Source organism: Vipera berus (genome assembly GCF_964194415.1).
Source record: "Vipera berus genome assembly, chromosome: 2".
Classification (NCBI taxonomy): domain Eukaryota; kingdom Metazoa; phylum Chordata; class Lepidosauria; order Squamata; family Viperidae; genus Vipera; species Vipera berus.
In genome coordinates, this window is record NC_138203.1 from 277536568 (window position 1) to 277676405 (window position 139838).

Here is a 139838-nt window from a genome sequence, read left to right on the forward strand (position 1 = left end):
GAAGTCCTACCTTAGCACTTGGCCACCAGCAGCTCTGTTGCCCTTTTGCCATCCCCTGGTGGTCTCCCATCCTATTGCTGAGGATGCTTTGTTACAAAGCCAGGTCTCCTTGCATAGAGAGGGAGTGGGCCTCCCTCTGTCCCACACACTTTGCTTTCCTGCACCCACTATGAGCAACCTCGCCAAGGAGAGCGGGCACAACAGCAGCAGCCTTGAGGAGGTAAGCGCAGCTGGGCGCTCCCTCGGGGAAGTGCAGCTAGGCAGGTAGGGCTGTGGGATCCCGGTGCCGTGGGAGCTGAAGAGCCGGGCTGGGTACTTGACCTCCACTGCCCAGGGCTCCAGGTAGTTCATGCCACCATCCAGGGTTCCCCCTGAATTGCCTGAGAGGGACGGTGAGGCTCCTCCAGTCAACCATGCCCCGACACTCGCCCCGGTTCCACCCTCCGCCGGAGACCCTCAGATCTGTCCCAGTCAAGTCCAGAGCTGCACAGGCACCCGATGTAAGTGACATCGAGCTGACCACGCCCACCCCAGCCATGTCCACCCAGCAGGTTGTACCCACCCTGGCCATGCCCACCCAGTAGGCCACGCCTGCCCAGCCACGCCCACCCACCCCGAGGGCAACCACAATTCTGATGCAGCCCTCAATGAAATTGGGTTTGACAGCCCTGTTTTAGAGAGTCATTGAGGCCACTTGGAGGTTTATCTGTGTCCTCAGGTTCACCCGAGTAGCACAAATATGTGTGGAGCCTTCTTGGCTACAGGAAAAGCATGGAATAATTTCTTTCAAGAGGGCCTTGGCCACCTCACCTGCCTTGTTAGTATGGCAAGGAAAAGCCTCAAACCAACCAGAAAAAGCATCCAAAAAGAAAGTAAGTATCGAAAGTCCTGCTTCCTTGGCAACTCAGTAAAATCCACGTCCCAAAAACTTGGCAGGCGCATGGCCGTACCTGAGCTCACCCAACTGGAACTGTGGGTTTTTTGCTGGGTTGCTCTTTTGACAACATATCGCCTGACAACTGTGAGAGCTTTATCAAAGATGCCTGAACTGATATAGTCTTTTATAAGAAACTTAGACATCATCTGAGAAGCCCAATGCATACTTGCATATAATTCTCGTAGGAAGGCCCAACATTCGTGCACAGGGAGAAGGCGTTTTTCCATCTTTCTCCAGCCAATTCCCCTGGTAAACAGCATCCATTTTGTGAGCTCTGAGCCTGTCTTGGGAGGTATACCGTGTTTCCCTGAAAGTAAGGCCTAGCCTGAAAATAAGCCCTAGCTTGATTTTTATGAGTGGGACTAATATAAATCCTACCCCCAAAATAAGCCCTAGTTTGGGGGCGAGGCACACACCTAAAAATCAAGCTGGAGTGGGGGTGTGGAGCTGCCTTAGGCGCCCTGCACCCACTTACCTTGCAGGCAGGCCTCTCCTCACCAGCCTACTTCTGCAGCATCCCCAGGCCTGCATTTCACAATCAGGTCTTTCCGGAAGGCCACTGCAGCCAAGAACCGAGCTATGGATTGAATCCATAGCTCGGTTCTCGGCTGCAGAAGCCTTCCGGAAAGGCCTGTCTGTGAAATGCAGGCCGGAGCTCCATTCTCAGCTGCAGAATGAAGCTGCTCCTTCGAAGGCCAAAGAAATGGGCTGGCTGGGCAGGGCTGTCAGTGCCGGAGGTAAGTGGAAAAGGCACCTTGCAAAAATAAGATCTGGTGCCTCTTTTGCAGGCAAAAAACCCCAAAAAACCCGGCTTTTATTTTTGTGGAAACACGGTATGTAGGAGCTGGCACAGGCAGGTATGAAGGTACGCGTGCACACACATACCAAGGGGACAAGGGACCTGAGGCAGCAGACTTTGCAGCAAAGTCAGCGGGGGCATTTCCCTTGCCACGTTTACTATCGTCCTTTCCATGGGCTCTGTCATGCATAATGGCTACCCTGCTAAGGAGCAGAACAGCATCTAACAACCTCAGTGTTTCCAGTCCATATTTAACAGGGGAACCTTGGGTGGTCAACAACCCTCTCTCCTTCCACAAGGCCTTGTGTACATTTACAACACCAAAGGCAAACTTACTATCTGAAAATATTAATGACCGTGCCTTCTGACAACTCTTAACGTTCTCATCAAAGCAATGAGCTCAGCCTTTTGGGCTGAAGTTCCTGCAGGGAGGACTGTGGCTACCAGGACCTGATCTAGGGTGACCACAGCATACCCAGCCAGGCATTGCCCCCTGGTAAATAAAACTGCTGCCATCTCTATACAGGTCCCTAAGTGGACCCTTGAATAGCCAGTTTCCCAAGTCTGGGAGGCCAGAAAAGACCTCAGCAATGGGTCGGACACAATCACGGTCAATATCCTGTTCCAGTTGGGGAAGAAAGGCGGATGGATTGAACCTGCCACTCTGTTTTAAATCAATGTGGGGGTTGTCAAGGAGGGCTATTTTGTACCTTTGAAGGCAGCTGGTCATGAGCCAGTGGCCCCCCTTTTGATGCAAGTAATTCTGGGATGGAGTGAGGTGTCTCCACTACAATAGGGGCACCAAAGGTCAAATGTTCAGCAGCTTCTAATAGAAGGACAACGGCTGCAGCGGCCCGGAGGCATGTTGTCCATCCATGAGTTACTGGATCAAGTTGTTCGCAGAAATAAGGTAGAGGATGTGCCCAACTTCCAGAAGTCTGGGTCAGAACGCCAGCTGCAAGCCCCTTCCTTTCTGCGACAAGCATTGTAAAATGTTTTGTGATATCTGGAATTTGTAACACCGGGGGGCTGTCATTAAAGCAGCTTTTATTTCCTCAAATGCCTTCTGTCAATGTCTCATCCACTCGAAGGCATCCTTATTCAAGCCTTTCGTTGCCAGGTACAGAGGCTTAGCCGTGAGGGCCAAATTGGGGATCCAAATACAGCAAAAATCTGCCATGCCCCAAAATCCACCTAGCTGCCATTTGGCGGTGGATGGCTTAGGAAGGCACACCACCTCAATGTGTTCAGCTGACAGTCTTCTGGTTCCCTGCAAGAGAATATAATTATTTATTTATTTATTTATTTTAATTCTATTTATATCCCGCCCTTCTCCGAAGACTCAGGGCGGCGTACAAGCTTAGCAGTAGCCTTCATTCTATGTATATGCCTGATAATAATAATAATAATAATAATAATAATAATAATAATAATAATAATAATAATAATAATAATAATAATAATAATAATAATAATTATTATTATTATTATTATTATTATTATTATTATTTAATTTCTATACCGCCCTTCTCCCGAAGGACTCAGGGCGGTGTACAGGGCAATAAATACAATAGAAATACAATGTACAAAAGTTAAAAAAGAATTAAACGTTGTAGCCCAATTACAGTAAAAATAATAAAATTAATATTAAAACACCCCAAACCCATCAGACCAGGCCGGCTTGTTCAAATAAGTAAGTAATATAGCCCAATTATCGAACTTCCTGTTGAACAAGCTGTGCTCTAGAAACTTTGCAGCCCCAGCGACAGAGGGAGTTTAGGAGTGGAATAGAATTCAAAAGCCAATCACCCACAGAAGGGGCAGCCAGAAGCAAGCCGTCCACATATTGCAAGACTACTGCGGTGGTATCCTCCACTGGTTGCCATGTGGCCAAACCTTTAGCCAATACCTTGCCGAAAATAGGGCTATTTTTAAAACCTTGGGGTAACACAGCCCAGCAAAGCTGCCTATGCTGCCACTGTAAGGCAAAAGGCGGTTGGCTCACAGGAGCCAAAGGAACACAGAAAAAGGCATCTTTAAGGTCAACAACTGTACACCAGGTGAGATAGGGGCCTAACTGGCTGATCAAGATGTAGGGGTTAGGGACCATCTGAGGCAATGTTACTGTGATTTGATTAACAGTTTGGAGGTCTTGGCAAAAACGATAGGAGCCATCCGGCTTCTTAACGGTTGAATTAGTGTGTTATAAGGACTGGCAATCTCCCAAATGAGATCACAGGTGATGAAGTTGGCAATGATAGGCTCCAAACCCTGCAAAGCCTCCAGACTTATAGGATACTGAGGGCCAAATTCGCTTCCTCAGTAGTTAATATTTGTTTTCATATACAGTCCTTAATGAGTTCCCCCCTTGTGTCAGAGCTGATCCCACCTCTACCACGAATTTGTCATGGGTTGTTAATTTAAATCATACCCTATTTGATCGACTTGAGCTCAAAAGATCCATCAAAGGTACTGGATTCGAGATAATTCAAATTCTCTGTCTCCCAATACGGTTGTGGAGACATTTTGTTTTGAAAAAAAAATCCAAGGTACAAAAGTGAAACATACAAACTGTGTAAGTTCTTTCTATGTCTAGATCACTGACATGGCTTTGCAGAACTGGCTCAAGGTTATTTTCTGTTTTTGGGCAAAGGGCCAGAGAAGATAGTAGCAGCCTGAATCGGAGACCTTGTCAAGCAACTGAACTTTGGAAAGGAGCTAAGAAACAATTCAAATTTCCCTATCTTTCTTTACCATGACCAGGAGCTTCAGGATACACAGTGCTTACTATGGGTTCCTCAAACTGACTTTGAACCTCTAGGAGCTGGAAACACAGAAAACAGAATCCAGGATGAAATCTTTGTCTGGTTATGCTGTTCTGTGAAGGAAGAGGAGAGGTTTCTATTGCAAAACTCAAGCAGAGAACAACAAAGATTTTGTAGCAAAGGAGAGGCAATAGGCGCCGTATGGCTGCATTCACACAATGTGACAGATGAGGTTACAATGGAGTTGGGTCATTTGCAATTCAACCTATGGGAACCCATCCCCGGGTCATTGTGTAATGTTGCTATTCCCAAACATAAAAACATTTTTACTTATCTTTATTAAATTTATATGCCGCCCATCTCTCTTCACAAAGTGACTGTCGGCACTTCTGATGACATTAGCCACATTCAGCTTTGCCAACTTCTCCAAATTGTTATAAGGCTCTACTGGACTGAAATTTCCATAATACACATTAGCTTATCAATCCAAAGAGAATAGAAGTTTCATAAAACTATATAGAAAATAAGAATTGTAAGGAAGAATGCCAAGTGATCCATTTAAAAGAGGGAAAAGGGAAGTTTTCAGATCAGATACAGCCAAAGAGTGATGAAACAAAGCAATCGCAAAGTGGAATGGAAAAAGGCTTTGGTATGGGAGAAGAACCATATAAATGCCTGGAGTGCGGAAAGAGCTTTACTCGTAGCAGTAGTCTCAATTCCCATAAGAGGATCCACAGTGGAGAGAAGCCATATCAATGCTTGGAATGTGGAAAGACCTTCTGTTATAATTACTCTCTTACAATCCATAATAGGAATCACAAAGGAAAAAGACCTTACAAATGCACGGAGTGTGGAAAGAGCTTTACTTGTGGCAGTAGTCTTAATTTCCACAAGAGGATCCACACGGAAGAGAAGCCATATCAATGTGTGGAGTGTGGAAAGCATTTTAGGAAGAGTAGTAATCTTTCCTCCCACCAGAGGATCCACACAGGAGAAAAGCCGTATCAATGTATGGAGTGTGGAAAGACCTTCTGTTATTCTAAGTCTTTTATAATCCATCAAAGGAATCACACAGGAGAAAGACCTTACAAATGCATGGAGTGTGGAAAGAGCTTTACTTGTACCGATCATCTGAATACCCATAAGATGATCCACACAGGAGAGAAGCCGTATCGTTGTGTGGAGTGTGGAAAGTCCTTTACTTGTAGCAGTAGTCTTAATTCCCACAAGACAGTCCACATAAGAGAGATGCCATATAAATGTGTGGAATGTGGAAAAGGTTTTAGGTGGAATTCTTCTCTTACCTCCCACAGAAGAATCCACACAGGGGAGAAGCCATATCAATGCATGGAGTGTGGGAAGAGCTTCTCTTATCATCACTCTCTTATAATCCATCATAGGAATCACAAAGGAGAAAAACCTTATGAATGCACGGAGTGTGGAAAGACCTTTACTAGTAACAGTGGTCTTAATTCTCACAAGAAAAGCCACACAGGGGAGAAGCCCTATCAATGCATGGAGTGTGGGAAGAGTTTTGCCAGGAGTTCCACTCTTTCTTGGCATAAAAGGATCCACACTCGGGAGAAACCATATCAATAAAGGAAGTGTGAGAAGAGCTTTGAAAGAAAATTTTTTAAAACTGCACAGGTTTCATTTTTTTATATCGAAAGTAGATTTCTTTCAAAAAGCTTTCTACTGATAAAATACAAAATACTTGTTTCCATTCTACAGAAGATATTTTGAATAGAGTAAGGGATGTTGAATAAAGTAAGGAAAAATGGAATAAAAAAATCTCTTCCTTCACTCTTTTGCTAATAAGATGGATGAAATTCTTCTTTTAAACACATGCAATTCTGATTTTTACAACTCAGTTGCCCTCTGCTTCACTGAAATCTGGCTAAATAAGTCAGTTGATGATTGTAGCTTGTGTATCCCAGGATTTCAGATACAGAGGGCGGACAGAATTGCAAAAACCTCCATCCTTCCATCCTTCCGAGGTAGGTAAAATGAGGACCCAGATTGTTGGGGCCAATAAGCTGACTTTGTAATAATGCCGCTTGGGGGGGGGGGCAAAAGCTCTAATAAGCAGGCATATACATAGAATGAAGGCTATTGCTAAGCACATCGATTTGTACTTTAAATTGTAAGCCGCCCTGAGTCTTCGGAGAAGGTCGGGATATAAATGGGATTAAAAAAAAAAGACGGGAATGGCGTCTCTGCTTCTATGTCAACAACCAATGGTGTAAAAAGGTAACCACACTAAAGAAATTCTGTGATGTGGACTTAAGAGACATCAATTATCAATTGTAAACCATTTTATTCCCCACGAGAGTTTTCCTCATTCATTCTGTTTGCAATGTATATGCCTCCAAAACCTGAACAAACAAATGCACTACAAACTCTAGCTGACTTGATTATGTGGGCTGAAGACAGATACCCAAATTCATTCCTCATTGTGTTAGGAGATTTCAACAGTGCTAACGTAAGCCAAGACCTACTAAGATACTTTCAGCATGTCAACTGTCTTACTAGGGGCAAGAAACATATGACAAATGTTTGTGGGAATTGGGTATGTCTAGCTTAGTGAAAAGGACTAGGGTTGGTGACATGATAGCAGTGTTCCAGTATTTGGTGGGCTGTCAGAGAGAAGAAGGGGTCAACCTATTTTCCAAAGCATCAGAGGGCAATAATAGATGGAAACTAGTCAAGAAGAAAGGCAACCTAGAACTAAGGACTTGTGAAAACAACTAACTGGTGAAAAGGCTTCCCTTCAGAAATTGGGGATACTCCATCACTGCAGGCTTTTAAGAAAAGATTGGATATTCCATTGTCTGGAATGGTATATGTTCCCTGCTTGAGCAGGGGGTTGGACTAGAAGACCTCAGAGGTCTCTTCCAACTGTTATTCTTTGAGAGAAGTGTTGCCCACCTCTCCCCCTCCCTTCATCCCTTCCTGGATACAGAGAGAGGAAGGGAAGGAGGGGAGGGAAACAGGAAGAAAGAAAGGGAAGGAAGGAAGGAGATGGGAATGAAGAGGGGAAGGAGGGAGGGAGATTGGAATGAGGGATAGAGGGCCTGGGGGAAGTCCTACCTTAGCACTTGGCCACCAGCAGCCCTGTTGCCCTTTTGCCATCCCCTGGTGGTCTCCCATCCTATTGCTGAGGATGCTTTGTTACAAAGCCAGGTCTCCTTGCATAGAGAGGGAGTGGGCCTCCCTCTGTCCCACACACTTTGCCTTCCTGCACCCACCATGAGCAACCTAGCCAAGGAGAGCACAACAGCAGCAGCCTTGAGGTAAGCGCAGCTGGGCGCTCCCTCGGGGAAGTGCAGCTAGGCAGGTAGGGCTGTGGGATCCCGGTGCCGTGGGAGCTGAAGAGCCGGGCTGGGTACTTGACCTCCACTGCCCAGGGCTCCAGGTAGTTCATGCCACCATCCAGGGTTCCCCCTGAATTGCCTGAGAGGGACGGTGAGGCTCCTCCAGTCAACCATGCCCCGACACTCGCCCCGGTTCCACCCTCCGCCGGAGACCCTCAGATCTGTCCCAGTCAAGTCCAGAGCTGCACAGGCACCCGATGTAAGTGACATCGAGCTGACCACGCCCACCCCAGCCATGTCCACCCAGCAGGTTGTACCCACCCTGGCCATGCCCACCCAGTAGGCCACGCCTGCCCAGCCACGCCCACCCACCCCGAGGGCAACCACAATTCTGATGCAGCCCTCAATGAAATTGGGTTTGACAGCCCTGTTTTAGAGAGTCATTGAGGCCACTTGGAGGTTTATTTGTGTCCTCAGGTTCACCCGAGTAGCACAAATATGTGTGGAGCCTTCTTGGCTACAGGAAAAGCATGGAATAATTTCTTTCAAGAGGGCCTTGGCCACCTCACGTGCCTTGTTAGTATGGCAAGGAAAAGCCTCAAACCAACCAGAAAAAGCATCCAAAAAGAAAGTAAGTATCGAAAGTCCTGCTTCCTTGGCAACTCAGTAAAATCCACGTCCCAAAAACCTGGCAGGCGCATGGCCGTACCTGAGCTCACCCAACTGGAACTGTGGGTTTTTTGCTGGGTTGCTCTTTTGACAACATATCGCCTGACAACTGTGAGAGCTTTATCAAAGATGCCTGGACTGATATAGTCTTTTATAAGAAACTTAGACATCATCTGAGAAGCCCAATGCATACTTGCATATAATTCTCGTAGGAAGGCCCAACATTCGTGCACAGGGAGAAGGCGTTTTTCCATCTTTCTCCAGCCAATTCCCCTGGTAAACAGCATCCATTTTGTGAGCTCTGAGCCTGTCTTGGGAGGTATACCGTGTTTCCCTGAAAGTAAGGCCTAGCCTGAAAATAAGCCCTAGCTTGATTTTTATGAGTGGGACTAATATAAATCCTACCCCCAAAATAAGCCCTAGTTTGGGGGCGAGGCACACACCTAAAAATCAAGCTGGAGTGGGGGTGTGGAGCTGCCTTAGGCGCCCTGCACCCACTTACCTTGCAGGCAGGCCTCTCCTCACCAGCCTACTTCTGCAGCATCCCCAGGCCTGCATTTCACAATCAGGTCTTTCCGGAAGGCCACTGCAGCCAAGAACCGAGCTATGGATTGAATCCATAGCTCGGTTCTCGGCTGCAGAAGCCTTCCGGAAAGGCCTGTCTGTGAAATGCAGGCCGGAGCTCCATTCTCAGCTGCAGAATGAAGCTGCTCCTTCGAAGGCCAAAGAAATGGGCTGGCTGGGCAGGGCTGTCAGTGCCGGAGGTAAGTGGAAAAGGCACCTTGCAAAAATAAGATCTGGTGCCTCTTTTGCAGGCAAAAAACCCCAAAAAACCCGGCTTTTATTTTTGTGGAAACACGGTATGTAGGAGCTGGCACAGGCAGGTATGAAGGTACGCGTGCACACACATACCAAGGGGACAAGGGACCTGAGGCAGCAGACTTTGCAGCAAAGTCAGCGGGGGCATTTCCCTTGCCACGTTTACTATCGTCCTTTCCATGGGCTCTGTCATGCATAATGGCTACCCTGCTAAGGAGCAGAACAGCATCTAACAACCTCAGTGTTTCCAGTCCATATTTAACAGGGGAACCTTGGGTGGTCAACAACCCTCTCTCCTTCCACAAGGCCTTGTGTACATTTACAACACCAAAGGCAAACTTACTATCTGAAAATATTAATGACCGTGCCTTCTGACAACTCTTAACGTTCTCATCAAAGCAATGAGCTCAGCCTTTTGGGCTGAAGTTCCTGCAGGGAGGACTGTGGCTACCAGGACCTGATCTAGGGTGACCACAGCATACCCAGCCAGGCATTGCCCCCTGGTAAATAAAACTGCTGCCATCTCTATACAGGTCCCTAAGTGGACCCTTGAATAGCCAGTTTCCCAAGTCTGGGAGGCCAGAAAAGACCTCAGCAATGGGTCGGACACAATCACGGTCAATATCCTGTTCCAGTTGGGGAAGAAAGGCGGATGGATTGAACCTGCCACTCTGTTTTAAATCAATGTGGGGGTTGTCAAGGAGGGCTATTTTGTACCTTTGAAGGCAGCTGGTCATGAGCCAGTGGCCCCCCTTTTGATGCAAGTAATTCTGGGATGGAGTGAGGTGTCTCCACTACAATAGGGGCACCAAAGGTCAAATGTTCAGCAGCTTCTAATAGAAGGACAACGGCTGCAGCGGCCCGGAGGCATGTTGTCCATCCATGAGTTACTGGATCAAGTTGTTCGCAGAAATAAGGTAGAGGATGTGCCCAACTTCCAGAAGTCTGGGTCAGAACGCCAGCTGCAAGCCCCTTCCTTTCTGCGACAAGCATTGTAAAATGTTTTGTGATATCTGGAATTTGTAACACCGGGGGGCTGTCATTAAAGCAGCTTTTATTTCCTCAAATGCCTTCTGTCAATGTCTCATCCACTCGAAGGCATCCTTATTCAAGCCTTTCGTTGCCAGGTACAGAGGCTTAGCCGTGAGGGCCAAATTGGGGATCCAAATACAGCAAAAATCTGCCATGCCCCAAAATCCACCTAGCTGCCATTTGGCGGTGGATGGCTTAGGAAGGCACACCACCTCAATGTGTTCAGCTGACAGTCTTCTGGTTCCCTGCAAGAGAATATAATTATTTATTTATTTATTTATTTTAATTCTATTTATATCCCGCCCTTCTCCGAAGACTCAGGGCGGCGTACAAGCTTAGCAGTAGCCTTCATTCTATGTATATGCCTGATAATAATAATAATAATAATAATAATAATAATAATAATAATAATAATAATAATAATAATAATAATAATAATAATAATAATAATAATAATAATTATTATTATTATTATTATTTAATTTCTATACCGCCCTTCTCCCGAAGGACTCAGGGCGGTGTACAGGGCAATAAATACAATAGAAATACAATGTACAAAAGTTAAAAAAGAATTAAACGTTGTAGCCCAATTACAGTAAAAATAATAAAATTAATATTAAAACACCCCAAACCCATCAGACCAGGCCGGCTTGTTCAAATAAGTAAGTAATATAGCCCAATTATCGAACTTCCTGTTGAACAAGCTGTGCTCTAGAAACTTTGCAGCCCCAGCGACAGAGGGAGTTTAGGAGTGGAATAGAATTCAAAAGCCAATCACCCACAGAAGGGGCAGCCAGAAGCAAGCCGTCCACATATTGCAAGACTACTGCGGTGGTATCCTCCACTGGTTGCCATGTGGCCAAACCTTTAGCCAATACCTTGCCGAAAATAGGGCTATTTTTAAAACCTTGGGGTAACACAGCCCAGCAAAGCTGCCTATGCTGCCACTGTAAGGCAAAAGGCGGTTGGCTCACAGGAGCCAAAGGAACACAGAAAAAGGCATCTTTAAGGTCAACAACTGTACACCAGGTGAGATAGGGGCCTAACTGGCTGATCAAGATGTAGGGGTTAGGGACCATCTGAGGCAATGTTACTGTGATTTGATTAACAGTTTGGAGGTCTTGGCAAAAACGATAGGAGCCATCCGGCTTCTTAACGGTTGAATTAGTGTGTTATAAGGACTGGCAATCTCCCAAATGAGATCACAGGTGATGAAGTTGGCAATGATAGGCTCCAAACCCTGCAAAGCCTCCAGACTTATAGGATACTGAGGGCCAAATTCGCTTCCTCAGTAGTTAATATTTGTTTTCATATACAGTCCTTAATGAGTTCCCCCCTTGTGTCAGAGCTGATCCCACCTCTACCACGAATTTGTCATGGGTTGTTAATTTAAATCATACCCTATTTGATCGACTTGAGCTCAAAAGATCCATCAAAGGTACTGGATTCGAGATAATTCAAATTCTCTGTCTCCCAATACGGTTGTGGAGACATTTTGTTTTGAAAAAAAAATCCAAGGTACAAAAGTGAAACATACAAACTGTGTAAGTTCTTTCTATGTCTAGATCACTGACATGGCTTTGCAGAACTGGCTCAAGGTTATTTTCTGTTTTTGGGCAAAGGGCCAGAGAAGATAGTAGCAGCCTGAATCGGAGACCTTGTCAAGCAACTGAACTTTGGAAAGGAGCTAAGAAACAATTCAAATTTCCCTATCTTTCTTTACCATGACCAGGAGCTTCAGGATACACAGTGCTTACTATGGGTTCCTCAAACTGACTTTGAACCTCTAGGAGCTGGAAACACAGAAAACAGAATCCAGGATGAAATCTTTGTCTGGTTATGCTGTTCTGTGAAGGAAGAGGAGAGGTTTCTATTGCAAAACTCAAGCAGAGAACAACAAAGATTTTGTAGCAAAGGAGAGGCAATAGGCGCCGTATGGCTGCATTCACACAATGTGACAGATGAGGTTACAATGGAGTTGGGTCATTTGCAATTCAACCTATGGGAACCCATCCCCGGGTCATTGTGTAATGTTGCTATTCCCAAACATAAAAACATTTTTACTTATCTTTATTAAATTTATATGCCGCCCATCTCTCTTCACAAAGTGACTGTCGGCACTTCTGATGACATTAGCCACATTCAGCTTTGCCAACTTCTCCAAATTGTTATAAGGCTCTACTGGACTGAAATTTCCATAATACACATTAGCTTATCAATCCAAAGAGAATAGAAGTTTCATAAAACTATATAGAAAATAAGAATTGTAAGGAAGAATGCCAAGTGATCCATTTAAAAGAGGGAAAAGGGAAGTTTTCAGATCAGATACAGCCAAAGAGTGATGAAACAAAGCAATCGCAAAGTGGAATGGAAAAAGGCTTTGGTATGGGAGAAGAACCATATAAATGCCTGGAGTGCGGAAAGAGCTTTACTCGTAGCAGTAGTCTCAATTCCCATAAGAGGATCCACAGTGGAGAGAAGCCATATCAATGCTTGGAATGTGGAAAGACCTTCTGTTATAATTACTCTCTTACAATCCATAATAGGAATCACAAAGGAAAAAGACCTTACAAATGCACGGAGTGTGGAAAGAGCTTTACTTGTGGCAGTAGTCTTAATTTCCACAAGAGGATCCACACGGAAGAGAAGCCATATCAATGTGTGGAGTGTGGAAAGCATTTTAGGAAGAGTAGTAATCTTTCCTCCCACCAGAGGATCCACACAGGAGAAAAGCCGTATCAATGTATGGAGTGTGGAAAGACCTTCTGTTATTCTAAGTCTTTTATAATCCATCAAAGGAATCACACAGGAGAAAGACCTTACAAATGCATGGAGTGTGGAAAGAGCTTTACTTGTACCGATCATCTGAATACCCATAAGATGATCCACACAGGAGAGAAGCCGTATCGTTGTGTGGAGTGTGGAAAGTCCTTTACTTGTAGCAGTAGTCTTAATTCCCACAAGACAGTCCACATAAGAGAGATGCCATATAAATGTGTGGAATGTGGAAAAGGTTTTAGGTGGAATTCTTCTCTTACCTCCCACAGAAGAATCCACACAGGGGAGAAGCCATATCAATGCATGGAGTGTGGGAAGAGCTTCTCTTATCATCACTCTCTTATAATCCATCATAGGAATCACAAAGGAGAAAAACCTTATGAATGCACGGAGTGTGGAAAGACCTTTACTAGTAACAGTGGTCTTAATTCTCACAAGAAAAGCCACACAGGGGAGAAGCCCTATCAATGCATGGAGTGTGGGAAGAGTTTTGCCAGGAGTTCCACTCTTTCTTGGCATAAAAGGATCCACACTCGGGAGAAACCATATCAATAAAGGAAGTGTGAGAAGAGCTTTGAAAGAAAATTTTTTAAAACTGCACAGGTTTCATTTTTTTATATCGAAAGTAGATTTCTTTCAAAAAGCTTTCTGCTGATAAAATACAAAATACTCGTTTCCATGCTACAGAAGATATTTTGAATAGAGTAAGGGATGTTGAATAAAGTAAGGAAAAATGGAATAAAAAAATCTCTTCCTTCACTCTTGCTAATAAGATGGATGAAATTCTTCTTTTAAACACATGCAATTCTGATTTTTACAACTCAGTTGCCCTCTGCTTCACTGAAATCTGGCTAAATAAGTCAGTTGATGATTGTAGCTTGTGTATCCCAGGATTTCAGATACAGAGGGCGGACAGAATTCCAAAACCTCCATCCTTCCATCCTTCCGAGGTAGGTAAAATGAGGACCCAGATTGTTGGGGCCAATAAGCTGACTTTGTAATAATGCCGCTTGGGGGGTGGGGGGCGAAAGCCCTAATAAACAGGCATATACATAGAATGAAGGCTATTGCTAAGCACATCGATTTGTACTTTAAATTGTAAGCCGCCCTGAGTCTTCGGAGAAGGTCGGGATATAAATGGGATTAAAAAAAAAAGACGGGAATGGCGTCTCTGCTTCTATGTCAACAACCAATGGTGTAAAAAGGTAACCACACTAAAGAAATTCTGTGATGTGGACTTAAGAGACATCAATTATCAATTGTAAACCATTTTATTCCCCACGAGAGTTTTCCTCATTCAGTCTGTTTGCAATGTATATTCCTCCAAAACTTGAACAAACAAATGCACTACAAACTCTAGCTGACTTGATTATGTGGGCTGAAGACAGATACCCAAATTCGTTCCTCATTGTGTTAGGAGATTTCAACAGTGCTAACGTAAGCCAAGACCTACTATGATACTTTCAGCATGTCAACTGTCTTACTAGGGGCAAGAAACATATGACAAATGTTTGTGGGAATTGGGTATGTCTAGCTTAGTGAAAAGGACTAGGGTTGGTGACATGATAGCAGTGTTCCAGTATTTGATGGGCTGTCAGAGAGAAGAAGGGGTCAACCTATTTTCCAAAGCATCAGAGGGCAATAATAGATGGAAACTAGTCAAGAAGAAAGGCAACCTAGAACTAAGGACTTGTGAAAACAACTAACTGGTGAAAAGGCTTCCCTTCAGAAATTGGGGATACTCCATCACTCCAGGCTTTTAAGAAGAGATTGGATATTCCATTGTCTGGAATGGTATATGTTCCCTGCTTGAGCAGGGGGTTGGACTAGAAGACCTCAGAGGTCTCTTCCAACTGTTATTCTTTGAGAGAAGTGTTGCCCACCTCTCCCCCTCCCTTCATCCCTTCCTGGATACAGAGAGAGGAAGGGAAGGAGGGGAGGGAAACAGGAAGAAAGAAAGGGAAGGAAGGAAGGAGATGGGAATGAAGAGGGGAAGGAGGGAGGGAGATTGGAATGAGAGGGATAGAGGGCCTGGGGGAAGTCCTACCTTAGCACTTGGCCACCAGCAGCTCTGTTGCCCTTTTGCCATCCCCTGGTGGTCTCCCATCCTATTGCTGAGGATGCTTTGTTACAAAGCCAGGTCTCCTTGCATAGAGAGGGAGTGGGCCTCCCTCTGTCCCACACACTTTGCTTTCCTGCACCCACTATGAGCAACCTCGCCAAGGAGAGCGGGCACAACAGCAGCAGCCTTGAGGAGGTAAGCGCAGCTGGGCGCTCCCTCGGGGAAGTGCAGCTAGGCAGGTAGGGCTGTGGGATCCCGGTGCCGTGGGAGCTGAAGAGCCGGGCTGGGTACTTGACCTCCACTGCCCAGGGCTCCAGGTAGTTCATGCCACCATCCAGGGTTCCCCCTGAATTGCCTGAGAGGGACGGTGAGGCTCCTCCAGTCAACCATGCCCCGACACTCGCCCCGGTTCCACCCTCCGCCGGAGACCCTCAGATCTGTCCCAGTCAAGTCCAGAGCTGCACAGGCACCCGATGTAAGTGACATCGAGCTGACCACGCCCACCCCAGCCATGTCCACCCAGCAGGTTGTACCCACCCTGGCCATGCCCACCCAGTAGGCCACGCCTGCCCAGCCACGCCCACCCACCCCGAGGGCAACCACAATTCTGATGCAGCCCTCAATGAAATTGGGTTTGACAGCCCTGTTTTAGAGAGTCATTGAGGCCACTTGGAGGTTTATCTGTGTCCTCAGGTTCACCCGAGTAGCACAAATATGTGTGGAGCCTTCTTGGCTACAGGAAAAGCATGGAATAATTTCTTTCAAGAGGGCCTTGGCCACCTCACCTGCCTTGTTAGTATGGCAAGGAAAAGCCTCAAACCAACCAGAAAAAGCATCCAAAAAGAAAGTAAGTATCGAAAGTCCTGCTTCCTTGGCAACTCAGTAAAATCCACGTCCCAAAAACTTGGCAGGCGCATGGCCGTACCTGAGCTCACCCAACTGGAACTGTGGGTTTTTTGCTGGGTTGCTCTTTTGACAACATATCGCCTGACAACTGTGAGAGCTTTATCAAAGATGCCTGAACTGATATAGTCTTTTATAAGAAACTTAGACATCATCTGAGAAGCCCAATGCATACTTGCATATAATTCTCGTAGGAAGGCCCAACATTCGTGCACAGGGAGAAGGCGTTTTTCCATCTTTCTCCAGCCAATTCCCCTGGTAAACAGCATCCATTTTGTGAGCTCTGAGCCTGTCTTGGGAGGTATACCGTGTTTCCCTGAAAGTAAGGCCTAGCCTGAAAATAAGCCCTAGCTTGATTTTTATGAGTGGGACTAATATAAATCCTACCCCCAAAATAAGCCCTAGTTTGGGGGCGAGGCACACACCTAAAAATCAAGCTGGAGTGGGGGTGTGGAGCTGCCTTAGGCGCCCTGCACCCACTTACCTTGCAGGCAGGCCTCTCCTCACCAGCCTACTTCTGCAGCATCCCCAGGCCTGCATTTCACAATCAGGTCTTTCCGGAAGGCCACTGCAGCCAAGAACCGAGCTATGGATTGAATCCATAGCTCGGTTCTCGGCTGCAGAAGCCTTCCGGAAAGGCCTGTCTGTGAAATGCAGGCCGGAGCTCCATTCTCAGCTGCAGAATGAAGCTGCTCCTTCGAAGGCCAAAGAAATGGGCTGGCTGGGCAGGGCTGTCAGTGCCGGAGGTAAGTGGAAAAGGCACCTTGCAAAAATAAGATCTGGTGCCTCTTTTGCAGGCAAAAAACCCCAAAAAACCCGGCTTTTATTTTTGTGGAAACACGGTATGTAGGAGCTGGCACAGGCAGGTATGAAGGTACGCGTGCACACACATACCAAGGGGACAAGGGACCTGAGGCAGCAGACTTTGCAGCAAAGTCAGCGGGGGCATTTCCCTTGCCACGTTTACTATCGTCCTTTCCATGGGCTCTGTCATGCATAATGGCTACCCTGCTAAGGAGCAGAACAGCATCTAACAACCTCAGTGTTTCCAGTCCATATTTAACAGGGGAACCTTGGGTGGTCAACAACCCTCTCTCCTTCCACAAGGCCTTGTGTACATTTACAACACCAAAGGCAAACTTACTATCTGAAAATATTAATGACCGTGCCTTCTGACAACTCTTAACGTTCTCATCAAAGCAATGAGCTCAGCCTTTTGGGCTGAAGTTCCTGCAGGGAGGACTGTGGCTACCAGGACCTGATCTAGGGTGACCACAGCATACCCAGCCAGGCATTGCCCCCTGGTAAATAAAACTGCTGCCATCTCTATACAGGTCCCTAAGTGGACCCTTGAATAGCCAGTTTCCCAAGTCTGGGAGGCCAGAAAAGACCTCAGCAATGGGTCGGACACAATCACGGTCAATATCCTGTTCCAGTTGGGGAAGAAAGGCGGATGGATTGAACCTGCCACTCTGTTTTAAATCAATGTGGGGGTTGTCAAGGAGGGCTATTTTGTACCTTTGAAGGCAGCTGGTCATGAGCCAGTGGCCCCCCTTTTGATGCAAGTAATTCTGGGATGGAGTGAGGTGTCTCCACTACAATAGGGGCACCAAAGGTCAAATGTTCAGCAGCTTCTAATAGAAGGACAACGGCTGCAGCGGCCCGGAGGCATGTTGTCCATCCATGAGTTACTGGATCAAGTTGTTCGCAGAAATAAGGTAGAGGATGTGCCCAACTTCCAGAAGTCTGGGTCAGAACGCCAGCTGCAAGCCCCTTCCTTTCTGCGACAAGCATTGTAAAATGTTTTGTGATATCTGGAATTTGTAACACCGGGGGGCTGTCATTAAAGCAGCTTTTATTTCCTCAAATGCCTTCTGTCAATGTCTCATCCACTCGAAGGCATCCTTATTCAAGCCTTTCGTTGCCAGGTACAGAGGCTTAGCCGTGAGGGCCAAATTGGGGATCCAAATACAGCAAAAATCTGCCATGCCCCAAAATCCACCTAGCTGCCATTTGGCGGTGGATGGCTTAGGAAGGCACACCACCTCAATGTGTTCAGCTGACAGTCTTCTGGTTCCCTGCAAGAGAATATAATTATTTATTTATTTATTTATTTTAATTCTATTTATATCCCGCCCTTCTCCGAAGACTCAGGGCGGCGTACAAGCTTAGCAGTAGCCTTCATTCTATGTATATGCCTGATAATAATAATAATAATAATAATAATAATAATAATAATAATAATAATAATAATAATAATAATAATTATTATTATTATTATTATTATTATTTAATTTCTATACCGCCCTTCTCCCGAAGGACTCAGGGCGGTGTACAGGGCAATAAATACAATAGAAATACAATGTACAAAAGTTAAAAAAGAATTAAACGTTGTAGCCCAATTACAGTAAAAATAATAAAATTAATATTAAAACACCCCAAACCCATCAGACCAGGCCGGCTTGTTCAAATAAGTAAGTAATATAGCCCAATTATCGAACTTCCTGTTGAACAAGCTGTGCTCTAGAAACTTTGCAGCCCCAGCGACAGAGGGAGTTTAGGAGTGGAATAGAATTCAAAAGCCAATCACCCACAGAAGGGGCAGCCAGAAGCAAGCCGTCCACATATTGCAAGACTACTGCGGTGGTATCCTCCACTGGTTGCCATGTGGCCAAACCTTTAGCCAATACCTTGCCGAAAATAGGGCTATTTTTAAAACCTTGGGGTAACACAGCCCAGCAAAGCTGCCTATGCTGCCACTGTAAGGCAAAAGGCGGTTGGCTCACAGGAGCCAAAGGAACACAGAAAAAGGCATCTTTAAGGTCAACAACTGTACACCAGGTGAGATAGGGACCTAACTGGCTGATCAAGATGTAGGGGTTAGGGACCATCTGAGGCAATGTTACTGTGATTTGATTAACAGTTTGGAGGTCTTGGCAAAAACGATAGGAGCCATCCGGCTTCTTAACGGTTGAATTAGTGTGTTATAAGGACTGGCAATCTCCCAAATGAGATCACAGGTGATGAAGTTGGCAATGATAGGCTCCAAACCCTGCAAAGCCTCCAGACTTATAGGATACTGAGGGCCAAATTCGCTTCCTCAGTAGTTAATATTTGTTTTCATATACAGTCCTTAATGAGTTCCCCCCTTGTGTCAGAGCTGATCCCACCTCTACCACGAATTTGTCATGGGTTGTTAATTTAAATCATACCCTATTTGATCGACTTGAGCTCAAAAGATCCATCAAAGGTACTGGATTCGAGATAATTCAAATTCTCTGTCTCCCAATACGGTTGTGGAGACATTTTGTTTTGAAAAAAAAATCCAAGGTACAAAAGTGAAACATACAAACTGTGTAAGTTCTTTCTATGTCTAGATCACTGACATGGCTTTGCAGAACTGGCTCAAGGTTATTTTCTGTTTTTGGGCAAAGGGCCAGAGAAGATAGTAGCAGCCTGAATCGGAGACCTTGTCAAGCAACTGAACTTTGGAAAGGAGCTAAGAAACAATTCAAATTTCCCTATCTTTCTTTACCATGACCAGGAGCTTCAGGATACACAGTGCTTACTATGGGTTCCTCAAACTGACTTTGAACCTCTAGGAGCTGGAAACACAGAAAACAGAATCCAGGATGAAATCTTTGTCTGGTTATGCTGCTCTGTGAAGGAAGAGGAGAGGTTTCTATTGCAAAAATCAAGCAGAGAACAACAAAGATTTTGTAGCAAAGGAGAGGCAATAGGCGCCGTATGGCTGCATTCACACAATGTGACAGATGAGGTTACAATGGAGTTGGGTCATTTGCAATTCAACCTATGGGAACCCATCCCCGGGTCATTGTGTAATGTTGCTATTCCCAAACATAAAAACATTTTTACTTATCTTTATTAAATTTATATGCCGCCCATCTCTCTTCACAAAGTGACTGTCGGCACTTCTGATGACATTAGCCACATTCAGCTTTGCCAACTTCTCCAAATTGTTATAAGGCTCTACTGGACTGAAATTTCCATAATGGGCAATACACATTAGCTTATCAATCCAAAGAGAATAGAAGTTTCATAAAACTATATAGAAAATAAGAATTGTAAGGAAGAATGCCAAGTGATCCATTTAAAAGAAGGAAAAGGGAAGTTTTCAGATCAGATACAGCCAAAGAGTGATGAAACAAAGCAATCGCAAAGTGGAATGGAAAAAGGCTTTGGTATGGGAGAAGAACCATATAAATGCCTGGAGTGCGGAAAGAGCTTTACTCGTAGCAGTAGTCTCAATTCCCATAAGAGGATCCACAGTGGAGAGAAGCCATATCAATGCTTGGAATGTGGAAAGACCTTCTGTTATAATTACTCTCTTACAATCCATAATAGGAATCACAAAGGAAAAAGACCTTACAAATGCACGGAGTGTGGAAAGAGCTTTACTTGTGGCAGTAGTCTTAATTTCCACAAGAGGATCCACACGGGAGAGAAGCCATATCAATGTGTGGAGTGTGGAAAGCATTTTAGGAAGAGTAGTAATCTTTCCTCCCACCAGAGGATCCACACAGGAGAAAAGCCGTATCAATGTATGGAGTGTGGAAAGACCTTCTGTTATTCTAAGTCTTTTATAATCCATCAAAGGAATCACACAGGAGAAAGACCTTACAAATGCATGGAGTGTGGAAAGAGCTTTACTTGTACCGATCATCTGAATACCCATAAGATGATCCACACAGGAGAGAAGCCGTATCGTTGTGTGGAGTGTGGAAAGTCCTTTACTTGTAGCAGTAGTCTTAATTCCCACAAGACAGTCCACATAAGAGAGATGCCATATAAATGTGTGGAATGTGGAAAAGGTTTTAGGTGGAATTCTTCTCTTACCTCCCACAGAAGAATCCACACAGGGGAGAAGCCATATCAATGCATGGAGTGTGGGAAGAGCTTCTCTTATCATCACTCTCTTATAATCCATCATAGGAATCACAAAGGAGAAAAACCTTATGAATGCACGGAGTGTGGAAAGACCTTTACTAGTAACAGTGGTCTTAATTCTCACAAGAAAAGCCACACAGGGGAGAAGCCCTATCAATGCATGGAGTGTGGGAAGAGTTTTGCCAGGAGTTCCACTCTTTCTTGGCATAAAAGGATCCACACTCGGGAGAAACCATATCAATAAAGGAAGTGTGAGAAGAGCTTTGAAAGAAAATTTTTTAAAACTGCACAGGTTTCATTTTTTTATATCGAAAGTAGATTTCTTTCAAAAAGCTTTCTGCTGATAAAATACAAAATACTCGTTTCCATGCTACAGAAGATATTTTGAATAGAGTAAGGGATGTTGAATAAAGTAAGGAAAAATGGAATAAAAAAATCTCTTCCTTCACTCTTGCTAATAAGATGGATGAAATTCTTCTTTTAAACACATGCAATTCTGATTTTTACAACTCAGTTGCCCTCTGCTTCACTGAAATCTGGCTAAATAAGTCAGTTGATGATTGTAGCTTGTGTATCCCAGGATTTCAGATACAGAGGGCGGACAGAATTCCAAAACCTCCATCCTTCCATCCTTCCGAGGTAGGTAAAATGAGGACCCAGATTGTTGGGGCCAATAAGCTGACTTTGTAATAATGCCGCTTGGGGGGTGGGGGGCGAAAGCCCTAATAAACAGGCATATACATAGAATGAAGGCTATTGCTAAGCACATCGATTTGTACTTTAAATTGTAAGCCGCCCTGAGTCTTCGGAGAAGGTCGGGATATAAATGGGATTAAAAAAAAAAGACGGGAATGGCGTCTCTGCTTCTATGTCAACAACCAATGGTGTAAAAAGGTAACCACACTAAAGAAATTCTGTGATGTGGACTTAAGAGACATCAATTATCAATTGTAAACCATTTTATTCCCCACGAGAGTTTTCCTCATTCAGTCTGTTTGCAATGTATATTCCTCCAAAACTTGAACAAACAAATGCATTACAAACTCTAGCTGACTTGATTATGTGGGCTGAAGACAGATACCCAAATTCGTTCCTCATTGTGTTAGGAGATTTCAACAGTGCTAACGTAAGCCAAGACCTACTAAGATACTTTCAGCATGTCAACTGTCTTACTAGGGGCAAGAAACATATGACAAATGTTTGTGGGAATTGGGTATGTCTAGCTTAGTGAAAAGGACTAGGGTTGGTGACATGATAGCAGTGTTCCAGTATTTGATGGGCTGTCAGAGAGAAGAAGGGGTCAACCTATTTTCCAAAGCATCAGAGGGCAATAATAGATGGAAACTAGTCAAGAAGAAAGGCAACCTAGAACTAAGGACTTGTGAAAACAACTAACTGGTGAAAAGGCTTCCCTTCAGAAATTGGGGATACTCCATCACTCCAGGCTTTTAAGAAGAGATTGGATATTCCATTGTCTGGAATGGTATATGTTCCCTGCTTGAGCAGGGGGTTGGACTAGAAGACCTCAGAGGTCTCTTCCAACTGTTATTCTTTGAGAGAAGTGTTGCCCACCTCTCCCCCTCCCTTCATCCCTTCCTGGATACAGAGAGAGGAAGGGAAGGAGGGGAGGGAAACAGGAAGAAAGAAAGGGAAGGAAGGAAGGAGATGGGAATGAAGAGGGGAAGGAGGGAGGGAGATTGGAATGAGAGGGATAGAGGGCCTGGGGGAAGTCCTACCTTAGCACTTGGCCACCAGCAGCTCTGTTGCCCTTTTGCCATCCCCTGGTGGTCTCCCATCCTATTGCTGAGGATGCTTTGTTACAAAGCCAGGTCTCCTTGCATAGAGAGGGAGTGGGCCTCCCTCTGTCCCACACACTTTGCTTTCCTGCACCCACTATGAGCAACCTCGCCAAGGAGAGCGGGCACAACAGCAGCAGCCTTGAGGAGGTAAGCGCAGCTGGGCGCTCCCTCGGGGAAGTGCAGCTAGGCAGGTAGGGCTGTGGGATCCCGGTGCCGTGGGAGCTGAAGAGCCGGGCTGGGTACTTGACCTCCACTGCCCAGGGCTCCAGGTAGTTCATGCCACCATCCAGGGTTCCCCCTGAATTGCCTGAGAGGGACGGTGAGGCTCCTCCAGTCAACCATGCCCCGACACTCGCCCCGGTTCCACCCTCCGCCGGAGACCCTCAGATCTGTCCCAGTCAAGTCCAGAGCTGCACAGGCACCCGATGTAAGTGACATCGAGCTGACCACGCCCACCCCAGCCATGTCCACCCAGCAGGTTGTACCCACCCTGGCCATGCCCACCCAGTAGGCCACGCCTGCCCAGCCACGCCCACCCACCCCGAGGGCAACCACAATTCTGATGCAGCCCTCAATGAAATTGGGTTTGACAGCCCTGTTTTAGAGAGTCATTGAGGCCACTTGGAGGTTTATCTGTGTCCTCAGGTTCACCCGAGTAGCACAAATATGTGTGGAGCCTTCTTGGCTACAGGAAAAGCATGGAATAATTTCTTTCAAGAGGGCCTTGGCCACCTCACCTGCCTTGTTAGTATGGCAAGGAAAAGCCTCAAACCAACCAGAAAAAGCATCCAAAAAGAAAGTAAGTATCGAAAGTCCTGCTTCCTTGGCAACTCAGTAAAATCCACGTCCCAAAAACTTGGCAGGCGCATGGCCGTACCTGAGCTCACCCAACTGGAACTGTGGGTTTTTTGCTGGGTTGCTCTTTTGACAACATATCGCCTGACAACTGTGAGAGCTTTATCAAAGATGCCTGGACTGATATAGTCTTTTATAAGAAACTTAGACATCATCTGAGAAGCCCAATGCATACTTGCATATAATTCTCGTAGGAAGGCCCAACATTCGTGCACAGGGAGAAGGCGTTTTTCCATCTTTCTCCAGCCAATTCCCCTGGTAAACAGCATCCATTTTGTGAGCTCTGAGCCTGTCTTGGGAGGTATACCGTGTTTCCCTGAAAGTAAGGCCTAGCCTGAAAATAAGCCCTAGCTTGATTTTTATGAGTGGGACTAATATAAATCCTACCCCCAAAATAAGCCCTAGTTTGGGGGCGAGGCACACACCTAAAAATCAAGCTGGAGTGGGGGTGTGGAGCTGCCTTAGGCGCCCTGCACCCACTTACCTTGCAGGCAGGCCTCTCCTCACCAGCCTACTTCTGCAGCATCCCCAGGCCTGCATTTCACAATCAGGTCTTTCCGGAAGGCCACTGCAGCCAAGAACCGAGCTATGGATTGAATCCATAGCTCGGTTCTCGGCTGCAGAAGCCTTCCGGAAAGGCCTGTCTGTGAAATGCAGGCCGGAGCTCCATTCTCAGCTGCAGAATGAAGCTGCTCCTTCGAAGGCCAAAGAAATGGGCTGGCTGGGCAGGGCTGTCAGTGCCGGAGGTAAGTGGAAAAGGCACCTTGCAAAAATAAGATCTGGTGCCTCTTTTGCAGGCAAAAAACCCCAAAAAACCCGGCTTTTATTTTTGTGGAAACACGGTATGTAGGAGCTGGCACAGGCAGGTATGAAGGTACGCGTGCACACACATACCAAGGGGACAAGGGACCTGAGGCAGCAGACTTTGCAGCAAAGTCAGCGGGGGCATTTCCCTTGCCACGTTTACTATCGTCCTTTCCATGGGCTCTGTCATGCATAATGGCTACCCTGCTAAGGAGCAGAACAGCATCTAACAACCTCAGTGTTTCCAGTCCATATTTAACAGGGGAACCTTGGGTGGTCAACAACCCTCTCTCCTTCCACAAGGCCTTGTGTACATTTACAACACCAAAGGCAAACTTACTATCTGAAAATATTAATGACCGTGCCTTCTGACAACTCTTAACGTTCTCATCAAAGCAATGAGCTCAGCCTTTTGGGCTGAAGTTCCTGCAGGGAGGACTGTGGCTACCAGGACCTGATCTAGGGTGACCACAGCATACCCAGCCAGGCATTGCCCCCTGGTAAATAAAACTGCTGCCATCTCTATACAGGTCCCTAAGTGGACCCTTGAATAGCCAGTTTCCCAAGTCTGGGAGGCCAGAAAAGACCTCAGCAATGGGTCGGACACAATCACGGTCAATATCCTGTTCCAGTTGGGGAAGAAAGGCGGATGGATTGAACCTGCCACTCTGTTTTAAATCAATGTGGGGGTTGTCAAGGAGGGCTATTTTGTACCTTTGAAGGCAGCTGGTCATGAGCCAGTGGCCCCCCTTTTGATGCAAGTAATTCTGGGATGGAGTGAGGTGTCTCCACTACAATAGGGGCACCAAAGGTCAAATGTTCAGCAGCTTCTAATAGAAGGACAACGGCTGCAGCGGCCCGGAGGCATGTTGTCCATCCATGAGTTACTGGATCAAGTTGTTCGCAGAAATAAGGTAGAGGATGTGCCCAACTTCCAGAAGTCTGGGTCAGAACGCCAGCTGCAAGCCCCTTCCTTTCTGCGACAAGCATTGTAAAATGTTTTGTGATATCTGGAATTTGTAACACCGGGGGGCTGTCATTAAAGCAGCTTTTATTTCCTCAAATGCCTTCTGTCAATGTCTCATCCACTCGAAGGCATCCTTATTCAAGCCTTTCGTTGCCAGGTACAGAGGCTTAGCCGTGAGGGCCAAATTGGGGATCCAAATACAGCAAAAATCTGCCATGCCCCAAAATCCACCTAGCTGCCATTTGGCGGTGGATGGCTTAGGAAGGCACACCACCTCAATGTGTTCAGCTGACAGTCTTCTGGTTCCCTGCAAGAGAATATAATTATTTATTTATTTATTTATTTTAATTCTATTTATATCCCGCCCTTCTCCGAAGACTCAGGGCGGCGTACAAGCTTAGCAGTAGCCTTCATTCTATGTATATGCCTGATAATAATAATAATAATAATAATAATAATAATAATAATAATAATAATAATAATAATAATAATAATAATAATAATTATTATTATTATTATTATTATTATTATTATTTAATTTCTATACCGCCCTTCTCCCGAAGGACTCAGGGCGGTGTACAGGGCAATAAATACAATAGAAATACAATGTACAAAAGTTAAAAAAGAATTAAACGTTGTAGCCCAATTACAGTAAAAATAATAAAATTAATATTAAAACACCCCAAACCCATCAGACCAGGCCGGCTTGTTCAAATAAGTAAGTAATATAGCCCAATTATCGAACTTCCTGTTGAACAAGCTGTGCTCTAGAAACTTTGCAGCCCCAGCGACAGAGGGAGTTTAGGAGTGGAATAGAATTCAAAAGCCAATCACCCACAGAAGGGGCAGCCAGAAGCAAGCCGTCCACATATTGCAAGACTACTGCGGTGGTATCCTCCACTGGTTGCCATGTGGCCAAACCTTTAGCCAATACCTTGCCGAAAATAGGGCTATTTTTAAAACCTTGGGGTAACACAGCCCAGCAAAGCTGCCTATGCTGCCACTGTAAGGCAAAAGGCGGTTGGCTCACAGGAGCCAAAGGAACACAGAAAAAGGCATCTTTAAGGTCAACAACTGTACACCAGGTGAGATAGGGACCTAACTGGCTGATCAAGATGTAGGGGTTAGGGACCATCTGAGGCAATGTTACTGTGATTTGATTAACAGTTTGGAGGTCTTGGCAAAAACGATAGGAGCCATCCGGCTTCTTAACGGTTGAATTAGTGTGTTATAAGGACTGGCAATCTCCCAAATGAGATCACAGGTGATGAAGTTGGCAATGATAGGCTCCAAACCCTGCAAAGCCTCCAGACTTATAGGATACTGAGGGCCAAATTCGCTTCCTCAGTAGTTAATATTTGTTTTCATATACAGTCCTTAATGAGTTCCCCCCTTGTGTCAGAGCTGATCCCACCTCTACCACGAATTTGTCATGGGTTGTTAATTTAAATCATACCCTATTTGATCGACTTGAGCTCAAAAGATCCATCAAAGGTACTGGATTCGAGATAATTCAAATTCTCTGTCTCCCAATACGGTTGTGGAGACATTTTGTTTTGAAAAAAAAATCCAAGGTACAAAAGTGAAACATACAAACTGTGTAAGTTCTTTCTATGTCGAGATCACTGACATGGCTTTGCAGAACTGGCTCAAGGTTATTTTCTGTTTTTGGGCAAAGGGCCAGAGAAGATAGTAGCAGCCTGAATCGGAGACCTTGTCAAGCAACTGAACTTTGGAAAGGAGCTAAGAAACAATTCAAATTTCCCTATCTTTCTTTACCATGACCAGGAGCTTCAGGATACATAGCGCTTACTATGGGCTCCTCAAACTGACTTTGAACCTCTAGGAGCTGGAAACACAGAAAACAGAATCCAGGATGAAATCTTTGTCTGGTTATGCTGCTCTGTGAAGGAAGAGGAGAGGTTTCTATTGCAAAAATCAAGCAGAGAACAACAAAGATTTTGTTGCAAAGGAAAGGCAATAGGCGCCGTATGGCTGCATTCATACAATGTGACAGATGAGGTTACAATGGAGTTGGGTCATTTGCAATTCAACCTATGGGAACCCATCCCCGGGTCATTGTGTAATGTTGCTATTCCCAAACATAAAAACATTTTTACTTATCTTTATTAAATTTATATGCCGCCCATCTCTCTTCACAAAGTGACTGTCGGCACTTCTGATGACAATCAGCCACATTCAGCTTTGCCAACTTCTCCAAATTGTTATAAGGCTCTACTGGACTGAAATTTCCATAATGGGCAATAAAGGTAAAAGGTAAAGGTTCCCCCGCACGTGCATGCTAGTCGTTTCCGACTCTAGGGGCTGGTGCTCATCTCCGTTTCAAAGCCAAAGAGCCAGCGCTTGTCCGAGGACGTCTCCGTGGTCATGTGGCTGGCATGACTAGACGCCAAAGGCGCACAGAACGCTGTTACCTTCCCACCGTAGTGGTCCCTATTTTTCTACTTGCATTTTTACGTGCTTTCGAACTGCTAGGTTGGCAGAAGCTGGGACGAGTAACAGGCGCTCACTCTGTTACGCGGCACTTGGGATTTGACCCGCCAAACTGCCGATCTTCTAATCGACAAGCTCAGCGTCCTAACCCACTGAGCCACCGCGTCCCTAATGGGCAATACACATTAGCTTATAAATCCAAAGAGAATAGAAGTTTCATAAAACTATATAGAATTTAGTCATAGTTTCTTTCTCCCTCTCCCCCTCCCTCCCTCCCTCTCCCTCTCTCTCTCTCTCTCTCTCTCTGCCAAGTTACGGATATTCAGGAGAATGGAAGTGACTTTAGTGTGTTGACATTGCAAAAAAGGGGAGATCTTTGGTTTGTTGATAACAAAAATAGAACTCACCAAATAAAACAATCAATACAAATCTTAGTTTTCCTAACCCTTCACTTCCTATTTTGTGACTTGCCAGCCCCTTTATCTTCCCTCACTTCAGGACTGACAACCACATCACACAACCGGGGCTTCAAAGTGAGGCTCCTGTTTCTTTTGAGCCTCCAAAGAGATTTTCTCAATATTCACAAGATCGCAGATCGTTCTTGGACATCAGAAAACGGAAAGTCTAGAAATCACTGCTAGCTCGAGACAGGCAGTGTTAGAGGGACCCTTTCCTTCTACTCCAATGCCCATCATCCGCAGGGAACATGACGATCACACTTGGGTTGAAACTAAACATTAAGAAAACCAAGATCATGGCATCTGGCCCTCTCAATTCCTGGCAAATAGATGGGGAAGAAATGGAGGTAGTGACAGATTTTATTTTCCTGGGCTCCAAGATCACTGCAGATGGGGACTGTAGCCAAGAAATTAAAAGACGCTTGCTCCTGGGGAGGAAAGCCATGGCAAATCTAGACAGCACACTAAAAAGCAGAGACATCACCCTGTCAACAAAAGTGCGTATAGTCAAGGCCATGGTCTTCCCAGTTGCAATGTATGGCAGTGAAAGTTGGACCATAAGAAAGGCTGAGCGCCAAAGAATTGAGGCCTTTGAACTCTGGTGCTGGAGAAGACTCCTGCGAGTCCCTTGGACTGCAAGGCGATCAAACCGGTCAGTCCTAGAGGAGATCAACCCTGACTGCTCTTTAGAAGGCCAGATCCTGAAGCTAAAACTCAAATACTTTGGCCACCTAATGAGAAGGAAGGACTCACTGGAGAAGAGCCTAATGCTGGGAAAGGTTGAGGGCAATAGAAGAAAGGGACGACAGAGAATGAGGTGGCTGGATGGAGTCACTGAAGCAGTAGGCGTGAGCTTAAATGGACTCCAGAAGATGGTAGAGGACAGGAAGGCCTGGAGGAACATTGTCCATAGGGTCGCCATGAGTCGGACACGACTTCGCAACTAACAACAATCTAGCGTTGCGTGCAGGATCCACCAGGGGGCTCCCAGGGTAGCCATTGGAAAGGCAGGGAAGCCCTCACCGCCCCCGTTTCAGGAGTGAACTGAGCATGCGCTCTTTCCCCAGGTCGAGAGAGAGGAGGGGGCATTTTGCAGAAAAGGCTGAAAGTGCGTCGGCCCTTCGTGCAGTTCCCCACCACCACCACGACTCCCCCTCCTCCCCAGCTGCGAGCCTTAGACTGAGCCTTTGCAGGAAGCCAAGAGGGCTGCAGGGAAGCCTTGCACGGAGGAAGATCAAGACCTAACTCCGGAGTTCAGTAAGTTCGGGAACGTTTCTTCCCCGGGCTGGACGTAAAACTTCATCAGGTTCAGAGTCGTGGTAAGGGGGGGGGGGAGCCCGGGATCCCATGTTCCCCTGCGCCCCCACCCACCGTGTATGCACGGGTCAGGCAGGGAAGAAATCAAAGCTCAAAGAAGAGGCTGATGGTGCTTCCGCCCTTCCTACAGGTGCGATTCTGCTCTCTCTCCCCGCTGCGAGCCTTAGGCTATAAAGCAGGGGTAGGCAACCTCGGCTCTTTTATGACTCATGGACTTCAACTCCCAGAATGCCTGAGTCAGCTATGCTGGCTTAAGAATTCTGGGAGTTGAAGTCCATGAGTCATAAAAGAGCCGAGGTTGCCTACCCCTGGGCTAAAGCCTTCCCAGGACTCCAAAAGGCTGCAAGGGAGCTTTGCACGGTTGGAGATCAAAACCTGACTCCGGAGTTCAGTAAGTGGGGGGGACGTTTCTTTCATGGTCTGGACCGCGCATGGAGAAAAGGAAAACTTCATCAGGTTGGGAGGCGTGGAAAGGGGGGAGCCCGGGGGTCCCATGTTCCCCTGCCCCACCTGTGCATGCAAGGGCCAGGGAGGGAAGAAATCAAAGCTCCGCTGCCTTGCCACCAGGAAGAAAACCAGGATCGCCAGAAAGGCCGGAGCCATTCAGGATTAGGCTAAAAGTGGGGAACCTCTTCCCAGGAGATGCCTGGATCAGGTTAAGCCATAGCTGGTTTATTGATTCCGGTATTATTCTGTTTGCATTGAATGAGGGTTTGTTGATTGAGATTTCTCGGGTACCTATAGAGGTTTGGGCCAGGAGGTTAATGGAGTTCTGCTGGCTAAAGTTTTATTGGAAATTAAAATATTGATTGATTTACCTATTAAATCGATTTAGAAAGCCGCTCATCTCAATGGCTGTTTGTGAGTTGAGATGTTTATGATCTGGATTAAGATAAGATAATCTTTATTGTCATTTCTTACTGTAGGCACAACGGCACACATCAAAAATGAAATTTAGTTGCCCGCTCTCAAAGTGAAACATACATGACACACACCTAAACATACTATATACAACAAAATGTATGTAGACCCACACCCCTACATGTACATAACAATAAAATATTAAATACTCGCCATCCTGAATATATATCGGAAGGAGGAAGCCTGAGAGTTCACAAGGTTAATGCTGTATGGAATGAAACTATGGCTGAATCTGGATGTTCTGCTACGGATACCATGAAGCCCCCTCCTCCCAGAAGGCAACAAGGAAAACAGGTCGTGAAGAGGGTGTGTAGTGTCCCAGATAATGTTATGGACCCTGTTCAAACAACGCTTCTGTGCTATGTTCTGGATGGGAAGGAGGGAACTGCCAATGATCTTTTCGGCCATCCTCACCACTCTGCACCGCCTTCCTGTCTGAAGCAGGGATGCTTCCAAACCAGACTGATGCCGTATGACAGGATGCTCTCGATCGTCCCCCTGTAGAAAGTGGTCAGGACAGGGGAAGGAAGATGAGCTTTTCTCATGCGATGCAGAAAATGCAGGCGCTGCTGTGCCCGCTTCACCAGTTTCTCACTGTTGAGCGACCAAGCCAACCTTACTCGTTAGCTGCACACCCAGGAATTTGATGCTGGTAACCATCTCCACAGGTGAATCATTAATGCACAGAGAAGTGTGGCTGTGCCTGCCTTTTCTGAAATCGACAAAGATCTCTTTGGTTTTTCCAGTATTTAAAACTAGGCTGTTTTCCTTACATCAGTTCACCAACTCCTCAAACTCCTTGCGGTAAGCTTCCACATTGTCATCATGAATAAGGCCCACTACTGTTGTATCATCTGCGAACTTCACAATATGGTTGGTGGCAAACCTAGCACAACAGTCATGAGTCAACAGGGTGAACAGCAGCGGACTTAGGACACAGCCCTGAGGAGAACCTGTGCTCAAGAAAATGGTATTAGAGGTATTTGTTCCAGCTCGCACATATTGGGGCCTGTAGGTAAGAAAATCAAGAATCCAGTTGCACAAAGGGGTGTTTAAACCTAAAAGGCCCAGTTTGTCTACTAGATGCTGGGGAATGATTGTGTTAAACACCGAACTGAATTCGACAACAAATGGACATGAGTATTTCTTGCCTCTTAAGTGCTTCAAGCTCAGATGGAGAACGGAAGAAATAGCATCCTCCGTAGAGCGATTTGGTCAGTAGGCAAACTGAAGCGGGTCAAATGCTGGTGGGAGACTAGATACAGTAAAGTCCTTTTATCAGCTTCTCAAAGCATTTCATAATGGTGGATGTCAGTGCAACCGGGCAGTAATCATTGAGGCCTGTAATAGTGAACTTTTTTTTGCATTGGCAAGATGATGGCCGTCTTAAAACACGATGGGACCACTGCCTGCTGCAATGAGAGATTGAAAATATCTGTGAGAACACAAGCCAGCTCATCTGCACACACTCTAAGGACACGTCCAGGGATGTTATCTGGGCCTGCTGCTTTCCGAATGTTAACTTTCTTCAGTGTTTTCCAGACAGAGGTGACATCAAAGCTTAGCACTTGCTCATCAGGATGGGGCACAGCTTTCCTAGTAGGAGTGCTATTTGATCTACCAAAAAGCTTTCCTAGTAGGAGTGCTATTTGATCTACCAAAAAGCTTTCCTAGTAGGAGTGCTATTTGATCTACCAAATCTACCAAAAAAATGCATTCAGTTTGTTTAGGTCACAGGGGTGTCAAACTCAATTTCATTGAGGGCCGCATCAGCATTGCGGTTGCCCTCAGGGGGCTGGGTGGGTGTGGCCTGGGTGGGCGTGGCCTACTGGGTGGGCGTGGCTAGAGTGTGTATGGCTTACTGGGTGGACGTGGCCAGCTCTACATCATTCGCATCAAGGGTGCCTATGGGGGCCTGGGCAGGAGTGGGACAGATCTGAGGGTCTCTGGCAGAAGGAGGGTCTCTGGGCCAGGGCCAAGGCAGCGGGGGCCGTTCCCTCACTGTTTCCAGGATGGCTTCGCGGGCCGCATGAAACCACTTGGGCCGGATCCGGCCCCCGGGCCTTGTGTTTGACATGTCTGGTTTAGGAAGTCTGTGCATCTCGATGGATTCACCTTGTAATCTGTAATGGCCTGGATTCTTTTCCACATTTGCCTGGTGTATGTAGGGTCTTGAAAAAAATTCTGAATTTTCTGGCAATGGGCTTGCTTTGTACTTTTTATGGCACTTTTCAGATTTGCTCTGGCTGTTCTAAGTGCCAGCATGTTGCCAGATTTAAAAGCCACATTTCGTGCTTTCGGCATCTTGCAGACCTCATAAGTCAGACACGGTTTATCATTCACCCTCACAACAATGCTTTTCAGGACACAGAGATCATCTGTGCACTTTTGGATATATGCAGACACCGTGGTGGCGTACTCAACATTTATATGTTGGTTATCAACAGCTGCTTCCTTAAACATGCCCCAATCTGTGCACTCAAAGCAGTCTTGTAACGCTTCTATAGCTCCCTCTGTCCAAACCCTCACCTGCTTTAGTATAGGTTTCACTCTGACTAATAAAGGTTTATATGCTGGAATAAGCTGTACTGAGAGATGGTCAGAGGAGCCCAGGTGAGGGCAGGGGATAGTTTTGAAAGCATTATTTATTTATTTTATTTATTATTTATTAGTTGAATTTATATACCGCCCTATTCCCGAAGGACTCAGGGCAGTTCACAGGGCAATGAAAACAGTACAAAAAAGAATAAAATGGAATTAAATTAGTACAGGCCCACAATTCCTAATAACAATAAAATTAAAATTTTAAAATTAATTTAATATAATTTAATTAAATACTTTAAAATTTGATGTTAGAATAAGCGAGATCCAGTGTATTGTCCCCTTCTGGTTGCAAAGTCCACATATTGATGGAAATGTGGCAGGGTAGCTTTCAAATCCACTTGGTTAAAGTTTCCCACTGCAATAAATGCACCCTCTGAATAGAGGTTGCTTTTCAAGCTGCAAGCGGCCATCAGAATTATTTAAATAAATAAGTAGAAATTAGAAATTTATGCATGTAAACTGTTTAGTCCCTGATAGAGGTTGATCCACCAGCTTACTACAAAATTTTTTCCACATACATATCGGTCAGTCTACCTACTAAGACTTTCCCCCTCTTCCCAGATATTGATGGGTTCATAACAATTTCTTATTTGGGTTTTTCTGCGTGCTCAGTTATCTTTTGTTTTCCATTTCAGATATATGAGCTGGAAAGCTTTTCTGGTTCCCCTGGAGTCCTAAGCATCTTGTGTGGGAAGAGGGGCTGAATGGCCTTTAGGAGATTTGGCCAGACCTCTTGTGGTTAGGAAGACCTGTGGAGATCCATCAGTCCATTTTGGAGCTGGATTAGAGACCAGAGAGAAGATGGAGGGACAACACCCAGCAGATGCAGAATTTGGAAAAGGCCCTCCAGCTGCTCACTCTCGGAACTGTGGGAATTATGGGGCAAGTCCTGGGCAGAAGAGTCAAGAACAGAAAGCCAACAGTTCAGAGGTGCAATACTGTCACTTCAGAAATGTGCAGTTCCAGGAGGGGAGGGGTCCTCGAGATGTTTGCAGTCAGCTTCACCGCCTTTGCTGTCAATGGCTCAAGCCAGAAAGACACACAAAGGCCCAGATGCTGGATCTGGTGGTCCTGGAGCAATTCCTGGCTGTCCTTCCCCCAGAGATGGGGAAATGGGTACGTGAGTGTGGAGCGGAGACCAGTTCCCAGGCGGTGGCCCTGGCCGAAGGCTTCCTGATGAACCAGGAGGAGGATAAGATTCAAGAAGAGTTGCAGGTGTGAAAATGTAGTCTTTAGCAGCTCTAAAGAGAATCACTCTGAATCTGTCAATTCTTTTCTGGCACTGTTTTCTGGGATTATTTAACTCCTAAGGCCATTTGTTCTATTCTTCCAGATGATATATTTGGGGCAATTCTTTCATTCTGTTTCAGGTTTCAGCAACGGACATTGGGGTCTGCTAGTTTGAAGGTGCAGTAGAATAATTCATTTCTATCTCTGTGCTCTTCCTTTGTTCCTCCTATCACATCATGTCCAGAAATCCTTGGAAACTGTGACCGAGTATCCCAAGGGGAGGAAAGATTCATCCAAATTCTCTCGAGAGCTGCTGCTCAGGCAGAGCTTCCAGAAAGGTCAAAGTCGGGACACCAGGCGAGGTAACACGCTCTTTCTCTGTGATCTGAGATTTCAACATTTAGCTGAATTGTTTTGCTACACTTCATTGGAATCTCTCTCTTTAACAAATCTGCTTCCGCCATTTTTCTCTGTCTCACAGAGAGTAGAAAGCTGTCCTTGGAATTTGTAGAGTCATCTCCTCTTTGTGGTGGAGCTGGAGGATTGGCTGAACCACTTCTTCAGGTAAGGAGGAGAAACGTCAGAAAAGGTCCATGAATCTTGGATGGATTTCATTTTGTTCTAGAGTTCAATGTGTAAAATTGCTGCTTCTGAGCAATAAGAATTTGACATCTGATGATTGAACATTCACACTCAGATTAGTCTTCTGAGGAGATTCTTTGTGAGATGCTTTCTCCACCCTTCCCACTTCGCCATCAGATTTCATTGACCCGACTGTTGTCAGCATTGGGGCTGTTCCTTCTGTCTCCCGGGGTCATTCTCACATACCATTATAAAGAAATATACTGTTTTTTGCCTTTTGAAAAGCATCTTTGCGACAATCATGACCTGATTGAGAATCTCCATAGACATATATTATTACAAGCTCTTCCCTTGTAGTTAGTGGAAGAAAACTATCAAATTATTCTGGGATTATCTGTTAATAAGGACATTTCTTCTTCAGGATGTTGTATCTTTTGAGGAAGTGGCCGTGGTTTTTTCCACGGAGGAGTGGTCTCAGCTGGATCGTGCCCAAAAAGCGCTCCACGGAGAAGTCATGCTGGAGAATTCCAGGAATCTGGCTTCTCTGGGTAAGAATCCCTATCGGAAACGTAGAGAAGTTGTGGGGTGGAGGGCTTAGATGATACTTTTGATAAAAACCATCACGTTAATTCATATCCTGCCTTTATTTTTTCTAAATAATAAAGGTGGCGGATCACCCCAATATTCCTTGCTCCTGCTGTTTTCCCCACAACCTTGTGACCTGGGTTGAGCTGAGGGAGACTGGCCCAAAGTCACCTAGCCAGCATTCATGCCTATGGCAGAACTAGTACTCCCAGTCACCCAGTTTCTAGCCTGGTGCCTTAACCGCTTGACCAAACTGGATTTATGGAAGAAGGAAATTTATTGGAAGAAAAATTGGAAAACTGCCTTGCCTTCCCTTTTACATAAAGAAAATGTTTTTGTTTTTTTAAAAAAATGCTTTCTGCTGATAAATATAAATTTTCATTTCCATAGCATAGAAGATATTAGCCAGAATCTGAGGGACAGGCTGCATGAAGGGATGGTGTGGCCACTTTTGAGCAAGGTCCTACCCACTAGGGGTTCAGTATTGACTCCTGAGCCTGGTCATTGGCTCCCCGTTGGGCGTGAGCGGCTATAAGCTGGTGGGTATGTTGCTGACCCAGCACGATACAGTGTCCAGTGCACTTCAGGAGTTTGTGGCACCACGGAATAGTCCCAGGTCAAAGATTAGATCAGGGTTGTGTCTTAAGATTTGTTTTGATGTGATCCAAACCCTTTATATGAGGATCAGTAGAGATCCACTTGGAAATGGGTCATTTCTATCATCTTAGTTTGGAATCTTTTTTTGTTTTAATCCCATTTATATCCCGCCCTTCTCCAAAGACTCAGGGCGGCTTACAATCTAAGAAGCACAAATCAAATGTGCTTAGCAATAGCCTTCATTCTATGTATATGCCTGCTTATTAGGGGTTTCACACACACCCCCAAGCAGCATTATTACAAAGTCAGCTTATTGCCCCCAACAATCTGGGTCCTCATTTTACCTACCTCGGAAGGATGGAAGGCTGAGTCAACCTTGAGCCTGGTGGGACTCGAACCTGCACTAATTGCAGGCAGCTGGTGTTACCTAAGGAGGCATTAGCCCACTGCTCCACCAAGGCTCTTCATATTGATGATTCTTTGGCTAAATTTCAGAAGAAAAGGTTTGATTTTCCCCCCTATTCTTGCTACAGTTTTCTTTTCTCTCTTTTTCCCCAAGGCTTTAATGGGCAAGAGAATAAGAATTGCAAGGAGAAATGCCAAGCGAGCCAATCGAAAGAGGGAAAAGGGAAGTTTGCAGATCAGATGCAACTAAAGAGCGATGAAACGAAGCAATCACAAAGTGAAATTAAAAAAGGCTTTCCTCAGGTCAGACTTCCTAACTGTACAAGCATTGATATGGGAGAAGAACCATATAAATGTACGGCGGGTGGAAAAAGCTTTGATAAATCTGATCATCTCATTTCCCATAAAAAGACACATTTAGAAGAGAAAACATATACCTGCAAGGAGTGTGGAAAGACCTTCTGTAATAATCGCTCTCTTAGAAGTCATGAAAGGACTCACAAAAGAGAAAAACCATATCAATGCATTGAGTGTGGAAAGAGCTTTACTTGTACCACTCATCTTAATACCCATAAGATGAAGCACACACAAGAGAAGCCATATACTTGTGTGGAGTGCGGAAAGGCCTTCGGTTATCCTAAGTCTCTTATAATCCATCAAAGGATTCACAAAGGAGAAAGACCTTACAAATGCACGGAGTGTGGAAAGACCTTTAATTGTATCAGTAATCTTAATTGCCACAAGAAGATCCACACAGGAGAGAAGCCATATCAATGCACTGAATGTGGAAAGACCTTTACTTATAAGACTAGCCTCAATTCCCATAAGAGGATCCACACAGGAGAGAAGCCATATCAATGCATGGAGTGTGGAAAGACCTTTTCTTATAATTACTCTTTAATAATCCATCAGAGGAATCACAAAGGAGAAAGACCTTATAAATGCATGGAGTGTGGAAAGACCTTTACTTGTAGCAGTAGTCTTAATTACCACAACAGGATCCACACACGAGAGAAACCGTATCAGTGTATGGAGTGTGGAAAAGATTTTAGAAACAGTAATAATCTTGCCTCCCATAAGAGGATTCACACAGGAGAGAAACAGTACCAATGTATGGAGTCTGGAAAGACCTTTACTTGTAGCAGTAGTCTTATTTCCCACAAGAGCATTCACACAGGAGAGAAGCCATATCAATGCATGGAGTGTGGAAAGAGCTTTAGTAGAAAAAGAGCTCTCATCCACCATAAACCTATCCATACAAAGGAGAAGCCATATCAATGCATGGAGTGTGGAAAGAGCTTTAGTAGGAAAACAAATCTGATTCACCATAAACCTATCCATACAAAGGAGAAGCCATATCAATGCATGGAATGTAGAAAGACGTTCTGTTATTATAACTCTCTTATCAGACATGAAAGAAATCATACAGGAGAAAGACCTTATAAATGCTTGGATTGTGGAAAGACCTTTATTCGTAACAGTAGTCTTAATTCCCACAAGAGGGTCCACATAGGAGAAAAGCCATATAAATGTGTGGAATGTGGAAAGAGCTTTAGGTGGAATTCTGGTCTTATCGCCCATAAAAGGATCCACACAGGAGAAAGACCATATGAATGCACGGAGTGTGGAAAGACCTTTACTTGTAGCAATACTCTTAATTCCCACAAGAGAAGCCACACAGAAGAAAGACCATATGAATGCACGGAGTGTGGAAAGACCTTTATTTGTAGCAGTAGTCTTAAGTCCCACAAAAGAAGCCACACAGGTGAGAAGCCATATCAATGCATGGAATGTGGGAAGAGCTTTGCCAGGAATTGCACTCTGACCCGTCATAGAAAGATCCACAGTCAGGAGAAACCATGATGTGTGAGAAGGGGTTTGAAGGGAAAATTGGAAAATTACCATCCCTATTACCAATTTGTCACGTGTTCTTTTTAAACCATAGCCAGTTTGATTGACTTGAGCTCAAAAGATCCATCAAATGCATGAATTCTAGACAATTTAAGTTGTGGAGATGTTTGAGACTTCCGGTTTGATGCAGAGAGACAGGCGCAGGGAGATGGGACTCCGTCTTCCGTGTTCGATCTCACCCCGCTGGGAACCCTGGAAAGGGTCAAAAGTCACCCCGAAGAGGCGACGAACAAGGAGGGGACCCTCGTTGATCACGGGAGGACAGCAGCCCTTCCGTTTGATCCGAGGAAGCCCTCCAAACCGGCGGAGGAAAGACTGGCTACATTTGTGTAGCCAGTCAAGCTGCTGACAACCAAAGCAAATAAGCACCAACGAACAACTTTTCAGCAATGTGGATGAAGCTGGGTGAGACCCTATCCTCTCTTTATGACTCTTAAAAACTTTCATTTTTGAAGACTGCAGCTGGGAAAAGGGAAAAAAACCTCTTGGGCTGCTTATCTATGTGGCAGACATGATAAACTACTTTGAAATTGGCCTGCCTGAACTACGAACATAAATATTAATTGATTTTCAGAGCTGTGTTGTGGAACTATTTCCCTACAGAAGGAACACATATTATTGCTTGAGACGGTGGAATACTTTGGATTCTAAATCTTTGATTGATGAACAATTTTCACCTTAAAGACCTCTTACAAAAAATAAAATGGATGTCCCATACTCAGCTTGAAATGGTAAAAAACCATCTCTAACACCTGTCTCCAAATCTTCAGTTTGACATACCACCAAGAAAATAATGAAGCTCAGAAAGAAATTCTCTCCATGTTGAAATCAATACAAGAGACAATTGCCTTAGCTTGTGATGAGACCAGAAATAACATGAGATAAAAGAACAATTTTCTAATCTAAATTTACAAACCCAGAAAATGATTACAAAGAAGGAACTAGCAACCCAGAAAATAGAAGGAAAACTGGAGGAAGCAGATCTAAAGATGGAGGACCTAAAGGAAGGAACTAGGAGACAGACTCAGACATTTCAAGAACTAGAAAATGTAGCGATAATATCAGAAATGGAAAAGACATCTTATTAATCAAGATCTCAGAACACATTTGAGGAAAAGGAAGAAGAACCAATTGAATGGAAGATAGAGCTGTTAGGAGAACTGTGGGGAACTGGAGAAGGAGGGAGGCTGTTTAATGAATATCAATGGGCTGAGCGTTCTTCCAAAAATACTTTAATCAAATGGTTTTTCTTATTCCAAACAATATACACAAAAATAGAGGAAGAATTACTTGATCCAAATGCATTGACTTGGAAAGTTAGTTGGCAAAGGAAGAAAGCTAGAGTAAGACTGAAGAAAATAGAGGCTTTGACCTATTAGATCGGATGTTATTAATTAGATGTTTAAATATGGTGGAGAATAGATAATTGTTAGAAATAGAAATATAACTAGAAAGACAAGATTTGTAATTAGAATATTAGATTTTGGTATGAGAAGGGAAGCAGGAAAATGCTAAGAAGTTTGAATAAGGGAAGCTTTTGGTTACCCAAATATAATTTACTTTGAAATTATAAACAATAGAGACATTTTGAACACCAATGGGAAATTAAAATTTAAAAAGAAAGTAAAAACAGGATACTGATTGAACGTGTGAATATTAAGTGCAAATGCAATTAAGATATGTTTTAGTTAGAAAATATTATCTTAAACTGACATTATTGATATTATTAGAAAAATCATGTAAAGAAGATGTTGATATTCAATTGTATTAATCTATATCTATTAATGACAATAAGAATTGTATTTGCCTAGTGTGGGAAAACACATATCACCAGAAGAAGAGAGGAAACATTAGATGGTGTAATATTGGATCTAGACCAGACATGTCAAACACAAGGTCCGGGACCCGGATCCGGCCTGTGAAGTGGTTTCATGTGGCCCGCGAAGCCATCCTGGAAACAGTGAGGGAACGGCCCCCACTGCCTTGGCCCTGGTCCAGAGACCCTCCTCCTCATGCCAGAGACCTGTCCCACTCCTGCCCAGGTCCCCATAGGCACCCTTGATGCGAACGATGTAGAGCTGGCCATGCCCACCCAGTAAGCCATACGCACTCTAGCCACGCCCACCCAGTAGGCCATGCCCACCCTGGCCATACCCACCCGTCCCCCTGAGGGCAACTGCAATGCTGATGCGGCCCTCAGTGAAATTGAGTTTGACACCCCTGATCTAGACTGAAGAAGTTAATATATACTACTGAATTACTAATGGACCCAGACAATATGTTGTTTATTAAGTATTTGCTTGTAAACGTAGAAAATTAATAAAATATTTATTTAAAAAAAGAGATGTGGAGATGTTTTATTTTGAAAAAATATCCAAGATACAAAAGTGAAACAAACCACGTGCAAGTTCTTTCTATGTTTGTTCTCTTATACTAGATATTTAGTATATTTATACCCAGGGCTTTTTTTCCTCATAGAACGCTCAGAACGGAGTTCCGGCACCTTTTTTGGATGGAACCTTGTAGGGTAGGCAAGGCGTGTGAGTTCCGGCACCTTTTTCTTTTACAAAAAAGCACTGTTTATACCATACAATATTCTCTATAACAGGGCTTTTCAACTGGTGGTATGCGTTGGAGAGACGAGAGGATATAAAAGGAGGTTTTGGCAGGAAAGGGCCAGCGAGGGACTACCCCGCTCCACCCCCTGGGCATATGAAGAGGAGGCTACGAGTGCCCGGCATCCCTGCTGACCAAAGAGAAAAAGGGCAAGAGAAGCAATTTCCTTTCCCCCGGGATGCCTGCTCTCCCACACTCGCCACCTTCTGCGGTCCCAGGTGGCGGAGCAAAGACGGCGGGGAGGGGGGGAGGCCCTTCCTGGCTTCAGGGCTGCCCCGTGGATCTAAGGCTCAGCGAGTTCTGGCTTTGTGGCCCCCACCAGTAGATCAGTCCCACACCTGCTCAGTGACAGCCTCGCAGGCACCAGGCTTCCCTTTCACTGAGACCGCCCAGGCCTATGTGGGATAGCGACGCACCGGCAGTGCTGGCAATCTCTCCCTCTCCCATCATTCCTGAGCGCGGAGGAAGGAAGGAAGGAAGGAGCTGGGAAAGAGACTGCCTTCTTTGCAGGGTCGGTTTGTTTTTTTAAGTTGCCCGAGGCTCCGGACAGAGGTTTTCCATTTTGAGCCCTCCCCCCTCGTCATTGTCTCTGTCCTGAAGGGCCTCTGTGTGGCTCTCAGCTTGCCTCTCCCAGACCCGCACACGTGCTTGTGTCTATGCGCTTGTGTGTGTGTGTGTGTGTGTGTGTGTGTGTGTGTGTGTGTGTGAATCTCCTTGCAGCCCCACGTTGTGACATTGGGGAGGAAAAAGAACAGAAGCTGCGATGGGAGCTTCTTGCAGCCTTCCACTGGGCTGGGGGAGGGAGTTGAGGGGGGCAGGGCCCGATGCGATCGGCAGCACGTTGAGATAGAAAAAAAGTACTCCAAAAAAACAGCTTTCATTAGTTTGCAGCCTGCCATTGCAAAAGGTCTCTGTTGAGGGCAAGGGGCTGCTAGGTGTGAGACACCCCCTCCCCGCCTGCTTGCCTGTGCGCATGCACACACACACACACTTGTGCAGGCTGGGAGAGGTGAGCTGAGCTGAGAGCTGCGCAGAGGCAACAATGTGAGAGAGGCAACTTGGTTGAAAATGCCCCAGTTCAAAGCACAAAGCAATTTTGTGTTCTGTTTTGTCACAGACAGAACTTTGTTGGCAATCCAAGTTAACATTGCTATTCTTGAATTGTGAACTCTTAGGAAAGTATCCCCTCCTTGTGTGTTGCTAACAGCCATTTCCAGTGGGGAAAACAAGGACAAAGCAGAGTGGGGAAAAATATTTTCCTTTGCTATATTTCCAGTCTCAATTAGACCATGGCAGGGTCCCCGCAGGGGAGCTCTTTTAAGGATTATGTATTCATAGAAAAACAACTATCTATCTCTTCCTAAACGCTAAACCTGTTGCACATAAAAAACGGAGGAGCTCTGGTCAACTGTCACAGACATCATTTTGACAGTTTTGCTGTATTGTTGCCTGTGGATGACCCCACTAAATGCAAGCACGGGATAAAGTGAGCCTGGTTTGTTCTCAATCAGTAGAATGAAGCCTTAACATCAACTTTTTACTTTTCCATAATAGTTTAAACTAGCCATTTGTAGAACAACAAATGAATCAGTAAAACCCAAAATCCCGCCCTTTTTTTCAGTCATCAAGTTTTTGACACCTTGCTACGCATAGGTGGTACTCGTCGTTTCCAACTCTAGGGGCCGGTGCACCGCTTGTCCGAGGACGTCTCTGTGGTCATGTGGCCGGCATGACTAGACGCCAAAGGCGCACAGAACGCTGTTACTTTCCCACTGGAGTGGTCCCTATTTTTCTACTTGCATTTTTTATGTGCTTTCGAACTGCTAGGTTGGCAGAAGCTGGGACGAGTAACAGGCGCTCACTCTGTTACGCAGCACTCAGGATTCGATCCGCCAAACTGTCGACATTCTGATCGACAAGCTCAGCATCCTAATCCACTGAGCCACCGCATCCCTTTAGATTAGATTAGATAACCTTTATTGTCATTTTTTTCCCCTGAGGGCACAACAGCACACATTAAAAATAAAATTTAGTTGCTTGCTGTCAAGTGTGACTTACATGACACACCTTTAAAACATACTATATACAACATTTGTATAAACCTACACCCTTACATATAAGTAACATATAAATATTAGTCACTGTCCATCTTGAATACCTAACGGAAGGAGGAAGCTTTAGAGTTCACAAGGTTGTAGAATCTGAGGCTGGAGTTGATGCCCCTTCCAAGAAGAAGCTGGAGAGATGAACACCACTTTGTCCTTCCCTGGTGGTCTAGTGGTCAGGATTCAGCGCTTTCACCGCTGCGGCCCGGGTTCGATTCCCGGCCAGGGAAAGCTTTTTCTTCCCAAACCATCTAACATCCTGCAGGTGGAATTTTCAGGGAGACTCATTTTCATGGCAAGATAGGCTGAACTAGCCAAATAAATGCCCAGCCTTTCCTTCCCTTCCTTTCTCTTTCCTCGCTATCCCACCCCACCCTCTGGTCCTCCTAGCAGGTTTGACAGAGTCTCCATCCAACCAGCCTGCCTTGGACTTTCAAAGAAGGCAGATGATGACTGCAGGAATTGCAAGAGACTTGGAGGGTGCAAAACTGACTATGATGCATTAAGAGGGGGACAGGTGGGTGTGTCAGCCCTTCAAGTAGACTACGGTGGAACCATAGGACACGTCTCTGGAGCACAAGGGGTCAAGGGGTCTGACCATTGAACAACTACAGGTGGCCTTCCCTTTGTGATGTTATTACCCATTCAGTCAAGTTGGATTCTTGGTGACTCTTGCGCCAAGTCTCTCCACATATTCCAATCTTGCACTTCTTTGAGTTTTTCTCAGCTGTGGGTGGTGTCAGCTTTGATGGTATCCAGCCACCGTGTTCTTTCACAGCTTGGTTTCCTTTTGCCACTAACTCTTCCAAACGTAACTGCTTTGTCCAGTGAATACTCCTGCATGACATGTTTCCCAAAAAGTACGCCCTACCCAGAAAGTAAACCCTAGCTTGAGTTTCGGGGATGGGCTTAATATAAGCCCTACCCCAAAAATAAGCCCGGGGGTGGGGTGGGCATGGCCAGAACAAGCGGCAGTGAGCGCATGGGGGCTGCTGGTGTCTTGCAGCAGCCGCAGCCCACCGGCCCCTTGGCGCAGCACAAATAAGTCCAGCACGGAGGCAGGGGGGAGGCAGGCAATCCAGATGCGCTGTACTCTTCTTGGAGAAACGACAGGGACTGGAAACCTCATCTGCTTGAAAATGGGGCTGTTGAAAATGGAGGGATTTGCTCCATTTCCAACCGCCGCATTTTCAAGCAGACGACGGTTCCAGTCCCTGTCAACAGTAATGGCAGAATCCCCACCCCCGGGACGGAGCGGTCTGCCACCAATGCTGTTTCCCCCTCACAGCTCCGAAGCTCCTATAAGCCAGTGGCAAAGGTGGAGCTTGGGATGCAGCAGCGGGGCTAGTAGCCCAGGCGCGGCCCAGCAGCAGCAGCAGCAGCAGCAAAGCAACAGCAGAATCCCCCCCCAGGATGGACTCACTGCCACCGGCTGCATGCTACCGGTATTTACTGGCAGTGCTTTTTTTGTAAAAAAAAAAGGTGCTGGAACTCACACATATCATACAACCCGCCTTGCCTACCCTACAAGGTTCCATCCAAAAAAGGTGCCGGAACTCCGTTCTGAGCGTTCTATGAGAAAAAAAGCCCTGTTTACCGGTAACAGCAAGTATCCAGACCGAGCCACGGAGCTTACTCCACCACCACCTAGATGCCCTCACCTCCCCCAGGAATTCCTTTGCTTACCTGATTTCCAGTCCCGCCGTGTTCTGTCACCAGTGTGTGCAGTGCCACAAACAAAAGAAGTTTGTGGGGGGGAAAAAGTTCAATCAATCATTTCCAACTTCTTGCAAACAAACAAACAAAAAAAAAGATCTTGCAAAGTTGGAAATGATTGATTGAACTTTTTTTTCCCCCCCACAAACTTCTTTTGTTTCCCTGCACGCAGCGGCGGAGGACAAACGGGAGGAGGCTGGAAGCCAGGTAAGCGAAGACATGCAATTCCTGGGAGAAGCAAGGGCATCTGGGCGGTGGTGCGGCCAACTCTCCAGCTCCATGGCGGCAGAGAACTGCGACAGAGCTGCAAAGCAGGTGGCAAGAGGCTGAAGAGGACCTGTCTCTGACCTGCAGCTGCCCAGGCCTGCCAGAGGGAAGGCCGACATCTACCAGCACTTACAGTAAACGGGGCGGCATTCTGGCTCTGGTGGGGAAGGAGCAACCGGCATGGGTGCTGACGGCAGGAGGCCCGCTCACTTCAGCACCCTGCCTCCCCGAGCCTCCGGCACTCCACTTTCCGCTTTGGTTCTAAGCTGCCGCCTCCCTGCTCACCTCTCAGGTGGGCTTGGCCAGGCCAGGAAGGTGGCCTCCCCAGATCCCTGAGGGAAAAGCCCCCCACTCCAGCTGGAGGAGCATCAGCCTGGTTTCCCCCCCTTCCCGCTGCCGCCTTACCCACCTGCGCCTTACCCACCTGCGCCGGTACTTGGTCCACCACCATGCTCTCGCCAGCACATTGCGTCACCACCCCATGCACGGGCCCCGCCCTGTCCCCGCCACTCGTGGCCTGCTGGTACCATCAAAAGTAATCCCTTCCCTGAAAGTAAGGCCTAGTGCTTATTTCAGAGCCCCAAAGAAACTAAGACCGGGTCTTACTTTCGGGGGGAAAACGGTATGTGCTCCAGGCTTCCCTTTGTAAGGTGGCTGAGTGGGAAAACTGATGGTGTGCTAATGCCCTGTGCGCTGCATGCCTGGATTGGACCCCCATCCCCATTGGCAAGAATGGGGAACCCAAGAAATCATTTCTACATTTCTACATTTTGCTTCCTGCTGACAATGCAAGGTGAGATCAATGTCAGCCACCAAAAGTCTGGCTCTTTCTCTCTCACTGAAAACAGAATCCGGGATGAAATCTTCATCTGGCGGTGCAGCCTGTATAATCCTAGAAGGGCAAAAGGTGGAAGGAGACGTGCGCCAGCCGGGACTCAAACCCGGGTCGCAAGATTGGGAACCCTGCATGATGCCCCTACACCACTGGCACAGCTGTTGAGATTCTGTCTCAAGAGAAGCAATAGTTATAGCCGGGTTTTCTCATTTCCCATCTGATGGGAGGGGAGGGGCCGAAGAGCACACTGTGCCTTGTGACTAAAGTATCTTATTGCTGTCTAGCCTCAGCTACGGATGCTCAGGTGGGGGCAGCCGAGGGGGAGGCCTGTGCCAGGTCTCTGTGGCGCAATGGGTTAGCGCGTCTGGCTGTTAACCAGAAGGATGGTGGTTCGAGCCCACCCAGGGACGGCCTGCTTGATGAGTTGAACAACAGATGAAGGGGATGGATTGTTTATCCACTGGGTCCGTCACCTTGGGACTGCAGTTCCCAATCTCTCGATATTTTTTCCCACCAGACTTAAATATTTAGCCATCTGCTTGATTAGCTCTGTTGTCTGGAGGGCACAAATCTCTAAGGTATAATTCATCTTTTAACTCATCTTATTCTGGAAATACCAGTCTGGAATGGCCAGCCAAAGATATGGGCATGCTCGTCAAGGGGTACCCATACCTCTGGTTTCTGTGGTGTAGTGGTTATCACATTTGCCTCACACGCAAAAGGTCCCTGGTTCGAAACCAGGCAGAAACACATCTTTTTCTCAGCGCCACAGCCATTCCAAGCTCCAAGCAAGTGTGAGAAATAGCTCAAGATCAAGAAGCATCTCACTTTCTTTTCTCCCTTCCTCATCCGAAAGGGAACGAGTAAGCAGAGGGTGCTTTGCACCCATTGACCAAAGACTAGTTGTCCTGAGCCAAAAAACTAGCAAAAACAGAGGCTCTGTAGCAGTAGAGAAAAGCTGCAATGTTCCAATTCTAGTCTGTCCTGGTCAACATCTAAACTGGGTATCTTTCTAGGACAGGAGAGATTAAATCCATCTCTTTCTGGAACAGGGCTTGGAAATTTGCTATTTGACAAGCTGGATGGACCATCCTTCTTGGCTCAGTGGCTCATGGGTTCCCTTCCCCATGGGAGACATGAAACTTCCACCGTTGAATTCCAGATTTGTGGTTGGGGATCCATCATCCATTCAGCCAAAAGTTCTACCACACAGCCTTGACCCCAGCCAAGGGTACTTTAGAATCATTACAGGCTGCAGTGAGGTACAGTTGACTGTTTGAGGCAGTGAATGAGGAATGTGTGAATGTTTGAGTGTATCTATTTGCCCATTCATTTACTCTCAGAAACCACCTTTGTTTTTTTGTGACTAGAAGGTCCCTTCTGCATAAAACTGTTTTGATTCAGTCATGTTGTCTTTGCAGAAGGGAAAGAGGGAGCTGTGCTAGGCAGGATTTGAACCTGGGATACAAGATTGGGAGTCTTACTTGATGCCACTGCCCCACTGGGTTGGCTCAGGAATGCTTTGCTTTTGGTGTACAAAGAAACAGGGAAATAACCACTTGGTAGCCAGCCCTGAGTTTGATGACATCTGGGAATCTTTTCTGACACCTGAAATTTGGAGAGGAGCTGAGGAAGACACCGTTTCCTCTGCCTGCCTTGTTTCTCAGATCCCGAACATCAGGATCCAGAGCTCCTATTATGGTCTCCTCTACTTCTCCCTTTGCCTCGCTAAGAGACTGGCATCCCCCAGCCATGCAATGGAGGGATGAAAGGGCTGGATTGTTACAACCTGCCTGCCCTCTTCCCAGCCATGGAAGTTTGCATTTTGTCAGCATCCTGGGAGATGAGCGCTGCAAGAGTTTCCCCCGCAATGTTCCTCTGAAAGTAGTAATGCCTCTGAGGTTGAGCCACCCCCTGCCCTACAGGTTGTCTGGTCATGGAAGAAGCCCCCCACCCCACTGGGCCACTGCTATGCCTGAGTTCCAGGTGTGCAACAGCACAGATCCTCACGTGCAAAAGGTCAACGGGGCAGAAATATTTTTTTATCTCAGTGAATTCCAACAAAACCTCTTTCCGGACTAGTTAGCTGGGAAAGGAGCTTTGAAAACCCACAGCTTTCACCTTCACTGGACAATCATTCGGAGTCCATCTGATCCAGCCGGGAAAAGCAGGTCCCAGAATCCCCCCATTCTGAGACCTAACACATTTGGGGTGATGCTGGGGCGGGGGTCTCCTCATGTCCCCCTTGTCAGCCCTCTTCCACTTTGGAGGGTCTGGGCATCAGCTTTGGACAGATGGCCGGTTACCTCTGGGACGTTGGAGAAAAGGTGTGTAAGCCTCCCATCCTCAAGGACTCCAGTGCAGGGGATGCCGAGAGAGAGAGAGAGAGAGAGAGAGAGAGAGAGAGAGAGAGAGAGAGAGAGAGAGAGAGAGAGAGAGAGAGAGAGAGAGAGAGAGAGAGAGAGAGAGAGAGAGAGAGAGAGAGAGAGAGAGAGAGAGAGAGAGAGAGAGAGAGAGAGAGAGAGAGATGCCAACTGCAGCTGGTCAGTTGGTAGATAAAGTATCCAGTGACTTTGCAAAAGCTGGGAGCTCTGAAAAACTTTCAAGGAAGCCACCCTCCCCATTGACCCGCCCTCTTCTTCCTGAAAGCCTGGGTGAGCAGGAAAGGGCCTCCTTCTCTGCAGGCCACCAGCGGTGGGAGTTTCCAAGCAGAGAGAAAGTCTCCAAGGAGGGGATGATCCTGCTCTACTGAAAACCTGTTTCCTGCAGTCGGAGTTAATAATAATAATAATTTTATTTGTATACCGCCCTTCTCCCGAAGGACTCAGGGCGGTGAACAGGGCAATACATGTTAAAAGACAAGAATACAAAAATTAAAAGAGATTAAACAAGATGGCCAAGAACTATAACAATAAGTTAAATACATAAAAAGCAATAAAAACCCAAACCAATCGCCCATCAGGCCAGGCCGGCTTGTTCGAACAGGTAAGTCTTTAGGTCGCGCCGGAAGGAGCAAAGGTCGGGTGCCATCCGGAGCTAAACCGGAAGATGGTTCCATAAATCCGGAGCGCCCACAGAGAACGCCCTCCCCCTGGGGGCCACCAGTCGACATTCTTTGACCGGTGGCACCCTGAGGAGGCCCTCTCTGTGGGAGCGCACTGGGCGGAGGGAAGTTGATGCTGGCCGCAGGTGTTCCCTGAGGTATTCCGGACCCATGCCATGAAGGGCTTTGTAGGTCATTACCAGCACCTTGAATCTCACACGGAAGACAACTGGGAGCCAATGCAGCTCGCGGAGCAGGGGTGTAACATGGGAGTATCGGGAAACTCCCAACACAACTCTCGCGGCTGCATTCTGTACCAGTTGGAGCCTCCGAGTGGTCCTCAAGGGCAGCCCCATGTAGAGAGCGTTGCAGTAGTCCAAACGAGAGGTCACGAGCGCATGGGTGACCGTACGCAAGGCATCCCGGTCTAGATAGGGCCGCAACTGGCGCACCAGGCGAACCTGGGCGAAGGCCCCCCTAGTCACATTTACTATATGATCTTCTAAAGAAAGCTGTGAATCTAGGAGGACTCCCAAGTTGCGAGCCCTATCTACGGGGGGTAATAACTCACCCCCCATAGAAAGAGATGGAATATTCTGAATATCCCGAGATGCCGGTACGCACAGCCACTCAGTCTTGTCAGGGTTGAGTCGAAGCCTGTTCCTCCCCATCCAGACCCGAACCGCCTCCAGGCAACGGGACATCACATCAAGGGCATCACTGGGGTGGTTTGGGGTCGAAATGAAATGATACCCAACTCCAAAACCACGAATGATCTCAATGATCTCTCAGGAGTTGATGCTCCTTCCAAGGAGAAGCTGGAGAGATGAGAACCAACTCATCCTTCCCTGGTGGTCTAGTGGTCAGGATTTGGCGCTCTCACCGCCACGGCCCAGGGTTTGATTCCCGGCCAGGGAAAGCTTTCACTTCCAACCTATCCATCATTCTGCAGCTGGAATTTTCGGGGAGGCTCATTTTGACAGCAAAATAGGCTGGAATTAGCCAGCAAATTGCCCCGCCTTTCCTTTTTTTTTTCCTTTTTCTTTCCCCCCATCCCATCCCATCCCACCCTCCTAGCAGGCTTAACAGAGTCTCCATCCAACCAGTCTGTCTTGGACCTTCAAAGAAGGCAGATGATGACCGCAAGGATTGCAAACTCTTGGAGAGTGCTGTTGTTGTCCATTGGCTGCCAGCAGAGCTAGTAGCAGAGTCAGACAAGGAAGAGGGGGAGGGGGAGGGGGAGCCTGGGTCAACTTTGGAGCCTCTGGAAAGCTCTGATGAAGAAGCAGAATCAGAGGCTGATCCAGAGCCAGGGCCATCTGTCCGTGCCCAGGTGGAGAGGCAGCTATCTTCGGGGCCTGAGATGAGTAAAGGGGAGGAACAGATGGGGCCCATCCCAGATGTGTGTATGTGAGAGGAGAGGAGAGGAGAGGAGAGGAGGGGAGAGGAGGGGAGAGGAGGGGAGAGGAGGAGAGGAGAGGAGAGGAGAGGAGAGGAGAGGAGGGGAGAGGAGGGGAGAGGAGGGGAGAGGAGGGGAGAGGAGGAGAGGAGAGGAGAGGAGAGGAGAGGAGGGCAGGGGAGAGAAGAGGAGAGGAGAAGGAGAGGAGAGGAGGGCTGGGGAGGGGAGGGGAGAGGAGGGCGGGGGAGAGGAGAGGAGGGCAGGGGAGAGGAGAGGAGGGCAGGGGAGGGGAGAAGAGGGCAGGGGAGAAGAGAGGAGAGGAGAGGAGGAGGAGGAGGAGGAGGGGAAGAGAGGGGAAAAGAGAAGAGGAGAGGAGAGGAGGGCAGGGGAGAGCAGAGGAGAGGAGAGGAGGGCAGGGGAGAGGAGAGGAGAGGAGGGGAGGAGGAGGGGAGGAGAGGGGAAAAGAGAAGAGGAGAGGAGAGGAGGGCAGGGGAGAGAAGAGGAGAGGAGAAGGAGAGGAGAGGAGAGGAGGGTGGGGAGGGGAGGGGAGAGGAGGGCAGAGGAGAGGAGGGCAGGGGAGAGGAGAGGAGAGGAGGGCAGGGGAGAGGAGAGGAGAGGAGAAGGAGAAGGAGAGGAGAGGAGAGGAGGGCTGGGGAGTGGAGGGGAGAGGAGGGCAGAGGAGAGGAGAGGAGAGGAGGGCAGGGGAGAGGAGAGGAGAAGGAGAGGAGAGGAGGGCTGGGGAGGGGAGAGGAGGGCAGGGGAGAGAAGAGGAGAGGAGGGCAGGGGAGAGGAGAGGAGAGGAGGAGGGGAGGAGAGGGGAAAAGAGAAGAGGAGAGCAGAGGAGAGCAGAGGAGGGCAGGGGAGAGGAGAGGAGGGCAGGGGAGAGAAGAGGAGAGGAGGAGAGAGGAAAAGAGGAGAGGGGAGGAGAGGAGAGGAGAGGAGAGAAGAGGAGGGGAGAGGAGGGGAGAGGAGAGGAAGGCAAAAAGCCGGCTCTCAGGAAAAAGAAGACCTAGACGCTAGCCAGGCCTTCCCTAACTGGGAAATAAATAGTAGGGATTCAGGAGTGGCCTGTTGTTGCAGACAACCATTCATTTTCCAGGATACATCAATCAAATCGGATTCCTTTGCCAGAACCAGGTTTGTCAGGACTACTTGCTCTGTCTTTGAAGTGCCAACCGAGTCTCCCTGCTAGGAACTAATAGGTAGTGAATTTCCCTCAGCCGGTGTTAACAGGGGACTGTTTCTGCTTGGCTTACCTCTTGAAAGACTTTCTATCTGGAAGTCTCAAGTGAGCAGAGACTGTTCTTACCCTGTGCCAGAAGGGGAAAAGGCTTTCCTTTGTGACTACTTCTTTTTGGTTTCGTCTACCCAGCGTGAACAAAGATCATTCCTGCCCTGCTTTAATAAAATGTGGTTTTTTTTACTCTTGAGTAAGCGGTTTCTCATTACCAAAAAAGCCAACACAGTGCTAGGCTGTATTAACAGAAGGAGAGAATCAAGATCAAGTGAAGTACTAATACCACTTTACAATGCCTTGGTAAGGCCACACCTGGAATACTGCATCCAGTTTTGGTCGCCACAATGTAAAAAAGATGTCGAGACTCTAGAAAGAGTACAGAGAAGAGCAACAAAGATGATTGGGGGACTGGAGGCTAAAACATATAGAGAACGGTTGCTGGAATTGGGTATGTGTAGTTTAACAAAGAGAAGAGTGAGGGGTGACATGATAGCAGTGTTCCAGTATCTCAGGGGCTGCCACAAAGAAGAGGGAGCCAAGCTATTCTCCAAAGCGCTGGAAAGCAGGACAAGAAGCAATGGATGGAAACTAGTCAAGGAGAGAAGCAACCTAGAACGTAGAAGAAATTTCCTGACACTGAGAACAATTAACCAGTGGAACAACCTGCCTCCAGAAGCGTTGAATGCTCCAACACTGGAAGTTTTTAAGAAGAGACTGGACAGCCATTTGCCTGAAATGGTATAAGGTTTCCTGCCTGAGCAGGGGGTTGGACTAGATGACCTCCAAGGTCCCTTCCAACTACTTCTTCTTCTTCTTCTTCTTCTTCTTCTTCTTCTTCTTCTTCTTCTTCTTCTTCTTCTTCTTCTTCTTCTTCTTCTTCTTCCGAAGGCTGGGTCAGAACAGGTGCAAAGCTGCCTATCGTCCACTTGGGGGAGACAGCCCTCCAAGTAGGCTGAAATGGAGCCATTGACCCACATCTCTGGAGCACAAGGGGCCAAGGGGTCAGGCCATTGAGCAGAAGGATTGGGATGGTTTGAGTTCATCCCTTCCCTTAGCAATATGGCTGAGTGAGGAAACTGATGGGCAGGTAATGCCCTGTACGCTATATAAAATGGATTCGAATCCCATCCCAGTTGGCACTTCTTCCAGCTGATAGTGATTCTGGGGCTCACAAGAGTTAAAAAGCAGAGGAAAGCCCTGGGCCCGAGAGCGAGGAAATCCCGCAGTTATTTCTACATTTTGCTTCCTGCTGACAATGCAAGGTGATGTCAGTGCCAGCCATCAAGAACAGCTTACTATGATGTTAAGGGGACGAGGGGACACAGATTACTATTTGTCTTGGAGTCAATGGTACAATTGGATGTCAAAAAGAGTTATTAATTGAATCTTATTACTTGTTATATGCAATGATTTTTCCTTTCTTTGTGGTTGCTTTCTTATATGTAACGGGACAACCTTATTTCCTCCTCGTATTGTGATGTAAACCACTATTGACTTAATGTTTGCTTGATACACAAATAAACAAAATTGGGGGGGGGGGAAAGAACTTTTTTTTCCTCCCATTGAAAACAGAATCCGGGATCAAAACTTTGTCTGGTGATGCTGCCTGTATAATCCTAGAAGGGCAAAAGGTGGAAGGAGACGTGCGCCAGCCGGGACTCGAACCCGGGTCGCAAGATTGGGAACCCTGCATGATGCCCCTATACCACTGGCACAGCTGTCGGGATTCCGTCTCAAGAGAAGCAATAGTTATAGCCCGGCTTTCTCCTTTCCCATCTGATGGGGGAGGGGCCGAAGAGCACACTGCGCCTTGTGACTAAGGTATCTTATTGCTGTCTAGCCCCAGCTACGGATGCTCAGTTGGGGGAAGCCGAGGGGGAGGCCTGTGCCAGGTCTCTGTGGCGCAATGGGTTAGCGCGTCTGGCTGTTAACCAGAAGGATGGTGGTTCGAGCCCACCCAGGGACGGCCTGTTTAGTGGCATGATTCAAAGATAAAGGCAATGGGTTGAATTGCTGCTCTTCCTCTGGAGGCTTCAATTCCCGATCCTTTTTCTCACTAAATATTCGGCCATCTTCTGCATATATATTTTTTTTAACCTTCCAGAGTGCAGACGGAAGAACAAGGCAGACGTGTTCGCAATCAGTGACTTAAGGCGAAAGTGGGGGTGGGGGTGGGCGGTGGAATCGCCCCGCGTGGGCTGAGCTGCTTCCTTGCAACTGAAGAAGTGCTGGAGTGGCACAAGGCAGCCCGAAGCGGTGAGAGCTCTCCAGGGTCCTGAATCGGCTGCCTGTTGCAAAAATTATTAGGCTACTGGCGTGTTACTTCTAGGAAGGCAAAAGGGAGGAGGAGGAGGAGGAGGAGGAGGAGGAGGAGGAGGAGGAGGAGCTGAAAATCACATCTGACTCACAACTGACAAACTTACCATTAATGCCTTCTCAGTGTCTGGGCAGTTGCTTGAAATCGTTTACCCACCAAGTAAAATAGGCAGCTCGGTTGAGAAGCATTAAACATAGAGGGGTCTTTGGCACTCGAGGCCAAGCGATGTTAAACGCACAACAACATGTGGCTGGTTGTGTGGTTGCCCGTGTGGAAAAAAACCCCAAAGCGCTTGGGCACATTTTTAACGAGCAGGCAGCCATCTTTTTAGAAAACAATAGTCTCCTTTGGTCTCTGCTGGTGTGGGGACCGAAGGCAGAGCCCGCATCTCTGGGGCCGGAGATGCTTCTGTGGCATCAATCTGGCAGTTGACAGTGTGACACTCCCCCTGCGCCCCCATGAGGGACGGCGGGGTGGGGTGGGGTGGGGAGAAGCCAGCCTGTTCTGCATCGGCTGCTACTTCGAAGGGAGCCGAGGGGGAGGCCTCCACCGGTCTCTGTGGCGCAACCGGTTAGCGCGTCTGGCTGTTAACCAGAAGGATGGTGGTTCGAGCCCACCCAGGGACGACTGAGTGGTGAAAGTGCACCATTATTCTCTGCACGCCCTCATCGGCACCTTTTCTTCCTGGTTGCAGGATTGTGGGGTGAAAGGATTAGTCCTGCTCTGTACATCGGAAGGGTGAAAAGCAGAGCTTCTTTGTGCTCTTTCTTCTGGGAAAGTATTATTCCTTGTTCTTATTTCTTTTATCCCTTTACCCTGCCAATTGAATCCATTGTTACCCCTATATTCTTGAGTTGATGTCTGTGCATTCCAGACAAGCTGACCATTAGTTAGGGCACTTCTGAAGCTCTCTAGTGGTCTCACGTGTTCATATATAAATGTAATCATTTTATATGACATGATGGCAGTGTTCCAATATCTCAGGGGCTACCACAAAGAAGAGGGAGTCAAGCTATTCTCCAAAGCACCTGAAAGCAGGAGGAGAAGCAACGGATGGAAACTAGTCAAGGAGAGAAGCAACCTAGAACTAAGGAGAAACTTCCTGACAGTTAGAACAATTAACCAGAGGAACAACCTGCCTCCAGAGGTGGTGAATGCTCCAACACTGGAAGTTTTTAAGAGGAGACTGGGCAGCCATTTGCCTGAAATGGTATAGGGTTTCCTGCCTGAGCAGGGGGTTGGACTAGATGACCTCCAAGGTCCCTTCCAACTTTATTATTATTATTATTATTATTATTATTATTATTATTATTATTATTATTATTATTATTATTATTATTATTATTATTATTTGTTGTGTTGTTGTTGTGTTGTTGTTGTTATTATTATTATTATTATTATTATTATTATTATTATTATTATTATTATTATTATTATTATTATTATATTTTATTCCCCTCATTTTGCTATGATTTGACCTAAGCCTACCTCCTCTTTTCAATGTATGCAACTTATTTAGTAGGGCAAGAAGGCCATGGGACACCTGGAAGAAGCATCGGCGGCTAAGCATAAGGTGGGGTATTATCTCTCAGTGCGCATCAAGCCAAGTGTGAGTTAAGGCAACTCTTTGTCAGCCTCACCTCTTGCTGTTCAGCTTGCCTCCCCACCACCTATTCATTGTCTAATTAGGCAACACCTCAACTGTTTCCTGCAGACTGCAACTCTGCTACTACTGAAACACCACTAGTGTTTTTCTCCCGGCTTCAGCAACTTCCATTTCTTACCAAGAAAATGAATCTGCTTCTGGGTTACACTGTTCCAGCTGCTGAGACCAGAATAAAGGCCAACTTCTCAAGAGCTGTGGTGGCGTAGTGGTTAGACTGCAGTAGTGCAGGCTAATTCTGCAGTTTGGCAGTTCGACCCTGACCTGCTCAAGGATGACTCAGCCTTCCATCCTTCCGAGGTCGGTAAAATGAGGAGCCAGATTGTTGGCGGGCAATATGCCGACTCCGTAAACCGCTTAGAGAGGGCTGTGAAGCACTGTGAAGCAGTACATAAGCCTAAGGGCTATTGCTATATGGATAGTCCTCAACTTACAACAATTCGTTTAATGACAGTTTGAAGTTACAGTGGCACTGAAAAAAGTGACCTACAACCCTTCCTCAGTGTTACAACGGTTGCACCATCCCCAGAGTCACACGATTGGGATTTGGCAACCGGCTTGCATTTACCAAGGTTGTAGCGTCACGTGACTGTGATCTGCCACCTTCCCACAGGCAAAGTCAAGGGACAGCCAGATTTGCTTAACAAACATGTGATTTAGTTAACAACTGTGTGATACGCTGAGCAACCATGGCAAAAAAAGGTGCTAAAATTGGGTATGGTCACTTGATGCCTCAACTTAACGGCATCACTTTCAACAATGAATTTACCGATCCAAATTCTTGTCTTAAGTTGAAGATTATCTGTACACTTAGTCCTTGACTTAGGACCACAACTGAGCCCAAATTTATGTTGCCGAGACATTTGTTAAGCTAATTTTGCTCCATTTTACTATCTTTCTTGCCACAGTTGTTAAAAGTGAATCACTTTAGTTGTTATGTTAGTCACACATTTGTTAAGTGAATCTAGCTCACCTATTGACTTTGTTTGAAGCTGGAAAATAGGGGTCATGTGACTCCAGGACACTGCAACGGTCGTAAATCAGAGACAGGTGCCAAGCATCTGAATTTTGATCACGTGACCTTGGGGATGCTAAAACGGTCAAGTATGAAAAACAGTCACGAGTGACATTTTTCAGTGCTGTTGTCATTAAGCAAACTTTTGTAAGTTGAGGACTACCTGTATATACAAATTCTCCCTTAGAACGGTGTTTTTCAACCTCTGCTACTTTAATGCTGGCTCAGGAATTCTGGGAGTTGAAGTCCACAGAGCTGTTGAGATTGAGAGACACTGCCTTGCAGCATACAGGCGGTGCTTGACTGACTGGGGACCACAATTGAGCCCAAAATTTCTGTCGTTAAGCGAGACACTTGCTAAGTGAGTTTTGCCCCATTTTACGACCTTTCTTGCCACAGTTGCTAAGTGAATCACTGCAGTTGATAAGTTAGCAACCCGGTTGTTAAGTGAACCTGGCTTTCCTGTTGACTTTGCTTGTCAGAAGGTCGCAAAAGGGGAATCACCTGATCCCGGGGATACTGCAACCATCGTAAATATGAGTCAGTTGCCAAGTGTCTGCATTTTGACCACATCATCACGGTGTAAAGGTCGTAACTCAAAAATGGTCTTAACTCGCATCTTTCAGTGCCCTTGTAACTTTGAACGGCCACTAAACGAACTGTCGTAAGTCGAGGACTACCTGTATGGATAGGGAGGAGTTCCAACCTTGGCATGTTTCATTGGCCACCTAGAAGGATGCCTTGTCTGGTGAAGGAACACTTGCCCATCAACTGCTTAATCCAAACTTTATTTAGCTGCAAGTGAACTTCCTCCCATGTTTAATACATTTAATATATTTAATACAAGACAATATTTTTCTCCTCAATCTCCATGCGATTCATACAAGGAGAACCAACACTGATGCTGGCCCCAGGCTCGGAGCACCGATCTCACAGACTTTCTCCCCCACGTGGGTCCTTTTATGTCTGTCGAGGGCTGTTTTACGAGTGTAGCTTTTCCCACAGTCAGCGCACCGATAAGGTTTCTCTCCTGTGTGGATTCTCCGGTGTCTGATAAGGTTGGATTTCCACCTGAAACGTTCACCGCAAACTGGGCACTGACACGCCTTCTCTCCGGATGGAGCTCTGTGGGGCGGCCTTGGAAAAGTCGTCTGCCTGTGGCACTTGGCGCAGTCCAGTTCGCACTGGTGCGGCTTCTCCCCTGGGTGGTTTCTCTTGTGGGTCAGAAGGTCGATCCGGTGAGAGAAGCGTTTCTCGCAGTGGAAGCACCTGTAAATCTTCTCTCCGATGTGAGCTCTCTCGTGGGTAACCAGGTCGAAGCTCTTCTCAAAACACCTCCCACAATAGGAGCATTTGTAGATCCGCTCGCTTTCCATCGGCGCGTTCCGATTCTCGGAACAACCGGCTCTTTGCTGGCGGTTTCTAGAGCGATCAAAACTGGCGTCTCTTCCTTGGTGGGTTTTCATGGAGCCGTCCGTAGGCGCCTCTTCACAAAACAAGGCTAAGTCAGACTTTACTTCCGTTAAGCTGTCCACCTCCTGCTTAATTTCAAGACCCTCCTGAGTGTCGGGGCCTTGGATGAGTTTCCCCAGGGCTCTGTCCAATAATGTCCCATGATGGTTTGTTTCCTTGGGCTTTTCTAGCCAAAAACCATCCTTAGAGTCCAGCGTTGAGTTACCTGATCCTGGAACAAACCGAAACATAAAAGACAGAACATAAAAATAGTTACCCACAGGTAGCCCTTGCAGCCATTTGTTTAGTGACCGTTCAAAGTTAACGACACTGGGGGGAAAAAATGACTTGTAACCGGTCCTTGCGCTTATGACTGTAGCAATATCCCCATGGTCAGGAGTAGGCATCCTTGGCTCTTTTATGACTCGTGGACTTCAACTCCCAGAATTCCTGAGCCAGCCATGCTGAGGGGAAAGGGAGAGGTTTCCAAGCTGAGTCATGCTGGCTCAGGAATTCTGGGAGTTGAAGTCCACAAGTCATAAAAGAGCCAAGGTTGCTTACCCCTACCCATGGTCATGAGATCAAAATCTGAGCACTTGGCAACCGGTAAGCATTTACAATGGTTGCAGTGTCCTGGAAGGGGGGGGATGTCACGTGATCACCATGTGTGACCTTCTCAGCCACCTCCCGACAGGCCTAGCCAATGGGAGAAGCCAGATTTGCTTAATGACATGCGATTCACTGGACAACGGAAGCGACTGGCTTAACAACCGTGACAAAAAGTGTGTGTAAAATTGTTGTGTGACTCACTTAACGAGCCAAAAAAGAGCAAATTGATGCACAAATTATGAAAAAACGTCATTTGTAATGTTTGTTTTTTTGGGGGGGGCATCAGATACAAGTTCTTCCAGATATATGCAATGAGACTTTACAATGGAGGAGAGAAAGACAGATCAAGTTTGTCAAATATTGAAGAAAAATAACATTAACTGCAGCTGGGGATATCCGGGTTTTGTTTTTTTTTTAGATTTTCTTACGGTGGAAGGTTTTACAGAGTTGAAACAAAGGAGGAGGCGATGGAGAAATTAAGGGACCACGGAATCATCAATCAAGAAGATCTACAGGAGAAAGGGAAGCTGGATGAAGGAACAGGAGTTACAAGTTCATTGGAGAGATAGTATACAAGTATTTGTAATGTTACAATATATGTTTCAGTGTAGAATAAACCTATTTTTTTGCCCCCGTTTTAATTAATGGATGATTCAAACACCGTGGAACGAGCTTGACGTAAGTAAGACCATTTTTAAATTAAGCTACAGATAGTCCTCGATTTACAGCCACTTACGACTGTAGGTAGGACCAAGTAAGGGAGAGCAGTCGTGTCGGGCTGTTATAGAACCAGCTCTGCTGCTGGTCCCAGGTTTCTGGTTTTTAAATTGATTGTGGACCGTTTTTATATGTTTGTATTTTGGTCTTTGTTCTGACTGGATTTTTTTAACCCGTCGTTAGCTGCCCAGAGTTGCTATTTGAGATGGGCCAGCCATGCAAATATGAAAAAAAACAAATAAATATGAATAACAACATGCACTCTATTAATGTTTACTAATATGAATGTGGTCTTCCCAGTTGCAATGTATGGCAGTGAAAGTTGGACCATAAGGAAGGCTGAGCGCCAAAGAATTGAGGCCTTTGAACTATGGTGCTGGAGAAGACTCCTGCGAGTCCCTTGGACTGCAAGGCGATCAAACCGGTCAGTCCTAGAGGAGATCTGCTCTTTAGAAGGTCAGATTCTGAAATTGAAACTCAAATACTTTGGCCACCTAATGAGATGGAAGGACTCACTGGAGAAGAGCCTAATGCTGGGAAAGATTGAGGGCAAGAAAAGGAGGGGATGACAGAGAATGAGGTGGCTGGATGGAGTCACTGAAGCAGTAGGCGTGAGCTTAAATGGACTCCAGAAGATGGTAGAGGACAGGAAGGCCTGGAGCAGGGGTAGGCCACCTTGGCTCTTTTATGACTCGTGGACTTCAACTCCCAGAATTCCTGAGCCAGCACAGCTCAGCTTGGAAACCTCTCCCTTTCCCCTCAGCACGGCCAGCTCAGGAATTCTGGGAGTTGAAGTCCATGAGGCATATAAGAGCCAAGCTTGCCTACCCCTGGCCAGGAGGAACGTTGTCCATGGGGTCGCGATGGGTCGGACTCGACTTTGCAGCTAACAACAACAATATGAATGTTGGAAAAAGTAATAATAATAATAAAAAATAGTAATAAAAACATCCTGTGTCAAAATACCTTTAACAACATCAAACAACATCTGCCTCTCCCAGGTCTTTGGGAAGAACTTGGATAGTTGGGATCAACATGCTAAATCCAAGCTAAACCCTCTGGCTGTCTCTGCCACTCACCGGAAGGAAGGTGAGGGCTAGCCCAGAGGTTCAACGATACTGGTCATAAATCAGAAGCGCCACCAGAATTCTGGAACATACCTAAACCTGGCCCTGGATAGGCCTTTCCCAAGAAGACACCTTCTGGGCTGGTCTCCATCCAATGTAGGATCTTCACTCTGCCCGAGAATTCCTGCATCGGCGTGGAGAAATTAATGTCTGCCAGAGGTCTCCTTAGCTGAAAGAGAAAGAAGGCAACACAACCATGATTGGAATGTTGAGGGAAAAATAAATATTAGGGACTACACCAGGGCTAGGCAACTTTGGCTCTTTTATGACGCGTGGACTTCAACTCCCAGAATTCCTGAGCCAGCATGAAATCTACGGGTCATGAAAGAGCCAGGGTTGCCTACCCCTGGCCTACACTGTCCGCATCTATACCCCACGATTCCCCCTCTAGTGCCTTTCACACAATCAGGACAGCTAAACCAAGCAACTAAAAGAAGGCTGGCATAAGGACCTGCCCCAGCTGGTGCTCTGAGGAAAGCATGACTCTTGACTCCATAGGGTTAATCAAAAGAACTTTTACTGAGAGAAAATGGTTGCAGTAAAGCCAGGCAGAATTTAACAGCCTGTTGTGATTCCTCGCCAGCCAGTGGATCCGGCAGCTGAGTCTGAGGAATCAGATGAGGAGGAGAGGCCTGGAGTGACATTAGAGTCAGAAGAAGGCTCTGAGGAACTCCAAGACTTAACAGTTGGACGAGGAGCCTGGCCCCTCTACTCGCGCTCAGGCTGAGACACAGCTGTGCTGGGAGCCTGAGTTGGAGAGTGAAGAAGAACAGTTGGGACAAATCCAGGATGCACGAAAGCGCCGGCAAGAGAAGTGAGTAGGACAGAGGAATGCAATGGGGCGTCTCCAAAGGCAAAGGAGAAGACATGAGGAAGCCACGCCTTGACTGAATTATAAAAGGGAAGGTGTGGGATGTGCTGGTTGCCAGAGGCAACCGTTCGTGTTGAGGATTGAGTTTCTGTGACTGTGTTTCTGTGTTATTTTGTCTTGGACATTGATACTGAGAATAAAAGGGTTTTTTTCTTGCAGTTCCTGCCTGTTTCTTGAAATAAAATCAACAATTAAAATACAACAATTCCTTCCTCTATCGTCTCTGAAATGATGGAAACAACCCAGCCTTTCACAAACTGATGAGCTAGGCAGCACTGTTTGGTATGTGCACACAAGCACAGTAGTATTGACAGCAGGTCTGTGTAAGCAGCTTTGCGTGGAAGGGCTGACCCTTTGACATATTGCAGCACCTGCAGAAATTGGTAGAACTGCTAGGCTGCAGGAGAAGAAATAGGCTGAGAAGGACAGGAGAACAGCCAACAAATTGCATTTCAGTTCAATTTAATGGCAGTTGATATAACCTTTGCCACCCCCATCCTCCCCATTTTCAATCATCTCTCTTTCTTAGCATGCTCAATCTTAACCTTCGGGGGGAGTGGGAGGCGCCTTCTGAAAGATCACAAGGGCGGTCCCTGTATGGGATAGACCAGGGGTAGGCAACCTTAGCTCTTTTATGACTCGCGGACTTCAACTCCCAGAATTCCTGAGCCATCATGGCTCAGCTTGGAAACCTCTCCCTTTCCCCTCAGCATGGCTGGCTCAGGAATTCTGGGAGTTGAAGTCCACGAGTCATAAAAGAGCCAAGGTGGCCTACCCCTGGCCTAGGCCGCTTTATGACTCGTGGACTTCAACTCCCAGAATTCCTGAGCCAGCCATGCTGAGGGGAAAGGGAGAGGTTTCCAAGCTGAGCCGCGCTGGCTCAGGAATTCTGGGAGTTGAAGTCCACGAGTCATAAAAGAGCCAAGGTGGCCTACCCCTGGTACAGACTCACTTTTTCTTCCAGCCTGCCTTGGGTCTCTTCCTCAGGCGCAAGCTCTTCCTTCACATCTGCGGGGTCAGCGAAGCCGGGCGGCCTTTCCCCACTGAAGCTGATCCGGGTCCGCAGCGCGTCTCCTTCCCCGGCTCCAGCTTTCCAAACTTTCTGGAATTCCCTCAAGCTAAATTCCAAGGAGGGCGGAGAAAACCCCATCGTCCTCCAGGAACAGCGGCACTCCTGCTTGAGCCCAGCAGCCGGACTCCGCTCCAGCCTGCGCCAAGACTTTGCCTCGCTTTCAGTGGGGAGCTGGAAAAGGGGATGGCTTCTTCCTTCTCCATCACCTGTTTCCTGCTCAGATCTGTCAGCTGCTCCTGCCGGCTGGTCCTCTGTGTTTATTTCTGCTTGCAGCTCCTGGACTGAGAAGGAAAAGGCTTGCTGATTTTAGGCAACGGCATTGCCTCCCAGTCCCAGGGTCAAGTCCATTGGAAAAAAGAGAGGGAGGAAGAGAGAGAGAGAGAGAGAGAGAGGAGGGGGAGGGACAGGGGAGAGAGAGGCCAGAAGAGGAGGGGAGAGGAAGAGAGAGAAGAGGAAAAGGAGAGAGAGGGAGGGAGGGAGGGAGAAGGAAAGGGGAGAGATGGGAAGAAAGGAGAGAAAGAGGATGGGAAAGAGGGAGAGAAGAGAAAGAAGGTGGAGAGTAGAGAGAGGAGGGAAAGAGGGAGGGGAGAGGACAGAAAGAGGAAGAGAGGAGAGTAGGAAGGAGGGGAAGGGAGAGATGGGAGAAGCAGAGGGAGATGAGAGGTAGAAGGAAATGAGGGGAGAGGGAGAAGGGGAGGGGAGAAAGGAGGAAAAGAGGAGAGAGAAAGAGAGAGAGGGAAGAGAGAAAATGGGTAGCAGAAGAAAGAGAGATTCACAGATTCATAAAACAGGCTCTGTAAAGCTCAATTCATACCCCTCCCCAAAAAAGGACAAACCAGGGTGGCCAGCAACATCTGTGTTAGGCATATGGTGATAGCCTACATAGTTGGGTTGAAAATATATAAACTATGATGTTGTGACTTTAAGATGTTAATTGGCCAATGGGGGTGTAAGTGTTCTCATGGCCATAAGAGGGAGCTAGGAACGTAGCTTCTTTCTCTCTGAATTCTCTGCTCTCTCTACTATTGCTGTTTTGCTGTACTGTTGGTTTACTACTGTGATAAACCTGAACAACTGTGTATTGACCTCTGGACCGGTAAGAAGACTTTGAATTTGGAATACTCCTTGGACTGTTACTATTGTGTATGACCTGGACTGTTTATTTTTGACCGTGCATTTTTGTTTTTACACCACCTCAAAAGTAAAATACTTTCTGTTTTCACAACTCAGTGTACTCTTGTGGTTACTGTGTGACTCTTACTGCTCTCAGTATCCTTCCTTGTCTGTGCAACTCCTTGGTAGCACAAGGAGACCTCTGCACAACAATTCCTAACAATCTGGCAAGGTCTTTGCAACCCCTTCACCAACAACCACACTTTTCCCTGAGGGTGGGGGGGAGAGGGGCAGGAGGAAAGGGGAGACCAGCTGCCACCTTAATTCCACTTAATATCCCCAAAAGAAAACGACATCCAAGGTCTGGGAGGGAAAGTAACTGTGCAGCAAAATTCGGCTGCCGGGAGAGTTGGGCCGGCCTAGGTTCCCAGGCAGAAATTCGAACTGCTTTTGCAAGAAACGGTTGCAGCCCCGGGAAAAGAGAACGATCCGAGTCAGTTGCAGCAGCATCATCCCCTCAAAGCCCAGGGAGCCTTACTTAGAGAGGCCACCATCCCATAATTTTCTGCCATGACCTCCTGGTACAGGGCCCGCTGTCCTGCGTCCAGCAGCGTCCATTCCTCGTCGGTGAAATGCACAGCCACTTCTTCAAAGGCCAGAAGCCCCTGTTAAGCAGACAAACGATGTCAAGGTTGATTCCTATCAACGCTTAGCACAGCCGGTCCTCGACTTACAGCAGTTCACTTAGCGACTGCCCGAAGTTACAATGGCCCTGGAAAAATGGGACTCAGGACCACTTTTCACACTTAGGGTGCCAGGATAATAACTTAACAGCTAAACAGCTAATGTAATGATGTAATGTAATGTGAGATGAATGAGTATAAAAGGGAAGGTTTTTGCTGCTGTGTTCTCTCTTGTCCATTTCCTGCTGTGATTGCTGTGTATTGGAGTTCACTGAATGGCCATGTGTACGTATCTTGTTTCTAGTGCATATTTGTAGACAGTGTAATATAAACCACCATTTAATACAAACCACTGTTTACTATATTTACTCCTGGGTTACCTCAGCGCAACAGGACTGTGCATGCTCTGACATATGGCCATTGTAGCATCGCCATAGTTACGTGATTTATATTGGGACGCTTGACAACTGACTCACATTTATGATGGCTGCAGTGTCCCGGCGTCATGTGATCCCCCTTTGCGACCTTCTGAACAGCAAAATCAATGGGGGAAGCCAGATTCAATTAACAACCGGCTTAATAATTTAACAACTTCCGAACAGTGAGGAGAATTAACCAGTGGAACTGTTTTGCCTTCAGAAGCTGCGGGTGCTTCAACACTGGAGGCTTTTCAGAAGAGACTGGACAGCCACTTGTCTGAAATGGGATAGGGTCTCGGTCTCCTGCTTGAGCAGAGGGTTGGGCTAGAAGACCTCCGAGGTCCTTTCCGGCCCTATTCTCATTGAACTGCAGTGATTCACTTAAGACAGGGTTGTCAAACTCAATTTCACTGAGGGCTGCATCAGCATTGCAGTTGCCCTCAGGGGGCCAGGTGGGTGTGGCCTGGGTGGGCGTGGCCTACTGGGTGGGCGCGGCTAGAGTGCGTATGGCCTACTGGGTGGGTGTAGCCAGCTCTACATCGTTCGCATCAAGGGTGCCTATGGGGGCCTGGGCAGGAGTGGGACAGATCTGAGGGTCTCTGGCAGGAGGAGGGTCTCTGGGCCAGGGCCAAGGCAGCGGGGGCCGTTCCCTCACTGTTTCCAGGATGGCTTTGCGGGCCACATGAAACCACTTCGCGGGCCGGATCTGGCCCCCAGGCCTTGTGTTTGACATGTCTGACTTAACAAATATGGCAAGAAAAGTCGTAAAATGGGGCAAAACTTACTTAACAAATTTCTCACTTAGCAACATAAATTGTGGTCGTACGTTGAGGACTACCTCTATTTCCATTCCATTTGTGCTTAGGTCTCAACCTAAATGCCACCCATTTTGCTTAGGTCTCAACCTAAATGCCACCCATTTTCTCTCTCTCCCCTCTTTCTCTCCTCTTTTTCCTCTTTTCTCTCTCCCCTCATTTCCTTCACCCTCTCTCCCCTTCTCTTCTACTCTCTCCCCTCTTCCTCCTCTTTCTGTCCTCTCTCCCCTCCTTCCCTCTCTCCCCTTTGCTCCACCTTCTTCTCTTCTTCTTTTCACTCCTCTTTCTCTCTTCCCCTTTCCTTCTACGTCCCTCTCTCTGCTGCCTCTCTTTTCCTCTTCTCTCCCCTCCTCCTCCTGCCTCCCTCTCTGTCTGTCTTTTCCACAGACCTGACCATGGGACTGGGGGCAAATGTTGTTGTCTAAAACGCACGGTTAAGATCCCTTCTTCCCCTAATCAGGGGCCTGGCCTGAAAGCCAGTGGCTGACCCAAATGAATGAATGAACCTTTATTGTCAAAGTACAACCATGTATACATTGAGATTAGCTGAGCCTCCCTTCGTGCCCCCACCCCCCAACTCACAGTGACAACAAACCCTCCATCTTGTTACACCACGTGAGCTAATTGCACAACGCACCGGCCTCGCAAGTCAATCATGCATAAAAGTTTATAAAACTATTTCCCCTTCAAAAGCCTAACAGCCCATGGATAAAAGCTGTTCTTCAGCCTGTTGGTGCGGCTGGCTATACTCCTATATCTCCTACCCGATGGTAGGAGAGTAAAGAGATACCGTCCAGGGTGTGTGTCTTCCCTGAGAATCTTCCTCACTCTTCCAAGGCAGCGAGCCCTGGCGAGGTCATCCATTGGTGTCAGGGGACAGCCCACAATATCTTGTGCTGTGCTCACCACCCTCTGTAATGCTTTCCTATCCGCGGCTGTCAGACCAGCATACCAAACCACAATACCATACGAGAGGACGCTCTCTATAGTAGACCGGTAAAAGAGGGTCATTAGCTGTTGTTCTACCCTGTTCTTCCGCAGAATCACACCATTGCTTCATTCAACTAAAGACCAGCTTTCCGACAAGGATGTTAATACCATAAAAAAAAGTAAGGAAATTTCAAAACTAAATCAGCAACCTAGTGGCCAAATTTGAGCACAGGTAGCCCTTGACTCAGGACCATTTATTTAGGCGACCGTTTGAAATGACAAGGTTGAAAAAAATGACTAATGACGGATCCTCACACTTAGAAACGATTGCAGCACTCCTTATCGTCCGGATGCTTGACAATCCGCTCGCATTTACAGGTAGTCCTCAATTTACGGCAGTTCATTTAAAGTGTGTTTGTGGCTCAAAAGAGACCACGTCCCCAGTTCTCTACAAATGTAAAAATGTTGCAGATTAGAATATTAGTTTCCTTACCTCAGCTGCAACACCGTTGAAAGTCACTTGGGTTTCCCAATGTTTTACAAATCCTTCCAGCCAGGACAGCATTATACAGTAGGCCGACCCAGGATCCCTGCTCTTTGTTTTCATTCTCTTTTTCAGCCTGACAAACTTGTCTGGCAGTTGCTTCCACTTTTCTCTGCATCGGTCTGGATCTTCCTCCAAAGTTCTTCCAATTTCCCTCCATGAACGAGCTGTCACCTCATGGTTTTTGTGGTCTTTATCCATGACGTCGTACAAATGTTTGTATCTCCCCACTTCGTGGGCCAGTCTCTCCTCCAGCTGCTCCATTTTGTCGTTTGAGATTCTCAGTCATCCAGGTATGCTTCTCCCAAAGGTGCTTTTTTCAGGAGGCAAGTGGACTTGCTTGCGTTTTGACTCTCTAAAGGAACGCAAACGACCGTCTGTCTGCAAGCAAGGAGCCTTGGTGGAGCAGTGGGCTAATGCCTCCTTAGGTAACACCAGCTGCCTGCAATTAGTGCAGGTTCGAGTCCCACCAGGCTCAATGTTGACCCATCCTTCCGAGGTAGGTAAAATGAGGACCCAGATTGTTGGGGGCAATAAGCTGACTTTGTAATAATGCCACTGGGGGGGCCCAAAAGCCCTAATAAGCAGGCATATACATAGAATGAAGTCTATTGCTAAGCACATTGATTTGTGCTTTAGATTGTAAGCCGCCCTGAGTCTTTGGAGAAGGGCGGGATATAAATGGGATTAATATATATATATATAAATCCTTCCACTCCCCACCATCTAGTCAGAGCTGAAGAAGCTTCCCAGATGAGAAGCGAAACGTCTTCACAAGAAACACAAGAAAATCCAGTTGCCTCCTGAAAAAAAAGCACCTTTGGAATGGGCTTTGGCTTCCTCCCACCTCCCAACGAGATCATCCAATCAGAACTGAAGATGCGCATCCCTACACAACTGTCTGCAACTACCTGGCAACCCCTCAACCCCGTCACAGCGTAGGTATGCGGTAACACCTATGTGCAACTGCAGGCAAATTTATTTATTTATTTATTTATATTTTTATACCGCCCTTCTCCTGAAGGACTCAGGGCGGTGTACAGGGCAATAAATATAAAAAAGCGGAATACAAAAGTTAAAAAATGATTACATATTTAGCCCAGTTTAAAACAGTATTAAAACATATTAAAACCCCAACCCTAACCCATCAGACCAGGTCAAATCTAAATCAAGCTGTTAAAAACAAGGAGAGAAGCAACCAGGAATTCAGGAGAAACTTCTAACAGTGAGAACAATTAACCAGTGGCACAGCTTTGCCTTCAGAAGTCGCAGGTGCTTCATCACTGGAAGATTTTAAGAAAGAGACTGGATAGCAGCCCATTGTCTGGAATGGTATAATAAGGTCTTCTCCTGCTTGAGCAGGAGGTTGGACTAGATGACCTCCATGGACCTTTCCAGCTCTTATTCGGAACCCACTCCAGAGGCTTCTCCCATCAGTGACACATTCCGAGCACGGACCTGGAGGTCTCTCCCAGGGCGATAGATACACAGAGCGGCACACAGCCCGAGCTTCCGGAACCGAGAAAGAAAAACCCGAACCTTCGCCAGGATTCTCCTTCCAGACACAGCCGCCTTTCTCCTATTGCGCCTGCGCGGCAAATTCCAGCCCTTCTGACCCGGAAGTAGTCACCCGGATGCCCCCTTTCTGTCTATTTTCATATCTCTACGTTTGCTGTACAAAACTTCCGGTCGGTCATTCCTTTCCCCCCTGCCCCCCCCCCGCCCTCTCTTGCGCAGGTGTCTGACCAGCGAGATGCGACGAACGGGACAGCGGCTTCCCGGGAAGGCCGGCCGCGCTTCTGCGCAGGCGCGAAGCCGGAGCCCTTAAGTGACTTCCCTCGCACCGCGCACCGTACCCCCCCCGCAGTCGGCAAGTTGGGCTGTCCCGCCGTCGGCTCTCCCCTTGGGGCGTTGGGCCGCACCATGGCTTCGGCGGGGGTGGCGAAGCGGAAGCGGGTGAACCTGAGCGTGAAGCAGAAGCTGGAGCTGATCGAGAAGCTGGAGTCGGGCTGGTCGGTGGCGCGGGCGTGCGAGGAGTACGGCGTGAAGAAGCAGACGGTGTCGGACATCCGCAAAGCCAAGGAGAAGCTGAAGAGGTTCGTGCGGATGTGCGACGTCGACTCGACCGGCGCGGCGGCGGCGGCGGCGGAGAAGATCGGGGCCAGGAAGCACATGAAGATGTCGCAGGAGGCTTCGCTGGAGGAGGCGGTGCTGCGCTGGTACGTGGAGCGGCGGGCCCAGGGAGCCAAAGTCCGCCGGGTGGACCTGAAGGCGGCCGCCAACGCCATCGCCGCCGACATGCAGCTCGCCTTCAAGGCCAGCGACGGCTGGATCTGGCGCTTCTACAAGCGCCACGGCATCGACCACAAGCGGGCCGGCGGGGAAGCCGCAGCCGCCAACGCCGCCGCCTCCAACGCCGAGGAGGAGGAGGAGGAGGAGGAAGAGAGGGCGCCGCTAGGCAGCGGCTTCTACAAGCGCTACTACATGTCGCAGATCAGGTATCAGGATAATAATAATAATAATAATAATAATAATAATAATAATAATAATAATAATAATAATAATAATAATAATAATAATAATAATAATAATAATAATTAATAATAATAATAATAATAATAATAATAATAATAATAATAATAATAATAATAATATAAAGTTGGAAGGGACCTTGGAGGTCATCTAGTCCAACCCCCTGTTCAGGCAGGAAACCCTATACCATTTCAGGCAAATGGCTGTCCAGTCTCTTCTTAAAAACCTCCAGTGTGTTGGAGCATTCACCACTTCTGGAGGCAGGTTGTTCCACTGGTTAATTGTTCTAACTGTCAGGAAGTTTCTCCTTAGTTCTAGGTTGCTTCTGTCCTTGACTAGTTCCCATCCATTGCTTCTTGTCCTGCTTTCAGGGTGTGTGTGTGTGTGTGTGTGTGTGTGTGTGTTAATTTAATTTCTTAGTTAATAATAATAATAAACCTTTATTGTCAAAGTACAACATGTGTACATTGAGATTAGCTGAGCCTCCCCCCCCCCTGCTCTCTCTCCCCCCAACACACAGTGACAACAAACCCTCTATCCTACCACACCATGTGAACCAACTACACCACACACCGGCCTCCCAAGTCAATTCTGCATAAGTTCACAGAGATGATAATAATAATAATAATAATAATAATAATAATAATAATAATAATAATAATAATAATAATAATAATATAAAGTTGGAAGGGACCTTGGAGGTCATCTAGTCCAACCCCCTGCTCAGGCAGGAAACCCTATACCATTTCAGGCAAATGGCTGTCCAGTCTCTTCTGAAAAACCTCCAGTGTTGGAGCATTCACCACTTCTGGAGGCAGGTTGTTCCACTGGTTAGTTGTTCTAACTGTCAGGAAGTTTCTCCTTAGTTCTAGGTTGCTTCTCTCCTTGACTAGTTCCCATCCGTGGCTTCTTGTCCTGCTTTCAGGTGCTTTGGAGAATAGCTTGGCTCCCTCTTCTTTGTGGCCAACCGCTGAGATATTGGAAGACTGCTATCATGTCACCCCCTCACCCTTCTCTTCATTAAACTACACATACCCAATTCCGGGCTTGCAAAAAAAAGGGGGGGGAGGGCCCCCGAAAGGCAAGCGGTCCTCCCAAAGCTTTGCAGCCGACGAAGGAGAAGATTTGCATTCTCAAGGTTGGGGCAGCTTTGCCCCCAGAAATGGTGGGCGCTCCATCGCTGGAGGTTTTTATAAGAAGAGATTGGACAGCCACTTGTCTAAGAGGGTATAGGACTCAGGGGTAGGCAACCTTGGCCGTTTTTGTGACTCGTGGACTTCAACTCCCAGAATTCCTCAGCCAGCATGACTGGCTGAGGGATTCTGGGAGTTGAAGTCCACGAGTCAAAAAAGAGCCATCGTTCCCCAAACCCCTGATCTAATCCAAGCCATTCTCAGTATAGGAACCTACCGCTTTCAGCAGCCTAATGCATGAGCATCTACCCCAGGGATCTTCAAACTTGGCCCTTTTGTGACTTGTGGACTTCAACTCCCAGGCACGCTGGCTGAGGAATTCTGGGAGTTGAAGTCCACGAGTCATAAAAGGGCCAATTGAAGACCCCTGTTCTACCCCATTTAAACACTGGTTCCCCATTGTTTATGAGGCGGTTTTTATGTCTAAGAAATTCTTCCATATACAGAATCATTGTATGTTCATAGAATGATGGAAAGGACCTTGAAGGTCATGTAGTCTAGCCCCCTGCCCAGTACAGAAACACACTATTAGATAATCCCCCATAAAGTTCCCTCAAACCTCTGGGTAAACACATCCAGCAAAGGAGACTTCACTGCTCATTGAATAGCATTCTGTTGTTGGGCTGTTGTCATTTGTCCTCTCAAATTTTTGACGGAAAATATGGGAGATGTCAGCCTGGAAGGAGAAAGGAAACAGAGGCAGGGGGATGAGTGGCTTCTGGGATGGCAGGTGTCACGCTGGTAATGGTAGTCCTCAACTTACCACCGTTCATTTAGTGACCATTCAAAGTTACAACAGCACTGAAAAAAAGCGACTTGCGGCCATTTTTCACAGTTACAACCTTTGTAGCATATTGTTGTGATTCAGTGTCAGCCTGTGGGTTCGGCAGCTGAATCGGACAATTCTGAGGAGGAGGAAGAGGAGGAGGAGGGGATTGGACAGCCTGCAGAGGACAGTTCTGAGGCATCTTAGAGCTCTCAGCCAGGCCCCTCCCGTCTGGTTCCTCCTCAGACCCAGCTGTATGAGCCTGACAGCTTGGACGAAGACGATTCACAGCTGGCTTTGTTCAAGGACGCCCGAAGCAGGAGGCAGACAAGCAGGAGTAAACAAAGGAAGGCAATGAGGCACCTCGGGAGGAGGCAAAGAGAAGCCACACCTTGAAACTGTGTTTAAAAGGGGAATGTGTGGGAGGTGCTGGTTGCTGAAGGCAACCGTTTGAACAGCTTCTGATTTAGTCGTGGTTCGTATTTGTTTTGCTCTGTTTTGGATCTGTTTCGTTTCATTTGTGTAAATAAATTTGGTTGGCTTACTTTCAGCCTATTGACTTTTGAAAAGGGGTTGTCCCTGACATTTGTGCAGGGCCGGTAGTAGGCTGGAACAGAACACATATTCCCACGGCCGTGGGATCAAACCTTTTTTTTCCCCAAACTATATTAGGTTCCTTAAGTTTGGTCTGCTAAATCTGACCTTTGAAAATTCTAGATCCAAGAGCAAAGAGGCGGCAGAGAAAGCAGTGAAAGAGAAAAAAAACGCCGAGCCCCGGTGGAGAGGAGGAGCAGGAAATCTCGCCAATCCGGTTCAGCCCCTGTATATTTCAGAGCCCAAATTAGAAGGGACGGATCTGGGAAAACCCTCCTGCGAAATTCAGCCTCCGTCGGTCTCTGAGGAACCGGGATGGGGAGCGTCGCAGGCAAGCAAAGAAGAGCCGTTCCGCGAGATGGAAGAACGTTGGGAAGCCCAGTGGCAGCAGTTCCTCAAGACCCTGCAACCCGTCCACAAAGGAGGCGGGGGCAGCCCGGGTTTTTCAGAGGCTTCTCCTTGGGAAGACACCAAGGCCTTTCTAGCGTCCTTTGAGCAAGTGGCCCAGGCCTGCCAGTGGCCCTCAGAACAGTGGGTGGCCCATCTTCTGCCAGCACTGAGTGGAGAAGCCGAAGGGGCCTTCCGAAGTCTGGAAGGCAGAGATCGGGAGGACTATGGGAAAGTGAAGGCCGCCATTTTGCGAGGGGAAGCCCTGAAAAGGGAGATGCAGCGCCAACATTTTAGGCAGTTCTGCTGCCAGGAGGTGGGAGATCCCCGGAGGATCCACAGCCAGCTCCAGGAGCTTTGTCTCCAGTGGCTGAAGCCGGAGAGACGCACCAAGGAGCAGATCCTGGAGCTGCTGATCCTGGAGCAGTTCCTGGCCAGCCTCCCATCGGACCTCCAGAGCTGGATCCGGGCAGGAGGACCGGATACGTGTTCCCAGGCGGTGGCCCTGATGGAGGAGTTCCTGACGAGCCAGCAGGATGTCAAATCAGAGTCGTATGAGGTATGGCTTGGGGATTCCAATCCCAGCATTTATTGTTACTGAATGTGGATTAGGTTGCTAGACGGACCCACAATTATTCACTTGAAAATTAGCTGCATTTGTAATATAACAGAGAGGGAGAGTGAAGCGTTTTGGATCAGCTGAATTTCATTCTTTTGTAAAAGCGTCGCGGAGTGCGAAGGGAGTTGGGCGGTTTTAAGAACTTGACGAATAAAATAAGTACGGCTTGTCCTCAACTTAGGACCACAACTGAGCCCAACTTTTCTGTCGCTAACGTGACAGTTGTCAGGTGACTTTGGTTCCATTTTATGACTTTTTTTTTACCCATAGTTATGAATCACTGGGGACGCGGGTGGCTCAGTGGGTTAGGACGCTGAGCTTGTCGATCAGAAGGTCGGCAGTTTGGCGGGTCGAATCCCGAGTGCCGCGTAACAGAGTGAGCGCCTGTTACTCGTCCCAGCTTCTGCCAACCTAGCAGTTCGAAAGCACGTAAAAAATGCAAGTAGAAAAATAGGGACCACTACGGTGGGAAGGTAACAGCGTTCCGTGCGCCTTTGGCGTCTAGTCATGCCAGCCACATGACCACGGAGACGTCCTCGGACAAACGCTGGCTGTTCGGCTTTGAAACGGAGATGAGCACCGGCCCCTAGAGTCGGAAACAACTAGCACGCATGTGCGGGGGAACCTTTACCTTTTATGAATCACTGCAGTTGTTAAGTCAGTAACACGGTTGAAAAGTGAACCCGGCGTCCCCCTTGACTGCCTGTCCGAAGGACCGCAAAAGGGGATCACGTGACTCTTGAGACGCGACAACCGTCGTACGTGCGGACGAGTTGTCAAGCGTCTGGAATTACGATCACACGACCGTGGGGATGCTGCAAGGCTTGTAAGTGTGAGAAACGGTCCCAGGTCACTTTTCCCTGGTGCCGTCATCACTTCGAACAGTCACTAAATGAAAGATCGTTAAGTCCAGGACTACCTAATTATTAAGGTGCCGGGTTTGTAGTGCGAAACGGAAGCAACGAACATTTGGAAGGGACGAATTATTTAACGGTTTTCAGGCCAGGAGGGCCACCTCATTGCGATCTGCGACAATTCGCCGCGGCCAACCCACCATGGGACACCCTTGCTGGGGGACAAGAGTTACAACTAACATTACAACTAACAGAAGCGGTGGCATAGAATAAGGAAAGGATGCCAAAGGAGGGACAAAGCGAAACGCGAATGACAAAAAAATGAAAAAAAAAATTTTTTTTAACTTATTCTAAATAATTGAATTGTTGAATTGTCCCACAGCGAAGTGTCCGGTAGCGGGTTGGCCGTGACGAGTTGTCCCGTGACAAGTTGGCTGTGACGAATTGGCCGTGGTGAGTTGACCATGGCAACTTGGCCGCAGCGAGTTGTCCCACGCCGCCTCATTGATCCCAAGGGCTGCAGGTGGCGGCACAAGCATGGGGAACTTTCCAGGCAGTATCCTAGTTGTGTACGTGTACCCAAGAGAGCAAGCCAGTCCTTGCGGTCCTGGTTGCCAGCGGTAGCTGAACCCCGTAGGTGTTAGGCAAGGCAATTTCCTGCTCGTCGTCCCACAGCCAAAGGCAGCGGGGAAGGCGGCAGGATATTGTAAGCCTCAAGCAAGCAGGAAGGGCTGCCAAGCGGGGACGGGATTGGCGGGGTTTGAGGGGGGGCAGCACAGGAACGTGCTGTGAGGGTATGTGGGTGGGGGAGACCTATCCCAACAACTTTCCACCGTCCCTGTCAGTTTACCCAGTGACCTTCTGAGAAAGCTGGCAGGGAAGATTGCAGTTGGTGATCATAACGGTCACAGGGTCCAGCAACCAGTCCTGGATTCAAACCGGTTGCCAAGAGTCCAGATCCCAATCGTGTGACCTGCAGAGAACTGGAAATCTGGGACTCCGAGGACCAGTTGCAACCAAGTCAAGATTGCCCTTAACTTTACAGGTGGCGTTTAACGCCGGTGAGATTAGCAAAAAATGTTTTAAAAAAATACGTCAAAGAAGTGTTTGTAAAATATAAACAAAAACCAGGTACTGATTATCACATCTGGCGGACACGCCCTAAAGCTAAAAGATTTTGGTCAAAAATACACACATGGCTGGAAAAAATGACTAAAAAAAACCCCGGTAGGAGACATAGGAGTATAGCCAGCCGTACCAACAGGCTGAAAAATAGCTTTTATCCGTGGGCTGTTAGGCTTTTAAATGGGACATAATCTTATGCAGAATTGACTTGGGAGGCCGGTGTGTGGTGTAGTTGGGATGGAGGGTTTGTTGTTACTGTGTGTTGGGGCGAGAGAGCACGCGGGGAGGCTCAGCTAATCTCAATGTACACATGTTGTACTTTGACAATAAAGGTTTATTTATTATTATTATTGTTAGGCAGGGGTGTCAAACTGCCGGCCCGCGGGCCGGATGCACCGCAACAAAACCGCACCCACCCCATTTCCGGCAATGGGGAAAAAAGCTCCGATACGTCGCGCGACGTCATGTGACGTCGCGAGTTTGACATGTCTGCTGTTAGGCATAACAAGAAGAAACTACGAGAAAGATTATACAGTATATACTTATTTATTTATTATTTTTTATTTTAATTCCATTTATATCCCACCCTTCTCCGAAGACTCAGGGCGGCTTATAAGCTTAGCAGTAGCCTTCATTCTATGTATATGCCTGCTTATTAGGGCTTTCGCCCCCCCCCAAGCGGCATTATTACAAAGTCAGCTTAATTGCCCCCAACAATCTGGGTCCTCATTTTACCTACCTCGGAAGGATGGAAGGCTGAGTCAACCTTGAGCCCGGTGGGACTCGAACCTGCACTAATTGCAGGCAGCTGGTGTTACTTAAGGAGGCATTAGCCCACTGCTCCACCAAGGCTCCTTCTTGATTTTACATGTATCAACTGCAGCCAGAATTGCCTTTGCCCAATATTGGGAAAATGAAAACTTAACCAGCAGAAGGAGAACTATTTAAATTCTGCAGAAATGGACAGATTGACATTAAAGATAAAAGAGAAAGAAGACTCCGTGTAGTTTAGAACATGGGACGATTTTTATCAGTGGGTAGAAAAACGAGTTAGAGAGAAAGAACGTGATACGTACTGTGTAATATTGTATATATACTAATAAGATTATTGAGCGATTAACATGTCGATTATAATATAGAAATTAATTATTATTATTTTTTAAATACATGAACCCAGACAACATGCTGTTTGCTAAATATTAAGAATGTTATTTTAAAAAACCCTTAACCCTTTAAAAATTAAGACTTCGCCTTCCCAATGTTAGCTTACACTTTGATAAGATAAGGATAAGATAGTCTTTATTGTCATTTTTTACTGTGGGCACAACGGCACACATCAAAAATGAAATTTAGTGGCCCGCTCTCAAAGTGAAACACATGACACATACCTAAAACATACTACATACAACGTATGTATAGACCCACACCCCTACATATACATAACAATAAAATATTAAACACTGTCCATCTTGAATATATAACGGAAGGAGGGAGCCTGAGAGTTCACAAGGTTAATGCTGTAGGGAATGAAACTATGGCTGAATCTGGATGTTCTGCTACGGATACCATGAAGCCCCCTCCTCCCAGAAGGCAACAAGGAAAACAGGTCATGGAGAGGATGTGTAGCATCCCAGACAATTATGCGGACCCTGTTCAAACAATGCTTCTGTGCTATGTCCTGGATGGGAGGGAGGGAGGGAACCGCCAATGAACTTTTCGGGTGTCCTCGCCACTCTCTGCACCGCCTTCCTGTCTGAAGCAGGGATGCTTCCAAACCAGACTGATGCCGTATGACAGGATGCTCTCGATCGTCCCCCTGTAGAAAGTGGTCAGGACAGGGGAAGGAAGATGAGCTTTTCTCATGCGACGCAGAAAGTGCAGGACTGCAGGCGCTGCTGTGCCCGCTTCACCAGTGTCTCGCTGTTGAGCCACCAAGCTAGCCTACTCGTTCGCTGCACACCCAGGAATTTGATGCTGGTAACCATCTCCACAGTTGAATCATTAACAACAACGTTAGCAGTGGCTAACGAAAGTTTAGTATATAATAAAACTCTCCGTCCCGGAGATCAGTCTTTTAGATTGTCCTAACTTTGAACAGTTGCTGAGTGAACGGTCGCAGGTCAAGGGCTACCTGTCCTGTCCTCCTAAGTCAAATTTTGGGCTCTTGCAGGGCCCAGGACTGATCCAGGAGGCGTCTGGGAGTTTCCCCATCTCTAAGCAGACGCCATTCATCCCCGCAGAGAGGCAGTTCGATTGCAAGATCAAGCAAGAGGAGGAGAAGGAGGACGGGGGCAATTCAGAAGGTAAGACAAATATTTTAGACCGGCACATATACATACACACACACACACACACACACACACATCCCAGATTGCTTGCCAGGATACACGTGCTGAGGAGACAAAAACTTTTATCGGAATAAGTTCTAAACCTCTGTTTATTTTTAGGGATCAACCCAGATTAGTCATGAAAGCCAAAACAATTTGTCTAGCTTCCCTCTTGACTTTGCTTGTCAGTTGAGTCCACAAAAGGGGAACACTGCAACCGTCAGGAATATGAGTCAGTTGCCAAGCGTCTGATTTTTTTTTTAATCCCATTTATATCCCGCCCTTCTCCAAAGACTCAGGGCGGCTTACAATCTAAAGCACAAATCAATGTGCGTAGCAATGGCCTTCATTCTATGTATATGCCTGCTTATTTATTTATTTTATTTTAATTCCATTTATATCCCGCCCTTCTCCGAAGACTCAGGGCGGCTTACAAGCTTAGCAGTAGCCTTCATTCTATGTATATGCCTGCTTGTTAGGGCTTTCACACACACCCCAAGCGGCATTATTACAAAGTCAGCTTAATTGCCCCCAACAATCTGGGTCCTCATTTGACCTACCTCGGAAGGATGGAAGGCTGAGTCAACCTTGAGCCTGGTGGGACTCGAACCTGCACTAATTGCAGGCAGCTGGTGTTACTGAAGGAGGCATTAGCCCACTGCTCCACCAAGGCTTTGATCACGGGGATGCTGCCGCAGTTGTTAAGTGTGAAAAAAATGGTCACGAGTCACTATCCTCGGTGCCGTTGTAACTTCGGACAGTCACTAAACGAACTTGTAAGTCGAGGACCTTGTTTTTCCATAGAAATATCACTTCGGTAACGTCAGCATTTTGTGGGGTTCATGAACGGCACTCATCGGGACCTACCTGTATTCTTGAGCAGTGACCCCCCAAACCTTTGGGCACCAGGGACCGGTTCCTTGGAGAGGGGGCCTGGTTTCCTCTGCTGCCTGCATCTTGCGGATGGGGCTTTGCTTATTTGTTTAGCCCAGTTTCTGGCATGCCGTGGACCAGGATTTGGGGACCCCTGTTGTAGAGAACCACACAGATGACCTTGGAAACGGAATGTAGGAGTTCCCATAACATGATTTTCAGTACAGAGAAGAGCAACAAGGAGGCTTAGGGGACTGGAGGCTAAAACATATCAGGAACGGTTGCTGGAATTGGGTATGTCTACTTCAGTGAGGAGAAGGACGAGGGGTGACATGACAGCAGCGTTCCAGTATCTCAGGGGCTTCCACAAAGAAGAGGGAGTCAAGCTATTCTCCAAAGCAGGGCTTTTCAACCTTTTCAACCCATTGTACCACTTTTAGGATAAGGCACTATCCGAGTACCACCAGTGGCCTAGCAAGGTGTCAAAAACCTGATGACCAAAAAAAATAAAAAAGGAAAAAAGTGATGAAGTACACGTAGTCCTCGACTTACAACAGTTCGCTTAGTGACTGTTCGAAGTTACAATGGCACTGAAGAAAGTGCTCCCCCCAAGCCACAGCCGAGCAAGACACCTGCCCGCCCGCCCGCCCGGCGGCGCTCTTCCTCTTGTCCAAGGTTTTCATTGTTGTGAGCATTTCTGTTGAGGATTGGCAGCGGGGGTGGGGTGGGGTGTTTATTTTTTATTTCCCCCCCCCTATCTGCTGGTGGTTGCAGCAGGTTTTGGTCACTTCACATGACCCTGGGACACTGTGACCGTCATAAATATGAATCAGTTGCCAAGCATCTGAATGTAAATCACAAGACCCTGGAGATGCTGCAACATTCCAGCTGATCGGCGCTTCTTCTGGGCTCAGCAGAAGCGCCAGGATCAGCGCCAAGCTCCAGCTGGAGCCTGGCACTGATCATAGCGCTTCCACTGAGCCCTGACAGCCCCGAAGAAGCACTGATCCTGGCGCTTCCACTCAGCCCTGACAGCCCTGCAGCTCCAGCCATCTTTCATTCAGGCTTGTGCGGTGCTGCCACCAGTTCAGCACATTCCCCTACCCCGCTACCACTTTTCTAGGATAGTCGCGTACCACCTACCAGGTGCCAATGTACCACAGGTGGTACCCGTACCACTGGTTGAAAAGCCCTGCTCCAAAGTATCTGAAGGCAGGACAAGAAGCAACAGATGGAAACTAATCAAGGAGAGAAGCAACCTAGAACTAAGGAGAAATTTCCCTGCCTGAGAAGGGGGGTGGACTAGATGACCTCCGAGGTTCCTTCCAACTCTGCTATTCTATTCTATTTAAGCCTAAGGAGAGAAAAGAATATTAGAAAGAAATGTAAGCTTTACCTTGCCTCTACTTAGCAGTGTTTCTCAACCTTGGCAACTTTAAAAGAACCCTGGTGGTGCAGTGGCTAAGGTGCAGTATTGCAGGCAAAATCTGCCCACAGTCTTGAGTTCGATCCTAACCAGGCTCAAGGTTGACTGAGCCTTCCATCCTTCCGAGGTCGGTAAAATGAGGACCCAGATTGTTGGGGGCAATGTGCAAAATAATGCTTTGACATTGTGTACCTCCCAGAGAATGCCGTATAAGCCTAAAAGTATGTGGATTTCAGCTCCCAGAATAACCCACTTTTTAGAATAAGAAGGAGAGGAAACACTGTGTGACTTGAACTTCTATTATTGTAGTCAGTAAAAAGCATTTCTTGTGGAGTCTGTTTCCCGATCTGGCCTACCTGAAAAGGGCTGACATATCGTAAATCTGACTGACCCACTGCCCGGGGAACAGTGGCTGTTACCTGGCCTAGAAATGCAACGAGCAGTGTAGAAATGAATCGGTAAATAGCATTTCTCAAAGCTCAGAGGCTGAGCATCGGTCCAGCGAGGGGCAGCAGCTTCGCTCCTGAGGCACACAGATTGCTGTTGGTCTGAAAATCAGGCCCATGGCTCTTCGAGTAACTTCTTTCTCCACTCTTGTTCCAGCCGCTGATGAATGGATCGCCGAGATGAAAGAGGGGGATTCCCGGGGAGAGGACACCGAGCGCATGAAACTCCAGGGGACTCCTTGGGACAGTCTCCCCGAGCCCCAGTTGGGCAGAGACCCCTTGGCGAGTCCCGATGCTGTTCTGAAGCAGAAGGGAGAAGATGCCTCAAGTCAGCCCACGGTGGAAATCTTCCCTCTGGCAGGAGAAGAGAGAAACCTCAGCCCGCCGGTGGTCAAGAAACGGTATCGGATCCGGGGGAAGAAGACCTGTTCCGTCTGCAGCAAGACCTTCAGCCGGAGCACGGTGCTGGCCGCGCACCAGAGGACCCACACGGGCGAGAAGCCCTTTGCGTGCCAGAACTGCGGGAAGTGCTTCAGCTTCAAATCGGCCCTGGTCGTGCACCAGAGGACCCACACAGGCGAGAGGCCTTACTCGTGCGATCGGTGCGGGAAGAGCTTCACTGTCAGCTGGGTCCTTACCCGGCACTACCGAGTCCATGCTAAGAAGGAGCAGTTGGGCTGCTTGGAGTGCGGGAAGAGCTTCAGCCAGAAGTCTCAGCTGCTCAACCACCAGAAAACCCATGGCGGGGAGATGCCCTTCCCATGGGCCCAGCCCGGGGAAGCCTTTGGCGGTTGCGCTTTGACCGTTAAGCGGCAGGAAGGTTCCTGCTCTGGGGAGGCGAAACCCTTCGGATGCCCCGATTGCGAAAAGTCCTTCAACACCTCCTCCCAGCTGGACAGGCACCACCGGGTGCACACGGGGGAGAGGCCCTTCGCGTGCTCTGAGTGCGGGAAGAGCTTCAGGCAGTGGCAGATTCTGATGGTGCACAAGAGGATTCACACGGGCGAGAAGCCCTTTAAGTGCGCCCTCTGCGGGAAGTGCTTCTCGAACCAGGCCAGCCACATCCGGCATCGGAAAGTCCACACGGGGGAGAGGCCGCACCTCTGCGCCATCTGCGGAAAACGCTTCCCCCACCACGCGGTTCTCGTGAAGCACCAGAAAATCCACGCCCGGGAAGCCCTAAATAGTCACAAGGTGGCGGAACAGGAGGAGGTGGAGGAACGAGCGAGAGAAATTTCGTAAAGGGAGAACGGAGCGCTCTGGTTTGGGAAGTGGGACCATAGGCATCTTTTTCTAACCCCGTGGCCTCCAGATGTGTGGAACCACTGGCCGCTTTGGGTGGAAGTGTCAGGAATGGTGCTTGATCTCCGAAAATGACTAGGTCGGTGATGGCAAACCTTTTAGAGACCGAGTGCCCAAACTGCAACCCAAAAAGCCACTTACGTATCGTCGGGTGCCGGGTGGGCGTGGCCCATTGGGTGGGCGTGGCCCATTGGGTGGGCATGGCTGCGGTGGTAACGGCAGGCTGGGTGGGACTAAAAAGTTTGATCGATCAATTCCAACTTTGCGAGATCTTTTTTTTTTCCCACAAGAAGTTGAAATTGATTGATTGAACCTTTTTTTTTTTTGCACATGGCAGTGGAGGCCTAAAGCGAAAAGGTTTTATAAAATCCAGCTGAAGGCCTAGGACTAGTTTCAGGAAGGTGGGCTTTGTAAATCTGCCAGGTGTGCCCGTGCAGGCCCTGGTGGGCTCCAGCTCTTGACATTTGTCCAGCACTTGTGTAGACCTGGCTGGGAGGTCCCTGATGTTTGTATCTGGGACCTTAAATTGGGCGGGTTCTCGGGTGACGAGGGATTATCAGATGTCTGTCAAGTTGATAGTCTCAGGGGTTTAGGATCTTTCAGCTAATTCACTGTAGCAACTCAGCGAGAGAGTTGACAGAAGATGGGGAGTCTTGTGTAAAGATTGCATTTTCGTTGCCTAACGTGCTGTTTCTCAACCTCGGCAAACGGGGAATCCTGGGAGTTGAAGTTCTACCTAGCATGCCAAGGTTGGAAAACGCTGGCCTCACAAATGTGCTTGGGCACAAAATAAGAAAGATGCCTTCTTTTTTTCTTCTTTTTTTAGTTGAAACAAAGACGGCGCATTTGGGACGTTTGGTTGAACCATTTTGGATAGTCTGCAATTGTGGGGGGAAAAACAAACCTGACATTTGGAACTGGGCCTGTTCAGGTTTTGACTGAGGTAAAATCCAGAGGCGTTTTACAGGGTGAGTAGGTCAGCACTTAAGCCCTACTCACCCGTCTTCTTCCTACTTATGGGGTGTGTGCCACTAACTCGCTTCCCAAATCATACCTGATAGGTAAAAGTGCTTGAAAGATGGGAGGTGAGCCTATAGGATGTTACAGTTATTCACCCTGCCCTTCATTTTTCCTTCTTTTCCTTGTATCCCCTTATTGGCCCTCACCACAACCAACGTACTTGGTTTTTTTTTCCCATAGTCCCTGCCAACATATCTCTCTCTAGAACGCACCTTTGTCAGTCTGGACCCAGATCTGAAATCCTGTAAGGAAAGGTCATGTGCAGGATTATTTGCGCACCCCTAATAGCAACTTTTGGGCTATCTCAGGAAGCTAAGAGTGGTTAGATCTTTTTAGTAATTGGATGGGAGACCACAAGGAAATCTCAGGGCTGCAGGCCATACTGGGATCTAAAAAAAAAATTCCAGAAGACAGTAGTAGTAAATCATGCAGATATTGGTGCCAAGCAAGATATATGGACACGTGTGTGACGTCAACAAGAGCTGAGCTCAACGTTTATGTTTGTGTGGTCCAATAGTATATAGTATAGGAATGGGAGGAAATGGGAGGAAAAAAAGTAAGAAAATCATTGTTTTTCCCCAATTTCATTGTGTTTTTAGGTTCATTTTGCTTTAGTGGAGTTACGCTGAAGGCTGTTGTTGCTTGTTCCCTCAAAATTACCACGTTGAGAGGCTAATGTGGGTCATAGAAACTAATTAAAAGGAAATTAGTATTATAAGTCTGACTATGAAGTTTCTTTTCTTCTTCACTTAATTGTTTGTCCCTTTTCAGTCCTGGCTCACTGTGGCTTCAGAGACTCTCAGTTGAGCTGAAGTCCTCCATTGACTGGAATCACTTATTCAACCGTCAGAGATTATGGTGTTCCCGCAGAACAATGATATGTTGGGATCTTATAGAAGCAGAGTGAAAACGACACTGGAGGCCAAGGCCCTCTATGGCAGGGGTGGGGAACAATGGCCCTTTTATGACTCTTGGACTTCAAGAATTCAGGAATCCTGGGAATTGAAGTCCACATGTCATAAAGGGGCCATCGGCCACCACTTCTGCTCTACGGTGTGGGAGAGGTTTGAAGCAGGGGTCTTGAAACTTGGCCCTTTTATGACTTGTGGGCTCCAACTCGCAGAATTCCTAAGCCAGGCATGCTGGCTGAGGAATTCTGGGAGTTGAAGTCCACAAGTCATAAAAGGCCAAGTTTCAAGACCCCTGGTTTAAAGTTTTAACCACAACAATATAAACAACAAAATAATAATAATAATAATAATAATAATAATAATAATAATAATAATAATAATAATAATAATAATAATAATATAAAGTTGGAAGGAACCTTGGAGGTCAACTAGTCCAACCCCCTGCTCAGGCAGGAAACCATATACCATTTCAGACAAGTGGCTGTCCAGTCTCTTCTTAAAAATGTCCAGTGTTGGAGCATTCACCGCTTCTGGAGGCAGGTTGTTCCACTGGTTAATTGTTCTGTCAGGAAGTTTCTCCTTAGTTCTAGGTTGCTTCTCTCCTTGACTGGTTTCCATCCGTTGCTTCTTGTCCTGCCCTCAGGCGCTTTGGAGAATAGCTTGATTCCCTCTTCTTTGTGGCCAACCCTTGAGATCATGTCACACACACACCCAGTCCTTCTCATCATTAAACTAGACCAGAGGTAGGCAACCTTGGCTCTTTTATGACTCGTGGACTTCAACTCCCAGAATTCCTGAGCCAGCACTGCTGGCTCAGGAATTCTGGGAGTTGAAGTCCACGAGTCATAAAAGAGCCAAGGTTGCCTACCCCTGAACTAGACATACCCAATTCCAGCAACCGTTCCTTGTGCACATCTGCTCCCAATACAGACACTTCTGGACTGAAACATAGATAGTTCTTAACTTATGATCACGTGCTTTGCGACTTTTCAGAGTATTTACAAACCAGATTCAAAGTTAAGATGACTGGGGGGCAGTGTGATTTGGGCACTCAGCAACCAGGGTGCAAGTATGCCTGTTTACAGCATCCCATGGTCGTGTTGTATGACACTGCTAAAAACGCCTTTACGTCCAGTCCATAGAGAACCGTTAATTTGCTTAATGGCCATTGACAAAAAAAAGTACTTAAAATGAAGTTGGTCACATGAGTAACCTGCTTTACAGCTATGAGAAGTTATAGCTGGCCATCAACACCCTAATGGAACAACTAAGAACCACACCCAGCCGGGCACCCTATAAATATAAATGTAGACCAGCCCACAAACACAGACATGGGAAAATGGGGCAGCCCTACATGCACAAAAGCCGCGCCTTAAATTGCAAGTTTCCCCATCGCATTTACAGGTAGTCCTTGACTTACAAGAGTTTGTTTAGTGATCGTTTTGAAGTTACAACAGCACTGGGGAAAAAAGGGACTTAATGACCATTTTCACACTTAAGACGATTGCCGCATATCACGCGATTGACATTCGGATGTTTGTCAACTGGTTCGTAGGTACGACGGTTGCAGAGTCCTGGGGGTTATGCGACCGATCGTCTTTTGCGACGTTGTGACCGGCAAAGTCGATGAGGAGGCCAGATTCCTGCAACAATCCTGCCCCTAGCTTTTAACAACTGCAGTGATTCACTTAACAAACCAAGTCGTAAAACGGGACACAACAAATTGCTCACTCAGCAACATCAACTGCGGGCTCAGTTCTGGTTGTAAGTCGAGGACCACCTGTACTCAACAAAACATCGGTTGCATTCCTACGAAGAAGATCCATTTCTGGCCACTTTGGCACGTGCCGCTTGCTCCTCTCTGGTGGGCAGAACCACATTGTTGTCATGGTAGCATAAAGTGACCCGCATCAGGTCCAGATCAAGTAGGCTGAATGACTACGGAGACTCTCAGTCATCCAGGTCAAGATGTTTTTTCAAGAGGCGACTGGACTTTCTGGTTTTTCTTTGAAGACGTTTCGCTTCTCCAAGAAGCTTCTTCGGCTCTGACTGGATGGTGGGGAATGGAAGAATTTATAAGGTAAAGGTAAAGGTTCCCCCGCACATGTGTGCTAGTCGTTTCCAACTCTAGGGGCCGGTGCTCATCTCCGTTTCAAAGCCAAAGAGCCAGCACTTGTCCGAGGACGTCTCCGTGGTCATGTGGCCGGCATGACTAGACGCCAAAGGTGCACGGAAAATTCCTGGGTGTGCAGCTAACGAGTAGGCTGGCTTGGTCGCTCAACAGCGAGACACTGGTGAAGCGAGCACAGCATCGCCTGCACTTTCTGCATCGCATGAGAAAAGCTCATCTTCCTTCCCCTGTCCTGACCACTTCCTACAGGGGGACGATCGAGAGCATCCTGTCATACAGCATCACAGTCTGGTTTGGAAGCATCCCTGCTTCAGACAGGAAGGCGGTGCAGAGAGTGGTGAGGACGGCCGAAAAGATCATTGGCAGTTCCCTCCCTCCCATCCAGGACATAGCACAGAAGCGTTGTTTGAACAGGGTCCGTAAGATTATCTGGGACACTACACACCCTCTTCACGACCTGTTTTCCTTGTTGCCTTCTGGGAGGAGGGGGCTTCGTGGTATCCGTAGCAGAACATCCAGATTCAGCCATAGTTTCATTCCCTACAGCATTAACCTTGTGAACTCTCAGGCTCCCACCTTCTGTTATATATTCAAGATGGACAGTATTTAATATTTATTTGTTATGTATATGTAGCGGTGTGGGTGTACACATATTGTGTATAAAGTATGGTTAGGTGTGTGTCATGTATGTTTCACTTTGAGAGCGGGCAACTAAATTTCATTTTTGATGTGTGCCATTGTGCCCACAATAATAAAAAAAATGACAAGGTTATCTATCTATCTATATTCCTTGCAGACGTAGGAGAACAAACCCATCAGGACAAACCTGAGCAGTTCATCTGCCTTTAATTGTTTATACATATATGATATATGGCTCAGTGGGTTAGGACGCTGAGCTTGTCGATCAGAAGGTCGGCAGTTTGGCGGGTCGAATCCCGAGTGCCGCGTAACAGAGTGAGCGCCTGTTACTCGTCCCAGCTTCTGCCCACCTAGCAGTTCGAAAGCATGTAAAAATGCAAGTAGAAAAATAGGGACCACTATGGTGGGAAGGTAACAGCGTTCCGTGCGCTTTTGGCGTCCAGTCATGCCAGCCATATGACCACGGAGACGTCCTCGGACAAGCGCTGGCTCTTTGGCTTTGAAACGGAGATGAGCACCGGCCCCTAGAGTCGGAAACAACTAGCACGCATGTGCGGGGGAACCTTTACCTTTACCTTTTATATGAGTGAATGTTAACCAATAAACACACAGCTGCTCCAAAAAAAACAAAACAAAGGCCACTCGTTCAAAGGCAGCAAAGTCTCCACATTTTGGACAGAGAGGACCGCTGCTTTGAAAGAGGGGTCAAAGAGGCCACCTAGGTCAAAACTGAACAGCTCTCTGTCAACAGAGGGGGAGGGATACGACCTCATCTATCTCAAGTCTACAACACAGTCCTTTCAACATTTCCAAGAAGGCTCCACACCTGTTTGCACCACTCAGGTGACTCTGAAGATACAGCTAAACCTCCAGGTTGCCTCAACGGCTCTCTAAAACAGGCCTGTCAGACTCACCGCAACACATGATGTGTTGCGACGTATCGCGAATTTTTCCCCCTTGCCAGAGGGGGTGGGTGGGCGCGGCTTCCGCACGACGCATCCGGACTGTGGGCTGGCATTTTGACACCCTTGCTCTAAAACAGGGGTGTCAAACTCAATTTCATTGAGGGCCGCATCAGCATTGCGGTTGCCCTCAGGGGGCCGGGTGGGCGTGGCCAGGGTGGGCGTGGCCTACTGGATGGGCGTGGCTAGAGTGCATATGGCCTACTGGATGAGCGTGGCCAGCTCTACATCGTTCGCATCAAGGGTGCCTATGGGGGCCCGGGCAGGAGTGGGACAGATCTGAGGGTCTCTGGCAGAAGGAGGGTCTCTGGGCCAGGGCCAAGGCAGTGGGGGCCGTTCCCTCACTGTTTCCAGGATGGCTTCGCGGGCTGCATGAAACCACTATGCGGGCCGGATCCGGCCCTCGGGCCTTGTGTTTGACATGTCTGCTCTAAAAGGACGCAAATTACCAGCTGTCTGCAAGGAATATAAATCCTTCCATTTCCCCCTCCATCCAGTCAGAGTTGAAGAAGCTTCTTGAATGAGAAGCGAAACGTCTTCAAAGAAAAACAACAAGAAAGTCCAGTTGCCATTTGAAGAAAAAAAAAACATATTTGAAACAACCATGACCTGGATGACTGAGAAGCTCCATAGACACTGCAAGCGGCCTCAACGTCCCTCTAAAAGAAGGCAAATGACCAGCTGTCTGCAAGGAATATAAATCTTTCCACTCCCCACCATCCAGTCAGAGGTGAAAAAGCTTCTTGGATGAGAAGTGAAACATTAGGATAGAATAGAATAGAATAGAATAGAATAGAATAGAATAGAATAGAATAGAATAGAATAGAATAGAATAGAATAGAATAGAATAGAATAGAATAGAATAGAATAGAATAGAATAGAATAGAATAGAATAATGGGATGGGATGGGATGGGATGGGATGGGATGGGATGGGATAGAATAGAATAGAATAGAATAGAATAGAATAGAATAGAATAGAATAGAATAGAATAGAATAGAATAATGGGATGGGATGGGATGGGATAGGATAGAATAAGAATAGAATAGAATAGGAATAGAATAGGATAGGATAGGATAAGATAGGATAGGATAGGATAGGATAAGATACAATGGAAAAGGATAAGATAGGATAAGAATAGGATAGGAATAGGATAAGATGGAATGGAAAAGGATAGGAAAGAATAAGAATAGGATGAGATGGGATGATGAATAAGAATAGAATAGAATAGAGTAAGATACAATGGAAAAGGATAGGATAGGAATAGGATGGGATGGGATGGGATAGAATAAGGATAGAATAAGAATAGGATTAGAGTAGAATAGGAATAGTAATAGTAATAGGATAAGATACAATGGAAAAGGATAGGATAGGATAAGAATAGGATAGTAATAGGATTAAGAATAGAATAAGAATAGGATGGGATGGGATGAGATGAGTTAGAATAAGAATGGAATGGAATAGGATAGGATAAGATAGGATAGGATACAATGGAAAAGGATAGGATAGGAATAGGATAAGATGGGATGGGATGGGATGGGATAGAATAAGAATAGAATTAGCATTAGAATAGGATAGAGTAGAGTAGAATAGAATAGAATGGAATGGAATGGAATAGGATAAGAATAGAATAGAAAGAAAGAAAGAAAGAAAAAGGGGGGGAGAAGAAACCCAAGAAAGTCCATGATCCATCTGCCTGGTGAAAAAAAGCCCCTCGGGACAGGCGGTGCCGTGCCGAAAATTCGCAACCCGCGAGCTCTCGGCGGGCTCTTTTCGAAGATTCTGCTTCGCGTCGCCGGCTCTTCGGGTGAAGCGAAACGCTGCCGTTGCGGCGACGTCCGGGAGGGGGCGCCCGCGGGAGCGCCGCCGGCTGCAACCAAACCGGGGCGGGGACAGGCGGGAGCAGCTGCAGCCGCGCAGCCCGCCGGTCAGCCGGGGAGTCCCTCAAGGCGCCCCGGGCTTCCCCGCCCCACCGGGCGGAACCCAGGCGGAGATCGGCGGCCTCTTTTGCCGCTTGCGGTACGGGCTCCTCCGTGCGCCGCCAGCGCTGCAGGGGCGGCGGGGGGGGGGCTTCTTCCAGAATAGCCGGCGGGCCGTTGCAAAAGGGAGGCCTCCCCTCCGTCCCGGGAAAGGCGCGCGCCTGCCCGCCTTCCAGCCCGTTTCCCGGAGCCTGGCTGCCTGCGGAGCATCGCGTGGCGTTGCGTTGCATTGCATTGCGTTGCATTGTGTTGCATTGTCTTCCTTTCCAGCGCGGGGGCGGGGGCAGGGAGATTCGGCGGGCCGGGGACAACGGGGCTCCGGGGGCGAGAAGAAAGGAGCCGATCCCCATCCTTCCTCCGTCCCGGGGGGGGGGGGCGCCAATGCAGGGCCGCCGCTGAGCTCTTGCACCGTGTGTGTTGTGTGTGTGTGTGTGTGTTTTGACTCTTGCGGGGGGAAGGAGAGCAGAAGGGGGCCCGGTTGGCCGGCGGCTTCCCCCGTCCCCAAATAAAGGGGTGGGGAGACAGCTAAAGAGATACCTTTTTCTTTTTAGCTAGAGAAAGAATCCCCCCCCCCGTCTTATTTTTGGGGGTTGGGGATTCAGTTTTGCTTGAATAGGTTGCCCGTTTAGCAACATGTTCCTTTTGATGCACAAAAGGGGGTGGGGGAGAAATCTGTGGGTTTATAAAGTGTCCATAAGTTGTTATTCTGCATCTGTGTGAGTTGTGTAGCTTGTGGCCTTTTTTTTTCTTTCTAGCTCTGGAGACGTTTACTTAGAATTTAAAAAGTGAACCGTGGAGAACAAATGCCTGTTTTCTTTTATCCTTCTTCGCAGTCTCTAACCTGTTAAGACGTTCTTTAGCCCAACTGTGCTCAAAAGTGATCTAATCTGATAAGCACCCAACTCTGGCTTTCAGAAAGCAGACAGGGTGAGAAAGCCTCCAAAAGAACTGGAAGAGGAGGGATCAGAAGAAAGACTCACCTCTCCCATTCAGTCGGGCCAGCAACTTTAGGAACCATCTGAAAAGATCAAAAGAGATCCGTTCATTGGGATGGAGGAGAGCTGGGACGCACAGTGGGAGCCATTTCTTGAGACCCAATCCATCCACGCAGGCAGGAACTTGGAGGTTTCTCCATGGGAAGACCCCAAGGCCTTCCTGGCCTGCTTCGAGCAGGTGGCCACAGCCTGCCAGTGGCCCAAAGGAGAGTGGGTAGCCCATCTCCTGCCAGCTCTTTGTGGAGAAGCTGAAGAGGCCTTTCAGAGCCTGGACACCATTCATCAAGAGGATTATGAGAGCGTGAAGGCCGCCATCTTGAGGGGAGATGCGGTCATAAGGGAAGGGAAACGTCAACGTTTCAGACAGTTCTACTGTCAGGAAGTGGAAGACCCACGAAAGGTCCAAAGCCATCTCCAGGAGCTTTGCCACCAGTGGCTGAAGCCGGAGAGACACACCAAGGAGCAGATCCTAGAGCTCTTGATCTTAGAGCAGTTCCTGGCCAGCCTCCCTCCAAAACTTCAGGACTGGGTTCAGTCAAAGAGGCCGCACACAGGTTCCCAGGCCGTGGCTCTGATGGAGATCTTCCTTAGGAGCCAGCCAGAAGTCAAATCCAAGCCATGTCAGGTACGGTTGACAATTCGGCTTTCATTTTAATTCCTATTCACAGTGGGTATAAAAAGCCTACACGCCCCTGTTAAAATGTCAACTTTTTGAGACGTCCACAAATCAGACTTGAAGATATATCTCTTCAGAATTTTTTCCACTTTTAACGCGGTGGCTCAGTGGGTTAGGACGCTGAGCTTGTCGATCAGAAGGTCGGCAGTTTGGCGGGTCGAATCCCGAGTGCCGCGTAACAGAGTGAGCGCCTGTTACTCGTCCCAGCTTCTGCCAACCTAGCAGTTCGAAAACACGTAAAAAAAATGCAAGTAGAAAAATAGGGACCACTACGGTGGGAAGGTAACAGCGTTCCGTGCGCCTTTGGCATCTAGTCATGCCGGCCACATGACCACGGAAGACGTCCTTGGACAAGCGCTGGCTCTTCGGCTTTGAAACGGAGATGAGCACTGGCCCCTAGAGTTGGAAACGACTAGCACGCATGTGCGGGGGAACCTTTACCTTTACCTTTGTAAGTTGCACAGTTCGATTGAAAAACAAAGTGAAATCTTCTAGGGGAGCAAAAATAAAAATAAACAACTTACAATTAAGGTTGCAAATGGTGATCATGTGATCAAGGGGCATTGCAACCAGTTGCAAATATGAACTGGTTGCCAAATGCTCAGGTCGCAACCATCGGGGTGCTGGTATGGTCAGAACTCCGAGGAGCAGTTGTAACTACCATTTGTTCAGGACCGTCATAACTTTGAGTAGTCACTGAATAAATGGCTGTAGGACAAAGACTCCTTGTAACTAAGTTCCTCTTAGTGAGCCTCAGAAAGACTCGAGGACCTGGTGTGATTGTGTGGGCTTGTGGGATGTTTGTGGCAAAAATCAGTGCTTTCTGCCGAGTGAAACTCTTGTCCCTGTTTCAGGAGCCATTGAAAGAGAAAGACGTCATTTTCTTACATGAAGAAGAATCTGCGGAGGCTGTGGAGATCGAACATGGTGAGATGGAGACCAGTACAGTTAAATACATGCAATAAATATATATAATTTAATAAATAAATAATGTGCTGGGTCAGGATTTTCTTGAAACATAACAAGTGTCAATGCTGCTAACATCGGATGTTCTTGCTTGACATCATAGGGAGATGTAGCCTTTTTTTAAACTTGTATATTACTTTTAGAGTTAGGTCGCTGGGGGAGTAGGGAGAATGTATCCCAAGACTGTTCGTAATAAGAGAAGATAACAATTTGGCGGGCTGTTAATCAGGAGGGGAAGTTTTCCTTTTAAACTAATTGGAGAATGTGATTTATGATGTTTAATTAAGGGAGGGAATTGTGCTTGATACAATGCGTTCAGGGGAGGAGAATTCAGATTTTGGCTTCCAATATGTACCTGCTGAAGCTCTGCAACTATATTAAAAGATTCTTTAAGGTGAACAATGCCTTGAAGTTCTTTGAAGTACTGCATTTGTCCGAACCACGACAAATACTTGTAATGCAGTGTTTCCCAACAGCGCTGTATTACATAATTAAAGCTTTTTGCTTAGCCGTATCTTCCCTGCCAGCCATGTTTAATTTAATTACATTTTAATTTAACTTATTCATTTATTCAATTCAGAATTCATATGGTTTTAACCAATCAGTCAACTTTGATGCAGAGGTAGCACAGGAACTGTGGCTATAACAAGGGCAACCCCCCCCCCATATCTCAGATTGTGACACAATACTACGTTACCCCCAACTGGTTTATCTCTTTCCTTGTGTAGGTTATATTTGGTTTAAGAAGCCAGCATTTCTTCATAAATACAGAGTCTACGTTCAGCTAAATACAGACCAGTTTGGTCTTACTGGTTAAGACACCGGGCTAGAAAGTGAGAGACTGGGAGTTCCAGTCCCGCCTTGGCCATGAAAGTCAGCTGGGTGACCGTAGGCCAGGGGTGTCAAACTCAATTTCATTGAGGGCCGCATCAGCATTGTGGTTGCCCTCAAGGGACCGGGTGGGTAGGGCCAGGGTGGGCGTGGCCTACTGGGTGGGCATGGCTAGAGTGCGTATGGCCTACTGGGTGGGCGTGGCCAGCTCTACATCGTTCGCATCAAGGGTGCCTATGGGGGCCTGGGCAGGAGTGGGACAGATCTGAGGGTCTCTGGCAGAAGGAGGGTCTCTGGGCCAGGGCCAAGGCAGCGGGGGCCGTTCCCTCACTGTTTCCAGGATGGCTTCGCGGGCCACATGAAACCACTTCGCGGGCCGGATCTGTCCCCCGGTCCTTGTGTTTGACATGTCTGCCTTAGGCCAGTCATTCTCTCAATCCAGCCCACCTCAAAGGGTTGTCGTTATGGGGAAAATAGGAGGAGGAAGGTGTGTTTGGATATGTTTGTCTCCTTTAGTTATTTATAAAAATAATAAAGGTGGGATACAAATAATAAAAAAACTCCCAACAAAAATGGTAAGATCATTAGGCTGATTTAATGCACGAAAAGCACCGTATGAAATACTTCAGACTTAAAAGAACAGTTATGCATGTCACAATTTTGAAACGAAAACTGCCTTTTCCAAACGTTTTGAGACTAAAAGAAAACTCATCCCACTCTAAACATCCAGCAACTTGTGCGACTACCTTGTTTGTTTGTTTTTTAAATTATTTTGTCACCTCAAGACAACCAAATGTACCGAATATCCCTGCCTTTTACTTTTCCCACCACAGCAACCCTGCGAGGCTGGTTGGGCTGAGAGAGAGGGACCGGCCCACAGTCACCCAGCTGGCTTCTGTATCTGAGACAGGACTAGAACTCACAATCTCCTGGTTTCTGGACCAGCATTCTCACCACAACACCAAAATGACTCGGTTTTATTCACGGAGAGAAGCTTGGAGAGCAGCTATCCCTTGCTTTCTATTATTTAATTCCCCTTATCTAATTATTATTTTCATACCATGCCAGGGGGTTCCCAACTGGGGGTGCGAGACAATATTCCAGGGGGTGTGAAAACTGGGCTTTTCAAAATTATAGTGTACATGCATTTTTTGTTACTGTTATTTCAAACTTTTGTAAGGGGTGTGAGACTATATCAGAAGCTTTCTATGGGTGTGTGTCAGAGCATGCACAGTCCTGTTGAGCTGAGGTAACCCAGGAGTAAACACCGTAAACAGTGGTCTGTATTAAATGGTGGTTTATATTACACTATCTACAAATATACACTAGAAACAAGATACATACATGTGGCCATTCAGCAAACTCCAATACACAGCAATTACAGCAGGAAATGGATGAGAGAGAAAGACTCCAGCAAGGCCTTCCCTTTTATACTCAAGCTCTTAAAGGGATACAGACTCCTGCTGAGTCATTGCTAACATTGCATCATTCATCTCACATTATAGAAGCTGGTTAGCTTCTAAATCATTACCTTGACAGTGCGGGGGGATGGAAAGGGTTGGGAGCCGCTGTGCTAACGCTGTGTCCCAAAATGCCCTGCTAAAAATCTTAATATGAATGTATTCTGACTAGGTTTTAGAGGGCAGCGGATGGAGAAAATGCTGAAAGAAGTAAAAGCCGGAAGTCCAAATTTAGAAGAGGAAGTCGATGGAGGGAAACCGCCCAGTGTAACTCAATCTCGGTCTGGGTCTGAGCGACAGCCGGAATGGGCAGCATCTCAGAAGAACAAAAATGATCCATTTTGGAGGGTGGAAGAGAGCTGGGAAGTCCATTGGCAGCAGTTCCTCCAGGCATCACAACCCCCTCCCAATGGATGGAAGAATCCAAGGAGGTCAGAGGATTCTCCGTGGGAAAACCCCAAGGCCTTCCTGCTCTCCTTTGAGAGAGTGGCCAAAGCTTGCCGGTGGCCTAGAGACGAATGGGCCGCCCAACTCTTCCCAGCCTTGAGCGGAGAAGCAGAAGAGGCCGTTCAAAACCTGGAAAGCCAAGAGCGGGAAAACTACGGCAAAGTGAAGGCCGCCATCTTGCGAGGGGAAGCCCTGAGGACGGAGATGCAACGCCAGCATTTTCGGCAGTTCTGCTGCCAGGAGTTGGGAGACCCCAGGAGACTTTACGGCCAACTCCATAAGCTGTGTCTCCAATGGCTGAAGCCAGAAAGACACACCAAGGAGCAGATCCTGGAGCTGCTGATCCTGGAGCAGTTCCTGGTTAGCCTCCCACCGGACCTCCGGAGCTGGATCCGAGCGGGAAGGCCAGACACGTGTTCCCAGGCGGTGGCCCTGGTGGAGGACTTCTTGTCAAGCCTGCAAGAGGCCAAATCTGGATCCTATCAGGTAGGACCTGAATTCCAGAATTGACAGCCACCGAATCTGAATTAGGCTTCTAGAATTGCCTGCGTAAAACCGGTTGCAAATCTGTTGCATTCGTACAATAGACAGGGCCGAAAGTCAGCTTTTTAAGCGAAATGCACAAAAAGTGGTTCTTTACCCTTTATTTTCCTACACAGCTGTGTGGCCTGCAATAACTGTTTCATGTGGAGGTAATTCACAGGACTGCTTTTCCAGCTTTGGGAAGGTAAATAACAACAGCAACAACAACAACAACAACAACAACAACGATGATGATGATGATGATGATGATGATGATGATGCAGCTGGAAGGGATCTTGGAGGTCATCTAGTCCAACCCCCTGCTCAGGCAGGAAAACGTAATACCATTTCAGACAAATGGCTGTCCAGTCTCTTCTTAAAAACTTCCAGTGTTGAAGCATTCACAGCTTCTGGAGGCAGGTTATTCCACTGGTTGATTGTTCTAACTGTCAGGAAGTTTCTCCTTAGTTCTACTTGATTAGTTTCCATCCGTTGTTTCTTGTCCTACCCTTAGGCGCTTTGGAGAATAGCTTGACTCCCTCTTCTTTGTGGCCAACCCCTGAGATACTGGAACACTGCTATCATGTCACCCCTCGTCCTTCTCTTCATTAAACTGGACATACCCAATTCTAGCAGCCGTTCCTTATATATGTTTTAGCCTCCAGTCCCCCAATCATCTTTGTTGCTCTTCTCTGCACTCTTTCTAGAGTCTCAGCATCTTTCTTACATCGTGGTGACCAAAACTGGTTGCAGTATTCCAAGTGTGGCCTTACCAAGGTCAAACTGTTATATGGGAATCATGAGAAGTTTAATATTTTACACACAGCTACTCCTTGCTTAAGGTCTAATTGCTCAATGGCTGTTTGAAGCCTTTCAATCAATCTGGATAGGGTTAAAAGGGACCTTGGAGATCTTCTAGTCCAGCCCCCTGCTCAAGCAGGGGACTCCATTCCATTTCAGAGAAGCGACTGTCCGGTCTCTTCTTAAAAACCTCCAGTTATAGAGTACCCACAACTTTTGAAGGCGGGCTAAGCTGTTCCACTGGTTCCACTGCCTGCAATTAGTGCAGGTTCGAGTCCCACCAGGCTCAAGGTTGACTCAGCCTTCCATCCTTCCGAGGTAGGTAAAATGAGGACCCAGAATGTTGGGGGCAATAAGCTGACTTTGTAAAAATGCCACTTGGGGGGGGGGAAGTCCTAATAAGCAGGCATATACATAGAATGAAGGCTATTGCTAAGCACATTTGATTTGTGCTTCTTAGATTGTAAGCCGCCCTGAGTCTTCGGAGAAGGGCGGGATATAAATGGGATTAAAAAAAATGGGATTAATTGTTCTCACCCTCAGGAAACTTCTCCTTAGTTCTAGGTTGCTTCTCTCTCCCTGATTAGTTTCCATCCATTGTTTCTTGTCTTGTCTTCTGGTGCTTTGGAAAAGCACCAAAAATACCTCCCCAAAAGGTACTTGGGACTCAATTTTGAAGTTGACCGCCCTCTGCTGGGGGTGGGTGGGGGGGTTTCATACGATTACATTTTGGGTGCTTGTTACCTGGCTCACCTTTATGGCTTTTGCAGCATCCTGTAGCCATGCGAGTACAATCTTCATCATTTTTTTTGCTGGTGTCCAGTGTTTACTTCTGTTTTCCTGCAAAAAAACAACAACAACCCACCTTTCGGATAAAACAGATTCATTTGACAACCGCCAGGTTTGCTAAATCAGGGGTCTTCAAACTTGGCCCTTTTATGACTTGTGGACTTCAATTCCCAGAATTCCTCAGCCAGGCACACTAGCTGAGGAATTCTGGGAGTTGAAGTCCACAAGTCATAAAAGGGCCAAGTTTGAAGACCCCCTGTGTTAAATGACTGCTGCAAAAAAAATAATAAAATTGGACACAGTCGCACGATCCGCTGAATGACCGCTTATAGTGTTTTGGATCCTGACTGATTCTGGGCAGCGCTTTTGACGGATAAGGGAGTGGATGAGTTTTGGTTTTTTTGTTGGTCAAAATCCATCTGAATGGATCTGTCTGTCTCTCTTTTTCAGGGGCTGCTGAAGGACGACCCTGTGGATTTTGATCCTGCAGAGGAGGAACTCTTGGAAACCATGAAGAGGGAAAGGGTTGAAATGGAGATCAGTATGTTAGGTAAGGATTCCCAGGGCAACGGGAAACTGTATGAGTGTGACAAAGGAAATTGAATATATTAAGACCTCACATACAGGATAGACCCCCAAAACCTCACCAGTTAAAGCAGGAGAATGACTGATATTGGGACGTTCTTGGTGGCCTCTGAGCTTAGTTGTCCCAAAGAGGTTTTTTCAAGAGGCAACTGGACTTTTGTTTTTTTCTCTCTCTGAAGATGTTTTGCTTCTCCTCCAAGAAGCTTCTTCAACTCTGACTGGATGGTGGGGAATGGAAGGATTTATATTCCTTGCAGACAGCCGGTCATTTGCATCCATTTAGAGAGTCGTTGAGGCCACTTGGAGGTGTATCTGTGTCCTCAGGGTCACATGAGTGCAAATGGTTGTGGAACCTTTTTGGAACTGCTGATAAACCTCCAAATGGCCTCAATGACTCTAAATAAGTAAACAAATGACCAGCTGTCTTATTTGCCTTCCTGCCAGCCTTGTCTGGGGAGGCTTGGGAGGTGGTAATGGCCCGGCTGTTTAAGGCCCTGGGCCTTTACTTAGACCAGGGGTCTTCAAACGTGGCCCTTTTATGACTTGTGGACTTCAAGTCCCAGAATTCCTGAGCATGGCTGGCTCAGGAATTCTGGGAGTTGAAGTCCACAAGTCATAACGGGGCCAAGTTTGAAGACTCCTGACTTAGACCCTGTGCCACTGCTGAGGAGTGTCTCTGTGCTGGGTAGCCAAAAGGGGAAAGATGGAGGCAGGTAGGTGGGTGGGTAGAGCCGAAGAGCCCCCGCAGTGGTAAGCAACCAAGTGCTCCATTTTTGATCCTGTGACCTCAGGGCTGCTGCAAAAGTTGAAACTTCAGTATCAGGGATTGAGTACCCTTTGTTCAGCGCCACTGTAACTTCAAACGGCCACTGAGCCATTGGTCATAACTCAGAGACTGCCTCCATTCCGCCGAGAGCGTTTTGATTATTTGATTTATGGTGTCATTTTAGAGCGATTTGTTTTCCCTCCTGCTTGTTGTTTTACCCAGGTGGTTGGTTTGCCATGGTTTTATTTACTTGCACACTCCAAGAGTCAGTTAATTTACAGTGGGGTGTGGTTCCTCCCAATGGCCAGACGTTCAACAGTGGGAAACAATCTCGGAAGAAAATTCCAAAAAAAAGGAAGTTAAGGGCACGGTGAAAATAAGTAATCAAGGCATGGTTAAAAACGGTTTCTCTTCCTCGGCAGGTAATGGATGGGAAAGCGAGTTCAAGATGGATGATTGTCCGGGTGAAGATGAAAAGCTGGAAACTTCCTCCAGGATAGACTCCCCAAAACGCTCCGTGAATCTGCCGTTAAACATCAGGCCAAAAAAGCAGATCCAGAAGTCGCCTATGGAGAACGAGAAGGAACATCTTTTGATGCCCCCCAAAATTTCTCCTACAGTTATCGGAAAGACCACTTTATCCAGCAAGGATAAAACGCCATTGTTCTCTAAGTATGGTAGGAAATACCACTATAGGGTGGAGCTTGACATGGTAGATTCCTCGGAGGACTTTGAGGAATGGCCTAGCTCCGAGGAAGACCTCCAGTGTGTTTCGGACTTTTGGGGAAAGGAAGAAAATAAGAGAATTGAGAAAAAGTGTAAGTTTTCCGGGAGTAGAAACGGGAGCCACTTGGACAGATACCATCGTAGCTATCTAGAAGAAAAACACGGCCCTTCTCTTGAGTATGTCAAGACCTTCAGTCGTGCAAACTCGCAAAATATAACTCAGGCCCCTGATCACGCTGAAAGGAAAGTGTATGAATGCTCTCAGTGTGGGAAGCGCTTTGGCAAATTTAGCCAATGGAATCAACATCGGAAAATCCACACTGGAGAAAAACCGTACGAATGTTCCCAGTGCGGAAAGTGTTTCAATCAAGCAGGAAATCTGAAGACCCACCAGAAAATTCATACAGGAGAGAGACCCTACCGATGTTCCCAGTGTGGGAAAAGCTTCAATCAGGCAGGAAATTTGAAGACCCACCAAAAAATTCACACGGGGGAGAGACCCTATCATTGTTCCCAGTGTGGGAAAAGCTTCACCCGAGGGATCCTTTTGAAGATACACCAAAGGATTCACACTGGAGAAATGCCGTACAAATGTTCCGAGTGCGGGAAAGGATTCAATGAGATGCGTAACTTAAAGAGGCACCAGAGAATTCATACCGGAGAGAAACCTTACAGATGTTCCCAGTGTGGGAAATGCTTCACTGAGGCAGATGTTTTGAAGATACACCAAAGAACGCACACCGGAGAGCGGCCGTACAAGTGCTCGGAGTGTGGGAAATCCTTCAATAAATCGGGAACCTTGAGGAGACATCAAAGAATTCATACCGGAGAGAGACCCTACAAATGTTCCCAGTGTGGGAAAGGCTTCAACCAGATGGGAACTTTGAAAAAACATCAGAGGCTTCATCCTGGAGAGAAACACTACAAATGTTCTCAAATCCACACCACAATTTATATCAGTGAGAAACCGCACAAGTGCTCTGATTGCGGGAAATGTTTCCGACAGGCAGGACTCCTGAAGAGGCATCAAAGAATTCATACTGGCGAGAGACCCTACAGATGTTCTCAGTGTGGGAAATGGTTCAATCAATCAGGAACTTTGAAGAGACATCAGAGAATTCATACCGGAGACCAACCACCCCAGTTCCTTAGCACTGGAAATACATCAGTCAGAGAAGTAACTTGAAGAACTATCTGGGGATTCATATTTAAGGAAAGTCAGGCCACAGATGTAACTAAAACCTAGTGGGGGGAAAATCTCCATGACTGGAATGTAGTAATTGAAAGATTACAATCCATTGAGCAGTCGTAGAATAGAAGAATGAGTTTTAGTGTATGATTGAGATAAAGACAGGGAATCCTCGACTTGCAACCACAATTGCGATTGGAATTTCAGTTGCTAAGGAATGCAGTCAGTAAGCGAGACACCACGTGATGGGATCTGATTTTACAACTGCTTCTTGTCATGATTGTTAAGCAAGTCTGGCTTCCCCCGATGGACTTTGATTGTGGGAAGCTGAATGGGAAAGTCACAATCACAGGACCACAAGACACTGCGACTGTCATACACTGTGAGATGTCTAGTGACTGAATTATGATCATGTGACTGAGGGATGCTGCGATGGTCATAACATTTAAGGATAAAGGTCATAACTCACTTTTTCTGAAGCCGTCAGAAATTGGAACTGCGGTTAAAAGAGTGGTTGTAAGTCAATGATTACTTGTAAAACCAATATAAAGCTTGTTGTCCCCCCCTCCCATCTCTCGCCCAAGCTATGAATGATGTAGATGGTGCTTTCTGAAAGCAGAGAGAGAGAGAGAAAGAGAGAGAGATCTGAAATAAAATGTGGAGTTGAATTCAACTTACTGCTTAGGAGCTTTTGAAAAGAAAACAGAGAAAGTCCATTGAGAGCCATAGTGGCCAAAATCCAGTACTGCAGGCTACTTCTGCTGACTGCCGCTGTCAGCAGTTCGATAGTTCAATCCTGACCGACTCAAGGTTGACTCACCCATCCTTCGGGGGTCAGTAAGATGAGGACCGAGGTTGTTGGGTTGGGGGGGGGCAATAGGCTGACTGTAAACCGCTTAGAGAGGACTGTAAAGCACTGTGAAGCGGTATATAAGTCTTAAGTGCTTATTGCTAGTACTGCCCACTTCAAATCCCTTAAGGCAGGGGTGTCAAACTCAATTTCATTGAGGGCCGCATCAGCATTGCAGTTGCCCTCAGGGGGCCGGGTGGGTATGGCCAGGGTGGGCGTGGCTTACTGGGTGGGCATGGCTAGAGTGTGTATGGCCTACTGGGTGGGCGTGGCCAGCTCTACATCGTTCGCATCAAGGGTGCCTATGGGGGCCTGGGCAGGAGTGGGACAGATCTGAGGGTCTCTGGCAGAAGGAGGGTCTCTGGGCCAGGGCCAAGGCAGTGGGGGCCGTTCCCTCACTGTTTCCAGGATGGCGTCGCGGGCCACATGAAACCACTTCATGGGCCGGATCCAGCCCCCGGGCCTTGTGTTTGACATGTCTGTCTTAAGGGCTGCTAGACAGAATAAAGGGATGTGTTCTCTCTCATTCCAGAGGGTAAAACAAGAACTGAATGCTAGGTCAAAAACTCAAAAAACATTCAATAATAATAATAATAATAATAATAATAATAATAATAATAATAATAATAATAATAATAATAAAATGATCAAGTGGTTGGACCAATTCTGCAGTGAGATGATGGGTTGGTCTTCAATTAGAGGTATCTGCCTGTCGTGGACCCTAACTGGGATTCTTGCATGGAGCCGAAGGTTGGACTTGATGGTCTCCGTGGCTGTTTCCAGCTCTTGTGATTCCGTGATTCCTGACGAGATCAAATGGCTGTGAGTTTGGGGTCCAACTGTACCTAGTGGTTCGCCATCTTTAATTTGGGCTTTCAGAGCTGGTGCAGCATCAGGAGGTCCTTCCGAACTCGCAACTGCTGCTCAACAGGCACATGGCTAGGAGGGCCTTTGCATAAATGCATCTTGTGCATTAGTCACACTTTTTTCCAAGGCCCTGTTCTCAGCCATTTGTGCCTGACGCATCTCTTGATTGGACTGTTGCAAATGCGCTCTAGCGGGGCTACCCTTAAAGACGCTTCAGAAGCTCCAGCTGTTCAGACCGCAGCAACTTGAAGAGTAGAGGGACACCACCGTATGCCCGAGAAATATCCGACTGTATGAACTGTCCTGCCTCCCAGGAACCTTCAGGGTGCTGGCCATCATCTTTAAAGCCCTACCTGGCATGGGGCCAGGGTATTTGCAGGATTGCCTAGCCCCGGTGGTTTTTGCTTGTCCCCTAGATCTGGCAAGGTGGGCTTGCTCAGAATTCCTTCAGTTAAATAGTGCTAGTGGGGACTTGGAAGCATCTCTTTGTCATGCAGCTCCCTTATGGAACAGCCTCCCCTTACCTTGAGATACTTGACTTGGTTGACCTACAGAAAAGCAGTGAGGATCCGCCCAGTTGGCCTATAGCCGTGGTGGTGAATCTATGGTACGCATGCCCTCGCCCCAGTCCTAGGCCTTCAGCTGGGTTTTACAAAAGCTTTTCGCTTTAGGCCTCCACCGCCGTGTGGAAAAAAAAAAGGTTCAATCAATCAATTTGAACTTCTCGCAGGGAAAAAAATATCTCACAAAGTTGGAATTGATTGATTGAACTTTTTAGTCCCACCCAGTCTGCTGTTACCACTGCAGCCACGCCCACCCAATGGGCCATGCCCACCCAGCACCTGATGATACATAAGTGGGTTTTGGGTTGCAGTTTGGGCACCTGGTCTCTAAAACATTCGCCATCACTGACCTATAGGATGGCCTTGACCCTTTTGACCTATACTATAGGATGGCCTCGACCCTGTTGACCTACAGGATGGCCTCGACCCTGTTGAACCTACAGGATGGCCTCGACCCTGTTGACCTATAGGATGGTCTTGACCCTGTTGAGCCAGAGGATGGCCTTGACCCTGTTGACCTATAGGATGGCTTCGACCCTGTTGACCTATAGGATGGCCTCGACCCTGTTGACTCAGAGGATGGCCTTGACCCTGTTGACCTATAGGATGGCCTCGACCCTGTTGACCTACAGGATGGCCTCAACCCTGTTGACCTATAGGATGGCCTCGACCCTGTTGACCTACAGGATGGCCTCGACCCTGTTGACCTATAGGATGGCCTCGACCCTGTTGACTCAGAGGATGGCCTTGACCCTGTTGACCTACAGGATGGCCTCGACCCTGTTGACCTATAGGATGGCCTCGACCCTGTTGACCTACAGGATGGCCTCGACCCTGTTGACCTACAGGATGGCCTCGACCCTGTTGACCTATAGGATGGCCTCGACCCTGTTGACCTACAGGATGGCCTCGACCCTGTTGACCTATAGGATGGCCTCGACCCTGTTGACCTACAGGATGGCCTCGACCCTGTTGACCTACAGGATGGCCTCGACCCTGTTGACCTATAGGATGGCCTCGACCCTGTTGACTCAGAGGATGGCCTTGACCCTGTTGACCTATAGGATGGCCTCGACCCTGTTGACCTACAGGATGGCCTCGACCCTGTTGACCTATAGGATGGCCTCGACCCTGTTGACCTACAGGATGGCCTCGACCCTGTTGACCTACAGGATGGCCTCGACCCTGGTGACCTATAGGAAAGCAGTGACAATATGGCTTTCCCTCCCATGCACTAAGACCAGGATGTTGATGGTATCAGCAAGATATGATTGATTGATGGAAGCAAGTTTTATCTGAGCCCCTGACATAATTTTAAGTGTTAGTTTTGTTTTAATCATATTGTGTTTTTCGCTCTTGCATGCCGCCTAGAGTCCTTTCTAATAGACAGGTGGCTATGTAAGTTTGTTTAAGAAATAAAACTTTTTTGTAAATATATATATATATATATATATATATATATATATATATATATATATATATATATATATATATATATATATATATATATATATATATATATATATATATATATATATATATATATATATATATATATATCATACTGGAGAGAGAATACCTAAATGTTAGCGAGGTAATGGCTTCAAGTCAGTTCTGGAAGAAAAAAATGTGTTCTCCAAACTTGGCAACTTTAAGACTTTGGGACTTCAATTCCCAGATTTCCTCCGCCAGCCAACTTGTGGAGTTGAAGTCCACAAGTCTTAAAAGTTGTTCAGTTTGGAGAGCCCTGCTCTGTTATATGGCAGAGTGGAACAACCTGCCTCCAGAAGCTGTGAATGCTCCAACACTGGAAGTTTTTAAGAAGAGACTGGACAGCCATTTGTCTGAAATGGTATAGGGCAGGGGTAGGCAACCTTGGCTCTTTTATGACTCGTGGACTTCAACTCCCAGAATTCCTGTCAGCATAGCTGACTCAGGAATTCTGGGAGTTGAAGTCCACGAGTCATAAAAGAGTCCAGGTTGCCTACCCCTGGTATAGGGTTTCAGCAGGGTATTGTCAAAGCTCGTCCTGCAGCAAGCAGGGCAAAATGCCGAACACAGGAACGAGAGACTTCCGATGCGATCTGCAAGCACTTTATTCGTCAAGGCAACAGCCGCAACAAGAAACAAAGCCAGCGTTGGCCGCTATCTGCAGCCAACGCTATTATATACACACTCAAAACCCCCACCCATACTCCACCCAAACACGCCCACGCCCTCCCATTCCCTATAACTGCCCCACCCCACCCCTACAAATCCCTTTGCTCGCCGCCCAACCAGGTAAGCCTCCTCTCGTGCGTTGCCGTCACCGTGCTCCACCCCCTCACCAACTCCCAGCCGTGCCCAACTCCGAAACCCCCGGTGGTCATTTACACCCGAAGCTCCTAGCCACCCAGGCACCGCGGCGGGAAGGAGCTTGTCCCCTAACGAATCCCCCGTAGGTCCCGAACCCCCCCCGGCCGCCGTGAGTGGACCCGAGCCTCCGCCGGTCAGCCGTGCGGAGGCGGACGACCGGGGCGGCGGCGCGGCCTCCCGGGGCCTCCGAGCCGCCGACGCGCCGCCAGTCAGAGTCAGCTGTTGCGCAGCGGAGAAGGAGGACAGCTGAAGCGACGGCGCAGCCTCCCGAACCTTCCGAGCCGCCGCCGCGCCGCCAAGCACAGTCAGCTGTTGTGCGGCGGGGGCGGAGGACGGCTGAAGCGGCGGCGCGGCCTCCCAAGCCTCCCGGGCCGCCGACGCGCCGCCAGGCGTTGTCAGCTGGTGTGCGGCATCGGGCGAGGGCGGCGGAAACGGCGACGCGGCCCCTGGAGTCTCCCAGGCCGCTACAGAGCCGCAGTTCCCCGAGGAGGCAGGCTGGTCCAGCGGGCGGTAGGCGGGGGTCGCCGGGGAGGCGGAGGGACCCCCCCTCGAGTGTCGGGCTCCCGAGGCCCGACAGGTATTAGACTAGAACAGGGGTAGGCAACCTGGGCTCTTTTATGACTCATGGACTTCAACTCCCAGAATTCCTGAGCCAGCTGGCTCAGGAATTCTGGGAGTTGATGTCCATGAGTCATAAAAGAGCCCAGGTTGCCTACCCCTGGACTAGAATGACCTCCAAGGTCCCTTCCAACATCATCACCATCTTATTATTATTATTATTATTATTATTATTATTATTATTATTATTATTATTATTATTATTATTATTATTAATAATAATAATAATAATAATAATAATAGTTGTTGTTGTTGTTATTATTATTATTATTATTATTATTATTATTATTATTATTATTATTATAGAAATGCTCTCAACATGGAGAAAGGGGCTTCAGTTTGGTGCAGTGATGTAATTTGCTATAAAGGAATTCACTCTCTTAGGGCTATGTGGCAAGAGCTTGAATGAAGAGCAGTTGTCTTCTTAGCAGGTGCCCCACTGCTCAACCGATTCCTTGAGACGAGGAGGATGGGGCTACAAGAATTCCAGCCACCTAGCAATTTCTGCTTGAGTCAACATACCTCCTTAAGGAAAGAGACTTCCTGCTTCAAACAGCCTTGCAACTAGTTGACAAGAAGGCAGGTCTCTGATAATGGGGAATTTTAAGGCTGCTTATTTATAGAAGAGACTTGAGTTTCTACTTTCTGGGAACCAGCCACTACATGTATGCCAGCACAAAGATAGCTTGTGAGAAACAAATCATTTAAGAAGGCCTGCAGGACAAATGCCTAAAGTAGCAGAGAAAACCAGTCCCAGAGAAACCCATTCATCCCACATAGAGAATTATCCAGAGGATGGGAAGGTTTTCATTAAGGAAGATGCAGAAGGTGGCTTAATGAGGATCAGGTAGGATAGTGTTCCGGATCCCTTCCCACTTCTAAATATTATGGAGGACCTCAAAAAAGCTTTTGTTCCTATGAGTTATATTTCTCAGTATTTACCATATTAAAAGTTAAAATGGATGCATTCACTGCCACTACTGCTTCTCAAGATATTTAATGTTGTATTATTTTTCAACATAGCCTGACAAATAACTTTGATTTCACAGACCCCTGGGAGGGTCTTGGGCAGGGGTCGGCAACCTTGGCTCTTATAGGACTCGTGGACTTCAACTCCCAGAATTCCTGAGCCAGCATGGCTCAGCTTGGAAACCTCTCCCTTTCCCCTCAGCATGGCTGGCTCAGGAATTCTGGGAGTTGAAGTCCACGAGTCATAAAGCGGCCTAGGCCAGGGGTAGGCAACCTTGGCTCTTTTATGACTCGTGGACTTCAGTTCCCAGAATTCCTGAGCCAGCATGGCTCAGCTTGGAAACCTCTCCCTTTCCCCTCAGCATGGCTGGCTCAGGAATTCTGGGAGTTGAAGTCCACGAGTCATAAAAGAGCCAAGGTTGCCCACCCCTGGCCTTGGGGAACCCCTACAGCCCTAGAACCACATTTTGAGAAACATTGACATAGTACATTGGGGATAATTTCTGGTGTAAACCAAAAAGGGGAAAGTACAGGTAGGAAAGTACAGGTAGTTCTTATTTAGTAGCCACAATTGGGACTGGCAATCACTAAATGAATGCTTATGAATTTTCCCCTGCTTCCTCTGAAGGTCATAAATGTCAGGATTAGTCAGTTACTTTTTCATCAATGTCATAACTGTGAGTGGTCACTAAATGAGGTAATTGCTAAACAAGAACTACCTGTAATGCTGAGACAAACAAAGGACACAGTGCCAAGAGGCTTTCTCCATTATCCTGCTCAATAAAATCACCTCTTGGCTTTCTACTATTGGCATATAAGGGTAAGAGAAAGGAAATAAAATTCTTTTAATTCCCAGTCTGGACTTCCTCTCTCACTGTAATAAATTGGGCCAAGTATTCGTAGGGACGCGGTGGCTCAGTGGGTTAGGATGCTGAGCTTGTCAATCAGAAGGTCGGCAGTTTGGCGGGTCAAATCCCGAGTGCCGCGTAACAGAGTGAGCGCCTGTTACTCGTCCCAGCTTCTGCCAACCTAGCAGTTCGAAAGCACGTAAAAATGCAAGTAGAAAAATAGGGACCACTACGGTGGGAAGGTAACAGCGTTCTGTGCGCCTTTGGCGTGTAGTCATGCCGGCCACCTGACCACGGAGACGTCCTTGGACAAGCGCTGCCTCTTCGGCTTTGAAACGGAGATGAGCACCGGCCCCTAGAGTCGGAAACGACTAGCATGCATGTGCGGGGGAACCTTTACCTTTACTTTTTATTCAACAGATAATATACGTTTTATCCTATTTGGGTGGGAGGTTTTCTGTTTTCTTAACAGCCAATGCTTTATAGGTGAGATGGGTGATGTATTAAAGGGATGGATGGATCTAAGGTTTTAAAGGAATTCACCCGCTGGTTTAGTTGCTGCCCCAAGGCCTCTTTAAGATTAAAATTGTAGAATGGTGGTGTGGCTGCAGCTAAAATCTGCTGGTGAGTTTGGGGCTTTCTGTCTCCTGTCTGATAACTTGAAGGCCATGGGGCTGGCTGCAGGAAAGAAGAAAAACAAAGATGTTGGGAGAATCAAAAATTACGTGAAATATTAGTACCGATTTATAAAGCCTTAGTAAGGCCACACCTGGAATACTGCACCAAAGTTTTGGTCACCACATTAAAAAAAAGATGTTGAGACTTTGGAAAAAGCGCAGGAAAGAGCAACTAAGATGATTAAAGGCATGGAAACAAACATGAAGAATGGGTGCAGGATATGGGTTTGGCTAGTACAGAGAAAAGAAGGACTGGCGGGGGGGGAACATGATAGCAATATTCCAGTATTTGAGAGGCTCCCACAAAGAAATCAACTTATTTTCCAAAGCACCAAAAGGCAAGGCAAGAAACGATGGAAACTAATCAAGGAGAGAAGCAACCTGGAACTAAGGAGAAACTTCCTAACAGGAGAATTAACCAGTGGAACAGCTTTGCCTTCAAAAGTTGTGGGTGCTTCATCACTGGAGGTTTTTAGAGATAAGATAATCTTTATTGTCATTTTTCACTGTGGGCACAACGGCACACGTCAGAAATGAAATTTAGTTGCCCGCTCTCAAGTGAAACACATACATAACACACACCTAAAACATACTATATACAAGAAGAGATTAGACAGCCACTTGTCCAAAATGGTATAGGTCAGGGGTAGGCAACCTTGGCTCTTTGATGACTCGTGGACTTTAACTCCCAGAATTCCTGAGCCAGCATGGCTCAGCTTGGAAACCTCTCCCTTTCCCCTCAGCATGGCTGGCTCATGAATTCTGGGAGTTGAACTCCACAAGTCATGAAGGGGCCAAAGTTTTCCCCCTGGTGGCTCAGGAATTCTGGGAGTTGAAGTCCACAACTCATAAAAGAGCCAAGGTTGCCTACCCCTGGTATAGGTCATTCTGCTTGAGCAGCGGGCTGGACTAGAAGATCTCCAAGGTCCCTTCCTGCTATATACTATTCTATTCTACTGTTGGCAGGTATGTCCCCAAAGGGTGGAGGTGACATAGGATTTTCTCTGGACCCAAAAGTTTGGTTAAGAAGGTAACATGGCATTGGAATTGAACTTAATGGCTACGTCGGCACAATTGTGCAATGTTCTGTCTTCCCAGTTGCAATGTATGGCAGTGAAAGCTGGACCATAAAAAAGGCTGAGCGCCAAAGAATTGAGGCCTTTGAACTATGGTGCTGGAGAAGACTCCTGCGAGTCCCTTGGACTGCAAGGCGATCAAACCGGTCAGTCCTAGAGGAGATCAACCCTGACTGCTCTTTAGAAGGCCAGATCCTGAAGCTAAAACTCAAATACTTTGGCCACCTAATGGGAAGGAAGGACTCACTGGAGAAGAGCCTAATGCTGGGAAAGATCGAGGGCAAGAGAAGAATGGGACGACAGAGAATGAGGTGGGTGGATGGAGTCACTGAAGCAGTAGGCGTGAGCTTAAATGGACTCCAGAAGATGGTAGAGGACAGGAAGGCCTGGAGGAACGTTGTCCATAGGGTCGCGATGAGTCGGACACGACTTCGCAGCTAACAACAACAACAACTGTTTTCTTAGCAAGAAGAAACAAATGATCAGGCCCTCAGTTCGGTGTTACTTCCCAGTCTGGCTTGTAGCCCAGGAATGCCTTTCATCCTGGCTACCTAAGCCAGAAAAATCAGCTCAACCTTACTTTGATAAAGAAAGTGTGATTGGTGTTTACATCAGCTCTGAATTACTTGCCTTCAGAAGTTGTGGATGCTCCATCCCTGGATGCTTTTAAGAAGAGACTGGACAGTCATTTGTCAGAAATAATATAAGGTCTTCTGTTTGAGCAGGGGGTTGGGCTAGAAGACCTCCAAAGTCCCAACTCTTATTCCGTAACCTGTACTTCATAGTCAAAGTGCTGCTCTTTGAACTACAAAGTAGGGAAGTTTGGGAGAAGCTGAAAAGTAGAAGAGCGGGGCTGGCAATGGCTCATTGTAGAATTGTAGAAACACAACACACAGTACGGTCCAGCGTGCAACAAAACCAGCTTTCTGTCGCTCACTAACCCAGATGTTTAGACTGTGTCTTCCAACAGAAGGATGTGCACAGCTAGTAGATCAATAAGCTGATCTCGAAAAACGCTAAGCAGGGAGGGTCCCATTCAAGGAACTGGTTGGGAGGCCACCAAGAAATCCATCTGAGGGTTAGTAGGATTGAGCAGTTTTCCCCAGATCTGATGAGGGATTAGAGGAGACATGATAGCATGATAGGATAGTGTTCCAACATCTCAGGGGCTGCCGCAAAGAAGAAGGAGTCAAGCTATTATATTATATAGTATATGCCCTAATAAGCAGGCATATACATAGAATGAAGGCTATTGCTAAGCACATTGATTTGTGCTTCTTAGATTGTAAGCCGCCCTGAGTCTTCGGACAAGGGCGGGATATAAATGGGATTTAAAAGCGCCTGAAAGGGAGGACAAGAAGCAAACGGATGGAAACTAATCAAGGAGAGAAGCAACCTAGAAACTTCCTGACAGTTATAAATAAATAAATAAATAAATAAATAAATAAATAAATAAATAAATAAATAAATAAATAAATAAATAAATAAATAAATAAATAAATAAATAAATAAATAAACAAACAAACTAACTAACTAACCAACCAGCGGAAACAACCTGCCTCCAGAAGCGGTTGAAGGCTCCAACGTTGGAAGTTTTTGAAGAAGAAAATGGACCACCATCTGTCTGAAATGGGACAGGTTTTCCTGCCCGAGCAGGGGGATGGACTAGATGACCTCCCAGGTCCCTTCCAGCTCTTGTTATTCTTCTTCTGGGTTATTGTTCGGAGGCCACCGGTGGAGACTCTTCCGTCGCCCGGCCCGTCCGAGGTAGTTGCGGGGAAAGGAGGCAGAGCCGCGGCCGGGCGGGAGGGGGCGCCCGCGGGCTCCCTTCCGCCGATTCCGCGGCGGAGCGTCAAAGCGAAGCGAGGCCGGGGATTGATGGGCGCAGCTGCGGCCGCCAGTCCCGGGGTGGCCTCCAGCGCTCGCACGCCCACCGGACGGCGCCGAGGAGGAGAAGGGCCGCGCGGGTCCCGCCGCTGCCGGTACGGGCCGGGCTGGGCAGAGCAGGGCGGGCCTCCAGCCTTGCAACCCTGCGCGGGGAAGGCGGCGGGTTGCTCCGGAGCTGCGGCGGAGCGGTGCCCCGGGGAGGCCTCGGCCTCGGGGATCCCTCCCACTGCCTCGTCCGGGATCGTCCCCGGAGCCAAAGGAGCCTGGGCGGGTTGCCTTGCATTGCATTGCATTGCATTGCATTGCATTGCATTGCATTGCATTGCATTGCATTGCATTGCATTGCATTGCACACCGGAGCATTGAGCTGCGCGCCTCGCTCGCTTTCCCAGCGCAACGGTGCAGGCCGGGGGTCTCGGCGGTCCGGGGAAGACGGGGTTCTGGGGTGCAAAAGGAGGAAGGGGCGATCTCCCCGTCCCCCCCTTTTTCTGTCCCGTCTCTCCTGCGGGTGGCCGCCTTTGCAGGGCCGGCACCGAGCTCCTGCGGTGCGGTGCGGGGGGGGGGGGGAGGGAGGCGGCGAGTGCTCTGATCCAGCGTTTCCCAATCTTAGGAACTTGAAGATGCGTGGACTTCAACTCCCAGAATTCCCCAGCCAGCTATGCTGGCTGGGGAATTCTGGGAGTTGAAGTCCACGCATCTTCAAGTTCCTAAGGTTGGGAAACGCTGCTCTGATCCCCTTTTGCAAGCTCAGCCCTCCGCCTTCTTGACCCTTGGGGGGGGGGCAGGCTGGCCTAGCCGCTTGCACTTCCCCTATGACGTCCCCCCCACACCCCTTAATATAGGTGCGGAGAAAGAGCCAGGCTTTAGAAAGGGAAAGGATTTTTTTTAAATATTTTCTTTTGTCCGAGTATGATGCACGTGGGGGGAGGGGGAAAAGGGCGGTTTTAATCCCCCAATGCAGTAAAAAAAACCCACACCCACACCCACCCAAACTTTTAGTCTTTGAAGGGCCTATCTGTGACATCTGTGCGTGTTTTGTATGGTTAAAAAAAAGTAGCTTGCTATCTTTCAGCTAAAAGGGAAAAGTGACTGAAATAAGTCTCCACCCCCCCCCCAAAAAAAAGTTATAAAAGTTTACTGAGAATTAAGAAAGTGAATTTTGGATTGCCAGTCTCTGCCGCTTTTTTTTTTCCTTCCAAATTCTTGGTTGGTTCTTTGTGTGTTAATTCTTGTACTGTCGTGTATTGCGTTACAAGTGATTAATCATGAAAATTCGGTTAGCCTAGATTTTGGAGAGCAGAAGAGAAAGCACCCAAGGAAAGAAACAGAGGGGGGGGGAAATAAAAACCTTACCGGTTTCAAATATTGTAAATACAAGCATGGCTTAATCTAGTGTAATCTTTCTAGTTTATAATCTTTCAAGATAAAGCCGTTCTGCCTCCCTCACAAAAGTGAAACATTTTAGCATCAAGCATTATTTAGCATCACGGACTGTCATTTTGTAAAGATTGTTATGTTTATCTAGGACTAAAGTTGCATGTTAGGTGGGACAAGAAATTGATACAAGAGGATAAGATAGCTCAGGAGGTGGTTTTAGAATCTCACCAGCTGTATCTCAGAATTACTTTAGAAAACTGGGAATTAAGAAGGTGAATTTCAGGCTTCTGCTGTGCTGGATATTCTCACGATATTCCGCCATGTGGGCTAATTTGAAAATGTTCTATAATATTGCAGAAGAAGAGACTAAAAAGAAAGAATAAGCAGGACCAGAACTGGCAGAAGAACCAAACATTGGGGCAGTTGAGCCTCAGTTTACATCCGGGAGACCGGGAGACCAAGATAAGGGAGCGTTGCCTTGGATCAAGGGAGACCCATTCATTGGGATGGAAGCGCGCTGGGAAACGCAATGGCAACAATTTCTCAAGACGCTTCAACCCTCTCACTCCAGAGGAGGAGATCCAGCCAGATCAGGGAATTCTCCATGGGAAGACCCCAAGGCCTTCCTGACCTCCTTCGAACACGTGGCCGCAGCCTGCCAGTGGCCCAAAGGAGAATGGGTAGCCCATCTCCTGCCAGCCCTTTGTGGAGAAGCTGAGGAGGCCTTTCGGAGCCTGGACACCATTCATCAAGGGGATTACGAGAACGTGAAGGCCGCCATCTTGAAAGGGGAAGCCGTGAAAACGGAGGCCCAGCGTCAGCGCTTCAGGCAGTTCTGCTGCCAGGAGGTGGAAAATCCTCGGATGGTTTACAGACAGATTCAGGAGCTTTGCCACCAGTGGCTGAAGCCGGAGAGACACACCAAGGACGAGATCCTGGAACTGCTGATCCTGGAGCAATTCCTGGCCAGCCTCCCTCCAAAGCTTCAGAGCTGGGTTCAACCCAGGAGGCCAGACACGTGTTCCCAGGCGCTGGCCCTGGTGGAGGACTTCCTGCGGAGCCAGCAAGGGACCAAATCAGAAACACATCTGGTACGATTTGTGGATATCAATCTGGGCTTTTTCTTAACATGTGGTACATTTGGGCATTGCAAATAACTGTAGTTACAGACGGTGCTTGATTTAGGGTGGTGATTCAAAGTTATGATGGACCCCTCCAAAGGGACTTAACGATCTGATTTTGAAGCCCCCCCCTTACCCCTGGTCACGTAACCACGTTTTGGGCACTTGGCAACCGGTCCACTTTTGCAGTGGTTTGCAGCACCAGGTGACCACAATTTAGAGCAGACATGTCAAACACAAGGACCGTGGGCCAGATCCGGCCCGCGAAGTGGTTTCATGTGGCCCGCGAAGCCATCCTGGAAACAGTGAGGGAACGGCCCCCGCTGCCTTGGCTCCGGCCCAGGCCCTCAGGAGCCAATCTACAATTTTGTGGTGGTCATCTATGCTGAAATACATTCAGTCTTAGCTCCACAAGGCCATCTGGAAACAGCGAGGGACCGGCCCCTGCCGCATTGCCCCCGCCCCCTGGGTGCACGCTAGGGAGATATCACCCTTTGTAAGGAATGAAGAAATGCACCATCGCCTGGAAGTGGCCAGCACATGGCCCTGCCTACTTCGGGCAGGCTAGGGCCTGGGCAGCGTTGTGCTTCTCTTCAGATTTGTGCCACCCGGCTCAGCCTCTTGGTGCTGTGAGGAGAGGGCCATGTACTGGCCACTTCCAGGCGATGGTGCATTTCTTCATTCCTCATGAAGGATGACACTTCCCCAGCTGCTGTTTTTCTCCCTCACTCATCTCAAATATTTTCCTATCACTCTATTCTTAGGAAGGAAGGACGGAAGGAAAGGAAGGAAGGAAGGAAGGAAGGAAGGAAGGAAGGAAGGAAGGAAGGAAGGAAGGAAGGAAGGAGAGGGAGGGTCTGAGGGAAGTCCTGCCTTAGTCCTTCCCTGCTGCCCTTTCACCATCCCCTTGCCCCCTCCTCTTGGCCTATCCTGGGGGGGGTGTCTCCCATCCTATTGCTAAGGAAGCTTTGGATACAAAGCCAGGTCTCCTCACATGGAGGGGAAGTGGGCCTCCCTCTTGACTTTGCCCTCGTACCCATCATGAGCAACCTGGCTAAGGAGAACAAGCACAGCAGCTGGGCACCCCCTTGGGGAAGTGGGGGTGAGCTTAGTGCTGCAGGTGCTTGAGGGCTAGGCTGGGCATTTGACCTCCGCACCACCGTGCAGCCTCCCCCCCCCCCGCATGGCCTGAGAGGAACAGTGAGGCTCCTCCATTGGACCATGCCTTGGCACTTGCCCCAGTCCCATCTCTTCCTTCCAGAGACCCTCAGATTTGTCCCACTCCTGCCCAGGCCCCCATAGGCATCATTTTATTTATTTAATTTTTATTTATTTATAATTGAATTTCTATACCGCCCTTCTCCCGAAGGACTCAGGGCGGTGTACAGGGCAGTAAAAGCTTTGCATACAAAAGTTAAAATGAAATTAAATTAATTAAAGCCCTAACAACAAATAATTAAAAATATCATTGACGCGAACAATGTAGAGCTGGCCATGCCCACCCAGTAGGTCACACACACTCCAGCCACGCCCACCCAGTAGGCCACGCCCACCCTGGCCACACCCACCCGGCCCCTCAAGGGTAACCGCAATGCTGATGCGGCCCTCAATGAAATTGAGTTTGACACCCCTGATTTTAGAGGGTTTTGCCAGAGACCACTGTTTCCTCCTGGTTTCCAGCAAATACCGGCCCACTGCAACAACAACAACAACAACAACAAAAAACAGTCTGGTCATGTGGTGATCTCCTTCAAGACCATCGCAACTTAATTACTGCAATTTGCCAGGCTCAATTATGGTCATAAATCGAGGAGAACAGTTTGCCCTCAGAAGTTGTGGGCGCTCCATCACTGGAGGCTTTTAAGAAGAGACTGGACAGCCACTTGTCTGAAATGGCATAGGGTCTCCTGCTTGAGCAGCGGGTTGGGCTAGGTGACCTCCGAGGTCCCTTCCAGCTCTACTCCGATTGATTGATCGACTGTCTCTAGTCAGTTGCAACTTAATGAAAGGGAAAGGGACCTCTGAGTCATTTGTCACTTCCTATTGGCTGCAAGACTTTAGAGAGAGCCAGAGTTGGGGGGGCTGATTCCATATACACCAGATTTTTTTTCTCTCCATATTATTCTGTAACTGAGCTGAGCTTCAATAATTCTCATAAGACAAAGCCAACAGTCCAGCAGGGGGCTGGACTAGAAGACCTCCGAGGTCCCTTCCAGCTCTATTCTGATTCTGATGCCAGCCCCTCCGCCCACTCCTCAAGATTATGTTAAAATCAACCCCACTGTTTTGAGTAAGGACTCTCCTCCTTTCAGGACCCCCAACATGAAGAACTGGCTGATTTTGAACAGGCAGAGAAGGACCCCCTGGAGTCGATGAAGAGAGAAAACGTTGAAGTGGAGATCAAAGTGCCAGGTAAGAATTATATCATGCAGGAGGTCTTCTTCGGCGTTTGCATTTTTGAATCTTTTAAACTCGGCAGCCAAAACCTACATTCAAAGCTCTGGTGCTTGATTCTGTCTTTTGGAAGAGAAGATTTTCAAAGAAATGCAGTTTGTCCAGATCCATGAGAACCTGTGGGCGGTGGCCCGGTAGTTGGCTGCGGGATAGGCTGGCTAGTGTGCGCGCATGTGTGCGCATACCCCCTCACTTGCAGTAGCGCTGTGGCCACGAGGTGCGAAAAGGCCTCCGCTGCGCCTCGGGGAACAAAAATGGGCCACCATACTGCAAGGCGCAAAAATGGCCACCGCCGCACCGTGGGGCGCAGAAACAAGGCACTGCGCCATGCAAGAACGGGGCAGGGCTAGTGAGTATCACGTGGGCACTAGCCTCACCCTATTTGTGGCACGCGCCCCCCTCCCTTTTCCTCCAGTCCGCCGACCGACAAAGGTTGGTGACCTCTGGACTAGAAGATATGGTTTACCAGTCCTTTCATTTGCATCGCAAAGTACCCAGTTATTGATTTATTTTTTTCTCGATTTGGCTGAGTTATTTGAACACCGCAGAGCTCCGTGAATCCCTCAGCTCCTCCAGACGTTGCCTGATTTTCATCATGAATTCAAAAGGATTTAAATTCTCAAAACAATTGAACCAGGCGTTGGTGGGATTACTAATTTTAAAAAATCCCATTACTTTCCTGAATGGGAGGAAGATGCAAGGAAAACTGGATCCCAGTGGGTTGTCCATTTTGACTGATGGGCATTTTGGGAGAGGCATTTCCTCACTCTTGGAACCCAGGACACATCTTCAGATCCTGCGGGGTGTCTTGTAAATGAGCATGATTTTACCTTCATCTGATTTACAACCTGCTATGTAACAGGGACGCGGTGGCTCAGTGGGTTAGGACGCTGAGCTTGTCGATTAGAAGGTCGGCAGTTTGGCGGGTCGAATCCCGAGTGCCGCCTAACAGAGTGAGCGCCTGTTACTCGTCCCAGCTTCTGCCAACCTAGCAGTTCGAAAGCACGTAAAAATGCAAGTAGAAAAATAGGGACCACTCCTGTGGGAAGGTAACAGCGTTCCGTGCGCCTTTGGCGTCAAGTCATGCCGGCCACATGACCACGGAGACGTCCTCGGACAAGCGCTGGCTCTTCGGCTTTGAAACAGAGATGAGCACCGGCCCCTAGAGTCAGAAACGACTAGCACGCATGTGCGCGGGAACCTTTACCTTTACCTTTTATGTAACAGGGCTCTCCAAACTTGGCAACTTTCAGACGGGTGGACTTCAACTCCCAGAATTTCTCAGCTAGCCCACGCTCGCTGGAGAAATCTGGGAACTGAAGTCTACAAGTCTTAAAAGTTGCCAAGTTTGGAGACCTCTGTGCTATAAGGGGGCTATAAGAGCTGTGGTGGCGCAGTGGCCAGAATGCAGTACAGAGGCCTTTTATGCTGCTCTACACCAGCCACTTAGACTAGAAGGCACATACAAATTCCCCTTGTAACGTCTGCCTTCCATCACCTCCAGGCAATGGAACCAAATCCCCAAATCACGTCATCTCTTTGCTTCCTCTGGAAGGACCTGGAGTGGTCCAAGGTGGGCTGAAAGAGGTAGGTGCTGCTCTGGCGGGATAGTTTTTGGGCCAGATTTGAATGTGGTAGTATTTACCGCACTTCTAACTAGAATTCCACCCTCCTCCATTCGTTGGTTCTGTTAGCGGGGAGTTTATTTACAATTGATCTCTGCAGATTTGGTGAAATGTCTTCTGCACATATAAATAAATCCCAGGGTGATAGGCAACTGGCCTTGAAATTCAAGAAAGCAGAGTGCTTGACTTACGACCACAATGGAGCCTCAAATTTCTGTTGATAAGTGAGATCTTTGTTAAGTGAGGCTTGCCCCGTCTTACGGCCTCTCTTGCCAAAGTTGTTAAGTGAATTCCTGCAACTGTTAAGTTAGTAACACAGTTGTTAAGTGAATCTGGCTTCACCATTGACTTTGCTTGTCAGAAGGTTGCAAATGGTGATCACACATGACCCCGGGGCATTTGCAATTGTTATAAGTCAGTTGCTAAGCATCTAAATTCTGATCACACGATCACGGGGATACTGCAGCGGTCATAAGTGTGAAACAAAACAGGTGCAAGTTCCTTTTTTCAGTGCTGTCGTAACTTCGAAGGGTCACTAAATGAACTGTTGTAAGTCTAGGACCACCTGTGTGTAGAAATGCAGCCCAAGGTTATACAGGTAGCCCTTGAGTTATAACTGCCTATCGCAGTTTTGATTTGTGAGTCGTAAAACAGGTCGGCCATGGGACCAGCCCTATTATTCAACTTTTTTTTGTCAGTTGTTAAACAAATCCAAAGGGACGCAGTGGCTCAGTGGGTTAGGATGCTGAGCTTGTCGATCAGAAGGTCGGTAGTTTGGCAGGTCGAATCCCGAGTGCCGCGTAGCAGAGTGAGCGCCTGTTACTTGTCCCAGCTTCTGCCCACCTAGCAGTTCGAAAGCACGTAAAAATGCAAGTAGAAAAATAGGGACCACTACGGTGGGAAGGTAACAGCGTTCCGTGTGCCTTTGGCGCCTAGTCATTTCGGTCACATGACCACGGAGACGTCCTCGGACAAACGCTGGCTGTTCGGCTTTGAAACGGAGATGAGCACCGGCCCCTAGAGTTGGAAACGACTAGCACGCATGTGCGGGGGATCCTTTACCTTTACCTTTAAACAAATCCATGGCTGCTAAGCGAACGCTATAATTGTTAGGTCAGGGATAGGCCACCTTGGCTCTTTTATGTCTCGCGGACTTCAACTCCCAGAATTCCTGAGCCAGCATGACTCAGCTTGGAAACCTCTCCCTTTCCCCTCAGCATGGCTGGCTCAGGAATTCTGGGAGTTGAAGTCCACGAGTCATGAAAGAGCCAAGGTGGCCTACCCCTGGGTTAGGCAAACCAGTGGTTTGCTATGGGCTGGGGTTTGGGGAAAACCAGCAGTAAATGTCGGTTTTCAGCAAAGGCATTGTAAATCAAGGTAATATGACCATGGGATGCTATAAATAGCCACGATGAGCATCCCAAGTGTGGTCGCATGACTGCAGGGGGGGCAACTGTTGGAATTTCCGAGTCGTAAATAGTCCCCCTCCCCCCACCCCGTAGGTCTCTCAAAACTTTGAACATCGACCAGTCTTAAATTGAGGACTACCTGTGATAATTTTGTGGGGAATAAATTGTACAAGAAGTCCTCGACTTACAAGAGTTCATTGAATGACCGTTCAAAGTTACAAGGGCACAGAAAAAAGTGACGTACAACCCTTTTTTCACCGTTGCAACCTTTGTAGCATCCCCATGAACATGTGATCAAAATCCAGATGTTTGGCCAACAGGTTCATACGTCTGACAGTTGCAGAGTCCAGGGGGGGGTCACATGATCCCCTTTTGCGACTTTCTGACCAGCAAAGTCAGTGGGGAAGCCAGATTCACTTAACAACCAGGTTACCAACTTGACAACTAGAGTTGATTCACTTAACAACTGAGGCAATCAAGGTTGTAAAACGAGGCAAAACTCACTTAACAAATGTCTCAACAACAAATTTTGGGCTCAATTCTGGTCATAAGTTGAGGACTACCTGTATTGTACCCTGAAATATGGGCACTCAAGGGTGTTGGGATGCGTGCATGGATGGATGCATAGATAGATGGATAGATTAGATTAGATTAGATTAGATTAGATTAGATTAGATTAGATTAGATTAGATTAGATAGAATGGATGGAAGGATGGATGATGGATAGATTAGATAGAATGGATGGATGGATAAATGGATAGATTAGGATGGATAGATGGATGGATGGATGCATAGATGGATAGATAGATATAGATATGTAGTTCTCAACTTATGATCACAACTGAGCCCCAAATTTCTGTTGCTAAGCAAGACAGTTGTGAGTTTTGCCCATTTTATGATGTTTCTTGCCACAGTTGTTAGGTGAATCATTGCAGTTGTTAATTTTGTAACATGGTTGTGACGTGAATCTGGCTTCCCCATTGACTTGGCTTCTGAGAAAGTCACAAAAGGGGATCACATGTCCCTGGGAGGGTTCAGCCATCATAAACATGAGTCGGTTGCCAATTTTTGATCATGTGACCACAAGGGATGCTACAATGGTCGTGAGAAATGGTCCTAGCTCACTTTTTCCCAGTGCCATTGTAACTTCAGACGTGTTCTGTTCCAGCCTACTACCGGCCCTGCAGAAAAGTCAGGGACAACCCCTCTACAAAAGGCAAAAGGCTGGAAGTAAGCCCGCCAAATTTATTTACACAAAACAGATCCAAAACAGAGCAAACTGAGCAAAACAAAATACGAACCACTAAAAACAGAAGCTGCTCAAACGGTTGCCTTCAGCAACCAGCCCTCCCACACATTCCCCTTTTAAACAGTTCAAGGCGTGGCTTCCCTTTGCCTCCTTCCGAGGTGCCCCATTGCCTTCCTCTGTTTACTCCTGATTGACTGCCTCCTGCGTCGGGCGTCCTTGAACAGGGCCAGCTGTGGGTCATCTTCATCCAAGCTGTCAGGCTCACACAGCTGGGTCTGAGTAGTAACCAGATGGGAGGGGCCTGGCTGAGAGCTCTGCGATGCCTCAGAACTGTCCTCTGCAGGCTCTCCAAACCCCTCCTCCTCCTCCTCCTCCTCTGAATCGTCCGACCCAACTGCCGAACCCACAGGCTGACCCTGAATCACAACAAGACGGTCACTGAACGAATGGTTGTAAATCAAGGACTACCTGTATTTATTCTTCTCTAGGATTCCACCTAGTCAATCGTTACTTTAGTTACGAGTCAATTTGCAGTTAATCCCAAGAGATTGGTTGAAATGTCTCCTTCAGATGGACAGCCATGAATGATGCAACAGGCAGGAAGATTCCAGAGCAGTTGCTCCCCAAAATAGAACAGATGAGGAATTAAATGATGTAACTTGCCTTTTCTAAAGAAAAAAAACCCCAACAGTGTATACCATCAGATCTGGGGCTGTTAACGCCACCAAAACCATACAGATAGTTCTGACTTATCAATCACAGTTGGGACCAACAACTCTGTCACTAAGCGACATAGCCATTAAGTGAAATATCATACGCTCGCACCCAATTTGCAACGTCAGTTCCTGCTGTGGTCAGAAAATCTGACAGCGTGTCACTGCAACTTGCGACTTCCCGCTGGCTTCCCCAATGACTTTGCTTGTTGGAAATCAGCTGGGAAGCTTGAAAATGGGGACTGCGTACATACAGGCCTGTTACCAAGCATTCAGATCTTGAGCCCATGACTGCAGGGACGTTGTGATGGCCCCAGGTTTGAGCACCAGTCATAAATCTCCTTTTTTTTAAGCACTATCATAACTGTGAGGGGTTGCTAAATGAGCAGTGGATAAGCAAGGACTGCCTGCACAGAGATACAGGCTGGTTAACCCTGTTACAGGAAACATTGATCAGTGGAGTGGATGTAGTATTATAATTAATGGTTCTGGTTTTGCCAATGAAGGTTTATTGTGAGTTTTTGGTGATGGGATCTGATGGGAAGGATGTGGTGTCTTCTCCTGTTTGCAGGAACTGATGGACCTCAAAGAAACAGATGTCCGTCTGCAGGCAGCCAAGCAGAGGCTGACCCTCACAGCCCACCAGAACATGGCCTGGCCAGTCCTACAGGAAGAACATGGAAACATGGGTTGTTTAAGTAAGGACGGTACGTACACAGCCCAGCAAGTCTGGGAAACATCAGCCCACCTATTTACTTATTCCTATGTACTTATTAGGGACGCGGTGGCTCAGTGGGTTAGGACGCTGAGCTTGTCGATCAGAAGGTCGGCAGTTTGGCGGGTCGAATCCCAAGTGCCATGTAGCAGAGTGAGCGCCTGTTACTCGTCCCAGCTTCTGCCAACCTAGCAGTTCGAAAGCACGTAAAAATGCAAGTAGAAAAACAGGGACCACTACGGTGGGAAGGTAACAGCATGCCCTGCGCCTTTGGCGTCTAGTCATGCCGGCCACATGACCACGGAGACGTCCTCAGACAAACGCTGGCTTTGAAACGGAGATGAGCACCAGCCTCTAGAGCTGGAAACGACTAGCACGCATATGCGGGGGAACCTTCACCTTTACCTTTATGTACTTATTGCAGATGAGAAAATAGATACGTGATTTCTCCTATAGTGAACTGGGGGAGTCAGGAAAAGGTGTCTTCCAATTGTTTGGAAGAACAGAAAGGAGTTATTAAACCTGACCATTTGCTTCAAAAGGAGCACAATCTATGTATTTTTTTAATGTATTCTTAGTTTTTGAATTAAATTAAAGTACTGGGAAGAGTCACCATTCAAACAGATCTATCTATCTATCTATCTATCTATCTATCTATCTATCTATCTATCTATCTATCTATCTATCGTCCATATCTATATCTATCTATCTATCAAACTATCTATCTATCTTATCTATCTATCTATCTATCTATCTATCTATCTATCTATCTATCTATCTATCTATCTATCTATCGTCCATATCTATATCTATCTATCTATCAAACTATCTATCTATCTTATCTATCTGTCTATCTATCTATCTATCTATCTATCTATCTATCTATCTATCTATCTATCTATCTATCGTCCATATCTATATCTATCTATCTATCAAACTATCTATCTATCTTATCTATCTATCTGTCTATCTATCTATCTATCTATCTATCTATCTATCTATCATCTATCTATCTATCTATCTATCTATCTATCTATATCTCTATATCTCTATGTCATCTATCATCCATTCATATCTATATCTCTATATTTATCATCTATCGTCCATTCATCCATCTACAGTTGTAAGAAAAAGTATGTGAACCCTTTGGGATTACGTGGAGCTTTGCATGAATTGGCCATAAAATGCGCTCTAAACATCGTGTAAGTCACAACAATAGAAAAACACAGTCTGCTTAAAATAATACTACACAAACATTAGCTGTTGTCATGTTTTAATTGAACATAAGATGGAAACATTCACAGTGAACCTTTGGACTTAATAACTGGTTGACCCTCCTTTGGCAGCAATAACCTCAACCAAACGTTTCCTGTAGTTGCAGATCAGACCTGCACAACGATCTGGAGTAATTTTGGACCACTCCTCTTCACAAAACTGTTTCAGTGTAGCAATATTCTTGGGATGTCTGGTGTGAATCGCTCTCTTAAGGTCATGCCACAGCATTTCAATCGGGTTGAGGTCAGGACTCTGACTGGGCCACTCCAGAAGGCGTATTCTGTTCTGTTGAAGCCATTGTTTTGTTGAATTATTTGTATGCTTTGGGTCATTGTCCTGTTGCATCACCCATCGTCTGCGGAGCTTCAGTTGGCGGACAGATGGTCGTACGTTTTCCTGCAAAATGTCCTGATAAACTCTGGAATTCATTTGCCCATCAATGACAACAATCCATCCAGGCCCTGAGGCAGCAAAGCAGCCCCAAACCATGATGCTCCCTCCGCCATGTTTTACAGTGGGGATGAGGTTTTGATGTTGGTGTGCTGTGCCTTTTTTTCTCCACACATAGTGTTGTGTGTTTTTCCCAAACAACTCAATTTTGGTTTCATCTGTCCACAGTATATTTTGCCAGTAGTGCTGTGGAACATCCAGGTGCTCTTTTGCAAACTTCAAACGTGCTGCAATATTTTTTTTGGACAGCAATGGCTTCCTCTGTGGTGTCCTCCCATGTACTCCATTCTTGTTTAATGTTTTCCTTATTGTAGATGTGTCAACAAAAATGTTAGCGTGTGCCAGAGATTTCTGTAGGTCTTTAGCTGACACTAGGATTCTTCTTTACCTCATTAAGCATTATGCGCTGTACTCTTGCAGTCATTTTTACAGGACGACCACGCCTAGGGAGAGTAGCAACAGTGCTAAACTTTCTCCATTTGTAGACAGTCTGTCTTACCGTGGACACATGAACATCAAGGCTTTTGGAGATACTTTTGTAACCCTTTCCAGCTTCATGCAAGTCAACAATTCTTGATCGTAGGTCTTCTGAGAGCTCTTTTCTGCAAGGCATGGTTCACATCAGACAGTGCTTCTTGAGACCAGTAAACCCAAAACAGGTGTGTGTTTTTAAAGGGCAGGACAGCTGTCAGCAACACATCCAATATCATCACACTGGTTGGAGTCAAGGTTGTCTCACTCCTGGCTCCAATTAGCTCTTGGAGAAGTCATTAGGCTAGGGGTTCACATACTTTTTCCACCCTGCACTGTGAATGTTTACATGTTATGTTCAATTAAAACATGACAACAGTTAATGTTTGTGTAGTATTATTTTAAGCAGACTGTGTTTTTCTATTGTTGTGACTTACATGACGTTTAGAGCGCATTTTATGGCCAATTCATGCAAAACTCCACGTAATCCCAAAGGGTTCACATACTTTTTCTTGCAACTGTATCTATCTACCTATCTGTCATCTATCGTCCATTCATATCTATCTATCTGTCTATCATCTATCATCCATTCATCTCTCTATCTCTCTCTATTTATATCTATGTATCTATCGTCCATCTCTCTCTCTATTTATATCTATCTATCTATATCTGTCATCTATTGTCCATTCATCTCTCTCTCTCTCTCTCTCTCTCTATCTATCTATCTATCTATCTGTCATCTATCATCCATTCATATCTATATCTATCTGTCTATCATCTATCATCCATACATATCTATAACTGTCATCTATTGTCCATTCATATCTATCTATATCTATCAATATCTGTCAATCAGGACTCAGGAATTCTGGCAGTTGAAGTCCATGAGTCATAAAAGAGCCGAGGTTGCCTACCCCTGGCTTATTTATTTATTTAATTAGTTTTCTATACCGCCCTATTCCCGAAGGACTCATCACCAGCACCTTGAATCTCACCCGGAGGGCAACTGGAAGCCAATGCAGCTCGCAGAGAAGAGGTGTTACACGGGAGTATCGGGAGACTCCCATCACAACTCGCGCGGCCGCATTCTGCACCAGCTGAAGCCTTAGGGGCATTCATATCTTCAAAACCTGCAAAACTCTGATAAAAGAGGGACATTTGATAGCAGGGAGGGGAAAAAATCAAGCATTCCACAATGGATGATTGGCCACAAAAGCTGGTGGAGTTAGGCAGAGATGGCTAAAGTGACTGCTTTAATTAAAGAAAAGAATGCAATCAACTTTGCTACTACTTGGAAACCGCTTCTGGACTTTGTGCTTGAGGTGGGGGGGAAAATGGAACTTTGATTTTGGATTTTGCTGATTAGACAGATTTGTTGTTATAGAAATGACTAGTATATATTATTATGCAAAAGTAAAAAAAAGCGAGGCTGTATGTTATCACCTTATTCTGTGCTAAAAAAAAGCCAGAAGTCAACGCCTTTTTTTTTCTTTTCCCCTTTTTCCTTACATTTTTTTTTCCTATTCCCCCTTTCTTCCCTGACTTTCCCATTATTTTAATTTTCCTTTGTATTTTATATTTCGATAAACTAATAAAAATTGTCAACAGAAGAACAAAAAAAAAATCAAAGGATGCTTCATCGCAAATAAAAGGAGATTTAATGCACTTTTTTTGAAACTGACTGTAAGGCTTCGGGGCATGGTTAAAAGATTTTTTCTCTCTCGCTCATGCAGGTAACAGAAGGGAGAATAGGGTTAAAGTGGAGAATTTTCAGGGTGGAGAAGATGCAGAAGAGCTACGCAGGAGAGACCCCGTGATAAGCCCTGGGAATCTGCCCTTGAAAGCCGAAATGGGAGAAGAAAGCTGTGAGTCCAATCAGCAGAGATGGAGGCCACCGCTAGAAATTGAGGATACACACAACAGACTCGAAAAGGATCTTACTACGGCGGTTGCAGAAAAGGCCAACAAGGGTAAAGTGCCCATGTTCTCCCAGTACGAGAGAAGATACCTCTACCAGGTGGAATTAAATCCGATACCTTCTACGGAGAAATTGGAGCAACACCCTCAAAGATTTGAGGATAGCTACCAGCGTACTTCAAACATGAGTCAAGAGGAGAAACGCCTCATAAGTGAGCAAAGGATCGAAATCTCTGAGAATGGAACAGGGAATAATAACTTGAACGCTTACCTAAGTAACCATCTCGGAGAAACACACAACAACAATTCTCCTGAGTGTGGGAAAACCTTGACTAACACAAACTCACTCAGCAGGTTTCCGGTGTGCGCTCCTGAAGAGGAATGGTACGAGTGTTCCCACTGTGGGAAGGGCTTCAACAAGGCAAAATACTGGAAGCAGCATCAGAAAATTCACACCGGGGAGAAGCCGTACAAATGCCTGCAGTGTGGGAAGTGTTTCAATCAGTCGGGAAATCTGAAGACCCACCAAAGGATTCACACTGGGGAGAGACCCTACAAATGTTCCCAGTGTGGGAAGTGCTTCAGTCACACCAACTGTTTGAAGATGCACCAGAGGATTCATACTGGGGAGACCTACAAATGTACTCAGTGTGGGAAATGCTTCAGAGAGACGGGAATCCTGAAGAGGCATCAACGGACTCATACTCGAGAGAGACCCTACAAATGTTCCCAGTGTGGGAAATGCTTCAGCCTGTCGGGAATCCTGAAGAGACATCAGAGAACCCACACGGGTGAAAGACCCTACAAATGTTCTCAGTGCGGGAAGGGCTTCAATCAGATGGGAACACTGAAGAAACACCAGCGAATTCACACGGGAGAGAAGCCGTACAAATGTTCTCACTGCCAGAAATGCTTCAACGAGAGAGGAAATTTGAAGAGGCATCAGAGGATCCATGCCCGAGAGAGCCTTAATATAATTCAAGAATTCATCCTGGAAAACGACCATATCAATGTCATCAAGGTGGGAAAGACTTCTACAGAGCAAGAATTCTAAAGTGACTTCAAAAAAAAATCATGCTTGATGGACACATTTAGGACATTCTTAGTAAGTAATGTCTAGAATAGGGATCTCCAAACTTGGCAACTTTTAAGACGTGTGGACTTCAACTCCTATTTGAGTTGGAAGTCCACAAGTCTTAAAGTTGCCAAGACTTATGGACTTCAACTCCCAGGATTCCCCAGCCAGCATGGCTAGTTGAAGAATTCTGGGGGTTGAAGTCCACAAGTCTTAAGAGTTGCCAGGTTTGGAGACCCTGGTCTAGACTCTAGGGGATAAGTTGAACAGATCTCCACTTCTACCTATAAAGAAAAATCATAACATTGGGAATAAATTGTTAAACTATCCAGAATGGTGGGGGATTCTTTTTTCACTAATTTGACCCAGTAGCAGTTGGCAGAAGATCTGCCATGGACTATTTCCACTTGGATTCCTGCACAGAAGCGGGATTGGATTTGACGGCTTTTTCTCCATTTTTCTACGATCGTATGCCAGAGATACGTTATTATAAATATTCTCAGTGAAATAGTTAGGCAGCAGAGCTGGAGGGACACCTGACATAGAATCTGTACAGAAAGTAAAGATTCAACTATCCCTTGTCGGAGCCGGTTGCATTTCTCCATCATCTTGCTGAATAAAACCAACTTTTCATTTTATACTATTTGTACAGACATTTATGAGATAGGAAATAAATAGAAATGAAAACTGTCTGGATTCCCAGCATTGATTATGTCTTTTTCGCTGTGGCTGTTCAACTCGACTGGGTCGAGTTTTCCATCAGGACTTCTTTTATGTTAACAGGGAGTCCTTGACTTAGGACCATGCGTTTAACAACCATTCAGAGTTACAGTGGTGCTGAAAAAAGGTAACGTATGACCTGATTTCACACTTGATGACTTCGCAGTCCCCATTTGACAACTGGCATTCATTTGTGGTTTGCGCAATAGTGAATAGAGAAAATGTGACAGTGATACAAAAGGAGATGGAGTCTGCTTGGAGTGGGGTGACGGGAGCTCCTTGTAGTCCAGCCCAACCCAGCTCAAAACCCAGGAGACTACACTTAGTCCTTGACTTGCAACCGTAATTAAGCCTGGAATCAAGGTCATATGTTGTGCTGGTGGTTAAATGGGTCATCGCATCACCAAACTGATTTTATGACATTTCTTGTGGCAGTCATTAAGCGAACCCTGTGACTGGAGCTGTGGTGGTGCAGAGGTTAGAATGCACTGTTGCAGGCTAACTTACTGCTCACAGCCAGCAGTTCGATCCTGAGCGGCTCAAAGTTGTCTCAGCCTTCCATCCTTCTGAGGTTGGTAAAATGAGGACCCAGATTGTGGGGTCAATATGCTGACTCTGTAAACCGCCGTAAAGCACTGTGAGGCCATATATACAGTAAGTCTAAGTGCTATTGCTGTTGTTAAGCAAGCATATTGTCCACCGTGGATAATATTGCTGCAAACTGAAATTAAATTCCAGTTTCTGGAATAAAATGTACATCACAGTCACGGACCACAGGATGCTGTAAATTAGGGGTCCCCAACCCCCGGTCCATGGATCAGTACCAGGCCGCAGCATGCCAGCAACTGGTCACAAATAAGCAAAGCCCACTCCACGAGATGCAGGCAGCACACAAAATCACGCACCCTCCGGTTCGCAGAAAAACCTCTCTCCACAGAACGGGTCCCTGGTGCCCAAAAGGTTGGGGACCTCTGCTGTAAATGTGAGCTGAGTGTCTAAAATGAGATTATGTGACCACTCAGGGGGACGGATGTTGGAACTTAGAATCCAGGTCATGAACATTTTTTTTTTGACGGGGGTGTCTGTCTTTGAATGGTTGGTATGCAACTAGTCAAAAGTAGAGGATTTATCTGTATTGGTCTATCCTGCTATATTTCTGCACAGTGTTTTGGAGCAGGAAAAAAATGGAAGAGCTTTTTCAAAGTCTTCCTTTTTTTTTTAACATGCTTTTCAACTCTTACCTTCAATACGGTTTCCATACGTTTTCCAGAAACTGGTCTTGTTAATAGAGCTGCAATGTGCAGGATTGTCTATCCATCCAAGCTACCAGTTATATACCCGCCAGATTGCCGGCAGGTAACACCCAGGGATAGGGCCTTCTCAGCCTGCCCTTTGGAACCAGCTGCCAGTGGAGCTGAGGACTGCCCCCGACCTCCGTTCATTCCGCCGGGGCCTGAAGACCTGGCTCTTCGAGCTCTCTGGCCCAGGCTGAGGATTAATCTTATTTTAACTGGGGTTTTATTTATGCAGGGACAAATATATATTTTTTAAAATTTGTTTTTAACTTTTGTATTTTGGTTTTTAAACACCCTGTAAACCGCCCTGAGTCCTTCGCGAAAGGGCGGTATATAAATGTAATAAAATAAATAAATAATCACCCTTTTAAATGGTCCTGTTAGGACAGTTTTGTTCATTTACTTTTCACTAACATTCTTAGGAAGATGGCTTTGTACATACTGTATTTGGAGGAGCTCTAAACCCATTGCAGAACTGTTCACGTAAAGGGTTTGCCAGAGAGTAAAATGAGTATCTTAACACGGGGTTCCCTTTTTCTTTGAAGATGTTTCGCTTCTCATGCAAGAAGCTTCTTCAGCTCTGACGGGGTGGTGGGGAATGGAAGGATTTATGTTCTTTGTGGACAGCTGGTCATTTGCATTCTTTTGGAGGGTGGTTGAGACCACCTCGAGCAGGGGTAGGCAACCTTGGCTCTTTTATGACTCGTGGACTTCAACTCCCAGAATTCCTGAGCCAGCATGGCTCAGCTTGGAAACCTTTCCCTTTCCCCTCAGCATGGCTGGCTCAGGAATTCTGGGAGTTGAAGTCCACAAGTCATAAAGCGGCCTAGGCCAGGGGTAGGCAACCTTGGCTGTTTTATGACTCGTGGACTTCAACTCCCAGAATTCCTGAGCCAGCATGGCTCAGCTTGGAAACCTTTCCCTTTCCCCTCAGCATGGCTGGCTCAGGAATTCTGGGAGTTGAAGTCCACGAGTCATAAAAGAGCCAAGGTTGCCTACCCATACCCCTAGAGGTTTATCTGTGTCCTCAGGGTCACCTGAGTGGTGCAAATGGGTGTGGAGCCTTGGAAGTGTTGAAAGGACTGAGTTGTAGACTGGAGATAGATGAGGTCATTCCGCTCCCCCTCTGTTGAGAGAGGGCTGTTCAGTTTTGACACAGATGGCCTCTTTGACCCCTCTTTCAAACCACCGATCCTCTCTGTCCAAAATGTGGAGTTTGCTTTCTTTGAATGAGTGTTTTTTAAAAGACAGATGGACTGCCAATCTTGTCCTGATGGGTTTGTTTTCCTAGGACAAATATAAATCCTTCCACTCCCCACCTTCCAGTCAGAGCTGAAGAAGCTTCTTGGATGAGAAGCGAAATGTCTTTAAAGAAAAACAAGAAATGAATGGTTGTAAGTAGAGAAGTACCTGCAGTTGGGTTTTCCAACACACTGTTCTGTACCAGCCTGCTACCGGCCCTGCAGAAAAGGCAACCCCTTTACAAACGGCAAGAGGCTGGAATTACGTCTGCCAAATTTATTACTACAAAAACAAACAAGACACGAACCAAGATACAGGAGCTTTGAAACACTATCTGAGCGGTTGCTTTCAGCAAACCAGCCCTCCCCACACATTCCCTTTATAAAGAGTTCAGGGCGTGGCTTCTCTCCTTCTGAGAAGCCCCATTGCCTTCCTCTGTTTACTCCTACTTGACTGCCTCCTGCGTCGGGCGTCCTTGAACAGGGCCAGCTGTGGGTCATCTTCATCCACACTGTCAGGCTCACACAGCTGGGTCTCCATGGTGACCAAGTGGGAGGGGCCTGCCTGAGGGCTATCATCAGCAAGATCTTCAACCCCCTCAGCAAGGTCTTCAACACCCCCCTCCTCCTCTGAGTCGTCCGACCCAACTGCCGAACCCACAGGCTGACCCTGAATCACAACACACACTTAATCATCTCCAGAGGGTGCTCCCTTCCCGTTTTTGGCACACCTCTGTTTGGAAAGTCTGAAATATTTTCCCCACAAACTCCGAATAAGTGTTTTTAATTCAAACATATATCTTTTTTTTTCCAACACTGCCACTGTGGGGAAGCAGATCAGGCCTCCCATCACAACCAAGAGGAACAGGAACATTGTCCTCCTTGCTGCCTGCCAAAGTGAGGCCCGTCGTTTCTGCACCTCCATATTATCAAAGTATCTGGAGAAGGAAACGGACGGATCATTTGTAGAAGTGTTTCTCCATCTCAGCCACCCGAAGATGTGCAGATTTCAAACTACCAGAATTCCGAGAATTGTAATCCATATATTTTCAAGTGGCCAATGTTGAGAAACACTGGTCTTCAACTTCTGTGATTTGGCAGCCAGGCGGGGAGCAGGGGAACAGGCCCGCCACACAAGTTGAGCTGCGTGCACGCCGGCCTGCGGCTCGCTGGGCCCGGTTCTGAATAGACCACGAGGAAACAGAGATCTCAGATCCTGAGGAAAATGCAATCCTGGACTCCCTCTTGGTCAATTTCTAGGGCTGCCCTACTGTTGTGGTTGATAAACAGAACAGAATGACAGAGTTGAAAGGGACCTTGGAGATCTTCTAGTCCAACCCCCTGCTCAAGGAGGAAACCCTATACAAATGGTTGAAGCAACCTGGAATTAAGGAGAAACTTCCTGACAGTGAGGACGATTAAACAGTGAAACAGCTTTGCCTTCAGAACTCGTGGGCACTCCATCACTGGAGATTTTTAAGAAGAAGCTAGACAGTTACTTGTCTGAAATGGTATAGATTCTCCTGCTTGAGCAGTGGGCTGGACTAGAAGACCTCCAAGGTCACTTCCAGATTCTATTCTATTCTGTTCTGTTCTGTTCTGTTCTGTTCTGTTCTATTCTATTCTATTCTATTCTATTCTATTCTATTCTATTCTATTCTATTCTATTCTATTCTATTCTATTCTATTCTATTTCTATTCTTCTATTTAAACAAGAAATCGAAGAAACACACCCATAAAGTAAAAGATTTCTATCAGAAAATCCATTGAGTCAGTGACTGCTTCCCATCCCAGCCAAACTGGTTGTTGTAACTGCAAAGTCCTCGTACAGAAACAAAAGGTGTCATATCAGTAATTGGCAAAAGCACATGGAACCACCCCCCCAGGCAATCTTTGTAAAGGTGAATGTTTACGTTTACAAACGCGTGGGTCTTGCCAGGCAGTATGGGGGGAACATTTGAAAGACCCTAAGGCAGGGGTAGGCAACCTTGGCTCTTTTATGACTTGTGGACTTCAACTCCCAGAATTCCGGAGCCAGCCATGCTGAGGGGAAGGGGAGAGTTTCCAAGCTGAGCCATGCTGGCTCAGGAATTCTGGGAGTTGAAGTCCACAAGTCATAAAAGAGCCAAGGTTGTCTACCCCTGCCCTAAGGAATTACCTTTCTGTTTTAACCCACAGTGATCCTGTTAAATACTGGAGCTGAGACTTCTTTTATTAAACACTTTTCTTTGTGAGTAAGTAAATCTCCATTGCAGCCTCATCTGCTTCACAGTCCTCTGACATGGAGGCTTTGGTCCCAGGGGCTAACCAAGCCCACTGTGGACAGTAATGGGACAGGTGTTAATGCACAGGTAGAGAGATGACCAGACCCCTGGTAACCCTCCAGAAAGAATACCACAAAACCAAAGGTTGCTGAAGCAGATATCACAGAGGTTATCTGCTGTTTGTGTACTGGGTTATTTGCTGGAAGCAGGAGACAAGGCAAGAGAGTTCCGGCTTTATTGAATACAGGAACTGAACTGTCAACCAAGGCTTATACACAGCTGTTGTTTAAGCAGGGAGTTTGATAACAGTCTCTGGCTCCTCAGACAGACCGTCTCCAGGACTGCCATTGGTTGGCTCTAGGAACCTATTGCCGCCCTAGAGCCAACCAATGGTGGCTCTAGAGCCAACCAATGGTGGTCCTGGAGACGGTCTGTCTGAGGAGCCAGAGACTGTTACCAAACTCCCTGCTTAAACAATCTCACAGCATTCAGTTTAAGCAAAACTAGGCTCAATACATTACATCTGCAACTTAGAAAAGGAAGGTATTCTAAATAAACCCATGAACTCCTTTACTGGCCCCCTCTGGCCCATTCTGATATCAGAGGATTTATGGGCTAGACAAATTTATCCAAGCCTGATCTGGTTTTTTGCCTCCATTTTTGAGCAAAGCACACAGCATCCCCTTCATGGATTACTGCCTTGTCGTGGCGAAGGGGCTTGCGTAATTCAATGAAGCTATGAGCTATGCTGTGCAGGGCCACCCAAGACGGAAAGGTCATAGCAGAGAGTTCTGACAAAACGTGATCTACTGGAGAAGGAAATGGCAACCCACTCCAGTATCTTTGCCATGAAAACCCTATGGACAGTACCCAAAGGCAAAACGATATGACGCTGGAAGATGAGCCCCTCAGGTCGGAAGGCGTCCAATATGCTACTGGGGAAGAGCAGAGGGCTAGTACTAGTAGCGCCAGAAAGAATGAAGCGACTGGGGCAAAGCCGAAAGGATGCTCAGCTGTGGATGTATCTGGTGGTGAAAGGAAAGTCCGATGCTGTAAAGATTTTTTCTCCATAGGAACCTGGAATGTAAGATCCATGAATGAAGGAAAACTGGACATGGTCAAACAAGAGATGACAAGACTGAACATCGACATCTTAGGTATCAGCGAACTAAAATGGACAGGAATGGGTGAATTTAATTCAGATGACCATCAGGTATACTACTGCAGACAGGAATCCCTCAGAAGAAGTGGAGTAGCCTTCATAGTCAATAAAAGAGTAGGAAAAGCAATACTGGGATACAATCCCCCAAATGACAGAATGATCTCAGTTCAAATCCAAGGCAAACCATTCAATATCACAGTAGTCCAAGTCTATGCCCCAACCACCAGTGCTGAAGAGGATGAAATTGACCGGTTCTATGAAGCCCTATAGCACCTTATAGAACTAACACCAAAAAATGATGTCCTTATCGTCATGGGGGATTGGAATGCTAAAGTAGGAAGCCAAAAGATAACCGGAATAACAGGCAAGTTTGGCCTTGGAGTACAAAATGAAGCAGGGCACAGGCTGATAGAATTTTGTCAAGAGAATACGATGGTCACAGCAAACACTCTTTTCCAACAACCCAAGAGACGGCTCTACACGTGGACATCACCAGACGGTCAACACAGAAATCAGATTGACTATATGCTCTGCAGCCAAAGATGGAGAAGCTCTATACAGTCAGTAAAAACAAGACCAGGAGCTGATTGTGGCTCAGACCATGAGCTTCTCATTGCAAAGTTTAGGCTTAAACTGAAGAAAGTAGGGAAAAGCACTAGGCCACTCAGGTATGAATTAAATCATATCCCTGTTGAATATACAGTAGAGGTGACAAATAGATTTAAGGAATTAGATCTGATAGACAGAGTGCCTGAAGAACTATGGACAGAGGTTCGCAACATTGTACAACAGGTAGCAACCAAAACCATCCCAAAGAAAAAGAAATGCAAGAAAGCAAAATGGTTGTCTGAGGAAGCTTTGCAAATAGCTGAGGAAAGGAGGGAAGCAAAAGGCAAGGGAGAAAAAGAAAGATACGCCCAATTGAATGCAGAATTCCAGAGAATAGCTAGAAGATATTAGAATGCCTTCTTAAATGAACAGTGCAAAGAAATAGAAGAAAACAATAGAATAGGGAGGACCAGAGATCTTTTCAAGAAAATTGAAGAGATGAAGGGAACGTTTCATGCAAAAATGGGCATGATAAAGGACCAAAATGGCAGGGACCTAACAGAGGCAGAAGAGATTAAGAAGAGGTGGCAAAATTACACAGAAGAACTATACAAGAATGAGCTTAATGTCCCTGATAATCACAATGAGGTGGTCACTGGCCAGACATCCTAGAATGTGAAGTGAAGTGGGCCTTAAAAAAGCTGAGCAACAACAAAGCTAGTGGAGGTGACAGTATTCCAGCTGAGCTATTCAAAATCTTAAAAGACGATGCAGTAAAAGTGCTACACTCTATTTGCCAGCAAATTTGTAAAAATGCCGCTTGGGGGGGGGAAAGCCCTAATAAGCAGGCATATACATAGAATGAAGGCTATTGCTAAGCACATTGATTTGTGCTTCTTAGATTGTAAGCCGCCCTGAGTCTTCGGAGAAGGGCGGGATATAAATGGGATTTAAAAAAAATTTGGAAAACTCAACAGTGGCCACAGGATTGGAAAAGATCAGTTTACATTCCAATTCCAAAGAAAGGCAGTGCCAAAGAATGTTCAAACTATCACACCATTGCACTCATTTCTCATGCTAGTAAAGTTATGCTTAAAATCCTACCAGCTAGACTCCAGCAGTATGTGGATCGAGAACTACCAGAAGTACAGGCAGGATTTCGAAGAGGCAGAGGAACTAGAGATCAAATTGCCAACATATGCTGGATCATGGAGAAAGCTAGAGAGTTCCAGAAAAACATCTACTTCTGCTTCATTGACTATGCTAAAGCCTTTGATTGTGTGGATCATAACAAACTGTGGCAAGTTCTTAAAGAGATGGGCGTATCAGACCATCTTATTTGTCTCTTGAGAAACCTATATGTGGGCCAAGAAGCAACAGTGAGAACTGGACACAGAACCACTGATTGGTTCAAAATTGGGAAAGGAGTCCGGCAAGGCTGTATACTGTCGCCCTGCCTATTTTATTTTTATTTTTTTATTTTTATTTTAATTCCATTTATATCCCGCCCTTCTCCGAAGACTCAGGGTGGCTTACAAGCTTAGCAGTAGCCTTCATTCTTTGTATATGCCTGCTTATTAGGGCTTTCATACACCCCCCAAGTGGCATTATTACAAAGTCAGCTTAATTGCCCCCAACAATCTGGGTCCTCATTTTACCTACCTCGGAAGGATGGAAGGCTGAGTCAACCTTGAGCCTGGTGGGATGCGAACCTGCACTAATTGCAGGCAGCTGGTGTTACTTAAGGAGGCATTAGCCCACTGCTCCACCAAGGCTCTATAACTTATATGCAGAACACATCATGAGAAAGGCAGGGCTAGATGAATCAAAAGTTGGAATTAAGATTGCCGGAAGAAATATCAACAACGTAAGATATGCAGATGATACCACTCTAATGGCAGAAAGTGAAGAAGAACTAAAGAGCCTCTTGTTGCGGGTGAAGAAGGAGAGTGCAAAACTTGGGTTGAAACTTAACATTAAAAAAACCAAGATCATGGCATCTGGCCCCCTCAATTCCTGGCAAATAGATGGGGAAGAAATGGAGGTAGTGACAGATTTTATTTTCCTGGGCTCCAAGATCACTGCAGATGGGGACTGTAGCCAAGAAATTAAAAGACGCTTGCTCCTCGGGAGGAAAGCCATGGCATAGACAGCACACTGAAAAACAGAGATATCACCCTGTCAACAAAAGTGCATATAGTCAAGGCTATGGTCTTCCCATTTGCAATGTATGGCAGTGAAAGTTGGACCATAAAAAAGGCTGAGCGCCAAAGAATTGAGGCCTTTGAACTGTGGTGCTGAGGAAGACTCCTGCGAGTCCCTTGGACTGCAAGGCGATCAAACTGGTCAGTCCTAGAGGAGATCAACCCTGACTGCTCTTTAGAAGGCCAGATCCTGAAGCTAAAACTCAAATACTTTGGCCACCTAATGAGAAGGAAGGACTCACTGGAGAAGAGCCTAATGCTGGGAAAGATTGAGGGCAAGAAAAGAAGGATTCGACAGAGAATGAGGTGGCTGGATGGAGTCACTGAAGCAGTAGGCATGAGCTTAAATGGACTCCAGAAGATAGTAGAGGACAGGAAGGCCTGGAGGAACGTTGTCCATAGGGTCGCGATGGGTCGGACACGACTTCGCAGCTAACAACTACAACAACACACAGCATGGATTTTTTTTTTGCTTTGGGTTTGAACTGCTCAAAACCTCATGTCCCCTTTAGCTTCTCCAACCTCAGACAAATCTGGTTTAATGACCGGGCTTCGTGGTGGGAGGATGGGACTCAAAATACTGCCTGTGTTGCTGTTTCTGCCAGAGATTTAAAAGTTTGGGACACTTCTGCCAAATTTGTATAGCACACAAGAGGCAGAACTAGAGATTGCTCAACAGACACATACGGGGGAGAGAACAGAAACAGATTATTTTGGCCCAGGAAGGGACCGGAGAAACTCTTGATGAAAGCTCATCTAGCGGTAATGTGATCCAATCAGTGGCAAGGAGCGCCAACAACATTGTTGCTAATTGCCAAAACATCACTGGCTGGCTCAGGAATTCTGGGAGTTGAAGTCCACGAGTCATAAAAGAGCCAAGGTTGCCTACCCCTTGGAGTAGGCCAAAGCCACCATACCTAAAAGTGGCCAAGGCCTGTAAGCAGGGCGGACAAAAGCCGGGAAAAGCTCCAAGAGGGAAAGGAGCCAAGTTGTTAGGGGAACAAAAGGGAGCACATGGCAAGCCCCTCCCCAAGTCTCACCCGCAAAGCAGCTGGGGCTGCATGGCTAAGCCCCTCCCCACCAACTCTGGGATAAAAAGAGGTCTGACCCAGTCTTTTGAGTTGCTTTTGGATCCCAGACTTGGCAGTTTCCCCTCCCTCTGGCTAGTGCCTGGCAGTCTAGTAGTGGACGCTGGTAAGTGTGCGTCTGTGTGTGCACGCGTGTTTGTGTTGAAGAGCAAAAATATATCAGTAAAAGTTGGCTCTTATTCTAAATTCACTGGGTCTCTGTGCCTCAGTGTTCAGTTGACTTAGGATTGAGTAAGGCAGTTTTCCAGGCCTGTGTGTGTGTGTGTGTGTGTGTGTGTGTGTGTGTGTGAGAGAGAGAGAGAGAGAGAGAGCACCCTTGTGTAACAGCTGAGGCCCAGGGGTTGGGGACCCCTGATTTAGATTCTCATGGACTTTATGACTCATGGACTTCAAGTCCCAGAATTCCTCAGACAGCATGCCTGGCTGAGAAATTCTAGGAGTTGAAGTCCATGAGTCATAAAAGGGCTGAGTTTGAAGACCCCTGATCTAAATGAATCTAACCCTAAGTGGGGGTTTTTCAGGCAATAATATCTCAACATAGCTGTTAACATGTACCCAGGGATGCCAAATGGGCAGAGTCTATTGGGTTATTTAGCCCTTGCAGAAAGATCATCTGCAATCTGAACAACAGACCTGAAAGAATCAGTGAAACAACTTGCACCCCAGAAGTTGTGGGTGCTCCATCACTACAGGTTTTGGACAAGAGTCTGGACGTTCATCTGTCCAAAATGGTACAGAGTCTCCTACTTGAACAGGGCGGGTTGGATTAGAAGACTTCCCACTGTGTTATTCTGTATTCTTTATGTTCTCCATTCAGTTTTCCCAACCTGGTTCTTATTACCTAACTACCCAAACCACATTAGCAAGCAACTAAATTTCATTTTTAATGTGTGCCAATGACAATAAAATCTCTCTCTCTCTCTCTCTCTCTCTCTCTCTCTCTCTCTCTCTCTCACACACACACACACACACACACACACACACACACACACTGCCCTTTTAGTACTCTGATGGTGAGTTAATCGTATTATGTCCTAAAAGTCATCTCCTGCTTTCCTGTGGCTGTGGCTGATGGGTTGCTGGTTCTAATCCTATCACTCTGCTATTGTTAGTTATCAATTGTTACCAGTTTTGCTGCAAAGGATTTCGAAAGATCCTGTCCTGAATGGATTTCTACAGGTAGTATTTGCTCATGAATGGGGCCCCAGACCTTCTGAATGGGATTATCAAATCTGCATTTCTACAGACCTGGCCTCTGCCTAGTTTCTGATTGGGGCTATTAAAAACTGGGCCTGTTTTTCTACCTTTAAGATCCTTTGGGGAAATATAATATTCTGCCTTTTTAATATTCCCCAAAATGTTTCCTTTTAGGGGGAGCTGACCTCCCACATTATCTATCTATCTATCTATCTATCTATCTATCTATCTATCTATCTATCTATCTATCTCTATCTATCTATCTATCTATCTATCTATCTATCTATCTATCTATCTATCTATCTATCTATCTATCTATCTATATCTATTGTCCATATCTATCTTATCTATCTTATCTATCTATCTATCTACCTACCTACCTACCTACCTACCTACCTACCTACCTATCTATCTATCTATCTATCTATCTATCTATCTATCTATCTATCTATCTATCTCTATCTATCTATCTATCTATCTATCTATCTATATCTATTGTCCATATCTATCTATCTATCTACCTACCTACCTACCTACCTACCTACCTACCTACCTATCTATCTATCTATCTATCTATCTATCTATCTATCTATCTATCTATCTATCTATCTATCTATCTATCTATCTATCTATCTATCTCTATCTATCTATCTATCTATCTATCTATCATCCATCCATCCATCCATCCATCCATCCATCCATATATCCACCAATAAATCCATCTCCGGGGCAGCTTTCCTCAAATCAGATGCCTGGAAGAAGAAAGACTCTGATAACAGTATTCCAGTATTGGAGGGGCTGCCACAAAGAGGAGGGGACCAATTTATTTTCCAAAGCACCAGAAGGCAAGACGAGAAGCAATGGAGGAGGGAAACCCGACCAAAGACAGAAGCAACCTTGCAATTTAGGGAGAAATTGAATTCACCAGTAGAACAAGTTGCCTTCAAACGTTGTGGGTGCATGCATCGCTGGAGATTTTTTTTAAGCAGAGACCGGACAGTCGCTTGTCTGAAACGGGATAGGGTCTCCTGTTTTAAGCAGAGACCGGACAGTCGCTTGTCTGAAACGGGATAGGGTCTCCTGTTTTAAGCAGAGACCGGACAGTCGCTTGCCTGAAACGGGATAGGGTCTCCTGTTTTAAGCAGAGACCGGACAGTCGCTTGTCTGAAACGGGATAGGGTCTCCTGTTTTAAGCAGAGACCGGACAGTCGCTTGTCTGAAACGGGATAGGGTTTCCTGTTTTAAGCAGAGGCCGGACAGTCGCTTGTCTGAAACGGGATAGGGTCTCCTGTTTTAAGCAGAAGCCGGACAGTCGCTTGCCTGAAACGGGATAGGGTCTCCTGTTTTAAGCAGAGACCGGACAGTCGCTTGTCTGAAACGGGATAGGGTCTCCTGTTTTAAGCAGAGACCGGACAGTCGCTTGTCTGAAACGGGATAGGGTCTCCTGTTTTAAGCAGAGACCCGACAGTCGCTTGTCTGAAACGGGATAGGGTCTCCTGTTTTAAGCAGAGACCGGACAGTCGCTTGCCTGAAACGGGATAGGGTCTCCTGTTTTAAGCAGAGACCGGACAGTCGCTTGCCTGAAACGGGATAGGGTCTCCTGTTTTAAGCAGAGACCGGACAGTCGCTTGCCTGAAACGGGATAGGGTCTCCTGTTTTAAGCAGAGACCGGACAGTCG

At 46.9% G+C, this 139838-nt stretch overlaps 4 protein-coding genes across 4 annotated transcripts; 3 read left to right on the forward strand and 1 right to left on the reverse strand.

Annotated features, from left to right (window-relative positions):
- Window positions 1-23125: 23125 nt before the first annotated feature.
- Window positions 23126-40781, forward strand: LOC308663008 (zinc finger protein with KRAB and SCAN domains 5-like; the record flags this gene model as incomplete). Its single annotated transcript, XM_081319152.1, has 7 exons — window positions 23126-23263; window positions 34195-34380; window positions 34640-34757; window positions 34877-34959; window positions 35399-35525; window positions 36719-36867; window positions 40287-40781. The coding sequence occupies 7 exons, from the start codon at window positions 23126-23128 to the stop codon at window positions 40395-40397; spliced, it is 912 nt and encodes a 303-aa protein (XP_081175278.1). The 3' UTR covers window positions 40398-40781.
- Window positions 40782-57457: 16676 nt separating this feature from the next.
- LOC308663374 (uncharacterized protein) lies at window positions 57458-67497 on the reverse strand. Its single transcript, XM_081319734.1, has 5 exons — window positions 66990-67497; window positions 64188-64314; window positions 62417-62817; window positions 60627-60762; window positions 57458-58372 (listed from the first exon to the last, which is right to left on the reverse strand). Exons 1-5 carry the CDS (start codon window positions 67302-67304, stop codon window positions 57567-57569), a joined length of 1785 nt encoding a protein of 594 aa, XP_081175860.1. The 5' UTR covers window positions 67305-67497; the 3' UTR covers window positions 57458-57566.
- A 1407-nt stretch (window positions 67498-68904) lies between these two features.
- LOC308663009 (uncharacterized protein) lies at window positions 68905-100551 on the forward strand. Its single transcript, XM_081319153.1, has 10 exons — window positions 68905-69538; window positions 72249-73071; window positions 77281-77413; window positions 80340-81420; window positions 88926-89165; window positions 90160-90745; window positions 91651-91723; window positions 94226-94986; window positions 97063-97162; window positions 98386-100551. The coding sequence occupies exons 1-10, from the start codon at window positions 68964-68966 to the stop codon at window positions 99873-99875; spliced, it is 5862 nt and encodes a 1953-aa protein (XP_081175279.1). The 5' UTR covers window positions 68905-68963; the 3' UTR covers window positions 99876-100551.
- A 9973-nt stretch (window positions 100552-110524) lies between these two features.
- Window positions 110525-127123, forward strand: LOC308660990 (uncharacterized protein). The gene is made up of 6 exons (XM_081315646.1): window positions 110525-110683; window positions 112323-113056; window positions 115399-115498; window positions 117045-117127; window positions 121108-121243; window positions 125181-127123. Exons 2-6 carry the CDS (start codon window positions 112472-112474, stop codon window positions 126416-126418), a joined length of 2142 nt encoding a protein of 713 aa, XP_081171772.1. The 5' UTR covers window positions 110525-110683; window positions 112323-112471; the 3' UTR covers window positions 126419-127123.
- Window positions 127124-139838: the final 12715 nt, after the last annotated feature.

Excerpts from the sequence above, each read along its gene's own strand:
- LOC308663374 (XM_081319734.1), bottom strand. The coding sequence starts at position 67,304 with ATGGAGCAGCTGGAGGAGAGACTGGCCCACGAAGTGGGGAGATACAAA. Across the intron at positions 60,763-62,416 it reads AAGGCAGGCTGGAAGAAAAA|CTAAGGAGACCTCTGGCAGA; the intron begins GTGAGTCTGTAC and ends TTTCTCTTTCAG. Across the intron at positions 58,373-60,626 it reads CTATCCAGGGCCAGGTTTAG|GATCAGGTAACTCAACGCTG; the intron begins GTATGTTCCAGA and ends GGTTTGTTCCAG.
- LOC308663009 (XM_081319153.1), top strand. The coding sequence starts at position 68,964 with ATGGCTTCGGCGGGGGTGGCGAAGCGGAAGCGGGTGAACCTGAGCGTG. Across the intron at positions 77,414-80,339 it reads GGACGGGGGCAATTCAGAAG|CCGCTGATGAATGGATCGCC; the intron begins GTAAGACAAATA and ends CTCTTGTTCCAG. Across the intron at positions 91,724-94,225 it reads GGCTGTGGAGATCGAACATG|GTTTTAGAGGGCAGCGGATG; the intron begins GTGAGATGGAGA and ends TATTCTGACTAG.
- LOC308660990 (XM_081315646.1), top strand. The coding sequence starts at position 112,472 with ATGGAAGCGCGCTGGGAAACGCAATGGCAACAATTTCTCAAGACGCTT. Across the intron at positions 113,057-115,398 it reads CCAAATCAGAAACACATCTG|GACCCCCAACATGAAGAACT; the intron begins GTACGATTTGTG and ends TCCTCCTTTCAG. Across the intron at positions 115,499-117,044 it reads AGTGGAGATCAAAGTGCCAG|GCAATGGAACCAAATCCCCA; the intron begins GTAAGAATTATA and ends CATCACCTCCAG.